The sequence below is a fragment of the Vulpes lagopus genome, chromosome 4 (assembly GCF_018345385.1).
Source record: "Vulpes lagopus strain Blue_001 chromosome 4, ASM1834538v1, whole genome shotgun sequence".
Classification (NCBI taxonomy): Eukaryota; Metazoa; Chordata; class Mammalia; order Carnivora; family Canidae; genus Vulpes; species Vulpes lagopus.
In genome coordinates, this window is record NC_054827.1 from 113165111 (window position 1) to 113307184 (window position 142074).

General features: G+C 48.6%; 3 protein-coding genes across 10 annotated transcripts; 2 read left to right on the plus strand and 1 right to left on the minus strand.

Annotated features, from left to right (window-relative positions):
• Window positions 1–31757: 31757 nt before the first annotated feature.
• On the plus strand, window positions 31758–98844 carry ZNF710 (zinc finger protein 710). Of its 6 annotated transcripts, XM_041753425.1 has the most exons (7): window positions 32841–32952; window positions 33369–33436; window positions 33893–33931; window positions 86611–88099; window positions 90993–91184; window positions 91624–91798; window positions 96134–98844. In XM_041753425.1, the coding sequence occupies exons 3-7, from the start codon at window positions 33927–33929 to the stop codon at window positions 96298–96300; spliced, it is 2028 nt and encodes a 675-aa protein (XP_041609359.1). In that variant the 5' UTR covers window positions 32841–32952; window positions 33369–33436; window positions 33893–33926; the 3' UTR covers window positions 96301–98844. The 6 variants fall into 6 exon arrangements, with proteins under 6 accessions (XP_041609358.1, XP_041609361.1, XP_041609357.1 ...); XM_041753424.1 differs by lacking the exons at window positions 32841–32952; window positions 33369–33436 and adding an exon at window positions 31758–31917; XM_041753423.1 differs by lacking the exon at window positions 33369–33436 and having other exon boundaries at window positions 32815–32952.
• A 1414-nt stretch (window positions 98845–100258) lies between these two features.
• Window positions 100259–117051, minus strand: IDH2 (isocitrate dehydrogenase (NADP(+)) 2). 3 transcript variants are annotated; one of them, XM_041753430.1, is made up of 12 exons: window positions 116850–116981; window positions 116033–116184; window positions 107232–107323; window positions 106204–106369; window positions 104861–105021; window positions 104635–104778; window positions 103665–103801; window positions 103323–103474; window positions 101395–101507; window positions 101125–101222; window positions 100918–101010; window positions 100259–100599 (listed from the first exon to the last, which is right to left on the minus strand). In XM_041753430.1, exons 3-12 carry the CDS (start codon window positions 107280–107282, stop codon window positions 100515–100517), a joined length of 1200 nt encoding a protein of 399 aa, XP_041609364.1. In that variant the 5' UTR covers window positions 107283–107323; window positions 116033–116184; window positions 116850–116981; the 3' UTR covers window positions 100259–100514. The 3 variants fall into 3 exon arrangements, with proteins under 3 accessions (XP_041609364.1, XP_041609362.1, XP_041609365.1); XM_041753428.1 differs by lacking the exon at window positions 116033–116184 and having other exon boundaries at window positions 116850–117051; XM_041753431.1 differs by lacking the exons at window positions 106204–106369; window positions 107232–107323; window positions 116033–116184 and having other exon boundaries at window positions 116850–116972.
• Window positions 110676–111111, plus strand: LOC121489944 (60S ribosomal protein L31-like). The gene has a single exon (XM_041753432.1). The coding sequence runs from the start codon at window positions 110716–110718 to the stop codon at window positions 111091–111093; it is 378 nt and encodes a 125-aa protein (XP_041609366.1). The 5' UTR covers window positions 110676–110715; the 3' UTR covers window positions 111094–111111.
• Window positions 117052–142074: the final 25023 nt, after the last annotated feature.

The following is a 142074-nucleotide window of genomic DNA, read 5'->3' on the forward strand; positions in this document are numbered from 1 at the left end:
TGGATTTGAACATAGGCAGTCTCAAATCTGTGTTCGTAACTGTTATGCTGTTCTAGTTAGCTTGTAAGTGCTGTGAGTTATTTACATTATCCTGCATCTGGGTCCATGGGTTAACTTCCTACAGCACAATGCCATATGTGTGTAGTGTCCTCTCGTAGTAAAGTGATGGAGTAGACATTGAGGCAGTCACACTGTATCCGTGTGCAGTGAGCATGCGTCCTCATTCATCTTCTAGGTCAAGAGGCCCAGGATGGTCTGAACGAGCAGCCACACCTCGCCCAGGACTCAGATGTAGAAGTTGGTCTGTGGCACATAGCCAAGCCAAGTCTGGGCGTCCCCAATGTAGGGGAACCTGAAGGAGCTCACTAGAACCCAGGGTGAGGCACAGCCAGGCTTCCCCAGTGCAGCCCAAGAGCGACCGGCCCTCAAGGGGTAGCATGGAGGGTGGCATAGGGAAGAGCACGCATGGGCGTGTCCATTTAACATAGCGACCTCACCCCTACTAGACAGGGCCCCATCAAAGCCTAACTCCTCCTCCAGGCTTGGGGTGTGTCGATTGGAAGTGCCAGAGCAATCTTCCCTGCACGGAAAAGTACACGCAGAGCTGACACATTCTTTTTAAACACTGCACATCATGCAGTCAAAAGGATTAATCTATTCACGAACATTTAGACGCATTCCCTCTCTTTAAACATAAGCAAAGCTCAGTGAATAAATCCACTCCTTCTACTGAGCTTTCCATTTTCCCTGAGCTACTTTTATGTCCTCCAGTAAAGTTGTATAGTTTTTGTCACATAGGAATTTCACATTTCTTGTTAAATTTATTCCTAGGCATTTTACAGCTGTTATTATTTTGAACGTAGGGTGTTTTAAAGCATATATATGTGTGTATATATATATATATATATATATATATAGTGCTTGTATATTTTTATATTGTCAAATCTGTCTGCCTTTTCCGTCACACCTGCCAACTTTGATACTAGATTAGAAAGGTCTTCTCCACTCTAAGATTAGGAAGGCTTTTGCTTAGATTTTCTTCTAAAACTTTCATGCTTTTACTTTGTATGAGTAAAAGTTTTTTGTTTGCACTTAAATAACATAGGGGTTTATTTAGCATTTGGTAGGAGGACTCAACTTTATCTTCCAAATTGTTAGCCACCTGAACGAACATAATGTATTGAGTTACCCATCTTTTCCCCACTGATTCAAAATCGTACCTTTATCACACATCAAATTCTTATATCTAGCGAATCTCCTCCTCAGTTTTGTGTTCTGTTCTATTGATCTGTTAGTTTATTCCCAGGCCCATACTACAAAATGACTTTATTTCTTATTAGAAAAGCAATAAAGGCTTATTACAGAAAGATCAGAAAATACACAGACACAAACAAACAAAAACCACTCATGATTATATCCCGGGATAACTACCATTTTACTTTGGCATTTATCATTCCAGATCGTTTAATTTATATAAAGATGTAGAAATATATATTCATACAGTAAAATTAAGATGATGTCGTATAGTTGTGTAAACTTTTTTCTCTATCTGAGGCTTCAAGAATGTTTCCTTGCTAACACTCTTTTTTAAATTTATTTTTTATTTTTAAAGATTGTATTTATTTATTTATTTATTTATTTATCTATTTATTTTAGATTTTATTTATTTATTCATGAGAGACAGAAAGAGAGAGAGAGAGAGAGAGCCAGGCAGAGGGAGAATGATGCAGGACTCGATCCCGGGTCTCCAAGATCAGGCCTTGGGCTGAAGGCTGCACTAAACCACTAAGCCCCACCCGACCCCTCCTGGGCTACCCTTAAAGATTTTATTTATTCATGAGAGACATGGAGAGAGAGGCAGAAACATCAGCAGAGGGAGAAGAAGGCTCCTTGCGGGGGAGCCCGATGTGGGACTCCATTCCTGGACCATGGATCATGCCCTGAGCTGAAAGCAAACTCTCAACCACTGAGCCTCCCAGGCATCCCTAAATACTCTAAAATTGAGAGACAGAGAGAGAGAGAGAGAGACTTTTAGGGAGAGAAGCAAGATGGAGGAAGAGTGGGGAGCCTTGTTTCATTTGGTCCCTTGAATTTAGCTAGATAACTATCAAAACACTCTGAACCCTCATGAATTCAACCTTGGATGTAAGAAAAGAATATCTGGAACTCTACAAGGAGAAAAGTGACCACTTTCTGCAAGGTAAGAGGTGCAAAGAAGGGAATCTGAGGGGAGATGTCAGAAGATCAATGGTGGGGAGAGGGAGCCTCCCAAGCCAGCTGCTGGAAAGTGATAGAACTCTGGAGCCCCAAATCAGAACACTTAGAAATCTGCTCCAGTGAGAGACATCCATGCCTGAAAGTTGCTCAGGTGGTGAAAAGGGCAGAATTCTAGGTGGGACAGTCTGGTCTCTGGATCCCGGAAGTCACAGAACTAATGGGGGTGCTTCTGCTGGTGGAGTTCCCAAACAGTGGAGCAAAGAAACTAGTTATGGTCAGCCAGGAGGGGGCTGTCAACTTGGTTGGCCATAGACTGGGACCTGGGGACTAATCAGGTGACTGCTGTCTGCCTGGGAAACCTGCAGAAGACTGGGGTATGGGGACCCTCTGCCATCCCCCAGGGTAGAGCAGAGTGGGTGCATGCAGGATCCAAGCCCCTACAAAGTACAGTAAGGTGAGACACTCCAACTACCCTAGGAGGATTGCTGTGGGTGCACACTGCAAGAGTCTGCAGACTGTGGCACACACAAGAGTAAAGACTGCTTATCCCTGAGGGTTTACTGAAGAGAGGGGACCACAGTCTTTTCCCTTTGGGGCTGGAGATCAGGGGACAGCCATTTTTATTTGGATCCTCTAGAGAGGTGTGGAAAGCCTTCAGAACAAAAGCCACACTGAGGACCTGCTTCCATTGAGCCCTGCCTCTTGGCAAGGGGCAGAGCAACTCTGCCCAGGCAAAGACACCAGAAAATAAGTGCAGCAGCCCCTCCCTCAGAAGACCACCTAGAAAAACAGGTAAACAGCAAATTTACAGACCCCACAAGACTGTAGAACTCCAGCACTAGGGGAAAATAATATATAGAATCTGAGGGGTTTTTTCTCATGATTTGTTTATCTTTCAGTTTAAAATTTTCCATTTCTTTTTTGCCTTTTCAACTAGTTTCTTATTTTATCAACTCTTTGTTTTTAAGTCCTTTTTTTAACTTCCATTTTTTACATTTACATCTTATAGATATATACTTCCTTCTGGCTTTCTTTCACTCTATTCAATATTATTTTTGTAGATATACACATTTTGCTTCCTTTACAATTATTGGATTTAGTGTCTTCTAACACAGAGACCAAAATACAGTCAAACAAGTGGATTGGACTGTTTTGTCCAACTTGTGAGATTATACTCTCTCTTCTCCACCATTTGTTTCCATTTGTTTTCTTCATTTTTTTTTCTGTTTAGCTTTCTGACGTCATTGAATTAGTCCAGTGTGCATTTTGATTGGGTCATGATTAGTATTTTTTATTTTGTCGACTTGTTCCTCTATTCTTCTCTGGACAAAAAGACTAGAGGGAGGAATTCACAACAAAGGAAGAACCAGAGGTAATACTCTCTCACATTTCTAATTGATATGGATATAAGTAAAATGTCAGAGCTGGAATTCAGAATAACAATTATAAAGTTACTAGCTGAACTTGAGAAAAGCATAAAAGACACTAGAGAATCTCTTAGTGCAGAAATGAGATCTAATCAGGCTGAAATTAAAAATGCTCTAACTGAGATACAGTCTAAATTGGATGCTCTAACAGCTAGAGTAAATGAGGCAGAAGAGAGAGTAAGTGACATAGAAGACAAGTTGATGGAAAGGAAGGAAGCTAAGGAAAAGAGAGAAAAACAAATAATGGACCCTGAGGGAGGCTTCAGGAAATCAGTGATCCATAAAACAAAACAAAACAAAAAAATAGAATTATTGGGATCCCTGAGGGAGAAGAAAGAGAGAGGGAGAGGACCAGAAGATATATATGTGAGCAAATCCTAGCTGAGAACTTCCATAATCTGGAGAAGGAAACAGGCATTCAAGTCCAAGAGGTAGAGAGCACCCCTCCCCCAAACCAATAAAAACAGATCAGCACCCTGACATATAATAGTGAAGCTTGCAAATTTCAGAGGTAAAGAGAAAATCCTCAAAGCAGCTCAAGACAAGAGATTCCTAACATACAGAGGCAGAAACATTAGACTGACAGCAGACCTATCCACAGACACCTGGCAGGCCACAAAGGGCTGGCATGATATAGTCACGGTATTAAATGAGAAGATTATGCAACCAAGGCTGTCATTATGCAGCAAGGCTGCCGTTCAGAATGAAGGAGAGGGAAAGGGCTGCCAGGACAGACAGAAACTGAGAGAATGTGTGACCACCAAGCCAGGAATGCAAGCAATATTAAGGGGGATCCTGTAAGTGAAGAGAGAGCCCAAAAGTAACATAGACCAGAAAGAATGGAGACAATGTACAGAAACAGGGACTTTATAGGCATTAAATTCTAGTTTCAATAGTTACTCTGCGTGGAAATGGGCTAAATGCTTCAATCAAAAGACACAGACTATCAGATTGGATAAAAAAGCAAGATCCATCCACATGCTGCCTACGAGGGGCTCATTTTAAGCCTAAAGACACCTCCAGACTGAATATGAGGGGGTGGAGAACCATTTAGCATGCGAATGGACCTCAAAAGAAAGCCGGGGTAGCAATCCTCATATCAAAAAGTTTACATTTTAAACCAGAGACTGTAGTAAGAGATGAAGAGGGACACTGTGTCATACATAAAGGGCCTATCCAACAAGAAGATGTAACAAGTATAAATATTTATGCTCCTAATTTGGGAGCAGCTAAATATATCAACCAATTAATAACCAAAGAAACACGTAGATAATAATACAGTAATAGTAGGGGACTTCAACACCCCACTCACAGCAGTGGACAGATCATCGAAGCAGAAGATCACCAAGGAAACAAGGGCTTTGAATGATACACTGGACCAGATGGACTTCACAGATATATACAGGACATTCCATCCTAAAGTGACCGAGTGACACATTCTTCTCGACTGCAATGGAACTTTCTCCAGAATAGATCACATGTGGGTCACGGATCACGTCTCAACCAATACCAAAAGACTGGGATGATTCCCTGCCTAGTTTGAGACTACAATGCTTTGAAACTTGAACTCAATCACAAGAGGAAATTTGGAAGGAACTCAAACACTTGGAGGTTAGAGATCATCCTACTAAAGAATGAATGGGTCAACCAGGAAATTAAAGAAGAACTTTGAAAATCATGGAAACCAATGAAAATGCAAACACAACTGTGCCAAACCTCTGGGATACAGCAAAAGCGGCCCTAAGAGGGAAGTACATTGCAAAGAAGCCTCTCTCAAACCATTGGAAAATTCTCAAATGCACAAGCTAACCTTACCCCTAAAGGAGCTGGAGAAAGAACAGCAGGTAAAGCCTAAACCCAGCAGGAGAAGAGAGATAACAGAGATTACAGCAGAGACCAATGAAATAGAAATCGGAAAAACAGTAGAATAGATCAACACAACGAGGAGCTGTTTCCTTGAAAGAATTAATAAGCTCGATAACCCCCTACCCAGACTTACCAAAAGGAAAAGAGGAAAATCATGAATGAAGGAGGAGAGATCATGGCCAACACCAAGGAAATCCAAATGGTTTTAAGAACATATTATGGGCAACTATATGCCAACAAATTAGGCAGTCTGGAAGAAATGGATGCATTCCTGGAAACTTATCAACTACCAAAACTGTAACAGGAAGACATAGAAAATCTGAACAGACTCCTAACCAACAAGGAAATTGAAGCAGTCATCAAAAACCTCCCCCAAAACAAGAATCCGGGGCCAGATGGCTTCCCAGGGGAATTCTACCAAACACTTAAAGAAGAAATAATACCTATTCTTCTGAAGCTGTTTCAAAAACTAGAAATGGAAGGAAAACTTCCAAATTCGTTCCATGAGGCCAGCACTACCTTGATCCCCAAACCAGACAAAGACCCCATCAAAAAGGAGAATTAGAGACCAATATCCCTGATGAACAGGGATGTCAAAATACTCACCAAGGTATCAACTGCTAGGATGCAACGGTAATTAAAAGTATCATTCACCACAATCAAGTGGGATTTCTTCCTGGGATGCAAGGGTGGTTCCACATTCACGAATCAATTGGCGTGATACATCACATTAATAAAAGAAAGAACAAGAAGGGGACACCTGGGTGGCTCAGTGGTTGAGCATCTGCCTTTGGTTCAGTTCATGATACTGGGGTCCTGGGATCAAGTCCCGCATCAGGCTCCCCATAGGGAGCCTGCTTCTCCCTCTTCCTATGTCTCTGCCTCTCTCATGAGTAAATAAATAAGATTTTTTTTAAAAAAAGGACAAAAACCATATGTCCTCTCAATTGATGCAGAGAAAGCCTTTGGCAGAATACAGCATCCTTTCTTGGTTAAAACTCTTCAGAGTGTAGGGATAGAGGGAACACACCTCGATATCATAAAAGCCACCTACAAAAAGCCCATAGCAAATATCATTCTCAATGGGGAAAAACTGAGAGCTTTTCCCCTAAGGTCAGGAACACGACAGGGATGCCCACTCTTATCACTGTTATTCAACATAGTACTACAAGTCCTAGGCTGAGCAATCAGACAACAAAAAGAAGTAAAAGGCATTCGAATTGGCAAAGAAGGAGTCAAACTCTCTCTTTGAAGATTACATGATACCGTATGTGGCAAGCCCAAAAGACTCCACCCCCAAATTGCTAGAACTCATACAGCAATTCAGCAACGTGGCATGATACAAAATCAATGCATAGAAATCAGCTGCATTTCCACAGACTAACAATGAGACAGAAAAAAGAGAAGTTAAGGAATCAATCCCATTTACAATTGCAGTGAAAACCATAAAATACCTAGGAATAAACCTAACCAAAGAGGTAAAGGATCTGTACTCTAAAAGATACAGAACCATTAAGAGGGAAATTGAGAAAGACACAAAGAGATGGAAAAACATTCCATAGTCATGGATTAAAAGAATAAATATTCTTAAAATGTCTCTGCTATCAGAGCAATCTACACATTCAATGCAATGCCTATCAAAATACCATAGACATTTTTCACAGAGCCAGAACAAATAGTCATAAAATTTGGATTGGTGTGGAACCAGAAAGATCTCAAACAGGCAAAGAAACATTGAAAAAGAAAACCAAAACTGGCAGCATCTCAATTCTGGACTTCAAGCTCTATTTCAAAGCTATAATCATCAAGACAGCATGGTACTGGCACCAAAACAGAAACATAGATCCATGGAACAGAATAGAGAACCTGGAAATGGACCCTCCACTGCATGGTGAACTCATCTTCGACAGAGCAGGAAAGAATATCCAATTTAAAAAAGACAGTCTCTTCAATAAATGGTGCTGGGAAAATTGGACAGCCACATGTAGTTCATTCTCACCGGTTTAGCGCCGCCTTCAGCCCAGGGCCTGATCCTGGAGACCCAGGATCAAGTCCCACATCGGGCTCCCTGCATGGAGCCTGCTTCTCCCTCTGCCTCTCTCTCTCTCTCTCTCTGTGTCTCTCATGAATAAATAAATAAAATCTTAAAAAAAGAAAAAAGAAACTAGACCATTTTCTTATATCATACACTAAAATAAACTCAAAATGGATAAAGACCTAAATCTGAGACAGGAATCCATCAAAATCCTAGAGGAGAACACAGCCAGCAACCTTTTTGATCTCGGCCACTTCTTGCCAGACAGGTCTCCAAAGGCAATGGAAACAAAAGCAAAAATGAACTACTAAGACTTCATCAAGATATAAAACTTCTACACAGCAATGGAAACCATCAACAAAGTAAAAGGCAACCTAGGGAATGGGAGAAGATATTTGCAAATGATCTATCACACAAAGGGCTAGTATCCAAGACCTACAAAGAACTCATCAAATTCAATATTCAAAAACCAAATAAACCAGTCAAGAAATGGGCAGAAGACATGAATAGATATTTCTCCAAAGAAGACATACAGATGGCCAACAGACACATGAAAAAATGTTCAATATCACCCAGCATCAGGGAAATACAGATCAAAACCACAATGAGATACCACCTCACACCAGCCAGAATGGCTAAAATTAATAAGACAGGAAATAACAAATGTCGGCCAGGATGTGGAGAAAGGGGAAACCCTCTTACACTGTTGGTGGGAAGACAAGCTAGTATGGTCACTCTGAAAATGGTATGGAGGTTCCTCAAGAAGTTAAAAATAGAGCTACCCTATGACCCAGCAATTGCACTACTGGGTATTTACCCCAAAGATACATATATGGTGAAATGATGGACACCTGCATCCCAACATTCATAGCAGCAATGTCCACAATAGCCAAACCATGAAAGGAGCCAAGATGTCCATCGACAGATGAATAAAGAAGATGATATATATATACTATATATATATTTCATATGTATTACTATATATGGTAATATGCCTATATATATATTAGCCATCAGAAAGAATGAATACTTACCATTTACATCGATGTGGATGGAATTGGAGGGTATTATGTTGAGTGAAATACATTATCATAAGATACTTATCATATGGTTTCACTCTTGTGGAATATAAGAAACAGGGCAGAGGATAATAGGATAAGGAAGGAAAATCTGAATGGTAAGTCATCAGAGAGGGAGAAACCACATGAGATTCTTAACTATAGGAAACAAACTGAGGGTTGCTGGAGGGGAAGTGGGTGGGGGGTGGGGTAATTGGGTGATGGGCATTAAGGAGGGCACATGATGTGATGAGCACTGGGTGTTATGTGCACCCATGAATTATTAAACACTACATGGGAAACTAAGCATGTACTATATGTTGGCTAATTGAATTTAAATTTAAAAATTTAAAAAGCATATGTAGAATTTATATAACTCAGCACCAATCATCATCATCATCATCATCTAATTAAATATGTGCAGAAGACATGAACAGACATTTCTCCAAAGAAGACATGCAGATGGCCAACAGACACATCAAAAGATGCTCAACATCACTGATCATCAGGAAAATGCAAATCAAAACCACAATGTGCTATCACCTTGCACCTGTCAGAATGGCTAGAATCAACAACATGAGAAATAATAAGTGTTGATGAGGATGTGGAGACAAAGGAGCGCTGTTGGTGGTAATACAAACTGGTACAGGCCACTGTGGAAAACAGTATGGTGGTGCCTCAAAAATTTTAAAATGAAATTGCCGTATGATCCAGTAATTCCGCTACTGGGTATTTACCCAAAGAATATGAAAGCACTAATTCAAAAAGATATATGCAGCCTATTTTTGTTGTAGCATTATTTACAATAGCCAAATTATGGAAGCAATCCAAGTGTCCATCATAGATGAATGGGTAAAGAAGATACATATATACACAACAGAATATTATTCAGCCATAAAAATGAATGAACTCTTGCCCTTTGCAATGACACGGAAGGATCTGGAGGGTATAAAGCTAAGTAAAATAAGACAGAGAAAGACAAATACCATGTGATTTTACTCATGTGGAATTTAAGAAACAAAGAAAAAAAGAGACAAACAATAAACAGGCTGTTAAATACAGAGAACAGACTGGTTGTTACCAGAGGGGAGGTGGGTGAGAGGGTTGGGTGAAATAGATGGAGGGGATTAAGAATACAGTTATGGTGGGGCACCTGGGTGGCCTAGCCAATTAGGCAGCAGACTCTTGATTTTGGCTCCGGTCATGATCTCAGGGTCCTGGGATCAAACCCAGTGATGGTGTTCGGAGGCAGGCTCTCCACTCAGCAGGGAGTCTGCTTCTCCCTCTCACTCTGCTCCCCCCCCTGCTGGTGCTATTTCATCTCTCTCTCTCTCTCTCTCTCTCTCTCTCTCTCTCTCTCTCCCTCATGAATAAATAAATCTTTAAAAAAAAAAAGAATATAGTTATCGTGAGAGCACTGAGTAATGTATAGAATTATTGAATCACTATATTGTACATCTGAAACTCACATAACATAGCCTGTTAATGAACCTGAAATTTTGAAAAAATAAAGTGTAAAACATGGTTTAAGAAAAAAGACTAGATCATGATGAAAAAGAAAATCTGGGGGCTGAGGTGGCTCAGCGGTTTAGCACCGCCTTCAGCCCAGGGCCTGATCCTAGAGACCTGGGATCAAGTCCCACGTCGGGCTCCCTGCATGGAACCTGCTTCTCCCTGTGTCTCTGACTCTCATTCTCTCTATCTCTATCTCTCTCTCTCTCACTCTCTCTGTGTCTTTCATGAATAAATAAATAAAATCTTTTAAAAAAAGAAAGAAAAAGAAAATCTGAAGAGGGCACCTGACCACTCAGTCAATGGAACATGTGACTCTTGATCTTGGAGTTGTGAGTTTGAGCCCCACATTGGGTGTAGAGATTACTTAAAAATAAAATGTTTAGGAGGGAAGGAAGGAAGGAAGGAAGGAAGGAAGGAAGGAAGGAAGGAAGGAAGGAGAAAAAGAAAAAGTGCCAGTACCCTGTATACAGGTGGTGGGATTGCAAAACGGTGCAACAGCCAAGGAAAAATTATGGCAGTTCTTTCAAAAAATGAAACATAGATGCACTGTATGATTCAACAATCCCACTTCCGGGTAAAGACTCAAAAGAACTAAAAGCAAGGACTCAAACATATTTGCATGTTCCTGTTAATGGCGGCATTATTGACAATAGCCAAATGATGGAAGCACCCCAAATGTCCATCAGTGGATGAACGAATAAAGAAAATGTGGTTTATAAATATGTGTATGTATGTATGTGTGTGTATACACTATGGTGTATAGTAATGAATATAATAATGTTGTAGCATTGTTTACAATTAATGTTATTCATTATAATTATAACATTATTCAGCCTTTAAAAAATGAAGGAAATCCTGTCACACGCTAAACACAGATGAACCTTGAGGACATTATGCTAAGTGATATAAGCCAATCACAAAAAAAACAAGTGTTATATGATTCCACTCATACTGAGCATCTCAATAGTCAAATCATAGAGACAAAAGTTAAAGGGTGGTTTCCGTGGCCTGGGGCAAGCAGAAAATGGGGAGTGTTTATTTAATGTATGCAGTGCTGGTTTTGCAAGATAAAAAAGTTCTAAAGATCTGTTGCACAACAATGGGAATATACTCAACACTCCTGCTCTGGACCCTTAAAGATGATTAAGGTGGTAAATTTTATGTTATGTGCTTCTACCATCAAGAGAAAACATTTCAACCATTTAAAAGAGAAATAGACTTTCTTAGGTGAGTCCCAGTGCCCAGAATTAAAAACTACTAGCCCAAAGTGACCCCGCAAAGAAGGATAGCATTGAGCCAGGCTGTGAAAAACAGAACCATCTATCTGGGCAAAGAGGTGGGAAGGATGTTAAAAAGGAAGGGATCAGTTCAGAAGCGGTGTCATTATCATCATGAACATTTATAATAATGCCTACTGTGTGTCAGGCGTGTGGTTCACATGGGTTCTCTCATGGAATTCATGCAACAGTGAGTGTATGAAGGGCCATGTTACAGAAGAGAAAGCAGGTGGTAGTCTGGGGGGAACGCATGAGGGCACCAGTCAGCCCGAGGGAGATGGTGCACCTAGAGATAACACAGGTCCAAAGGGAGGAGGTAGGTTGTCCTAAAGGCCTTCACCGCAGGCAGAGACATCACATGATGCTAAGGACATGGGGAGTCATTGTAGGTTCTAGAGCAGAAACAGGTGATTTGAGTGGGGTCTTCAGCAGGTGAATCTGGAGGCAATATGCAGAAAAGACCGAGCTGTGCCCTGCATTAGGTGGAAACCCAGTCCGTGCAACACTGACACTCCTGAGCCTCTCATCTGAATGACTCATATCCCTGGGGCAGCAGGTCTCCGGCTACCTGTCCTGCTCTGGCTGAACGGGACCAGATGGGACAAGGCGTGGGGGCACCTCCCGTCCCTGTGTGCGCCCTCTGCTGGAGGCGCCTGGCCTGGCGAGTGTCTGCAGGCCAGTCTGGGTACTCAGCCTCTCAGGCTTTCATTTTTTAGTAGAATGATGGGATGTCTTTTGGAGCCTCAGTGGTATTAATTACAGTCTAAGGTTTCACAGAGGACAGTAATCTTTGTCCTGTTGGCCTCTGGCCTCCAGACACCCCACCTCCACCTCCCTGCTAAAAGGATTGAGATCTCAAAGATTCTGGATTTCCTCTTCCTTCTGCTGCTCAGCATGAGCCTCAGCACCCCAGCTCATCCTCAGGAGGGCCTATCAAGCAGAACCCTGGAGCTCCTGGTGGGTAATGCTGGAACCTGCTTCTTAGAAATGGAGAGTTCTAGAAATCTATCCAAAATTGAACATAGTGTATAGGAACTACTGAATACTGCTCCTCGCAGATTTGATCTGTTCTCCTTCTGGATCCGAGGCCTCTGCTGCCACCATTGTTTTGCCGGATCCTTGGTCAGGCCAAGGAGCATCTGGAGCTTGATCTCCATCTCAGTATTATTGGGCGGGGGAGGGTACTGGAGCAGCGCTGTAGGTCATGTGCCCGGTATTGTTCAATCCGGATGTCAGTTAAAGTAAGAAAAATAACCCAGAACCCTGGAACACACTGGATCCCAATGATCAATACAAGTTTTACTCAGTGAATGTAGATTACACTGAACCGAAGCAAGAAGGTCCAGACTTCTAAATGAAATGTCTCACTATAAAGCTGCTTATGATGGAGGTCTTCCAGAACTCATCTGGATAATTTTCCTCTTTATCCAGGAAATGTTTTTCCTCTAAACATACAAAATCATGTTGGCATGTTGTGTTGTGGTTTACGCTAATTAACAAGTATCTGAAACTTGAAAAAACAAAAATAAAATTGGACACAGATGACCAGGACTGAACAATAGATTCCTGCTCCAGAGACATCTGGGTGGCTCCGTTGATTAAGCATCTGCCTTTGGCTCAGGTCAGGATCCCGGAGTCCTGGGTTCAAGCCCCACATTGGGCTCCCTGCTCAGTGGGGAGCCTGCTTCTCCCTCTCTCTCTGCCTACTGTTCCCCTTGCTTGTGCTCTTTCTCTCTGTCAAATAAATAAGTAAAATCTTAAAAAAAAAAAAAGATTCCTGCTCCAGTAAAGAAAGGTAATAAAGTCTACTGTTCCAGGATTCTTCCAAGAAGGGCCTCAGCCTCACAGGAGGAGCACCATAGTAGACTTAAGCAAGGGGCTGTGGGGTTTGCAAACTGCCCCAACAGCAAACCCCTGGAACCGTGCCTAGTGGGCCTTCCTGGCACTGATGGAGCTCTGCAGATTCCTGAGGCCATGGCTACAAGCCCTGGCTAATATCCCTTCCAACCGTGAGACCTCCCACTCTGTCGTTCTAAGCCAATCCAGTCATATTAAGTGAAGGAAGATAAGTACATTTGAAAATCAGACTCACCCTTGGAGGGTTGGGTATTCATTTCTGAATTAACCCAGGCTGGATTCAAGGATTCCTGAGTTTCTGATTTGTTTCTCCTCTTTTGGTAATAAAACAAAACTCACAGAGACGGGAGACGGAAAAGGTGCCAGGAACCATGCTAAGTGCCTTACATATGTTTCTCTTTCTGTCTTCACAGTAACACTCTCATCCCCATGAATAAAGGGAGACTAGCAAGTTCATAAAGGGATCTACCCAACGTCTCCTAGCTGGTGGCCAGGATTCAGGTTCAGGTCTGTCTGACACCTAAGTAGCTAGCCTGCCTCTTTTCCACCCCCTGAGCTCCTGCTGCATTTAACAGCCCCACCCCAACCACCTCTTCTAGCAAGAAGCCCAGCCCAAGCCAGATTCTGTGAGGCTGCCCTACCTACCCCACCCCACTATAGCCATCCTCCAGGACATGAAACAGGCATAGAAAAAGTATATTGGTGGGGCATCTGGGCAGCTCAATGGTAAAGCATCCGAGTCTTTCAGCTCAAGTCATGATTCCAGGGTCGTGCATGTCAGCTCTACGCTCGGCATGGAGCCTGCTTAAGATTCTCTCTTTCCCTCTCTCTCTGTGCCTCCATCCCTCCTCCCCCTTTCTCTCTCTCTAAAGAAGAAGAAAAGAGAAGAAGAAGAAGAAGAAGAAGAAGAAGAAGAAGAAGAAGAAGAAGAGAGGAGGAGGAGGAGGAGGAGGAGGAGGAGGAGAAGGAGAAGGAGAGAAAGAGAAAGAGAAAGAGAAAGAGAAAGAGAAAGAAGAAAGAAAAAGAAAAAGAAAAAGAAAAAGAAAAAGAAAAAGAAAAGAAAAAGACTGTTCAAAATGTTTCATGTGCATTGGAAAATTGCAGGACCCAAACCATAGAAGATGGAGTCCATCTGGGATCCTAAAAGGATTCTAGGGAATTCTTAAAATGTTTCCACGTTCCACATTTCCAGCCCCCACATCCATCCTGTGAAAGAGACAAGTGTCAATACCCTCATCTCACAGAGAGAACACAAGGCTCAGAGAAGCTGTGACCCATGCAAGGTCACACAGTTAAGGAAAGCATCTTAGTCAGAACTAAAGGGACACAAGTTTCCAGAGGAGGAGGCACAGGCTGGGACCCAGCCCTCCAACACCTGGGCCAGCGCTCCTGGCTTGGGCTGGCAGAGAGCAGCAGTCTGCAGAAAGATCTCCAGACAGTGTCATCTCACATAGTTCTTCCTCCCTCACACGTGCTATTTTCTCATTATTCTTCCTCCTTTTGCTTCTCTTCCTTGTCTCTCACCATAAATTACATCCCTTGTCTAAGGAATAATTAATTCCGCTTAAGTGAAGATACTAGCAGCCTCTTTCCTGTGCTCACATAATTATGGACCATTGCCTGCATAGCCAGCCTCTGGACACGCTCGAGCTGTACCCTACTACTTATTGAGCTTTGAACAATTTGAACTAGGCAGGTGCATGCATTAGCTCATCACATCCTCACACATCTCTGAGATAGGTTTCCACTTGCCCATTTTATAGATGGGGTAATGGAGACTCAGAAAAGCCACTCATAGCTTATTCAAGGTCACACAGCTGATAAGGACTGAGCCAGACATGAACTTAAGTTATCCTTAAAGCTAAAGTCCATGTTCTTTACCCCAAGGGTCCAGCTGAGGAGTAGCCAAACCATAGCCACTGTCTGCCTTCTCCATCTTTAGAACCTTTCCAGTTAACAGGATGCTTCATTCAGCATGCTCCTAGGTTAGGCCAGGTTTGGAGATACCTAGTGATAATTAGAATCATTATTCCCCACCCCACCCCCATATACTGGCCACTTAATTTCAGGCATTGTGCTCTACCCCATTAGGTCATTCAGTTCCCACAAATGCTCTGCAAGGTGGATACCACTATTCCCATTTTACACGTGGGATTGCTGAGTCTCAGTAACTTGCCACTGGCATGCAGCTTGCAAGCAGTGAGATGAGAATTTGGACTCAGATCTGGCTGATTCCTTTAATCATCTTTCGCCCTTCCTAACAGCCAGTTTGATCTTCCAAACATGGCACGAATCCTCTCTGCCTCCAGAGAAAGGGCAGGAGAGGCAAGTCTAGTCAGTTTAGCCATCAGGAGACTCAGAACATCCTGAGTTCATGTCTCCTTAGTTCTGCCTGTGGACTGGCTGCCTCTCCCTGCAGGAGAACTGCTCTGGGTTTCAGGACAGATGCCAGAGGACAGCTAGTGTCTGCTGGAACCCTGGGAACATATGTGACTTGCCTATTTGCAGGTACAGAGGAGACAAACACTCAAGATGCTTAGAAACCGTTCCTTTTCTTTCAGCAAGACATGTAGGCACTGCACATCATACGAAGAGAAGAAGAGTAGTGTATTTCAATCAACAGTGGGGGATCAGTGAATCTGCCGTGAGGCTCACTCACTAATGCAGAAGAGATAGATAACTGGACGTGAAAGAGAGGGGGAACCAGTGAGGACACTTTTGGTTACCAAGTGACAGAAAACCCAACCCAAACTGGTTTAAGCAAAGTGGATTTATTGACTATAGAGCAAAAAACCCCAATGTAGGTGGAGCTTCAAATGCAGCCTATCAGAGGATCAAAGGCTGACTCCACTCCCAGCTTCTTAGCTCTGCTCTCCTCCATGTTGGCTTTGCTTTCCTATCAGGGAAAGATGGCAGCCACAGCTCCAAACCTCTTACCCCCTCAGGAAAAGGAGAAAGGTAGTCCAACAGGTCAAACAACTACCAGTTTCACTGGCTCTAGCTGGCCTGGCTCGGTTTAACACTGTCACAGGGAAACGTGCTGTGTTGATGATGTGCTGGGCCTGGGCACAGGCTACCCTTGAGATGGGGGTCAACACACACCCAGGCTTGGACGTAGAGTGATAGAGGGGTGGTGCCCTCCAAGCAATATTGGGAAAAATCATGAGAAGCAGGATGGGGGTGGTGGTGATGATGGATGTCAGAAAGAATGAGAGAGACAAAGGCAGTGGGAAGAAGGAAGGCAGGAAAGAGGGGGAGGGAGGGAGGAGGAAAGGAAAGGAAGGCAAAAGTCTACTTGGGGTGAACAAATGCACAAACAGATCCGCAATTTTGTGGTTACAGAGATATGCCAAATAGCTTCCAGACAGATTATGCTCCCAAAATTCATTTGTAAATCAGTTTCGAACTCAGCACATTTTTACCCATGTGGGGAGAGGGGAGGAGGAATGTTTTATTGTAAACTCCCCAAACTAGCCTAACATTTTAAAATATAATCCATAATGTAGTGGAAATGCTTGGATATTTGCAATGAAAAATAGAAAGCAAAGCTTACAACAGTGGGTGATAAATAAAAAAGATTTTGGATCTGAAACCTTGTCTCTATTTGCTGTGAGTGCTGATGCCTGAGAAAAAGCACGCTAATTAATGAGAATGAGCTAGCAGATGGAGACTCCAGTGTGGATCTGAAGGGGGCTTCTCAACCTTCCAAGGGCTCAGGAGCTTGACAGCAGGACTCTCTGTGATGTCGAATTTCCTTTCACATGCTATGGTTTTCCTTTTTCTTGACATAGCTGTATCAAGGGGAACATCCGTCTTACAACTTCTTTTTTACAGATGTCCCTGGAAGATGTGAGTCTTGACAACTCCACCATGATTTGGGTCATTTGGAGCCCACAAGTGAAATCCAAAGGAGGTGGTCCCATGATCTGGAAGGTGGTTCCATAGCATCTGGGCAAGGAGTGGTGTAAGGGGAAGGGCGGGAGAGGTTCTTGGATGGAGGAAACCTGCCTACAATGGAGAGGCTGGACCTGCAGAAGAATTACCTGAGCCTGTGGGAGGGAATAGACAGGAGAGGCGCTAGTCTCAACCACAGGTGCATTCAAACCCAGGAGTCCTTAGCACTCAGGCTTTCCCCTCTTTGACCATCCAGAAGTATGGCAACAGCACCCCAGCTGAGTCTAGGCAGAGCCCCACCCCACCCACTGCCCATTGGCCCAGGGAAGGTGATTTTCTATTGCTTCTGTTTTCCAGAGAGCAAGCCGATTACACACACCTCCCTCGCCTTTTCCCCGTGCTCTCTCCACAGTGGCAACCAGACCACAGAATTTCTTTGCCTAAAACACAAATCTGATCCCATCATTTGCAACCCCCCAGAACCTTTCAAGTTTGCCCAGGGCCTACAGCAGCATTCCTTATAATCTTCCTTATGTTCCTAAGAACCCTCATTCTTGGGTCAAATAAATTTAAGAAACCCTCTATAGCATATATGCTCTTGAAGAATCCCAACACAAAATGACAAATTAAAGGCTCTGAGCAGTCTTTCAGTAAAGGACCAATTTTGATTTTTTACTCTATCAATCCTTTGCCTTACTAGACACAGAAGCCCTTCTTATGCATTGTCATTTAACAAACACACTTTGGGAATCACTGGTTTAAAAGATAAAGCCCAGACCCCAACAAGGCATCCAAGACCTTTCCATTCCAGCTACAACTCCTTTTCCTGGCCTCACTGCCCAGAGTTGTTCTACAGATGTACCCTGGCTCCCTCATGTTGACCACAAGCACATGATTTGTGCTTTCTTTTCTCTGTATTTTTGTTCATATTATTTCTGCTTCCTTCCCTTTTCCCAAGTAAAACAACCTTGGCCAGAACTCCATTCAGATTATTATTCTGTTAATATGAATTAACCAACATTTATTGAGCATTTACTATGTGCCAGGCCGTCTCTATTCAGCTGTGTGCACTCAGGCCCCCAAGCTTCCGAACTCAAGGAAAATGCTGTCAATGAATGTGTTGACTTCTATGTTTTGATATTCCCTTCCATCCGGCCCCCACAGCCCCTCGTACCAATGAACCCTTCTGTCCTTATGGTTACCCTACACCTCCTTTGCCTGGCTTGGGTTTCCAATCAGGTTCCCCTCACCACCTCCTTCCCTCTGAGAAGAGCTTTGCAGCATCTAGTTGACAAGGATGACTGAAACCCCAAGTTTATTCATTGGTTCATTCATTCTACAAAGACTGACTGAGCACTAGGGGCTTTAAGAAAGACACGGTCCTCACACTCAAAGAGCCACAGGCCAGGGAGAGATAGGCAGAAAACACAGTGTTATGAATAATTCAACAATTGCTAGTACACAAAGTGTTGCCAAGAAGTTAGGTGGTGGGTGGGACCTATGGGAGTAACTTACCAGGGACTTCATCTGGTCTGGGGAGCCTGGGGAGGGTTTCCTGGAGGAGACAATGGCCCACAGGAGATGGACAGAGGTGGGCAGGTTGAGGTGCATTTAGGGGGTGCAGCAGGTATAGCAGGCCAGGGTGGCTTTGGAGGAGGCCGGTGAGCAACAGGCAGGGTTTCTGGAGTAGTCTTGAAGACAGCACAGTAACAGAGTCAGCAGGCTTGGGTGCGATTCCTGACTGAGCCATTTAGTCACCAGGGGCCCTTGGGCGAGTTTCTTAACCTCTATGTTTCTCTTTCCCTACCTGCAAAATGGCACATTTTTTTCTAACACTTAGCTAAGTTTAATAAGCACTTACTACTTGCAAGGCATATTCTGAGCACTGTACATGATAGAACAAACTTGATCCTCACAAGAATGCAACAAGATAAGGTATTCTCCCCCACTTAACAGATGATGAAACTGAGTCACTAAATGAACTTGCTGAAGGTGACTCAGCCAGCTGGAAGTGATGGTATCTACCCAAAAGGTTTTCTCAAGCTGAGACAAAGCACAGTGCCTGGCACACAGTAGTTGCTTAGTAAATTTTGCTTTTTGTTTTGATTTATTGTAAGAGCAATAGAAATCCATTGAAAGGGTTTAAGTCATTGAGAAGATATCTGACCCATTTAAAGAATGGTTCAGGGCAGACCCGGTGGCGCAGCGGTTTAGCGCTGCCTGCGGCCTAGGGCATGATCCTGGAGACCCGGGATCGAGTCCCATGTCGGGCTCCCAGCATGGAGCCTGCTTCTCCCTCTGTCTGTGTCTCTACCCCTCTCTCTCTCTGAATAAATAAATAAATCTTAAAAAAAAAAAAAAAAAAGCCTTTAAGAATGGTTCAGAGGGGTCCAGAGTGGACGCTGAGAGAGCCATCAGAGGCTATCACGGGGAGGGGCATACTGGCAGCTGGACCAGGCCTGTGGGAGTGGAGAGGCTGATGAGTGCCTGAGAAGCATTTCCATGGTGAAATCGATCACCTCCAAGATTAATGGGCATCAAGGATGAAAGAGAGGGAGTGGCAGGTTTCTGGTCAACCCTGGATGGAATGTGGTGCTATTGACACGAGCCCAGTATGAGGACAGGTTTGGCGTGAACCCTGGAAGGAGATGAGGTGCTCTATCTTGCACAAGTGACATGGAAAGAGACCATGTAAGTGGAGAGGGCCCATAGCTACAAGATGCACAAGTTCATATTCATGAACCATTTCATGCCGATGAGAGGTCAGGCCTTTGGAGAATGATAAACCAGCCACGGTTTGCTAGCAAGCCCTTTACTGGGCCTGACCTCATGCTGGGCACCTTACTGGCTCTTCTCCTGAACCCTCTCCATGCCCTTGGAGCTCTGTTCTTATCCTCAGTGCAGGAAAGTAAAAGATGAGTTCAGAAAGGTTCACTTACTAAAAGGAGTTCAGGAAGGTTGGCTTATTTTCCTCGTGTTAAGTAGGTGGTAGGCAGAGCTGGAATTTAAAATGGAGTTGTCCAGATCCAGAGGGGTGAGTTGTCCATGGTCACACAGTGTAAGCGACACTGGGGATCTGGACAGTAGGCATGAAGCCCCTGTGTGTCCGGGGGTTTCCACTCTGTTCCAAGAGCTTTAAGTAGGGACCCTAACACAGGGCTTGAACTCAAGACCCTGAAATCAAGACCTGAGCTGAAAATAAGAGTTGGATGCTTAACCAACTGAGCCATGCCTGCTCCATGAGCTTTAGAATCCTTTTGTCTTCATTATTTCTGCCCATCTCATCCTCTGGTTTCCTCCCCAGTTCTGGAAAGCCCTAATGCCACCTCTCCCCATGCTCTGGTGGTCAGCCCCCAGCAAAGAACTCGATTTTGTCCAAGCCAGGAGATCCCACCAGATCTCCTCACACTGGGAGAAGGGCAGGGAGGTGGTATTGGGGCAGGACAGGCAGGACAGGGCCACCCACTCCACGGGAGGGCAAGGGGTGGTCAGTGTTGGCAAAATCTCCAACTAGGAGGATTTGGGCAGGGGCCCCCTTCCACTGTGGGCTCCCCCGAGGTGCCCACTTCCCAAGATGGAGCTAGTCGTGGGGCCCAGAAGGAAGCTGGACTCTGAACTCTTAGTGCTAGCTTCCACTTTGGATTTATTTAAATGACTGTGAGTGTGAACATTTTCTTGTAGTTTTGTTTTCTGGTATTTTCTCCTGAGTGACCTGACTTATGATCAATTTATCTGTCAGGATTTTACAGTTAAAAAAAAATCATTTATACGTGCTGTTTATATGATTTCTAAAAATGGCTTTTAAAATATTTTAAAAGTTTAACCACAGCCAGCCTTTTTGTTTTTGTTGCTACTTTATCTTTTAAAATTACACAGGTGATCATGAGCATATTCTTGATGCCAAAAACTTAAAAGCATATGCTTCAAATGAAGCCAATGTCCCCTTGACCCATTCTCTTTTCCAGTCCCCTCCACACCCCAAATGCTATAGTGTGTGTACCTACCTCCCTTCTCACCACTTTCTAGATATTTACACACATGTATAGTCACACAAAAATAGAGAACTTTGTTTTGTGTACATTTTTCTTCCTTATGTGAACATTTACCAACTGCACCTTGACTTCTTCACTTAATAATAGATCTTGGAAATACTTTTGGTTTTCTTAGCATGGTGAGGTTTGACTTATTTACATCACAAGAAATGTTCATTTTTCTGTTTACTTCCTCCCTTGAGTCTAAGCTTAAAAAGTCATTTCTCGGGACACCTGGGTGGCTCAGTGGTTTATGATCTGTCTTCAGCTCAGATCATGATCTCGGAGTCCTGGGATCAAGTTCCACATCGGGCTCCCCGCAGGGAGGCTGCTTCTCCCTCTGCCTATGTCTCTGCCTCTTTCTCTGTGTCTTTCATGAATGAATGAATGAATAAATAAATAAATAAATAAATAAATAAATAAATCTTTTTTTTTTAAATCCCCTCTGTCCCTCCCTCTTCTCCATCTCCCCCAGCTCCTGCACACTCTCTCTCTCCCTGCCTCCCTCTCTAAAATGAATAAATAAATAAGATAAACAAATAACTGCACATTTTTGCCTCAATACCACACAATTTGAAATATTATAATTTTCTAGTATCTTTTATATATAGATCTGTTCCCTCCTTCCTTACTGCTGTTTTCCAAAATTTTCTTCAAAAATCTGTTAATATTGCTAAATGAATTGTATAATCTTTTCTGTAAAAGTTTGAAAAAGAGCCACATTTGTATTTGCACTAAGCCTGTAAATTCATTTGACCTTTCTACTCGTACATTATTTAACCTTTACCTCAGGCATAGGGAAGCTCTCTCCCTACTTAAGTTTTCTCTTAGAAAAAAAAAAAAGGGCAGTTTTCTTTATATAGAAAATGCTATATTCTGGTTTAATTTCTAGAGCATGGGACTACTGGTGTCTCAAAACTTTAAAAGACATCCACCCGCTCCCCAGGAAAACCCTCCAGACTGACAACTTTGGGGGGGGAAGTGTGCTTGATTATCTTCCTTAAATTCTTCCTCGATTCATTTACTCATTAAAGTAGTATTTCTTTCAAGAGCCCGCTGTGTGTGCCAGGCCCAGTTCTGTGCAGTAGGTATAGAGCAGCAAGCCAAGCGGTTTTCTTACAATTATCTCAAAATAAAACGTTTAATTAAAAAAACACAATTATGTCAAAATAAAAAGTTTAATTAAAAAAAAACAAAACAAAATCCTCTCTTCTCAGGAAGCTCCTATTCCAGGGGGGAGAGAAGAAGGGAAACAAGTAAGCAATTAGGCATATGTCATATCAGATGGTGTGAAGCGCTGCCGGGGAAATGGAAACAGAGCGGTGGGGGCGCGGGGCTTGGGAAAGTTGGTTGGGGAAGCCTCTCTGTCCAGGGTGCTTTTGAGCAGAAACCGAAGGACGTACTTTAGATGTTCTACTTTTGATTCTGTCAAATAGAGAAACTTCTCTATTTTCTTCTTCCCAGAAAATTGCCTTTTTCATGGGAGTTTTCAAATTCATCAGCAACGTCACATAATATCCTTTTGTATTTTTATGTTTAATGTCTGTTTCTGCTCTTCCCACCATTTCACCTCGTGTTTGTCTCTGCTTTTTTTCTTCCGTCCATTTGTCCATTGTATTATTCAGACCTCTTTTTTACCAAAAAAAACAACGCAAAGGCACATGCATCAATTCGACTGTTTCCCATTTTCCTAATTTATTTTTTTCCGCTTTTTGCCTGATCTCCTCCTTCCTTATCTTTATGTGGGTTTTTTTTCTGACATTTCTTTTTTTCTTTTTTAAAATTTCATTTATTTATTCATGAGAGACACAGAGGCAGAGACATAGACAGAGGGAGAAGCAGGCTTCCTGCTCTGTCTCTGTCTCTCATGAATAAATAAATAAGATCTTAAAAAAAAAAAACTGGAGTGGGGGGCGTCTGAGTGGCTCAGTTGGCTGACTCTTGATTAATTAGCTCAGGTCATGATCTCAGGGTCCTGAGATAGAGCCCCACATCAGGCTCTGTGCTCAGCAGGGAGTCTGCTTGTCCCGCTCCCTCTGCTCCTCCCCTCCCTTGCCCCCTCCAAATAAATAAATAAAGTTCAATAAACTTTTGAGTAGAACTTTGCACATACACTGTTGGTTTTCATAATTTTGGTTGGTCTATATGAGGTCTGTATTTCAATTGTATTGGGATTTTCTTTATGGTCAAAAATTCCATTTTTAAAATTATTTTATGGATCCTGGAAAATAGGCTGAGTGTAACTTATGACCCAAGCCAACAGTCACAATATCTCCAGGAACTCTGGGGGGATGTGGGGGGAAGCACAAAATGTGAACAGGAAGTAAGCTTCAAAGGGGAAGTGATTTTGATACCAAGAGGACAAAGAACTGGCTTTTTTTCAGTAGCCACTGAAGGCCAGGCTCTATGCGGAGCCCTTTGCGTGTATTGTCTCATTCAGCAGAGGTAGGATGCTTCAGAGCGGAAAAATGCAGGGTAAGTAACTTTCCTAAAGTCTGTTCCCCTGCTCAAAGCCTGTCCTTCTAGTTTTGCTGAGCAGATTCCCGCTTTTCTTTCAAGATTCATTTTAAAAGTCACCACTTCTAAGAAGGCTTCCCAAAGATAAGAGCTGAGTCCTCCTCTTCTGTTCTTTATATAAGTCATCACTGGTGTTACATGTGTCACCCTTGGTTGCCTGGGAGACCCTTGACGGTGGCCAGCACATTGCGGGGGTTCTCAGTTTGTTTGTTTGTTGATGAAGCGAAGATTAAAGGCAAAAGGAGAATTCACCTCTGAAGATTCAACAGAACAAAGCCATCACCCTTTGGTCCCCCTCCCCTGTCCCTGCCAGGCAGGGCAGGTGATGCCTGAGGGTTTATAGGTAATGGTACTGACATGAAAAACTCATTCCATTTGCAGAGTGCTTTGCAGTCTACCGGCATTCTCTTGTAGGCGTTATCTCGGCTGATCTCCATGAATCCATGAATGTGAGGTTGCCCTAAGTCCATTTTCTAGGCAGTGAAACATTCAGAGACTGAGTCTAGCCAAGGTCACAGAGTTGATAGGTTGCTACAGCCAAGAGCTCCTCAGATTCCAGCTGTTGCCGCTTTCAAACTTGAACTCAGGACCCTCCTGATATTAAAGCAGACATGTGCACGTGCGCGCGCGCGCGCGCGCACACACACACACACACACACACACACACCTTGCTGCCTTGGTGAAGACTATAAATTCTCCTCCTGTCTTGCCCATCATCATGGCTTCACAATGGAGTCTTTCTTTTGGAGACAACATGTTTAATTAATGCCTTAAAGGAAATTCATGAGAGTGATCCCTGATGTTACATGCTTATTCATTCATCAATCCTTATGGACAGTAAACATTTGCTGAGCCCCTGTTCTGCACAGAGTGCCAAGTACTCGGCAGGCCCTGGACACTGTGACCCAGGTGTAGGCTGGAGAGCGCAACTTAGAAGGACCTTCAGGGTAGCCCTGCCCATTGTCCACCCGCCACTTCCAGGCCTGCCTCCTCCTCCCCCAGCCTAGCAGTTCCCACCCCGCACCCTCTATCTCCCTTCATAAAAAGCCCCATTCTCCTTTTGCACAATACACTTTCACAATAGATAGTCTATTCAACCCAGAGCCCAAATCATCAGCAACCAAAACGCTGGTTCCTCCTTCCTCCTAGGTCTTCAAACATTTCCAAGGGAGGAGAAATAATTGCATTCTGCAGAGTTCACTTGCTGTTTGCTTGGCTGTTTCTCCTACAGAGTGGAAGCTCCCTGAAGGCCTGGCCTGGGTCTCTTCACTGTTGCCTGTGGAGAGGATAAGGAGACTAGATCTTGGTCTCCACATTTATGTTATTGTTTTAAAATAATATCAATATAGAAACTTACCAAATACACTAAAAGTCAAAGAAGGGAATAAAAGTTGCCTATAATTCCTGCAAACAGAAATAACTTTTTAAACTTGTTTGTACTTCCTTCTCAGTATTTTATATGTGTTTTTGGGATAAATGTATGTGTATACACAAAATTGTACAAAAATAGAATTCTGATGCATATGCAATTTTTTATCTTGCTCAGGATGTCACAAACATTTCCCAGGTCATTAAATATTCTTCAAAAACATGGCTTTTAGGAGTGCCTGGGTGGCTCAGTCAGTTAAGCATTAGACTCTTGGTTTCCATTCAGGTCACCATCTCAGGGTCATGGGATCGAGCTCCACATTGGGCTCCATGCTCAGCAGAGAGTCTGAGATTCTCTCTTCTCCTCTGCCCCTCCCCTGACCCGTGCTCTTTAAATTAATTAACTAATTAATTAAATCTTAAAAAAAAAAACATGGTTGCTGTTGTTTTTTAAAGATTTTATTTATTTGAGAGAGACAGAGAACACAAGCAGGGGAGTAGGGCAGAGGGTGAGGGAGAAGCAGGCTCCCTGAGGAGTGGGAAGCCCACTACAGGACTTGATCCCATGATTCTGGGATCATGACCTGAGCTGAAGGTAGATGCTTAACCAACTGAGCCACCCAGGCACCCCCCAAAACATGGTTTTTAATAGTTATACACTATTACATCAAATGTGCACACCCTAACTTCTTTAAAAATTTCTTCATTGTTGAATACTTAGGTTATTTCCTTCTCCTTTTTTTTGTTTTGTTTGTAGTTTCTGCCAACATAAATAATACTTTGATAAACATCCTTAACATGCATTTTTGTCCACTTTGTTGATTCTTTCTCTCAGATTTCTAGAACAAAAGTTACTGAATCTAAGCAACTTTTAAAGTTCTCTTGATTTCTAATACCAAACAATTCTCCAGGCTTTGTATCAATTAGCCCTCCCATAGCAATACCTGTTGTCATTGTGGCTTTCTTGCATTTATTTGTTTTTAACTGTTTGGTGACACCAGCAGTTTCCTGTTTATGGTCAATGACCTGTGTTTGTTTGGGCGTATTTTTATTCTTATATTTATGCAAAGAAGGCCAGTTAAGTTATGGATCCAAGGGAGGATGGGAATAAACTTATGCAAATAGGCACCTTTGGTCACAAGTAAGGGGTCAGAGGAGGTGGACTGGAGGTGGACTATCTGAAGCACCCTGTCATTACTCCTGGAAAAATATTCTGCAGATGTCAGAGGTTAGCCCCATTTATCCAGACTTTCGCTTTCCTTTGGGTTTGCCCTGGAAATCCTGGGTATTCCTAAATTGTAACTATAGTTCTAAGGATTTTGAGTCAAGGCCCATCTTCTGTGGAAGCCCAGTCACCAACCCAGTGCTTAGTGACTCTCCGCCAGTTCTGGGTCCCCGGCTACTAAGCTGGTCTTTCAGGTGCCCTAGATCCACCTCTGCTTTTCCACAGCCCCTTTTAGCAAGACCCTGGGGTCCTACATCTTTCACTGGTTGGATTCCAGTTGGGAGGCTTTATACTAAAACTTGAATTTTAAATATTGTAAAGCAACTGGTGATACTTTTTTAAATGTCTGTTTGGTTTTGTCAATTGAAAGAAACAGATTTTAATATTCACCTCCAAGCAGTTACTCTGGCGAACACATCAACTGAAACACTGAAGAGCTGTGTTTTATCTCTTTTCTCAGCTTACAAGATTCCTCAGATTTTCAGAGATGGATGTGAACATTCTGGAAGGCCTGTGGCATGAATGCATCCTCCTTCAGGGAGACCATGAGGATGAGCACACCTTATAATGACAAACCTTCCTTCCCATTTCTGCTCTAGGCGGGCAACCATGGCATTCCCAGGAGAGGAATTTGCTTCCATTTGCTTCTGCATCACGAGAGCTGATTTCTCCCTCTCTAGTGTGAATCTAGAAGCTTCCTTCCTGGGTTGAGGTAGGTCAGGGGACTTGGCTCAATAGCAGTGGTATCTGACTGTGTGTCTAGCCCCTTGATGGGAGCTACTGACATTTACATGGTCTTTACAATTTATGAAATACAGTGTCACGTGGCCCGTGTCATACATTACTTGCTTTTATTCCTCCCATCTGCCCCCAGAAGTGGACATTCCTCAAGTTTAAAAAGGGATCAGAGAAGGAAGTGGGTCACCTGCCCTGACCAGTTGTCATGGGGAAGCAATCTGTGGAAAAAAAAAAAAAAAAAGGTAACAGGGAGGTCCATGAAGGGAATAGTTGCTCTAAAGAAAAAGAGAAAACAGACATGCCGGAAAGGAACTCCCAACCTGAAACTCTGGCTTCAAGGTCTGGTCCAGCCACTCCACAGCTGTGGCCTTGGGAAGTTTGTGGGTTTTTGTTTTGTTTTGTTTTAACGTTTCTGTGCATCCGTCTCCTCCTATCTAAAACAACAAGCAGGGGACTCTGGGTGGCTCAGCGATTGAGCATCTGCCTTTGGCTGGGGTGTGATCCAGAGTCCTGGGATCAATTCCCACATCGGGCTTCCTGCGTGAAGCCTGTTTCTCCCTCTGCCTATGTCTCTGTCTCTCTCTCTCTGTGTCTCTCATGAATAAATAAATAAAATCTTTAAAATAAAAATGAAAATAAAAATAAACAAAACGATGAGCAGAATATGACATCCACATCCACCTGGCACTCCGGTGCCTGTAGAAGTATGTTTACCAGGGCAGATCCATAAAAGTGGAAAAGTGGAAAACTGGAAAACATCCCACAGTGCAAAAATTTGTTTAAACAAATTGAGACATACGCACACCATGGAATAGTATCATTTGTTCAGAGTGATAATGTGGACGTTTACGCACAGGGAAGGATATTTGTGGCCTGTTACCGGGGAGAAGTGGCTGTAATTCAGTAGGTGTAGTGCTATGCCATTTTTGTTAATTTTGTAAAAATAACATATTTACATGTATCACTATTCATCTGTTTAACAAGATTCGCTCTGCACAGTTTCATCATGATGTGTGCATTTATGTGAGGATATGTGGGTATCAAATGTCCAAGGATATACACCAAAATATAATGTCTCTACAGGGGGTTCTTTTTCAGCTGGGCTTAGCTGGTTTTCAAATTCTTTCACAATGAACTCGTGTCATAAAGAAATAATAGAAGCATAAAGTGTTTACAATGCATGAACTGGAATGCCGGGGTCTACCTCTATCCAGGGGGCATTTTGCTGGTGCCAAGTTTACCTGTGTTGCTTGGGGAATGAGAAACCCAAGCAAAGGCCTGAGAGGTTCTAATCGATTTAATTAGGGCTCTGGAGGAGTCAATAATCTCTTTTCCTCCCTCTCTCCCTCTCGGTGTGAACTTGTGTGTCTACTTCTCTCCACTAAGCAAATGCAGCCAGGTGTCTGCTCCTAGGGGCCCTCCTGGATTTTATGAGGCCCCCATTACTTCTGATTCCTATTTGTTCTTTGGGTAGACTACAACTCCACTAATCAGGCCAGGCCTCTGTAACTCCTGTCTGCACATTCCAATCATGTTTGGGAGACGACACCCTGGACATCCTGATCAGACGTAGGTGTTCCCCCAATCCCAGTCACCACCCAATCAATCCCAGTCACCTTCCAGGCCATCTTTGAAGGAATGATTCTTCCCCGGAGAGCACACCACATTTCTGACATGGGGAGTCACTTTGGTTTCAACCCAGAGGGTAATGTCATTTCCAGGTTGTAAGGGAACCTCCTTGTCAGTCACTCCCTGATTTATAACAATAATGAATAAAAGTTACCATATGTTGGTACTTATGTCCCAGATCCTGTGCTGGGCACGGGCTCAGGTAAGGCTCACCACGACCCTGTGAGTCAGGAGCTTTCATCCTCATTTTACAGATGAGAAAACTTAGGTCAACTTGCCCAGGGATATGCAGCAATAAGCCTGGGCCCTTCAACAGAAGACCCTGTCTCTGCAGCCCACAGGTCTTCTTAACCCCAATTCAGGAGTGAGGAAACTGAGTCTAAGTTATTCACTGAGGCTGCTATCATCCAATTTCATGAAGCTAGCAAGTGGGAGAAGCTAAAATGTGCACATCTCACTGATATTGGGCCCCTTCCCTGACTTGTGCCCTGACACACTCCCCACTGGCCTCTCCTCTGACTTGTGCACCTAACAGTCCTCATTCCCCACTCCCCCACTGCACTCCACACTGCAGCAAATACTTGTGGCAATTCCAAGAATCTGTAAGAATGTTCTCTCTTGCCCTGGGGCCTTTGGACAGGCTGTACCTTCCCATGCCTGGCACAGGCCTACTCATTTAGATGTCACCTCCTCCGGAAAGCCATCCCTGAGCACTCCAGTCCAAGTACCCTCTTCGGTGCTTCCTCAGTTCATCCTTGTATGTGTCCCACAGCACTTGTGGTTGGGCCCCTTCCCCTCCCCTGCAAGGCTACAAAGCCCAAGCGAGGGCCAAGTGTGACCATGGTCAGGTCCTCAGCAGCCAGCACAGTAGCGGGCACAGAGCAGGTAGTCAGTAAGCATTTGTTAAACGAATGCTTGATTATCAGAGCTGTGTTCTGCTTTGTTTGGAGAATACAGCTTAGGTGCACTAAAGTGGGAGGATATAAAATGACAGCAATGTGGCTTCCTGTCTATCCTATGAAGAGGGCATAGTAGGCGAATGTTCTGGGGTCATCCCAGGCTCAGTGCTCTGATGTGAAAACCATGGTGTTCTCCTTGCTAAAAGCAAAGTCTCAGGCTACAGTTTTCTCACTCTCAGGCAGAAAACAAATGTTCTGAGTGACTGGAGTCACTGCTCACACAACACCAGGAGCTGGTTAGGGTGGGGCGAGGGGCAGTGGCCTTGGGGCTCCAGTCTCCAAAGGCCCAGGCCTATGGGCAAGGGGGAGGGGTGAAGAGTAGCAGGTCCTGTCCCCGGGAGGCAGCAGTCACTGGGGAAGAGACAATGGGGCTCAGCATCTGCTCCTCGCTGGGAGAAGGGACCCTCCAGTGAAAAGCCAGGGAGAGCAGGGAAGTGTGGGAGGAATTGATGAGGAGAAGGGGTGGAGCCAAGGAGAAGCCGCCGGGAGGAAGGAAGAGAAGGGGAAGGAAGAGAAGAGGGAGGGGTGAGGATTCAGGCTTTCCTTCCTCTCGATGACCTGGTCCTGGGCTGCAGCCGGCTCTGGCATTGTTTCCTGCGGAAACTCTCCGGGCCCCCGGAGACCTCACGTTTCTCCCCCAGCCGCTGGCAGCAGCCCCAGCCCAAGGGTCAGGCATCCAGCAGGTGCTCAATACTTACTTGGGAAAATGAGAAACGTGGCCAACTTTGGGAACTTTTGCCTTGTTTTCTCCCCACTTCTCCGGAGAAGCTGAGGGCAGAGCAGGTCTTGGGAGCACGCCCAGGCGCCCCATGAATAATTGACCCTTCCTGGCGGCTCTGCCCGGCTCAGCCGGAGGACGCACGACCGGCCCAGCCTCGGAGTCGAGAAGCCGCTCGGAGTGGCGGCCGTTCCCGAGGTCGGAGGCCGAGGGTCCGGCCCGCCCGGGAGCGGGGTCTGGGGAGGCCCGGCGGTGCCAAAGCCCGCGGGGCCAGGAGGAGGCGCCTGGGGCCTGACCCCAGCGCGGGCAACGGCCACGCCTCGGCGCCCCCCAGCCGTGCGCCCGGGGTGGGGGCTGGGTGGGGAGGAGGAGCCGGGGCCCAGGCCCTGGGATCCCAGAGCCCACGGGGGCGGGGGGGGGGCATCCCAGCGCCGCCTCCGAGCCCCTTCCCACCCCGGCCCCGCGCTCGCAGCCCGCGCCGCTCCCTCGAGCCTGGCCGTCCAGGGCTCTGCAAACAGCTGTTTAAAGGCTCTTTTACACTTCAGTGCTCTGCGGGGATGTTTGTTCCAAGCCCATCTGCCTACTTTAAAAATATGTAAGTCAAGCACACACCCAGCTTTCCACCCCTGGCTGGGGAGGGGCGGCCTGGGCAGCCCCCGCCCGCACTTCGGAAGGAACCGGCACCCAGCGGCCGCCGCGGCCCCCGCCCCCGCCGACCCTCCTCTCGGGAGGACGCCCCGGGCTTCCCAGGGGGGAGGGGGCGCGCAGCCCTCGGGCCCCCTTTGTGCGGGGCCGGCCCGGGGGCCCCCATTTCCATGAGAGCTTCTGACGCTCCCCCTCTCCCCCGCTTCAGTTAATCTTTGTTCCCCTTTTCTGCTGAGAGGAGAAAAAAAAAAAAAAAGAGAGAAAGAAAGAAAAGGAGGAAAAAAGGCGTGACTTGATTTTCAAACGAAACTCCCACAGCAAACAAAACCCTTTTAGAGAAATAAGAAAGGAGGAAGAAGGAAGAAAAGAGGGAAGAAAAAAAAAAGGAGAAAGAAAACCCTCCAGGCTTTCAATTTGAGTGGGAGAGTTGAACCGAAAGAAAAGAGAAAGAAAGGAAGAAAAATCCTCTCTGCGGTAGAAAGAGAAAAGAAAACTTGGGCTGACAAGAGGGGGGTGCTGGGGGGGCGGTGGAAGGAAGTGAGAAAACAAAAGAGAGATAAAAGGGCTGCTTTTCTGTCTCTCTTCCTCTGCGAGCTGGGTTAGGAGGAGCTGTTTTGCATCCCTTCACGTCAGCCCTGCCTCATTCCCTTCTTCCAGGGAGGGAGAGAGAGCGAGCGAGAGAGCGAGCAGGAGGGAGAGAGAGCGAGAGAGGAGAGGGAGAGGGGGGAGAGGCAGAGAGAGAGAGAGCGAGGGAGAGAAAGAGAGGAGCCGGAGGGAGGGCGGCAGGAGCAGGCGGCGGGCGCGCGTGGAGGCGGCGGCGGGCGCGCAGCAGCAGCCCGGGCGGTGGGCAGCCAGGAGCCCCCGGCCCGGCCCCGGCCCCGGCCCCGGCCCCGGCCCCGGCCCGCCGAGGGCCCCAGCGCAGGAGCCGCGCCCGGACCAGGGTGAGTGTCCCGCGCGGCCCCCGGGCTCCGGCCCCGCAGCCCCGGGCGGCGCGCCGGCGGGGGCGCGGGGGGCGCGGGGGTGGGTCGCGGCGGCCGCGGCCGACCCGCCCCCCGCCTCTCCCCGGGGACGGCCGCGCGCAGGCCCGCGCCGCGCTGCAAACATGTCGTCTTTTCCTTTCACTTCCACATTCCCTCATGCCGGGGAGCTGGAGGGAGAGAGGGAGAGCCGGGGAAAGAGGGAGAGATGGCGTCTGGGGGGGGGGAGGGGGAGGGGAAGGAGGGAGGGAGGGAGCGAGCGAAAGAGGGCGAGAGCGAGGAGAGCGCGCGAATGGAGAGAGAGAGGGAGCGAGAAGCAGAAATGAAAGGAAAGCGCCGCGGTGGCGGCGGCGGCGGCGGCGGCGGCGGCGGCGGCGGAGCGGGAGGCCCGGGAGGCGGCGGCGGCGGCGGCTCCGGGGCCCGCACGTGGGTGTCCCGGCGCCCCGCGCGCTCCCCCCACACCCGGCCCGGGACTGAAAGTTTCACCCCCTCGCCGCGCCGCCCCGCCCCTGCGGCTGCCCACAAACTTTATTCTCCCGGGTGGGGGGGGCTGGTGCGCGTCCCCGCCGTCCCGGGTGGGGGGTGGGGGGCGGGGGAGGGCCGAGCGCGCCGCCGCCGCGTGGGGGGCGGGGGCTGGGGGCGCCCCCGGAGGCAGCTGGCGGCCGCGCACCGTGCGCTGCGGGCCCCGGGCGGCCCCGGGCGGCCCCGGGCGGGGGAACCTGTTGAAGGCGCTCGCCGGCCGGCGGGGTCCCCGCGGCCTGTCCCTGGGCTCCCTCGTCTCACTTCCCCTTCCCCGTCGCCCCTCGCTCGGTCTCCTCGCGGTCATTTTCCTAATTGGACGGAGCTGTGGGGTGTGATCGCCGGCGTCAGACGAGGGGCCGAGAGGTTGCCGGGTGGGCGCGGGGACCCGGGGACCGACGGGGCAGCCCCTGCGGGCGCGCGGATCCCACAGACCCGGCCCCTGTGCCACCGCCCCCCTAACTGCGGACTTGCTAACTAGTGCGTATCGGATTTTTTTTTTTTTTCCAACTTGCCTTTTAAGATGACTTGTATGGTCGCTGCAACTGCTTCCCTCCAGTCTAGGCTGTAGTTTGGGAAGGTAGAAGAAGCCAGGGAGGTGCTGGCGTGGGTTTTAACTAACCCAAAACGGTCCTCAGTGTATCTCTGAGCTCTTCGTCGGTTGGGGCAAAGGCAGGGCCGCAGCCTGGGTGCGTTTTCACAGGGACACAGCGAGGGGCTGGTCCTTCCTTGTCTGAGCGGCCCAGCGAATGACCATCCTGGTGGCCCACCTTTGAGCTGCAGACTGAGCGCCTTTATTTCTGTGCAAAATGGAAAATCCTAGCTGGTGGTTGTCCTGGAGGGGACGTAAACGGTTCCCATGGGCGCCTGGGAAATTCACCCAAATTCCCCCACAGGTGCGCAAAGCGGGACTTTGCACCCTCGGGAGTCACCCAGCCAACTTTGAAGCTACTCTTTGACACGTGTAAGCGAAAACAGTCAAAGTTCAATTTCTCCCAAGTAGAGGGCCCCTGGGCCTGCTTCCCTGTTGTGCTCTTATCAGGGGCCTTCAAAGGACCGGGTCTTATGGGAGAAGGGAAGAAAACCACCCCTAATTGTCATTAGACATTAGAATGTGTATTTCGAGCGATTGTGATCAATCCATGGGCCTGTCCAGTTTTGATTTTTGAGACCAAGTATGATTATACCTTTCTTACTTGTTTTAAAGTGAATATATTGTTTTCTAGAGCTTTCTTGGTGGTTTTGTCACCTGGGCCAAGCACCTGCGTGACCCATAAGTAGTTACCTATAGTTCCAGATGCATTCTTGTTCTAGAAACATGCAGGACCTAGCTTTCTCACAGGAGGGTAGTGGGAGTAGAGCTGCTTTCTTTTGAGCAGGGGGAGTTGGACATTTGGGTCACTTTTTTTTTTTCCTCCAGGCTCGCCTGGTTGCCCACCTGTCTGTGGAGAGAGATGCGGTAAGTTGAGGGGAGGGCAGGTGCTTACCGTTCTCCAGGCAGAGTCCTAGGTGAGTCCTTGTCCTGTGGTGTGTGGCCGGTAGGCCATTTGTTCTGCACTTGGGTCACTTCCATCCCAACCTGGCATTTCCTACTGAGAGACTTATTTTACGCTGTCTAGAGATAAGGAGACAGACAAGGTCTGGAATGGTTCTCGAGTTGAAGGAAGGGAGACTAATAGGACCACCAGAGATTTTGCATGACTTCTATTTTAGGTTTGCCTTGTGGCCTGGAGATATTTCTATCAGAGTTTTCTTTAAAAGTTCAAGTTTGAAGTTAGAAGGGAGTAAATAAACCAAGGAGAAGTCAGGTATATCTCAGAGGATGCTCCTCACAGGCTCTTCATCTGGCTCGCAACCCTTAGACTTCAAAGACCTCAGAGATTGTCTAAAAGAAACTGAGGCACAGAAAATCTCCATGCCTGGGGCCACACTCTGTTGGCAGAGCCAGCACTTGAACATGAGCTTTCAGAGTCCATTTCCAGTGCTCCTCAACCCAAGGCCATGGCCTCTTACTGCTGGGAATCCTGAATCAGGCTCTGTCCAAAGTGTGGCTCTGAGAATAATGAAACCATGGGTGTATGCTACCTGCATGAGATAGGTATACGGAGCACCCCATTGTCCAGGTGTTTAAACACACACTCTGTTCTGGAGGATTTGACAGGCCAGCATGACTGCTAGGGAACCAGGAGCAAAGTCCACCAGTTCAATGGGGCAGGATTTTAATCACTGGGATGTTCCTAAGTCACACTCAGCGCTTTTTGATCTGGCGTGCTTTGTACTTGTGTGCAATTTACTTAAGATTGGTCTGTGGAGAGGAATGGGGGTGAAGGAAGAGCCAGAGACCTGAGCTGATATCAGATCTCTTACTGGAGTATCAGCTCGTGATGGTAGAAAGCCTTTGTTCGTTGCTTAGCCCCCTGTGCCCAGAACAGAGCCTGGCACAGGGCTGGCCCTCAATAATACCTGGTGATTAAGTGTATTGGGCATTGGGAAAAAGACCTATCTCTCAAGGAACCCACAAGTGACACACAGAGGCGGGGACAGGGAGGTGATTGATGGGACCTGCAGAGTTTTGCAGTGAGTCATGGCTTCAGACAAGCTCCAGACAGGTAAGGCAGGAGCAGCAGGGAAGAGTCGATCCTGAATAGGTGGAGCCACTGGGTAGAGATTGTGCCAAACAATAGAGAGACCTTGAATTGTACTGGATAGAGGGAGAATAATAATAATCATGGATCTGGGACCAGGCTTGTGCTGTGTATTTGTTCTGTCCTTTAGTCCTTGCAGCTGCTGCTCCCTACATCATTATTCCCATTTGGCAGATGGGGAAACTAGACCGCAGAGTAGTTGTAGTCACTTGCCCAAGGGCACAGAGCTGATACCTGAACCCAGGCCAACTGACCTCAGACTTTGCCTCCTTCACGAGGTCAGGCATCTCTCTGCCCACACCAAAGAGCTGAACACTTGGAGCTTTGGGGTTCCTCAGAAGGATGGCAGTAGAAAAACTGAAAAAGAAACTGTTGGTCTGCAGAGGAGTGAGGCTGGACAGGGAGCGTGGCCTCTGCTGTGGTTGCCAGGTCCCGTACAGTGCTCAGAGACCATTTGCCCAACGAAGATTCCAAGAGAATGCTTCTTTGGGAGGCCTAACTGTTCCCTAGGCAGAGTGGCTAGTACCAGATTGGGGCTCTTTTGCACTTGATAGACATTCAGGAGATGTTCTTCTTTTGAAAGATGCTTTTCAATTTAAATTTCAGTTGGTATGTGTTTGAAACTTGGGGAATTCTAAAGCTAGCAGCGTCGTTGTTGGTCTTGAGGCCTCCAGAAGGTGTTTTCCACGTGTATGATCCATCCCTTCCTATTCCAGAATGCTGGCCCAGGCCATTCCAGACCACAACAGTCCCCCTTTGGCTGATAGTATGACTTATCACTCTCCGTGCTGGGCCCGACCTCATGGAGCTTGTAGTCTCCCTGGGAGACAGACACTGAGCTAATAATTATACAAATACTCTTTAATTACAGTTGTTATAAACGCTTCAAAGGGAAAAGTACAGAGGCCATGAGAGCTGATAATCAGGGAGCATGGAGGGGAAGGAGGAGGCTTTCCTGAAGAAAGAGCATTTAAACAGCCACAGGAAGGGTGGATGAGGAGGCTTTAACTAGGGTGGAATAGTCTGTTGACTGTGACATAAACTCCTGCTTACTCTCAGTGGCCCATCTACCCCCAGCAGCAGCAGCAGCATTGCAGCCTAGGAGCTTGTTAGAAATGCAGAATCTGCATTTTAACACAGCTCCCCTGCATGGTAAAGCCTGAGAAATGCCGAAGGAGTCCAAGCACTGAACCGGCTAAGTTCTCAGCTTTGCTGTGAATGAGTTGGGTGGCCACGGGGAAGTCACTTCTCTGGGTTAATGAGGGAATTAGATCATCTCATGAGTTCCTTCTGGCTTCTGTCATCTTTGGCTTTTCCTGCTTTGTGCCATTTCTAAGCTTATTAAGAGTGAGGGCCTGGGCGTCTGCAGTATCCACCTCTGCAGGGCCTTCGGTGGGAGCCCAGCAGGCACCAGTCCGTCCAGTGGTCTGACTTCAGCCAATGCTGGACAGTGGCCTGACCATCAGAGCTTTGCAGAAGGACCAGAATGATTCGGAAAGAGCATGTGGAGCTTTGTTGCACACAGAGTGATAGTCTTAAGGTGACCCAAGGAGGATTTGGCCTGAATCAAGAGCAAAACTGGCAAGGGTCAGAAGGGCTTTGGGGAAGAAAGGTATAACATTTCTGCCAAAAGCGGAACCTGAAACGAGGGAGTTGCTCAATAGGCCATTGCTTGTGAACTTAAGACTTGAACCATTGCCACAGAGTTTCGCGCCTGAGATCCTCACATCAGCATAGAGAGGACCAGAGGGCTAATACCAGTGGTCCTTGAGCCTTGCAGCATGGGGGGCACCAGCAGCTGTGCAGAGGGTTATGTGCATGTATGTGCACTTTGCTGGGGAGAGGACCCAGAGCTCTTGCCAGCCTCAAAGGGATCTCTGGCCTCCTGGAACTACGGGTAAATGCCTCTCTTAACTAATCTCACCCAGCTCTCTAATGACACAGCACTTAATATGGACCAGGCACTAGTGTAAGCACTTTCCACATATCTGTTCATTTAGGTGGAATAACTTTCCGGAGGTCAGGTGTCACAACCAGGCCTGGCCCTGAGTAGTTGGGCCACAGAGCCCCTGCTCACAAAGCCTAACTTCGTAACAGGCCTTGTACAGGGATTAGGGGAGAACTCTTTTGGTAGAACAGAAATTGAGATTACGGAGGCCCCTACGATTACCAGTGTCCCTCAATTGCCCATGCATAAAACAGAAAGGAGACCTGTTACAAGCTACACCAGGTTGCCAGGCTAGCCCATGAGAGCCTGTGTCACTGTTGGGCCCAACTCATTTTTGTTTGCTAAAAAAAAAAAAGAAAAAAAAGAAAACAAGTTGGCCACAGTGCTACACGCTAAATTAAAAATTTTAGCATTAGGCAGAAAGATACTTGAAGCAATGCACTGTCAAATAAGGGGTGAGGTGGTGGCTAGAGATTAGGGCAGACTCCAAAAGGGGGATCAAAAGATGTGAGAAGCCAGAGCAGAGCCAAAAACCTATGTCGAATCAGCAGCTTCAAAAGGTAAAATGACTGGTTCTTATTACTTACTAATTAATGTGTGTAGCTCGAAGACCTGACCCTTCCCCCATCCCCAGTGCCTTACCCCCAACTACAGAGGCCTTTTGTTTTCTCTTTAATTCATTTCTGTGCTCTGTGCATTTTTATCAGTGTGTCTTATCTTTATCATCTATATATTTATAAACGGAGTAAAAGGACTATTAGAAGTGGGTTGACCTCTAGGGGGGTTTAATTCTGTCTTCTGCAACCATCATCGTAAAGGTATGTCTGATATTAAATATATATGCTCTATTGTGTGTATATTTTGGGAGTACTGAGAGAGATGTTGGAAACGGGAGGATTTTCAGCACAGTTGGAAGCTGAGAATAGGGGATCCCGTTGTGGTGGCCCGACCACATTCCCTTTCTTCCTTCTGCACCCCCAGTGTGGAGTAAGTAGGGGATCAAAATCAGGTAAGAATGATCCCCACAGAAAGCAGGAATGTCCACCCTCCAGATTTACATGGGAAACTGTAACTTCTGTGATGACTCTTGGTTATGTGTGGTTTGTCCTCTGGGTCACATCTGAATGCCATCCATGACCCCATCCGATTCCCCGGAGGGCAGCCATGGGATAGGCTTCCAGATAGGGAAGGCTATCCTGCATGTGTTCGGTAAAACACAAGAGCCAAACCTATCATAACCTCCTCACATCCAAGCCAGCCTCTTGAAAAGCATCAGGTACCCTTTGGAGGTGCTGGTAGGTTAATCCCACTCTGTGGTGTTTGATCCTGGGGTCTCTGAGTTTACATGCCTCACTGCCCCTCAGGGCCACATTCACTAGCCACAGACCATGAGTTCACTGTGGACTTGCCATTAATCTGAAAGCAGGTCACGTCTGAAATTCAGAATTCTTCCCATCTCTCACCACTGCACCCTTGAAGCACCCTTGGCCCAAGTTGGGGAACCAGTGCCTACCCACTGGGGGAACATGCCTACCATCAATTCCATCCCTAGATCCCCTGTATCCTGCCCCAGCTGCCTCCATAGGCCTGAGCACATCCTCCTGTGCCCCAGTCCCATACCTACAGGTACAGACACACCTGTCTCCCTCTCCTTTGGCTCTACCTCTCCTCAACTCCTGTATCACTTTCTCCCCACCTAGGACTTCACAGAGAAGAGTTCACCTGTTCTGTCCCTGCCTCCTCTGTCCCCCTTTTCTCTCCAGCTCTGAAACAGCAGAGTATTTCACCCCCCACTCCTACCTGCTCTCACAGGGACCCTGACCCATCCCCTAATCCCACCTGGCAGTCCATTTGGAGACCTCTACTTACCTGACTTCTCCATAGCAGATGCTGTTACAGAGAGTGTTGGCATGTCACTCTGGGCCCGCTTCCTCCCTCTCTGACCCTGTTTTCTGCCATTCCCTTCTCTCCTGGCTACACTGGGTGCCTCAGCCACGGTTCCCTGCTACTCTTTCCTTTCCATGTCTGGTTTCAGCCTGTAAGGACAGGACTCTTGTCCTATGTCCCTGTCTTCCTGTCTCCTATAAACAGTTTCAGAGCTAGGTTTACCTTGGTTATAGTTTTAGATATGGATTTCTTTCTACCATCTTATTTTGTGCTTTCTGTTTCTTCTTTTTCTGATTCTTCATTTATTCCTTAATTTTTTTAAAGACTTTATTTTTAAGTCATCTCTACATCATGCATCCCAGGGCTCAAATCCACACCCCAAGATCAAGAGTCTCAAGCTCCACCAACTGACTGAGCCAGCTAGGAGCCCCTGTTCATTCTTTTAAATCGATTAAAAGGGTTTCTTTCTTTTTCTTTCTTTCCTTCACTCTGTTTTTTCTCTACTGCTTTGCAGTTTATACACTGTTTCTATTCTTTTGATGCATGCAGATTGCAGGTTTAAAGTTAGTCGGTGTCTTCCTTTTCTCAAATAATACAAGGACCTTGGAATGCTTTATATAAAGTCACATTCAGTTGTCACACAATGGTTTAGATGCATCTTATTTCTCTCTTCAGTCACACAGATCAGGCATTCATTCATTTACTTATTTTCACGAACCCAAGGTCATGACCTGAACTGACATTAAGAGGGACACTCAACTGACTGAGCCACCCAGGCGCCCCCAGGCTTTTATTTTTAATGTTCTATACAGTTAACCTTTGCTTCAATTTTCCACGTATTTTCCATTTCATTTACTTCTATTGCTCCTTGCATCTCCAACCTACTTTCTGGGATCAGAACATCACGTAGTAAAGATTTTTTAGTCATAAACTTTCCAGTTTCTGTTTGGCAAGAATTTTATGTCATCCTTATTGTTAAAGTATTGTTTTAGTGGGTATAAAACATTAGCTTGACAGTCATTTTCTCTGAGTATTTAAAGATCATATTCCAGGGGCGCCTGGGTGGCTTAGTCGGTTGAGCATCTGACTCTCAATTTTGGCTCAGGTCAAGATCTCGGGGTCCTGAGATTGAGCTCCACACGCAGCGCAGAGCCTGCTTGTGCCTCTCCCTCCCTGCCCCACTCTCCCCCTGCTTTGCATGTGAGCATGCACGCATGCATGCTTGCTCTCTCTCTCTCTCAAATAAATAAATAAAATCTTTTTAAAAATAAATATATAAATAAATAAAGATAGTATTCCATTGTCTTTTGGCCATTATTGATGTTGAGAAGTCTGGTAGCACAATTACTGCTTTTCTTAGATAATATCTTCTGCCTGGTTGTTGGTGGGGGGTGTGTGTGTGTGCACTCATTGGTATGTTTTGCAGTACACTGTTAATTACTTAGGAGTGGATTTGAATCTCTTTGGCTAAGGATTCATTGGGCTTCCTGAAACCAAAGATTGGTGACTTTTGTCAATTCTAGAGGATTTTCAGCAGTTGTCTCTTTCGAATATTGTCTCTCCATCCCTATCTCTGTCTCTGTTAGATCTTATTCTATCCTTTATATCTCTTAACTTTCATTTTCAATTTTTTGGTTTTTTGTAATGTTTTCTAGATAATACCTTACTTATCTTCCAGCTCACTAATTCTCTCTTCAGTTATCTCTAATCTTCTGGTTAGCCCTTCCATGGAAGTATTTTTAATATCAGTATTAACTCACAAATTTTAATATATTTGATATGTTTCCATTGGAGTTATTATTTTTTATGTTCATCCTTTGAGTTTTTAATCTGGATGCTTATATTTTTTATTTCTGTGTTCCTATTTTATCCTTTTCTGAGTATGCATGGTAGTTTGTGTTTTGTAGTAATATCTTACTCCTTACTTGTATTTTTAATTCCTCATTTTATTAATCACATTAAACATACTTATTTTGTATTCTGTATCCACTAATTCCAGTCTCTGAAGTGTATGCAGGTATAGTTCTGTTGTATGATAATTCTGCTGATTTCCACTCTTGAGAACTTGCTTCCCATGTGTTTCATGATTTTTGTGTTTATTTTTAAGATTTATTTGAGAGAGAGAGAGAGCATGCCATGCGCACGCACACACACACACGCACATACATGTGATGGAGAGAGGAGAATAAGGAAAAGGGGAACGAAAGAGAGTCCTCAAGCAGACTCCTCACTGAATGCTGAACCCAACACAGTCCTCAATCCCAAGACCCTGAGATCATGACCCAAGCCAAAATCAAGAGTCACACCCTTAACAAGGTGAGCCACAAGGTACCCCTGTATGTGTATCATGATTTTTGATTGTGAGTGTATGTTTGTTAGAATTCTATCTGTGAGAATTCTTTAAGGTATGGGATGAAAGTACATTCTTCCACAGTGGATATGTTGCTTTCTGCCAGGCACCTAAAGTCCCTTCAGATGGGTCCATTTATTTATAAGTCTTAGTGTGCAGTTTTGAGGGCCTGGCAATGACCACAGATCCTCAGAGGAACCTTTTCTTGAAAATCCACCCACAGCTAACACTAGGCCAGATTACTTCCTTCCTGACTATATACCACGAGACACCCCACTTTGTCTCATTGTTCCCCTATTGCCAAATAATTTCTCTCCGTATTTGGTCAAAGTCCTGGTCATGCCAGGCCCAATTAAAAATCATGTATCTTCAAAAAAAAAATCATGTATCTTCTAAAAAAATAATAAAATAAAAATAAAAACTGTGTATCTTCTGAGCTTTCCCCATGCCATCCCTTGCAGAAATGACTTGTTCTTCCACATCCAGTGGCCACTGTTGCCTTACCTCTTAGCCTGTAGGTGTGTATGTTTAGACTCCACACACTGGACTCAGCTTCCTGAAACCTTGAGCTGTGTCATTTATTTCTGGAGCCCCAAAGCCTGGTTCACTGTTGGGCATAGTAGTTGCTTAATAGATACCTGTTGATTGAGCAGAATTTATGGGAAAATCAATTCTTCTTTTTTCTTGGATAGTAATTAAAAAAAAAAATCTAAGCACTAACCTGCTCTGTAATCTTGGACAAGTCCATTTCACCTTTTTGGAGCTCAACGTCCTTATCTATAAAATGAAGGGACACTTCTGAGATTTCTGCTTGCTCTAAGATGCTGAGATTCAGCACGATCTGCATGATTGTCAGTCATGATAACATGGATCAACCCTTGGCTCAGGAATGGAATGAAGGGATATGAGGGCCATGTAGAGAAAGAGCATGATTTGAGGCAACTAGGTAGGATTTGGAAGACAAAAAAGAGAAGGGAATCAGAGGTCAATTAAAGGTAATTTGATATGAAATAAAGATGGCAGGATCCCGGGTGACTCAGCGGTTTGGCACCTGCCTCGGCCCAGGACATGATCCTGGAGCCCCAGGATCAAGTCCCACGTCGGGCTCCCTGTAGGGAGTCTGCTTCTGCCTCTGCCTGTGTCTCTGCCTCTCTCTCTCTCTCTCTCTCTCTCTCTCTCTGTGTGTGTGTCTCGTGAATAAATAAATAAAATCTTAAAAAAGAAAAAAAAGAAAGATGGCATTTTAAAATTTGTGACTTGAGACATCTTGATGGCTTTTTAAAAAACAAATTATAACACAATAGATTTCAGATCGCTTAAAGATGGTAAATACAAAAAAATGAACCTGGGAAAATACTATGGCTTAAAACCCAGAAGCCATAAAAGAAAATACTGATATATTTCTTCACAAAGTAAAAAATTTCTGTGTGGCTAAAGTCATCATAAAGGGAATCAAAACTGGAGAACATTTTTGCTATGCAGGTCATAGAGCTGGTTTCCTTAATACCTAAAGAACTCCTACAAATCATTAAGAAAAAGACCACCTACACAATTAAAAAAAAAAAGATTTTATTTATTTATTTGACACAGAGAGGGAGCATGAGAAAGCACAAACGGAAAATGGGAAAGGGAGAGGGACAAGCAGACTCCCCGCTGAGCAGGGAGCCATCCCAGGACCCTGGGATCATGACCTGAGCTGAAGGTAGACGCTTAATCGACTGAGCCACCCAAGCACCCCTCGACCCAACTTTTTTTGTTTTATTTTATTTCCTCTTTTTTTTTTTTTTTTAAGTAGCACTAGACCCAACATAGAGTTCAAACTCAGGGCCCCAAGATCAAGATTCGCGTGTTCCACCAACTGAGCCAGCCAGGCATACCCTCAACTCAGTTTTTAAAATAGGCTAAGAACATGGACAGTTCACAGAAAAGGAAATACAAATGGTTCTCAACCATGTAAGAACATGTTCAGCCCACTACTAACTAGAGAGATGCAAGTTAATTCCACCATGAAGAAGTGGCAATGGGAACAGATACTCTCACAACTGTCGATAGAGTGCATATTATATAGAGAGGATTTTGACGATATTTATTAAAATCCAAAATTCACAAGCAATTCTAGTTCTGGGAATTTTTATCACAGGTTTGTTGCATAACATGCAAAATGAGCATTTTTCAAGATAGTTCATTACATCTTGCTTGTAAAAGCAAAAAACAAACAACCAAACAAAAAAAACCCTTAATGTTCACCAGGAGGGAACTGGCAAATAAACTGTCCTTTGATCATACAATGCAATACATGCAGCTGTAAAAAAAAAAAAAAGAATGTGAAAGCTCCCTATGTATCCATGTGGTCAGTTGATGTGGTCCTGGTCACTGAGATAGTTTCTTAAATGAGAGAGTACAAGATAGAAGGCCCAGCAATGTAATAGCTCTGCAAGGTTACTTTTTCTACATTTCGAATTTTGTGCCTTGGGCATATCTAGCCAAAAAAAAACAAAAAACAAAAAAAAAAACGGTATTTTTAAAGAAGGAAGTTAGAGTAGAAAAAAGGAAGGGTGGGTGGGAAGAAGAATCTCACCTTTGCTCTGCATTTTCACACAGGTTATTTTACTCCCATCAACAACTCCCAGTAACGTTACCATTTTTATAGACAAAGAAACTAAGGTTCAAGTCTGAAGTGACTTGCACAAGTTCATAGAGAGCCTCGGAACCTGGCGTTGAATCCCGTTATCACTCCAGAACCACTGGGCTCCTGCCTGTAGATCAGTATTTTTTCTTTTTCTTGTTTTCTTCCCTTATTTTTAACTGATACCCCATTGGTCAGAGACCAGTGGCTATGCACTGTGGCCTAAGGTCCGCCCCTCCTGAGGGAGTGAGTGTGAAGCTCTGTCCCACCCACCCCAGCTGGCTGTCCGGCTCACAAATGCCTATGGGGCAAAGCTCAGACACTAGGTGGTAGGGCCAACCCAGAGCCCAACCAGCCACATCAGACACAATGAGGAGGATTAGGGATGGGCTTTGCAGTCCTACCTTTGAAGTTCCCAGCTTTTATCAGAGTGTCTGAACCTTAACATTATTTCAAGGGAGCTTTTATTACTGTCTATGAACTGGCCTCAGGTAGGTACCAGCTGCTGCCAGGTGCCAAGGGAACACTTCCTGGTGCCTTAAGCTGGGGCTTTCACTTTGTTAGATGGTGAAGTTTGTAGGGCTAAAGGTACTTGGTACTCAGAAGATTCTGGAAGAATACTTTTCTGTTTCTATTTTTCTATCCAGAGGTGCAACTGGATGGCATCCCTTTAATTAAAGGGAAGGAAAAGTGCTTGCTTTCTTCCTTTTTTTTTTTGGTCTCACAGAAATACCTCCTATGCTGTTTTCAAAGTAGAGTATTGACGGCTTCTTTTTTTGTCAAGGAGAAATGCTGTAGGAGAACAAAGCTAAAGGTGTTGGCCATATATAATATGAGGCTGTAATTTATAGGTACAGCTTCACCCGGGGGAAGAATTTGATGTCTTTAAGAGATATAAAATCATCCAGCACCACCTGTACTCGTGTGTGGTGTCATATTTATTTTCTAAGTTGGAGTCATCATTTCTTAAGAAATAGGCAGGGTCCTTTGGGGCTGAGGAATGCTTTTGGGGGTAAGAAGTCTTCAGGTTCTGTGGGCCTAAGCCAACATGTCCAACTCCCTGTCACAGTGCTACTTGGCATCTTTACAAGGGATGCATCCTAATGACCCACCCTGTCCATTTTTGTTTGTCTGGCCAGTGGAAGTGCCTTGAATATCACAGAACTGTCCCCATGTAAAGTTTGTACCCAGCTATTTACTGAACACACAAACGGACAGGAGGCACCCAGTATATATATCCCTCAAATGAATAAACTTTGATATTTGAGGTAGACTTTAAAGCTTTTGATCATAAAGAGGACTGGAGAAATAAAGATGTCTGCCATTATTCCTCCTTGGATTTTCCTGATGCTTGAATAATTAAGACCATCCTCTGTAGAATTTTTCCTTCTTTGGTCTTTAGGTCATCTCTTTCAGGCTGAGGCCAACTTCTGTAAATGGTGTGCTGAGTACTCTCAATGCCCTCAAGTGTTCCAGTCCATTATCTGCCTGTGTTCCAGCTCATTCTCCGGGAAAACTTCTATGTAACATCAGCTAAGTTCTTTTGCTTTGGTTACAGAGCTTGTCAGAATTTGTCTTCCAGGCCCTTATTTTATTTTATCTTTTTTTAATTTTAATTTTTTTAAAGATTTTATTTATTTGAGAGAGAGAGAGAGAGAGCATGAGTTGGGGGAGGAACAAAAGGAAAGGGAGAAGCAGACTCCCTGCTAAGTAGGGAGCCCAACACAGGGCTCAATCCCACAGCACTGGGATCATGACCTGAGCAGAAGGCAGGCACTTAGCTGACTGAGCCACCCAGGTGCCCCTATTTTAATTTTTTTAGAAAGAAAAATACGCATGTGAGCAGAGGGAAGGGGCAGAGGGAGAGGGAGAGAAGAGAATCCTAAGCAGACTCCCCAGCGAGTATGGAGCCCATGCAGGGCTCAGTCTCATGACCCTGAAATCATGACCTGAGTCGAAATCAGTAGTCCCTCGGTTAATCAACTGAGCCACCCAGGTGCCCCAAAACTCACCTTTTAGAGCTTTTATACCTTGGTTGTAAAAATTCATTCCCTATACCCAGGTAAATTAACCAGTCTCAGCTCAGGAACGGGCCTGTTTTTTCCAAAACCTCTCTTTCTTTTTGGATTTACTGTCTAAAGAGATGGCTGAAAAAAATAAAAAAATAAAGAGATGGCTGTTGTCCTGTGTCCTCCATGAAGGACAAAAGAAATGTTTGTTTTGCCTTTTTTGCACCTTGGCCCCTCTGCTTGCTCTCCTCTTCCTCCCCCGGTGGCAATTATTTGAAGGATCTGGACTGAGAAGTTGGGTTCTGAGTTTTCTGGGGGGTTTGGCTCTCTGCTCATGACTCACACCCTGCCTGCACGCAGAAAGCCCTCCCGGAGATTTTAATTCCTCCTCACTGGAAACTACCCCTTAGTTCTTGAAAATATTCTTAGGCGGTTTTAAGATATCTGTGTTCAGTTTGTTTGTTTGTTTGTTTTAAGTCCAGTTCAGGTTTGAATGTCCAAGGAATGAATAGTCTCTTGGCTCTTGGATCTCTTCCTTTTGTTTTTTAGAAAATAGATTTTATTGATTTTTTTTTCTTGTTACAAAGAGATTTGTGATTTTTGCAGAAAATTTAGGAAATATAAACAAGCAAAAAGAAGAAAGAACTCTCTATAATTATTAATATTTTGGTATATTATATGCCCTCCCACTCTATATTTTTTAATTAAAATGAGATCATACTGTGTGTATCTTCATGTTACTTTTTCTTTCTTTCTTTCTTTCTTTCTTTTTTTTTTTTTTTGCTTTTCCTTAACAACTTGTGATTAAAATTTTCATGGAGTTAAACCTCTTCCTCCAAGTCACTTTATTATTATTTTTTTTAATTTTAATTCTAGTAGAGTTAGCATACAGTGTTGTATTAGTTTCAGGTGTGGTGTAGCAATTCAGCACTTCCAGGACTTCCCAGAGCTCATTGTGCCCAGCTCACTTTAAACGGCTGCATAATATGCTTTCGAACAGAAGAATCATAATATACTTAATCAGCCCTCCTACATTTACATCATTTTCTCTTTCTCTGTCTTATAAGGAATGCTGTGGTGAACATCCTTGGGTGTTTTTGCCCACAGCCTTGATTATTCCTTGGCATCTGTTTCTAGAACGGAACCCCTGGCCCAAGGACACAGTCTAAAGTCTCTCTCTCTTTTTTTTTTTTTTAAGATTTTTATTTATTTTTATATGAGAGACACAGAGAGAAAGACAGAGACATAGGCAGAGGGAGAAGCAGAAGCAAGCTCGCTGCAGGGAGACTGATTCGGAACTCGATCCCAGGACCCCAGAATCACGACCTAAGCCAAAGGTAGACGCTCAGTTGCTGAGCCACCCAGGCACCCCTAAAGGCTCTTGATTAAGATAGTTAAACTGCCCTCCAGAAAGGTTGTCTCATATTTTTTACTCCTTTTGGGCAAATCCAAAGTCATTTTTCTTTTAAACCCCGGCTGTGTGGTTCTCAGACATCACTTGCCAAATGTTGAGCACCTGTTGGTGGAGAGCCAGGGGTCAGGGAAGGTCTGAGCTGAGCTGTGATGGAGAAAGTCCCATCCTTGCCCCTTGGTTAGCAGTGAGACTCTAGGGCTGTGTCTCCCTGGACTGCAGGCAGCTGGGCAGGCCCGCAGCTCCCCAGGGAAACCTCAGAATGCCCTGGACAGTGCTGGCTTTGAGGGCTCAGAGTCTCGGGGAGCTCTGACAGTCTCCCTTCCAAGAGGATGCTCATAAAGCAAACATCTGACCCTAACACCAGAGATCAAGGCTACCCCTCCCAATCTGGGTCAGGGTTTGGGGTCTTGGGTCGGGGTCGGGGTGGGGGGCGGCTTCCTGTACTGGCCCCAGGGGGAGTGCATCTGCCCAAGCCTCCAGCCCCGCCAGCCTGACTCCTCCACCATTGCCCTGGCAGGGAGGGAGGGGGCCAGGAGGGAGGTTTGATGGAATTACTGAGGAAGTAACATTTGCTTAGGCTAAATCGAGCCTTCCTGTTCCAGCTCCACGCTCGCTCTTCCTCCTTTGCGGCTCTCTTCCTCCTGCATGTCAGCGTGTTCTTTATGGTAGTTTTCGTTGGCGTGGCCTCTGAGGACCTTCCCTACTTCTTAGCTTCCCTCTTTCCTCTTCTCTGCCGCTGACACCCTGACTGGTGCCCACCCTCCAGATCTAGCACATTCAGGCAAGTCCCTGCCCTGCTCTGGTTCCCAACCCCCCTTCACCATCCTGTCAAGAAGGTGGCCCAGTCCCGGCCTGCCCATCTTTCCCGGGCCTGGTGGGAAGGCTACAGGGGTTCCTGGAGGCCCAGGCTGCTCCCCTCCAACCCAGAGACACAGTATGCTAGCTGCTGCCCATAGGGTTACAAAAAACAAAACACACAAAACCCAGCCCCCGGAGATGAGGGACAGACGTTTCAGTTTCTATGAACCTGTGTTGGAAATGAGAGGCGCGGGTTAGGAGACGGAGGCTGGAGGTTTCCCCTGGGGTGGGCTTTGTTTTAAAATTTAATATGCTCTCTTCCTTTCTCTCGATGCACCAGCTACGGCTCGTGGCTCTTTTGTCATTGTAGCCTCCGTTATCTGTCTGCTGGATGAGATCTCTTATCTGCCCTGTCCTGGCTCTCTTCCCTGAATTGCCCATCGCCATCCCACACTCTCGACCCCACCTCACCACCGCCACCCCCCATTTATGACACATTGTTAGAGCCCATTCTGCCACCTTACGTAAAATGGAACTTGTCACTTTGCTTCTGAGCCGATTAAGACCTGGGGAAAACCTGGGTCCGCTTTTAATGGTGTTGGACCCACCAAAGGCACAAGCAGTGGGCAAGTCTGGTGTCCCACTAGAGGGGGTGTAGAACCCCACCCTGAGCAGTGGGTCCCAGGGTGGGGGGCTCGGCTCAGGGTGGCCTGAGACAGTCATAGATTTGCTCTCGTATGTGTTCCACCTTGTGCCCTGGCGCCTTCTTGGCCCAGGGGACTCTGTAGGACAGAAATGTTTTCAATGCAGAAACATGGAGCTGCTCTTTTCCCCACAAGCTCTCCATGAAAGTGGGCACCGTGGCAAAGGGGGGAATATTACTTTCAAGCCACAAGACTCAGGTTCACGGGAGCCATGGCTTTCTGTCTTGGCTCATCATCTCCTAGCCCTGATGAGGCACAACCTTCCTGCCAAGCCTTAGTTTCATGGCCTGTGAAATGGGTTTATAAGCCTACTTTGTATAGCTGTGCTGTGTGCTGTGTAACACATGGTTATCACTGTGACCTGAGTACCGCAGGGCAGTGAAGTCAGGGAAGAGCCATCCTGAATTGTCTTGTCTCTTATAAATCTCCTTACTCATCTCTTTCTTCCTTCATCAGATCAGCAAACATTTACCAAGTACCTACCATGGGCTAAACTCTGTGATGTAAAGGGAAATGACAGGGCTTTTGTCCACAGTGAGCCCTCAGCCAGAAGGAATATTGGTTATGCAAACAAGAGCATGGGAAGTTAGGAACATGCTGGGAGCAGGGTTGTGTGCAGGGAAGACTGCCTGGTGGAGGTGGTATTTAGCCGAGGCTCAGCAGGCAAGGGGAGCGGGAGCCTTCCATTGGGTAATGGCACAGCCGAAGCAGAAAGAAAAGGCACATGTGAAGACTCTGGTGATTTGGTGTGGATGGAAGATAGGATGTGTAGGTGGGATGGTAGGAGATGGGGCCGGAGGTGTAGGTAGGAGCTGATCTGGGAATTTGTCCAAAGGCTTGGACTTGATCCAGAGGCTAGGCAGAGGCCCGCATGGGTTCTGAGCAAAGAAGCAACATGATAGATCACTGGCATGAACCAGGGGACTTGGGACTTTTGTTGTTGTTAAATCCATGTGGGGAAATCCTTGGAAATGTTGATCAGAGTGGAGATCCCTGGGTGGCTCAGAAGTTTAGTGCCTGCCTGTAACCCAGGGCATGATCCTGGAGACCCTGGATCGAGTCCCACATTGGGCTCCCTGCATGGAGACTGCTTCTCCCTCTGTCTGTGTCTCTGCCTCTCTCTCTCTCTTTCTCTCTCTCTCTCTCTCTCTCAGAGCTCTCTCAATCTGTGTGTCTCTCATGAATAAAAATCTTAAAAAAAAAAAAATGTTGATCAGAGAGTTGAGAAACCCCTCAGAGGAATAAGTATAGCACTTTTGCTTGAATTCCTTCTCAGTTCACCTAAAATTTCAGCTTTGCACCAGTTGTTTACAGATAATTTACAAAAGTACATTTTCTATGCTTGATTGTATTTCTTAAAACTCACCAAGAAATAACCCCAAGTAAAATTTTTCACCAGGGTGTGTTCCTAATACATATTTATAGTTACCAAATTGACTTGAGAATGTAGGAAGATCTTTTGAAATGTTGCATGAGTGCACGAGATCTTCAGGCTGGGTTTCCCTAAATCCTGGCAAGAGAAAGAAAACCAGTGCTTCTTCAGCACCTGCTCTGGCCCAGGCACAGGGCTAGACTCTTAATTCAGTAACCCTGCAAGGAACAATGTTCCAGACTCGTTTTAGAGGCAGGGAAACAGGTTCACGAAGGTGGCCACTTTCCCAAGGCCTTGTAGCTTTAAGGGATGATAGGGGGATTTGAACCCAGGTGTGAATAAGTCCAGAGTTCACACTCCATCCATTGACCCACTCTGCCACCCAACCCCTGGAACACAACAGAACAGTAAAGCAGAACATACGGAGGTGGGCCAGATGAGCCACTGGAGAGCCTGCTAACTTCTAGATAAAAATTAAACCGAAAACACGAGTTCACTCCCATCCTCCCTCTGTAAGTTCTTCTGCTGGCTGATGTGCTGAGAATACTGCTTTCCTGGAGAGCATTCTTCCAAAGGGTGGTAGCTCCAAGTCCTTGGCTGCATTCTGATTTGGGTATTTCAACCTGCTGTGTAGATGTTGCATGGAGCAGAGGGCAGGAAGTTGGTGCCTACAGGTGGCATCAAGCTTAAACATAGACATGCTTAAAGGTCACTGCTCAGAACATCCAGAGTGGTGGGCAGTACTCTGCCTGGATGTAGGAAGCCACAGGAACAGCAAAGGGGGGCAGGCAGGGTTTTTAGAGAAAGGATGTCTGTGGCTCTTTTCCCTGGCGGCATCATGAGACCCTCCACACCTCTTACCTGCACCTACCCAGGTAGTGAATGCCCTCCAGAGATAAGACACTGCTGGGAGTTGGGCACACACCCAGGGCTCTCTGCCTACCCCTGCCCTGCTTTTGGCCCTTGCTGTCTTCTTCGCCTGGCCCCCTTAATACATTCCGTGTGGGGAAGGTACCTCCATCAGGATTCTCTTCCCCGGCTTTCTAAGTATCTCCTCCCTATGATGCAGGTGGCCCCAGACTACCCACCAGACTGGGCAGGGGGCTCATTGGAAGCCAGTCGAGACATCTGAGGGTCCTCCTGCCCCAGCATGCTTTTCTCCTTCCTCCCTGCCACTGTCTTCCAGTGCAGAGGAGTCGGATCAGTGGGGATGGAGGGCAGGGAAACAGAAGAAAGACTCCAGAGTGAGGGACTCCTGGTAATGGTAATGAACGTGAGAGGGGGAGTCAGCCCAAGTGGCTGGCTGGGCCCATGCACCTGTGTGGCATGCTCACTGGCCCGTGGTTCTGAAAGAAAGGTCTCCCGGGAACACCTGGACTACCTCTCCACTCCCTGTCTCATCTTTTTCCCCCACTGTCCCCTCTCCCTCAGCTTCCCTCCTTGCTTCCTTCTCAGGGTGGGCAGCCACGGAGCAGGATCTCTCTGGATCTTTTCAGAGTTGCTGGTATTGGAGGGAGCTGTAGGAGCTGGTGGAACAGCCAAGGGGACTGTCAGCCACCTTTTCCATTTGCAAGAGCCCTGGTGGGGGAGAGGGGCGGTTGGCCAGAGTTGCTCCACGTTCAGCTCTGGCAGTTGACCTGGGTTGAAAATGTGGTTTTTTGGCTAGGCCTTAGAGCTCATATAGGAAGCGAGAAAATAAAAGCCTACATGGGTCAGTTGTGGCAGTAGGATTTTGCCGTTTTTTTCCTTTGAGGAAGAACTCTGCCATCACAGTAATGAGGGCAAGCTCATTTGTGAGTAGGGACTACGGAGGATGAGGGTGGCTCTCCTGGGTACCCCCCTGCAAATGAATGTCCTCCAGAGGGGACCTCCAGCACCAGAGTGACTGTGAGTCCCGCACAAGGGCCACCATCTTTGGGAGTCATTACCATTTGGGGTCCAAATCTAGGCATTCCTCAGGTTCTTACTGGTGACTTCCTTGATTCTGGCCAGGGGGAGTTTTGCAAAAACACTTGAGCTACAGAGCATTTCTCTAACCAAAGCTTAGGTAAATAAGCATTCAAAGAAATCTTATTATTAAAATAGTAAATCTTACACTTATATAGAAAATTTAAAAATAAAGGAAAGTGTCAGGGTGCCCAGGTAGCTCAGTGGATTGAGTGTCAGACTCTTGATTTCAGCTCAGGTCTTGATTTCAGGGTCGTGAGTTCAAGCCCTACGTTGGGCTCCACGCTGGGTGTGGAGCCTACTTAAAAAAAATAAGAAAAGAAGAAACATACAGGAAAGTAAAAATTGCCCATAGTCTCCTCAAGTAGAAATTACCAACACTGTTCAGTGCCTTTATATATTAAGTCACAGCCTTCTTAGTGTACATATTCAAATATACTGTATTTTAAGAATGTTTAAGAGCACATTGAACTTTGTATCCTCTTTGTCTTTCATTTGACGTCATATTATGGCAAGCAAGAACTTTTGCAAAGCGCTTGGGCTTTACAACTGAGCATATGCTTTGCAGACATTTCTGTCAGCCACCAGTAACCAACTATAAGAACTCATGTTCCACCCACAACAGAAATTGTGCCAGTCGGGAAGTCCTTTGATCATCATGCAGTAAACGTAGCCAAAATAATTGTAAATTTAAACAGACTAAAACTAAAACCCAGCCACTTGAAAAATTTAAAACCCTCTCCGAATCTGTTTGGTCAAGGAAGAAATAAAGACTATAGTGTCAAATATTTGAAAGGCTTGAAAACCAGAATGCCACATAACCAAACCTCTGGGAGGCAGCTGTCGCTATTCTTGTAGACTAAAATGCTTTTATTATTAAGAAGGGAGACGGAAAAAGAAAATAAACCAAGCATTAGCCTGAGATCTTAGGAAAAAAAGAATAAAAAACAGCCCCTAAGGAAAAAGAAGAGGAAAAAAGAGTAAAGCCCGAAATAAATGAATTAGAAAGCAGAAACACAGTGAAATTAGCAGATACATCCAAGAACTGATTCTGTTTTTAAACAAACAATAAAGTAGACTAACCTCTGGCAAGTCTACTTGAGAAATAAAAAAGAGAAGAGAAAAAAAAAATAGGAACAAGACAGGGAATGTCGCAATAGAGACATTTTAAGAAATAAAAATGTAGGTGTGATTGGCTTAAGTTTGAAAAATCTCTATTAAATGAAGACTGTTCTGAAAAAATATATATGTTGTTAATGGAGAAAAAAAATTTGTGATTGTTATCAAAGCACTGCCTCCTTTACCCTAAGAAGTCACCGATCCCAAGTGTTTTTGTTAGGTAATTATTTCAAATTTGATAATACTGATAACATTAAGCTATTCCATGGCTTAGCACAAGATTGATGGAATGATCCAATTCATTCTGCAAAGCAAAATAAGCCTGATATTAACCATGGCACAGAGCGTATTAAAGGATGGAAATGTTATGTCGGAAATAGAATTCAATAATGTATTAAACAAGTCATCTACCATAACCCAGTGGGGGCAATTGTCAATATCAGGAAAGCTTAATATAGTAACTACGTCATGCTAATGGGTTAAAGAAGTAAAAACGATTGATTCCAATATATGCAGGGGAAAATTGATTAAAATCGAGCAACCATTTCTACCTAATCAATACACCAAAAAAGGAATAGAAGGGCACATTTGTAGCATGATGAAGAATATCTATCTCAAACCAATAGCCAATGTTATAATTAACCATGAAATACTAGAAGCATTCCTGTTGAAACCAGTAGTAAAGTGAGGAGGCCTGCCATCAGATTCACTGTCTAACCTTGCTTTTAAGATCCTCAATAATACTGAAACAAATATATACGAAAGAAGAAGTAAACATTCCATATATACAGTTTATACCATATCTTGGGCTAGAGGTTGATTTCCAAAGTTTCGAAGTATGAAAGTCATCAAAAAATCCAACAGATTTGACTACATTTAAAAAAGTGGGGATCCCTGGGTGGCGCAGCGGTTTGGCGCCTGCCTTTGGCCCAGGGCGCGATCCTGGAGACCCGGGATCGAGTCCCACGTCAGGCTCCCGGTGCATGGAGCCTGCTTCTCCCTCTGCCTGTGTCTCTGCCTCTCTTTCTCTCTCTCTCTCTGTGACTATCATAAATAAATAAAAATTTAAAAAAATAAATAAATAAATAAAAAATAAAAAAGTGTAACTGCTCTGTGAATTCTACAAAACAATTGAGAGCCTAGGGAAAAAGATTTTATCATAAGATACCCTAAAGAGTTAATATTTTGATTCTACTAAGATCATATCTATATTTGTTTTCAAAAATCAAGATTTAGGGGCCCCTGGGTGGTCAGACTCGTAGTTTTGGCTCAGGGTCATGAAATCAAGCCTGAAGTCAGGGTCCACGCTCAGTGCAGTGTATGCTTAGGACTCTTTCCCCCTCCCCTCTACTCCTCCTCCTTCAAATAAATAAGTAAATCTTTTTTTTTTTAATCAAGATTTAAACTTGAAGAGAAAGTGAACAGACAATAAAATTAGCAAATATATGCCCCATTCAAAGAAATGCTGGGTGGTAAGCTCTATGAGGTCAGGGACCGGATCAGTTCACTGCATCCCAGATATTGTACTATTTGTTGAACAAATAAATTAATGCAGTGCAAGCTTTTAAAGTGTTACATCGTTTTTTACCTTTTAAATTATTTAAAGCAGAAGTTTTCATCAAGGTTTTATACTGAAAAATTGCAAGTATATAGAAATGAAATAGTACAGTAAATACTCATACACCCTTGACTAGATATAACAATGACATTTGCTGCAATTTTTGCTTCATCTGTACGTGTAGTTTTTTATCTGTATGTGTAGTTTTTTTTTCCTGAATCATCTTGAAGTTGCAGAATACATAACACTTCTCTGAATTACTTCAGTTGTGAATCCTAAATTTCTGAGAATTTAGCTAGCTGTGCAGAGGATTTGGGAAGCTCCTGCACCATCCTCCAAGGGGTGTCTCTGCAGATTGTCCTAGCCCTTTAGGAGGCATTCAGGAGTCATAGTCATGACCTTCTGGTATTTACGAGAAAAAAAAAGTATGTATTTATTGTCAGGCCCCGTGCTGGGTGTTTTACTGATGGTCTCCAGTTTAATCCTCTTCACAACTGTATGAAGGTGGTGTTATGCTCATTTGGAGGGAAACAAGTTCAGAGAGGTTAAGTGACTTGACCAAGTTCACACAGTGGCATTATTCAACCGAGCCTCATCTGACCCCATCACATTGTACATCTGCCTCTTCCCTTTATCTTCTGTCTGCACAAATGCATTTTGTGGGTCGTATGGACAAATGGGAAGCAATCTGAGTGTCTTTTGGTGTGAGTGTGGGCAGGCAGGCAGATGGTGGTCTGTGTGTTCATGTGGATATGCTGTGTTTATGAACACAGACTATTGATTATGAAGGTACAACATGGAAAGTTGCTCAGTGGTCCAGGTAAGGGGAAATGAGCAGGACACCGGGGTGTATATGCCACGATTAACATCTTGTGAAAACCACCCGCTTGGGGGAGGCCCAGGAAGAAAAACACAAAAAGGGGCTCGGTGAAGGGGAGGAGTATTTTTTTTCTCTTCCATCCTTTTCATCAAACTCTTTGCAATGGGTTGTTTTACTAATTTTATAATAGAAATGTTTAATCAGAAAAAGAAATTTGTACCCACTTTACAGTTTTGTAAGCTCACGGCAGGGGAAGGCTCTGCTCTGTTTATTGCTATTCTTTTATTTTCCAGTGCCCAGCACCATGTCTGGCACATTATGGACATAATAAGTGTGCTGGACAAGTGCCCACTGGGAAACCTCTCAGGGCCCGGAATGTGTTTGCAGAGAGTTTCCGCCAGCTGGTCTCCCCGAGAGCAGGCACAGGCCAGATGTGTGTCCTGGGGTGGTGGATTTGCAAGGTGGTGAGCTCTCCCAGTCCAACCAGAAAGGGCCCCCACCCAGGCGGAGGGGCCATTTTGTCCTTTCAGCATCACCAGGGCATTTAGTGCTAATATTCATGTGGAATAAACAAACTCTAGTCGGACAGAAGCAGATTTTATATCATTCTCAGACTTTTCAAAATTGATAGTAATGGTGATATGAACGGTTCTTTTTTATTGAGCACTCCCCGGAGGCCAGGCTAAGTGCATTTACAAAGCCATCCTCTCTTTAATTTTGACAACTATGTAAGGATTAGCAGCTATTTTATCTCCATTTTTTAGATCAAGAAACTGAGGCATGAGTTCCAGGGCAAGTCTCAGCTTTGCCAAGAACTTAACTTCCAGCAAACCGCAAGCCTCTCGGCTTTAATTTCCTTGTTTATGAACAACAGCAGCTGACATTAGTTGAGTGTTTACTATGTGTGAGGCTCAGCTGAGCAGAGAATGTGAGGCCGCCTTCAGCAAACAGACTGGATTTCAGCCACTGGCATCTCTATGTCAGGGATTAGCATGGCACTTGCCCCAGTGCCATAACTCAGTTAGTCTTGTTGGTTTGGGCTTGTTTGACTTTCCCAAGGCTGAAGCTTCTGAGCCCCTGGTGATGCCCTGTAATTCCTGGTTCTTACATAGCAGGGCCATCTTGAGTGGTCAGGTCATTCCTTATTCCCCTGCTCAGTGCTTGTTAAAATGCAGTACCCTGTGTCCAGCCCCAAATCCACTGAATCCATGCAGGGCTCAAGAGACCGTATCTTAAAATAACATCAGGTTGGTTCCTAGCTGCCAGTCTTTTTTGTGGCCAACATGGGCCAACCATCAACTGTTAAGAGTAGCCTTTTCCTTCTTGAGATTAAACCTGCAGATGTGGGGTACCTGGGTGGCTTAGTGGTTTAGCGTCTGCCTTTGGCTCAGATTGTGATCCCGGGGTCCTGAGATCGAGTTCCGCATCGGGCTCACCACAGGGAGCCTGCTTCTCCCTCTGCTTGTGTCTGCCTCTCTCTGTGTGTCTCTCATGAATAAATAAGTAAAACCTTTAAAAAAATGAAATAAACCTGCAGACGCTTGGGCGAGTATAAACCAGAACCCATTTCCATCCGGAGGAACCCAGTAGAGCGATGAATGTGGCTAAGGATTGCAAATTTTGTACTCTGAACACTTGTGAATTTCCCATTGACAGAACATTCTCTTCAAACCTCAGCTCCCCGGAGCTCAGCAGGCCATGTGCGGTTGAATTTAAATTTCAAGAACACTTAAGAAACTTAAATGTTTTGGGGTTCTTTTTTTTTTTCTGTTTTAAAGAGAGGGGAGAGGCAGGCAAGATGACCTTCAGAAGGGCAAATTTGAGGCTCTCCTAGCAGTGGAGGGTTCACCTAAGAGGAAAGATACACATCTACATTTAATTTCTTAAATTTATAAGCACTGTCAGACCTTCTTAGGTCAGTGCCACACAAAAGGATGGGCCGTGGGCTGATGGTGCTGCTCTGCATAGCATCACCCAGCCAAGAGGAATTGAGAATGAGCTGTGGCGACTCGTATTGTGTGCCACTGCCAGGACAGCATCCGAGGGTGGGCCCCACGGCTGCATCTCGAGCCAGGCATGGACCAGCGTGGCCATCGCTGATCTTCCACGACAGTCAGGGAGCCGGGAGCTGCACGCTAATTCTCTTTCTATATGGGGTCTCAATGGGCCAGTTCGTGCAGAAGGGGGTTGACTGCCACACCAGCTGGCCACTCCCTTGTGAGACCTTCTGCTTGTCCTAGAAGATGCACGTAAAGCCTGGTCAGGGAGCCCAGGAGAGAGAGTTGTTGGTCTGGGATGGAGTGAAGTGATTTTAAGAGATAGCCCTGGCAGGCCTTGCACTCCTGGCTTCGGAAATAGGCACTACCAGTTGTGACTTCGGCCCCATTGGCTTTCCCTCTCCAGGTCTCAGAGTTGAGTAAAGGGGCAATGATAGTTGCTCCTGGAAGGACTTACATGTGAGATGAAAATGAGATGACGCTGGGGACTCTGCGCTTGGGAAAGGGAATGTTCTTTGTGCTATTTTGTCTGTATTGTTTGAAAAAATGGATTGCATTGTGGGTCTCCAGGAAGTTGCCAGCTGCCCTCTGTTTCTGAATTCCTGTGTGTGCGTGTGTGTGTGTGTGTGTGTGTGTGTGTGTTTTGTGCCCGTGGGGGGTTGGGGGAACAGTCATCGGTTTCCTGCTGATTAATCCAGTTCCTGAAGGGGCCCTTCCCTGGCAGTGAGGGGGCCTGGCCGCCTGCCTCACTGCCTCACTCTCTTGGCCCCTTCTAAGAAGCCCACCCGCTCTCCCGCCAACCTCAGGTCTAGGATGTCTGTTACAGGCCTGTTGAGCCTGACTTTGTTCTGGCTCCTGGCTTCCAGCTGCCTTGGGTTTTGCCTGCAGGTGTGTTTCCTTTGCCCACCTGGCACCTGTGGGGACCTGGGCTTCTTCCAAGTTGCCCCCAGGTTGGGGCCAAGAGGTTTGGTCATCTGAACTGTGAGCCCTAGAAATGATGCTGTTGGGGTCCTCTGCTCCTTCAGAGTGGGAGGCTGAGGCCAGGGATTACAGAAAGGCACCAGGGTGGGAGCCGCAAACCCCAGGATTTCCCTGCTGGTAGAAGGGGTGTCTGGAGAGTATGCTTTTGGTCTTCAGAAGGAAAGTTTTGGTAGTGGGGAGAGGCCAGTGTGTTGGGATTTGGGGTCCCCAGCCTAGGTCCTGACCCTTGAGGGAAGAAGCAGCAGAGAAGGGGAGCACAGCCTGGGAGGGGGCTGGGCTGGGCTCGAGTCAGGGACGTGGTTGCCGTGTTGAACTAGAACCACCTCGCCACTTCATTTAGAGACATGGTGACCACCATATGAATCTGAGGTCTTGCCCCCAAACACTGCAGCTCTCTGGCTGCAGCATGCTGGTGACAAGCTGAGCCTCCCTTTTCAGAGCCCTCAGCAACCACAGATGTGGTGTCTCCACTCCACAGAGGAGCGCAGCTGTTCCTAGATGTGGCCCCTTGGGCACTACTGAACTGCAGGAGGCAGGTCCCCAGCTCGGGCTGGGTGTGTAGCCTGTCTTTGGGGCCTGAGGACCAGCCGTGCCTCTTACACCGAGGGATGGGGTTAGGACCATCTTGTGGCCAGTGTGGGCCGGACCCTGAGAGCTCCTAGAACGATTGTACTCCACAGTGCACGCACAGCTCCTCACACCTCATCTGAGTCAGGCAGGGATGGGAAGTCCTGTACTTGCTAATACCTGCTGGCTGAGTCTACAAGGCCAGGATGCATATTTGGTTAGCAAACAGGGAGCAGCAGCCAGAGCCAGCCCACTGCCTTCCTGCTTGCCTTTCTAGCAAAAATGTCCTCTGGAAAGGTCAGCCAGGACCAGCTACATAATTTGCTGTTGCAAAATGAAAATAAGGGCCCTGGTTTGGAAATTAGTAAGAATTTCAAGATGGCTATAGCAGAGCACAAGGGAACCAAGCACGGGCCCTCCTAAGTCTGGCACCCTGGCGTGGGGGTGGGAGGTTCTGCACCCTGAGGTCAGTATTTCCCAGCCTTTGGATTTCTGATGCTTCTGGGGTGGCCAAATTGGTGGCCAAATTCTCTTTGGAAAAAGAGGGACTTTACAACTCCACACCAGCTGTGAGTCCTGAGACATGCTCTCCCCCCTCTGTCCCATAGGCCACTTTTCTCAAGGGTTGGAGTGACTTCCACTTCCACTTCTTCTTTTTCTCCTCTACCCTGCTTCCCCCTTTCATTGTAAACTCAGAAACGTTGGACACTCCCTCCCATTCCTCCTCCTGTGCTGCCCTCCCCCTCACTCCAGCTCTGTTTCCCTCTTCCTTTCCTGTTGCTTTCATCTGGGGGAAAACCCTTCCCATGTTTGCTGTGTGACATTTCCCAACCATTCATTAGGTGTTGTTTGATTTTAAATGTCCCTTTGAATGAACAAGAAACACTCCTTGGATTTCCAGAGTCTCTCTCTGAAGTGGCTCAAGCAAGCACCTTCCCCCATCGAGGGACGTCCCTTCAGTGGCCTCTGGCTCTGTCCAGATGGTCTCTGCCCATTGGGAGCCTGGACTGAATTCTCATTGTTAGCATTTGTCACTCACCATGTCCTCCTCACATTCAGCTGTCAGCCGTACTGGCCACAGTGGAAAGAAAGTCTGCTCCATTCTTCCTTATGACACCGCTCCTGCCCTGGTGACAAACCTGGCCATGGTTCCCGAAGATGGAGGTTTCTAGACTTCCTCGGGGTGGGTAGAGAGCTGGGGGTGGGGACTATGAAGGAGTTAAAGAGATAAGCCCCATGGGATGCTGTCCCCGCCTGCCTTCACCTTCACCACACTGTAACCAGAAGGACTTTCAGAGCACCCACTGGATAACAATACTCCCTTGGCCTAAAACTGTCCTCTGGCCTCCTGATGCCTGAGAATGGCATCCAGACCCTGGTGCGGCCCCTTCAAGGTCATGTCCCTCCCCCGGAGAGGCAGGCAGCCCAGGGTGGCTGAAGTGACCCTTGATCCACACCTTGAAGAATGCTAGAGGTTCAGGGAGGTAGAAAGGGGAGGGGATATACAAGGAAGGAATGGCTCCTCTAGAGAACAAGGGGAAGGTGGGAGTCCAGGATAGCTGGGGAGGAGGGGCAGCAAGATGGGGAGAGAATGGTCTGTCTTGGCTCTGGCCTGGTGCACATCCCAACGGGGCTTTGAAAGTTACCAGAGCCTCTGGGGATGGGCCTGTCCTGGGTGTTCTCATTTGCTCCCCCAGCGCAGCACATCCGGGAATCCCCAATGAGCACTTTAGGAAGATGGCCTCAGTAAGAATGCACCGGGACTTTTCTCTGGTGATGGGAAGCTGCTTTGCTCAATCAACCCTGTGCTTCTTGGCCAGAAGGAACTAAGGAAGGAGGGGAGGCACCTGAGTGGCTCAGTGGTTGAGCATCTGCCTTTGGCTCAGGTCGTGATCCTGGGGTCCTAGGATTGAGTTCTGCATTGGGCTCCCCACAAGGAGCCTGCTTCTCCCTCTGCCTATGTCTCTGCCTCTCTCTCTGTGTCTCTCATGAATAAATAAATAAAATATTTTTAAAAATTAAGAGAGCACTAAACAGAGATGGGATCCCTAGAGAGTCAGCCAGCAGGGCCCATGTTCAGAAAGGGAAACTGAGCCCTCATCACCAGGGAACATCAGTACTGGGTAGCAGAGTCCGGGGTTTCCAGGCTTCACCACCACCTGCCTAGGACAGAATGAGGGCTGAGCTAGTACGTTACAGTCTGAATGATTTCCAACAGGTCCTTTATGGTTCTGACCATTAGAGCATCTTCAGCACCATGAGCCCCATACTCTGGATCCTTTTCTTTGACCTTCACACATAAGGTACAAGGATCTGGGCTTCTGTACTTAAAGAACTCAGGATCCAGGGGGCCCAGTCATAAATATTGAAATCTGGATGCCCAGGAGATGTGCTGGAGGCCAGAGATTATCTCCTCCAGGGGCCGAACCAAGAGGAAGCCGTGTCTAGGTGCAGACTTGCCCTCAGGCCTCAAGCAGCGGGGCTGGGCAGGGCTGGGCCAGCTGTGGCCGACGATGGCCGAGAGCACCCTGGCCTGCACAGCACACCATCCGGGTACTTCCTGCGTGTGCGGATGGGGGAGCACAGCATGGCCCTCAATCTCATCACGAGCAGGTCAATTCTGCGTTGGGCAGGTTGGATAACAAACCAAAGATTGGCCCAACAAATGCAAAGAACGAGTCACAGTTCACGCAGGGTCTGTTTGCTCATAAGTTTTTATTTTGAAAATGCCAAGCCCGGGGATCCCTGGGTGGCTCAGTGGTTTAGCGCCTGCCTTGGGCCCGGGGCGGGATCCTGGAGTCCCAGGATCAAGTCCCGTGTCGGGCTCCCTGCAAAGAACCTGCTTCTCTCTCTCTGCCTCTCTCTCTCTCTCTCTCTCTCTCTCTCTCTCTCATGAATAAATAAATAAAATCTTTTAAAAAAATGCCAAGCCTAACAGAAAAGCCAAGAGCCTTCATCTAGGTTCACCAGTTGTTAACATTTTGCTCCGTTTGCTTTCTCTCACTCTCTTTCACATGGTTGTGTTGAATCATTTGAAAGTGAGTTATGGACAGCATGCTACTTCACCCCTCAACACCTCAGCAGGTGTCTGTAAGGAGCAAGAACTTGCCCCTTGTAGAGGGACAATGCCATCATCGTGCCTAAAGAAATGACCATTATTCAGTACTATAATATATATGTAATAATATGATATTCCCCAATCGTCCTCCAAAAGTGTTTCTTAGGTTCTTCTCCTGACCCAAAAAGACTCATGCATTGCATTTGGTAATGTTTCTTTAGCTCCTTTTAATCTAGAATAGTCTCCCTGCTTTGTGTGTGTGTGCCGGTGGCTTTGAAGAGTCCAGGCAGGCCAACCATCTTGTAGAATGGATCTGGCTTTGTCTTTGATGGAGTCTGCACAAGTTAAGTTTGCATGGTTTTGGAACTCGCCTGATAATTGCTTCATTGTATCGAGAAAAGTCCTAAGGCAGAGGGTACAGTCTAGGGTATCTCCTTTGTCCTCTACCCTTGTGGGAGTCATGGGATGTCCTGTCCAGCCACCAGAAAAAGAGGTGGCTTTAGTAACATAATGTTATATTTATAAAATGTTTCAGCTGACTGTGAAGATTATTTTCACTTGATCCGCACCAAACCCGGCCCAATCCAGCAGGTGTTCTCTAGCCACTGAGTGGATGAGCTTCTGAGAGATTGGGTTCATGTTCATGCCCAGGTCCACACGGTGGGCAGAACTGGCCCAGAGCCCAGCCTTTCTGACCCACACTGGGGCTTCCTGTGCCCTCTGCACTGACATAGCAGCTAGGAGATGGGGCAGTGTCCATGCCTCAGCTGTGCCTTCCCCAGATTGGGTAGGTTACGAGGTGAGCCCTGGACCCAACACATGTGTCCCTGAGTGCTAAGCAGAATACTGGATATACTCTAATAGGATCTAACCTGTCTTGATTGGTCATGAGTTTAGTGACCGAATTGAGGTATAAAGGTGCTGGAGCTTCCAGCCCCACCTCAGCTGGTCCCACGCTGCTTTCTGGGAGCTTTGCATCCTGTACTCTCACTATCACAGCACCAGCACCCCATCCACCTCCCTGCTCGTCCTTCTCATTTGCGGCTTGCATCCACCAGTTTAGGAAACCAGACGCACAAGCTTGTTAGAATTGAGTCCAGAGGCTGCCAGCAACGGGCATTGTCATAGAGAAAGAGTTTACTGTAAATCCAAAGACAACTCTTGGAGGCACCCTTGTCCGAGTAACTTCTGGGCTTTCTGAGCTGTTTGGTATGCTCCACTCGTCTCTATTCTTGGGGGAAGTGAGGTTGCCAGAGAAGGGACTTCTGGACAAGTGAGATGTTGCTGTCACACATTTCAAGTTTATTTTTTAAAAGATTTTATTTAGCTGAGAAAGAGAGAGCTCACGCAAAAGCAGGGGCAGAGGGAAAAGGAGAAGCAGACTCCCAGCTGAGCAGAGAGCCCAACTCGAGGTTCGATCCCAAGACCCCGAGATCATGACCTGAGCGAAAGGCAGATGCTTCACTGACTGAGCCACCCAGGCGCCCCGCACACATTTCAAGTTTAAAAGGTCTAGAAAGGACCATAATGGTCAAGAGAGTGACTGATGAGGACAGTCAGCATGCATGTGTGAGTGTTGGAGCATGAGGTCACTTGGACATTGTGGCCTCAACACTGAGCCGGGGGGCTCAGGTTGGGGCATGGCGAGGGGTCCCCGGCCTCAGGCCAGCATGCGCCGACCACCACCCTCCTTGCACATAGATCACGCTTCCTTCTCCCAAGTGGGCTGTATTGCACACACCCCAGTTTTCCTGAGCATCTCAGCTCCTGCACAAGAGCAGCATCCCAGTGTCTGGATCTCTTAGTCACCAAGGGAAGGGTCCCTAGTGCTTCAGATCTCGTTGTTGGAGCCACATGCCAATATCCTGCAGGTTTTTGTCCCAAGGTACTTTCCTTCCATTCTCTACTGTCTAATTGTGTTACCTTGGGCAGGAGCCCACTGAATCGTGCTCTTTCTCAAAGAAATTTCTGTTCTCATAAATGTATAAGCATGGTGCCCTTTCTGTTTCTCGGCTGAGTACTCCAGAAAGATCCCAATTTGACTTCACAGTGAGTCCTCTGCCAAGTCTTTTTTGCTTGTTTGCTTGCTTTTCGTTTTGTTTTTTTATCAAACTAATCCATATGCATCTTTTTTTCATGTCAGACAATACTAGAGGCCTGGTCAGGATGAAGCAGCAGGCCCCGCCTGCCTTCCTGCCCACTCCAGCCCTCCAGACCCATAAATGATTTCTCAATTCCTTTTATTTCTCCTCTGTTACTCACCTCCGTATTTTGAAAGAATATGTTTATCCTACCACTTCTCCACGTAGCAATTTTGGACATTATCTGCTGCCTCCATGCTCTTGCCCTTCCTGCTAATATTCTATCATGACTTGGGGTTAAACTCACAATGTTAATAGGATTCATCGCCGAGCCTAGCGCAGAGTTACATTTCTTCTTTAAAAAGAACTAATTGAAAAAATAAATAAATAAAATAAAAAATAAAAAGAATTAATTGTTGTTCTCAACAGCTTAGTTTTCTGGGTCCATTTCTGATTCTTCCCAATACACCAAAGGATCGAGAAAACATCTATCAGATGTTTTATCTGTAGTTCATTGATTAGTTTCTTTTTTTTTCCCCTTAGACACTGGGGTATCTCGCCAGTAAAATTCTTTAAAGCTTTCTCAAAACAAATGAAAATGTAGTTCATTTTAACGGATTACAATGACTCCATGCCCCCTCTGAAAAGGTTTCCCTGACCCCTCCCCGCAGCTGCCGGAGGCTGACCCTCCTCAGGGCTCACACTAAATTGTAATCACCTGTTTCCTTGCCTGATACTCCCCACCCCCCCACCCCACCCACACCCCCGCCTGCATCTCGAGTATGAGTTCTCCAGGGCAGGCCTTGGTCTTCTTGTTCACTGCATTCTCTAGGAATGCCTGAGAGCTGGCTGGCACATAGCAGGCACTCAATAAATATTTGTTGGAATTTGCATTTGTTGGATTGAAAGGCAAGAGTAATTATATGCTCCTGGTGGTGCAGTGAAATTTCCAACCCTGCGCTCTTTTGCATTTTCCATGTGCCTGTTCTCTCGGCTTCCTTGTTGGGTTTGGAGGCCTTTCTGGGCCCGTTCCAACTTAACAGCCCTTCCCAGATGAAGCTAGCAAAGGCTGGGTTTCCTTTCTCGGCTCCCTGGTTCACCCCACCCCCACCCCCCACTAGCTTGGCCTCAAGCGTCTCAGGGCCTCCGATTGGTCCTTGTCACTTTCGAATCCCAGCCCACGCCACTAAGCTCGGCACAGACTGATTGCTCTATAGAGGAGTGAGGGTGAGACTCGCTCAATCAATCAATCAATAAACCAATCAGTCTTCCTGCACCCGGCCGCCTCGCTGTTCCCAGGCATTACTCATTATCCAGCGTCTGGATGATCAGAAGGGAAAAGGAACCTCTGCATAAAGGTGACCCCATTTCAGGTTTCGTCATGACTCGCTGAGTGTTGAAAGATGAGAAGAGTGAGACCAGGAAAAACAAAGAGAGGGGGACCAGGGACATTGACCGGTGATCTCAGAGGAATATCTTGGGAGCCATTTGGTCCCTAGACTGAGGGCTATGTGTGGGTAGGTGAGGTCCTGTGCGCTGTGTCACCCGGAGCTTAGCACTGGGCTGAGCACACAGTAGATACTGGGTCATAACCTATGTCTGGGTGCAGAGAGGAGGGAAGGACGGAAGCCCACATCCAGGCCTGTTCCTGAATGAGGGACCTGGAATCCTTGGGGCACCTGTATATCTTGATGAAATCAGGAAAGTGCTGATCTGTGACGTGTCCGCAGAGGCCCCTGCCTTGTAAGCACAGTGATCCCACCACTGGCAGCTAATGAAGAGGACTCCCCCACCTCTCACCACCCACCCACCACCCGGCCTTGGGAGGCTGGCCTCAGCAAGCCTGAGCAGTACCTCCTTGCGGCAGTCCCTGTAAAGAATCATTCCCCGCCCCCATCCACAAGTGTCACGTGTCTCCTGCTCCCAGGCACGGCCCAGGCAGGAACAGCTGCCACCCACCCCCTCAGACCCTCCTGCCTAGGCCCTTAGCTCTTTGTGGGGAGCAGGACAACCCCAAGGGCCAAGCCGCCTGCCCGTGGAGACCATGCCTCTCTCCACAGCATTGCAACCTGGGGCCCTCTCTGCCTTGGCTCCTCCAGGACCCTGAATAAAGCTGATGGCCACCGCCCACCCCCTACCCCCTGACTCCCCGAGAGGGAGCACTGCTCTTACAGGTGAAGTGAGTTTCAGGGGCAAGGGGGAGCCTTTCAAGCAGCTCTTCGATGCTTCTCCAGCAGAACTGGATTTATTTTTTGTATTTTTAGGAACTAACTTGCAGTTCTCAGCCTCTCCCTCCCTCCCTCGCTCCCCAGAAACGGGAGAAGGAAAAATGAAGCAAGGGTCTGTCTACATTGTCGCTATGATTGGCACGGGTGTGAATGAGGGGTCACCGCCTCGGCTGCTCCTTTTCAAGTGCTCCCCTCTCCCCAGCACGCTGTATTCACGCGGACCACTCTTCTTTCAAAGCTCCCGTCTTTCTCTCCCGCTTTGTCTCTCGGCTCTCCTTCCCTCCACGCTCTGCCTTTCATTCCAAGTCCTGCCCGGCTCCCTTGGGGACCACTCTGCTCCGCTCTCCTTCCCCCCTTCTTCCTCTTCTATTCAGTTCTTTTTGCCTCTTTCTTTCTTCTTTTTTCTTTTTCTTTTTGAATAGTGCTTCTGTTTTCAAGGGATGGAATGAACAGAGAAGTCGGTTTATTTGAGCAGAGAGAATGTGAATGTGTTCATTTTCCTCCATTGCTCTAAATGTGTAAAAGGAAAGGGACAAAAAAAAAAAAAAAAAAAAACCACCATGTGGGACATGGTTTCCTCCAGGCTCCCACTCTGAGAGGGAAGGGTGTTTGGAAAGGGGGCTCCACCAGGCCAGAGCGAGCCACTGGCTGGCAGAAGGTTCTCCCTGGGAAGCCCCGCACCAGCCACCAGGGCTGGTTGGCTGCAGGGCTGGTCCTGGAGCCTGCTGGATTCACATGTAGCCCCAGGCACCCGCTCCCTCTCGGCCAGGCCCTAGCTTGGGCCTCCATGTGCAGGTCAAGGTCAGAGGCGGACTCAGGGGCCCTCTGCCTCCCCAAACTCCCTCCTGTGGGAGAGCCCGGCTGTCCTGCAAGTTGGAGGCTGCAGTGGAGACCATGGGAATGTGGCTTGCGGGCTGAGCGTGAGGAATGTGGCTGGGGTCGCATGCACTGCCACCATTGTCTGGCGTGGTCCCAGCCCCTAGGGCTGGCAGGCCAGGCCTCAGCCAGACCTGGAGTCCCAAAGAGGAGACTGAAAAAACTAGAACCGCAAAACGAAGGACGCTGAGAGGGGCTGGTGGCTCCCAGGAGGCTGGCAATCCTTGGAGTTGAAACGGATGGTTGACAGAAGGTTCGACACCTAGGAAATGCCCTGGGGTGGGGAGTAGAGGCATGGCTCTGGTGACATCGGCACAGAGGGGACAGTCCAAGGAAGCCCTGGTAAGATGGGAAAGCAGAGGCCATCGGGATGACAGAGCAGAGACAGAGAGAAGCTGTGAGTGGCCTGGGGCCCAGGGGGAATGGCAGGGCTGCTGCCAGGTCAGGAGGGAGGCCTGATTCAAAGCCTGAGTGTACGGAAGCTTTCACCAAGGATGTCCAGTGGAGGGGACAGAGAGGTGGGATCAAAGAGGTGGTGGAGGAAATGGGATCTGACCCCCTGTTCAGGGGTAGAGAGAGAAGGCAAGACATTGGGCGCCGCCGGATGCTGCAGCCAGGGTGTGGTGGAGGCCCCAAGCTGGAGGCCTGAGAGGGAAGGCGTGTCAGTGGATCAGGGTTCCCTGAGGAGAGTAGGAGAGGCAGACCTGCAGGGGAGAAGAGGCCAGGTCTGGGGAGAGCTGGCTTCAGGCTGTAGGTCTGGGGGACCTTTTGCACCTCCTCAGAGCCAGGAGAAAGGGTCAAGTCTTCAGGTCTCAGCAGCCACGAGGGCCTCTGTCTAGCCCAGAAGTGCCCGGGGGGCCCAGGAAGGGCCAGATAACCTCAGAGGATACAGGGAGCCTTGGGGTGCATGTGGCCCGGGTGATGTGGAGCAAGGATGCTGGCATAAGCCATGAGGCTGAAGTGGAAGCCTGGGCTAGTGGGAGGCTCCCAAGGGCAAGCTCTGTGTCTTCCTCTGCCACACCCAACACAGCTGGTCCCAGGGTAGGTGCTTCATAAATGTTTGTTGAAGTGTGAACTGAATTTATCCTTAGCAGATGTGGAATGGTTACAGCACATACCCAAGTGCTAGGTAGGGAGGAAAGCTTCATATCAAGTGGGGCCCCATCCCCTGCCCCCTGAGGGCACAGGGGATCAAGGGAAGGGGGTGGTCTCCTTGGAAGACTGGGCAAAGTTCCAGCCACGTCTGTGAAGGAAGGGAGAGGAACAAGTCAGCACCAGACTTGGAGGGTGACACAAGCAGGCACGGGTGGGGACAGAGCAGACTCAACTGTGACGACTGGGGTCCAGGTGGAGGAAGAGCTTTGGGGAGATAGATGTGGATCTGAACCCACCCTGTGCCCCACTCACCAGCGAAGGGTAGTTTGCTCAGGAAACATGCCACGAGCAGACTGTGTTCTCACTCTGGGTCTGAGTGACTGGACAAAGTGGACTATGGGTAAAGGTAGTGAGGAATGTGCTTATCTGGGGAAGTTTAGAATTTGTGCTCCATAGGAGCATGGAGAAGCCTGGGGAGCAAGGTTGTCCCAGCTGGAGAGATCTGAGACTGGGGCCAGGTGAGAAGGCCACCACCACCACCCCTCTTCCTAGCCCCACTTGCTTCTCAAGACACCTGCTGGCAAAACTGGAGGTTGCAAGAGTTAGGGGTGCTGGCTGCCCGGCAGGTTTTTCTGGTTTGGGCAAGAACATCTCCTGGGTATACCCCATGAAGGCGCCCACGCCCACCTGGCTTGGAGGTGATAGGGGAGCAGCTAGCTCCTGGCAGGGGGGTTGAGGGTCTGCAGCAGTGGGAAGGCTTCCGGAGGCAGGCGTGTTTCCTGGGCCCCGGGTACCAGGATGGCAGAAGAGCAGGTGGTCAAGCCCCCTTCGAGAACTGGCAACAAGGAGCACAGCTCCTCCAGGAACTAGCAGTATGGTCCCCAGCACATTGCCAAGCACTAATAATAGTAGCAAACAGGTGCCAGGTTCTTTGGGAGCACTTTGCATCTTTTGGTTTGTAAGGCAGGTGCTCTAAGCACAACCACACTTTATTTATTTTTTTAAGATTTATTCATGAGAGACAGAGAGAGAGGCAGACACACAGGCAGAGGGAGAAGCAGGCTCCATGCAGGAAGCCCAACATGGGACTTGATCCCGGACTCCAGGATCACGCCCTGAGCCAAAGACAGGCGCTCAACTGCCGAGCCACCCAGGGATCCCTCAACCACACTTTAGTAAAGAGAAATAGTCACACCTCTGGGAATTAACAGGGACTGAACTTGGGCCTTCAGAAACCAGTCTGGGCAGTAAACCAGTGCTTTTCCTTTTAAAATTACTCTTATTTGTGATCCTTACAGACCAGCACCTTATCAGGCCTGCCTGGATGTCCTAGCAATTTCGAGTTTCTGTAAAAGTTTCTAAATGCTATCTGTTTGGGGCGCCTGGGTGGCTCAGCATGTTAAGCGTCTGACTCTTAATTTCGGGTCTGGTCACGATCTCGGGGTTGTGAGATGGAGCCCAGCGTCGGGCTTCGTGGTCAGCTGGGAGCCTGCTTGAGATGCTTTCCCTCTCCCTTTGTCCCTCCCCTGCTTTCTCTCTCTAAAATAAATAAATTAATTTAAAAAAAAAAAAACCTAAATGCTACCTGCTTGCATCAATATGGAAGGACTGCTCTAAAGCTGTTCTTAATTGTTCCGTGCCTCAGTTTCCTTATTTGTAGGATAGGGGCAATGGTACAAGTACCAACCACACATACGGTGGTCAGCACTGAGTTAGGCAATGCCCTTAGAGCTGGCACGGGCTGGCACCGTAGCTCTCAGGCCAGCCAGGCAGTCTGCTAACGTCAGGATCCTCATTCGCGATCTGCAGAGTGGGAATAAGAGCTGCCCACGCAGGAGCTGCCCGTACAGATGCCAGGTCGGCTCCCAGCAGACAGGATCCCGTGGCGTTGTGCCTGGGAGGGCTTTGTAAACGGCGGAGGGCTGTGCCTGCGTGAGCCGGCGTGTTCACTCCCCAGCCCAGCCTATCTTTCTGAGTCCCGGAAGGGCTTGTGTTCTGTCCTGCACTTGGCACCCAGACCTGGGGGCGTTGGAGGGAGGGGCTCTGCCCAGCCTCCGGAAGGCAGCCCTTGCTCTGAGCCAGGATGCTGCCCAGGCAGGCCTTGTTGCAATTCAGAGAGGAGGGTGACCCTTGCTCCCGGACCATGTCTCTGAGTGCTTCTTCATACCAGAAGCTTTGTGGACATTTTTGTTTCAGGGAATCGGGGCCAGCCCAGGGAGGGGTCTCATTCTCAGCATCTCCCCTTCACCTTGTGACCCATCAGGGCTGTGTTTGCCGATGGTTGGGTCATCCCAGCAGTGAGAGACTGAGCAGGTGCCCAGGGATCACAGAAATCGACTACATGCATGGGAAGAGTTGGGTTTTGTGATTTGTGTGGGAATTTGATCTTTGGAGCTGCCTTAACGGGTTGTAAAGTTTCAGAAAAAAGGCGATGTCTGGCACCTACAAGGAGGGCTTCCGTGTCCTACCAGGCCAAGCCTTCCTGCCTCTCCAAGGGCTCTACTTTGGGTCCTGGGGCCCTAGGGACCCTCATGGCCTACAAGCACAGTGGTCGGAAACACCCATCCCCAGACAAGCCAGGGGCTCCTCTGTGGGCTGAGAACTAAGCTAGAACCTTCCATAAAGCCAAGTTTGTTTCAGCCTGTCTCCTCCGACAACTAATTTGGCTACTTTTTCTCCTTCACAATAGCAGATGCTTTTTCCAAGTGGTCATGCTAATTCATGGGAGTGGTAAGAGCGTATTTTTAGTACTAATGAGTACATGCCAGATACTTTAGGGTCCTAGGTGATTCACATTGTGTGTGCACATATATTGTAAAGGTGAGACCCAAAAAGCACCATTTACCAAATGCCAGCCTGCATGCCAGGTACTTTCTTACTTAAGATCTTAATCTTCTCTACCATTCTGTGGGGTAGGCAGCTGGCATCCCCATTTTACAGTTGAGCAAATACTGAGGCTCCGAGCAATGAAGCAAGTCTCCCAAGGCCATTCAGCCAGGCAGCAGTGAGGCTGACTCCACATCCCACAGGACAGTGGGGAGGAAGCCCTCAAGTTGGACCACAGACGCCTCTGGTGAAGGCCAGATATTTGCTTGTTTTATAACGGTCACCTCTACTAAAGTCATTTTGGCCCTTGGGTCACAGCACCACATGCATTTGAATTTTTGCACCTGGGGATCCATGCTCTGGAGCTCACCACTCTGCAGATGAGGCTTCAGGAGCCTGATTATCATCCTTTGTGATCTAGATTTTTTTTTTTCAAGATTTATTTATTCATGAGAGACACAGAGAGAGAGAGGCAGAGACACAGGCAGAGGGAGAAGCAGGCTCCATGCAGGGAGCCTGACGTGGGACTTGATCCTGAGTCTCCAGGATCATGCCCTGGGCTGAAGGTGGCGGTAAACCGCTGAGCCACCCAGGCTGCCCTGTGACCCAGATTTAAGAGGAAACCAGATAGTGCTCTGGGCAGAGCTAGCCTCTTGGGGCAACTTCTTCTGAGTTGGTGGATCCACCCCTGCCGCTGGGGACCTGCACCCAAGGGCCTCTCCTGGCTCTGCCTTCCAAGATTCCCCCTACCTCTCCTCCAGCTTGTGGATAAGGCCCGCCTTGGCCCACTACATTGGCTCCCGGAGCCAGACAGACCCAGCACTTCCCCCAGCTGAGATGCCCATCCCGCCTTCCATGCCAACCTCTTGCCTAACCTCTTATCTCACAGCTGCACTGTAGGTTCCCTCCACCCCCATGTGCATTCCTCCCCGGCCACTGTGCAGGGTCCACAAGCGTGTATATGCACACTGGGCTCCCACCCCTCGAGTGGGTCCCGTCCATCTTGCTGCATGAAGGTGACTAAGAATGGATTTGCACATCACTCCTGCTTGCCTCTGATTATAGCCTGTGTGGACGGTGTGCATGTGTGATGTCTGCGTGTGTAGACTGTCAGCCTAAATGTTGGGCCAGCTGTCCCTCCCCACCCAGGAGATGCATGAAGGCTTTACGTGAATGAGAGGCATTTTTTTACTCCTCTCCTGGCATAAATCCGTTCTCGAGTTGGGCGTGTGGGTGACTGCAAAATAAATGTTGATTATGGCATGGGCATCAGGAGGCAGCCATTTCGGAGGTTCTGCAGGGATGGAGGCCGTGGGGTGACTCACACTGGTGGCTGTGGGAGAGAAGGGGAGGGCTCTGTGCCCAGGCCACCCTCCTCCCCCATGCTCATCCCTCAGCACCTTCTCTGCCCACTGCTCTTCTGTTCTCTTTACATTCCCTCCTTCATCGTCTGCCTCCACCTCTTCTGCACCTCTGGGGTTGGAGGCTTCCTAGCCAGCCTCCCCTGTCTCTAGGCTTCCCCACCATTCCACCCAACCTCTGTGTACTCAGCACCAGAGATCATGCTCACCCAGCTGGTGGGCTCGGTCAGATATCCTGATGGCCCTTGAAAGTGGGAACCATTGTCACCTGTTGCAGAAGAGACAGGCTCACACAAACCAACATGTAAGGGATGCAGCTGGCCCTATAGCCCACGCTCTGAGCCTCTGTGGCCTCCTGAAGCTCCAATTGATAACAAAGAATGTTACTGACCCCATAAACTGAAAGGGGGTGGGGGGGAAAGCAACCAATGTTACTTTGTCCTTTTGTGGTAGCCCACACATTTAGGGCTTATTTCTTGTCTGCTATTTTGCCTTTCTGTTTCATGGTTCTTGGTCTTGTCTTTCTAATCAAATTGTGAGGTCCCTGAGCATGGGGGAAGGGGAGGGTCTTTGGGTCCCACCAGGAGCCAGCAGGGGCCTGACCCAACAGAGTGGATGGTGATGGGGAGAAAATGAACAAATTGCTCCTAGACATCGAGTCCTTACTATGCTCCAGCCGTGTTAGCAAATCTTATCTCCCCAATCTCCTTTTAAGCACAAGCATTTAAGTTAGACCCGCGAAGGAAACCCAAACTCCACGTTTCTCTGGTGACTTCAGGCGGGTCACCCTATGCCTCTGAGCCTTTGCTTCCTCCTCTGTGATATGGGATCTGTATCAGGATTCCATACTTTACATACATGATCTTATCAGGTACAAACCTAACCTGAAGGAAGAGCTTCAGGTCATGTCAAGGCCTTTCCATATCCCTACTCTATCCTACAGTTGGGGAAAGGGAGTCCCAGGGAGGTGGAGGAAATTGTTCCAGGTCACATAGCTCATAAGTGGCAGAGAGGGGGGTGCAGGCCAGACCCTCCCCACTCTGTTCATCTGCAGAGCCAGGGGCTGTCCTTCCCTATCCTCCCATCTCTGTCTGCTGCTTCCTATGCCAGGCCTTGCTCCCAGGGATCCTGAGGTGCTCCAATAGCCTCTTGGGGGAGAAGCACAGCTGTTGTGTCATTGGCGCCTCTGCAGGCTTAGCCGACTGAGCTCTGTGCCCCGCTGCATTCTGTGGCCAGGCCCTGGCAGGTGCACCCGGTAAGGTGGGCCAGAAGCAACTCCAGCAGAGCTTTGAGTCCCGGAACTCGGGATCGATACCAGGACCAAGACCCTAGCCCAGCAGCTCCCACAGATGCTCACAAGCCTCTGGGGCTCCCAAAGATCCAGGGCCTCTTTCTTCTCCAGGTGACTTTTGTCTCAGATGAGAGTAACACCACTTTTCACCAGGCCATCTATTCCCTCTGTCACTTTGAGATGCCAGGGCCACAGTGATAATGGGCTTGCTTGTAGTTTCTGTGGTAAATCTCTTTGTTTCTTCTGTCATTTCTGATCACTACAGATTAAACACAGAAATGTAGAAGGCAGGGTTGGAGGAGGAGCCAAGCCAGGGATTGACCTGACTCTCCCCCCTCCTGGGAACATAGCAAGAAGGGACCATAAAAGAGGAAGAACATGATTATAATCCATTCAAAGCCCACCCTTACCTCTGACTATGTGATTTGGACAAGTAACAGCTTTTCCAAGCCTCCGTTTGTCCATCTGAAAAATGAATCCCATCTTCATGGGATGGCCTGTATTATATGCCCTGTTTATCCCATAAGCTTGGTAAACGATGGCTGAAAAGGAAATTGGCGGACCACCTTATTTCTACCTTAAACTGTGGAGACACAGATCTGGTTAGGAAAGCATACACTTCCTTTTCTCAGAGACAATTTAGGATTATGGTAAAGAGTGAATCTTGAAGAATGGATGCATCCACCATCCTGTTTGGGGTGGGAGTGTACCTTGCCTGGTACATGGGGTATCCCCCTGTGTGCTGCAGCGTGGGGCAGTGTGCAGGTGGGCTTTCCCTGGGCTGCACCGAAGAGGAATCCTGGACCTGGCTTGTCCCACACTCTAGGTCTTGCCCTTGCTTCATCCCGAGGGGGGTCTCCAGCATCTCCCCCAGCCCAGCCTCAGGAAAGGAGGGTGCAGCCCCCTGGCATGCCTGCCCCTGGCGTGCCCTCACCGGGACACCTCCCCACTATGCATTTACCTCCTCCCTTCTGCAGGTGAGGTCAGTAGGGAGCCTGCCTGGTGGCGGGCAGGGGGCCCATCCCGGGTTTGTCTGCATCTGTGTCTCTAGGTTCCCTAGGAGCAAGGTGGCTGGGACCGAACCAGAGAAGCCAGGACTAGCGAAATGGGGGTTTCTTTTCCCTCCTTCCTTCCTTTTTCTTTTTTCTTAAGCAGAAGATAAATAAATGTCGCCCTGAGATGACAAGAGAACATTGAAGGAGATAAAAGCAGAGTAAAAGGGAGTGAGAGACCAGAAGCAAAGGACAGAGGGGTATTTGGACCATACCCTGCACGGAGGAGAGAGATGAAAGAGGAAAGAGGAGATGGGAGCACGGGACCCAGTGGCAGAGCAGAGGATGGGGTTGCCACGGAAACGGAAGGAGGGGAGGGATGGAGGGAGAGGAAGACAGGATGGAGAAGCTGAGGTCTCAGCAAGGGCGGGGTCTGGCAAGGAAGAAGGGAAGCCATGAGGGGCTCCTGCAGCTAGAACAGGCCCTGGCGGGTAAACTGAGGTCAGCAGGGGAGGAAGAGGCCATCAGGACCCTCGTCCCCACCCAGAGGGGTCCAGGATCCTGGGGAGACAGCAGGAGTCTGCTGCCCCCGCCCTGCAGGGGACAGCCTCTCTCCAAACCTCCAGTTTCCAGAACTGGAACACGGAGATGATCCCCCCCAACCCCAGGAGCCTCGAAGTCGTGTGCGCTCCTTACGAGGCCTGACAAAGTTCAAGCCCGATAAATGGCCCTGTCATCGCTCCTTCCTCTGTGATTATCTTTGTCCCATGAACTTGGAAGCCCGAGACCTGTTTTTTCCCTGTTACGTAAAGCTGGTGATCTTTGGGTCCAGCACAGGGTGATTGTTTGGAGCAGATGCGCTTCTTTCTTCTGGAATTGGAAGGAGGACATGGAGTTTTCTGGAAACATGAGGCCTCCTGCCCCTTCTCCTGGGAACAGGTAGTGGTCCTGATGCTCAGGCAGAGGAAGTCCAGGCCCAGGGGAGGAGGCTGGTTCCACTGGAGTGTTGTGTAGGTGCATTCCACAGGGAATGCCCTGGGGAGCGCGCTGACAAGCTCTCGGCCCTCTTCCTCTGTGCTCGAACTGGAGTGCCAGGCAACAAGCCAATAGTTAAATAAATCTATCGTTACAATTTTAATAAGGTCCAGGAAGGGACAGTATCAAATGTATTAACTTCCTAGAACTTGGGGGGTCTGACCTGATGGGGGCCACGGGGAGAGTCAGGGGAGGTTTCCTGAGGAAGGGCATTCCAGGCAGGGGGAACAGCACATGAAAGGGCTGTGTGCAGGCAGGTCTGTTAAAGATGAAAAAAGCCCATGTGTCTGGAGGGTGGTAAGTAAGAGAACAAGCAGCATGCCGTGTAGCTGCCACACGAGCAGAGACCAACCACACAAGGTCTTCTAAGTCGTTGGTGGGGTGATTGTACTTGGCTGCAGGGGAAGCAGCTGGGGCCCTGAAGGTCCCTGAAGCAGGGAAGGGGGGGGGCACTGTTTTAGCATTTGAGGTCAGAGGGCCGGGAGGACGAACTCTTGAGAACTCAAGACGCTTTGTGCAGGTTGGTTGAATCCCTTGCTACCCCATCCCCTGGTGCCCACCCTGGAGGCCTCCAGACTCTGGAAGGCAGACACCCTAGTAGGGAGGCCCAAGTGTGGAGCGGCCACCACGTGTGACATGGTTGGACAGAAATGTGCTGGGAATCAAGAGCTCTCAGGTCCATCCCTGTTGTGGGGTGGGGGCTTGGGGCCTCGCTTCCCACATCTCTAAATGACAACATTAGACAGGAGAGTCCATAGAGTTCATCCTAGCCCTGCTGATGAAGACTCCAAAGCCAGCCAAAGTGGCCGGGGTGAAGGGTCTCCAGCAGGGCCACTGTCCCCCTGGTGGGAAAACCGAGCTTTCTTCCTTTGTGGTAAAGAAACAGATGTGTCTGCTCAGGGAGCCGGTGGGGCACCAGGTGGGAGGACCCAGGGCCCATGGCTTCGGGGGGCCTGGTGACTTCAGATCAGAGACACCGTAGCAACCCCATACTGACATCAAGGGGAAGCTGCCCTGTGTTCTGTGGACGGCTCTGCAGGTGGTGTGGAATTTTCTGCCATAATTTCTGCATCAGATGTCTGGTTAGGTTTTAGGTGGGCTTATTTGTACAAGGATCAGAGACTCATCCAGCTCACCTCAGGACAAAGGGGGTGATTGTCAGCAAGGGATCCCCAGGCTAGAAGCAGGGGTTGGCCCCATCCAGGGACCAGCGCTCCAAGGGCCCTCCTGAAAGTGCCTCAGTTCAACTGTGGCCAGGGCTTTGCTCCTCTGGAGTCTGTGTAGTAGCCTCCTCCTCCTCCCCCTCCTCTTCCCCCTCCTCCTCCCAGGCCCAGCCCCCACCACTCATCCCCCAGCCCCCATACCTCAGGTTTGCTCAGGAGCTCCACCCGCTCGCTCATGTCCTGGCCCGACTGCGTGCCTTCAGGAATTCCTTGTGTATCTGCTCCTGTTGAGGGGATAAGGCTTGATGCCAGCCATGTTTCCAAGACAGGGACCTGTTTGGCTTAAGTCCACTTGGGGCATGGGGAGGAGCAGGCCAAGGTCTAGATCCAGCTCCTGTGTGTACCACCTGTGTGGGGCTGAGCTGTGTGGGGCAGCTGCCCATCAGGAGGAGAGCAAGGAGCCCACGTGGGGTGAGTTGTCACAGCTTCAGGAAGGCAGGGTACTCCTTTATAAATCCAGGACAAACATTATATGGTCTCATTCATTTGGGGAATATAAATAATAGTGAAAGGGAATAGAGGGGAAGGGAGAAGAAATGTGTGGGAAATATCAGAAAGGGAGACAGAACATGGAAGACTCCTAACTCTGGGAAACAAACTAGGGGTGGTGGAAGGGGAGGAGGGCGGGGGGTGGGGGTGACTGGGTGATGGGCACTGAGGGTGGCACTTGATGGGATGAGCACTGGGTGTTATTCTGTATGTTGGCAAATTGAACACCAATAAAAAATAAATTTATCATTAAAAAAGAAAATCCAGTTACTTAACATACCATGCAATACTGGTTTCAGCTGTGTGGTATACGGATTCAACACTCCCGTGCATCCCCCAGTGCTCATCACAGGTGCCCTCCTTCATCACCATCACCTGCTTACCCATCCCCCACCCACCTTCCCTCCGGTACCAGTAGGGCAGTCTCTACACTGAAGAGTCTGTTTCTTGGTGTGTGTCTCTCTCTCCCTCTCTTCCTTTGCTTCTTAAATTCCACATATTTAGTAAGGTAGAGTACTCTTAATTCACCCACCAAGTCACCACAAAGGTGCTCATCAGATCTCACTAATCAATTTGGAGAATCAGGATCAGTGGGGGAGCTTTTGGAAAATAGGATGTCCAGGGGAGCCCAGCCGCCTCAGAAGAGCGTGCAACACTTGCTCTTGGGGTCATGAGTTTGACCCCCACGATGGGTATACAGATTACTCAAAATAAATAAATAAATAAACTTAAGAAGAAAGAAAACAGGATGTCAAGGCCCCCATCCCCAGAGATTCCAGGCCCGGGCCCTGGTACTCTTAATCAGACGATGCCTTTGGACTCTATGAAGCCAAAATGTCTGCCTCTGAGTCTGAGAGGTCAGCCTCTCGCTATGGGGACTCCATCTTTTGTTTCCAGGGGTATAGGGGTCACCATGACCTCCCTGGAGGAAGGGACCTCACACAGTGGCTGCTCTATGGCAGCCAGGCCCACCTCAGCCCTCAGCTTGTAAAGCAGAGGTATGGTTCCCAGGAGGGGTCTGGGTGCCTGAGTCCTAAGAGATCTAAAAGGGAAGGGCTTTCAGGACAGGCTTTGCTGTCCCTGGCCTGCCTGGGAGGGTGTCACAGGTGGGAATAGCTCAGAGATCCTGGATCTGAGCCCCTGGGGACTCTGCCAGAGCCCCCCCCCCCGTGCAGCCTGAAGTCCACCCCTGTGGAGGAGGCAGGACTGTCCAGGGGTGAGGCAGAGAAGAGCAAAACCGCCCGTGGAACTCTCGGGCAAGCATTTCCCCTGGGCCTCATTCATTCATTCATTCTACGTGCCTCAGTGACTCTTTTATCCCCCTTCCCCTCGCCTGGTGTCTTTCTCCCGGACACTCCCCTGGGGGCCCGCTCTGTTCCCCTACAGTCACCATCCTCCGGGTGGGCCGTGTGGTGGTGAGAGGATCGTAAACATACAGTTATGAATCAGCGTGATTGTACAGAGTTCTCCAAAGAAACAGAACCAGTAGGATATATATATATATATATATACAGAGAGAGAGATTTATTTTAAGGAATTGGCTCACCCAATTGTGGGGGCTGGCAAGTCCGAAATCTGCAGGGCAAGCTGGCAAGCTGGCAACTTGGGCAGGATTTCTGTGATTCGGTCTTCAAGCAGAATCTCTTCTTCTCTGAGAAACCTCAGTTGTTCTCTTAAGGCTTCAGCTGATTAGATGAGACCTGCTGGCATTAAGAAGGGCAATCTGCTTTGCTTCAAGTCAGCTGGTGGTAGATGTGAATCACGTCCACAGGATAGTTAACGGCAACATCTAGATTAGCCTTTGAGCAAACAATGGGACACCTGGTCTAGCCAAGTCTACAGGAAAGCTAACCTGAGAGACTCAGGCTGCCAAAGAGGCCTTTGCAGTCTAAGGAATGCTTCCCTGGAGGCCGTGCCTGCACCGAATCAGTGCAGCGGAGGGCAGCCCTGGCACAGGAGTCAGCCTGTGCAGAGGCCCTGAGGTTAGAGAACAGGTGTGTGTGTATGTGTGCATGCCCACACTGCAGAGAGGCAGGAAGGTTTGATGGGGTTCCGGTGGAGCCTGGCCGGGGACGGTGCTGAACAGCCCACTAAGGCATGAGGACTTCATCCTCTAGCCATGTGGCTGAGGCTGGGCTTCGGAGCCACCGCCCATACTCTAGTCCTTGCTTCACCCTCACACTGTGTGACCTTGGACCAGTCCCCACCCCGGGCCTCCTTATGTGTAAAAAGAAGTGACTGGACACGGTGTACACGTACAACAGGCCCTTATGTGGTTTGTGGTTGGTGGCCCAGCCATTCTGACTCCTGGGGGCGGGCTCAGCAAATCTGTCCATAGAGAAAAGGGGAAGCTGAGGGAGAGAGAGACACACACTTCCCCCTTGGCCACCGCGCCCCACCCCCACCTGCCCCCCCATCCAGTGAGGCCCAGGGCTGACACAAGTGAGACCATGGCAAGGAGCCCCGGCCTTTGCACAAGACTCCAGCTCTGGCTTTTGCTTCCTCTTCCTTTCTGGAGGGTTTACAGCCCCGGACATAGCTGTGACGGCCTTTTCTCCTCCCCCGGCCCAGCTACCTGTCCCCCTCCACTCCAGACCCAGCTTCTCTGGACCCAAGGGCAGAGAGCCCGCACACACTCGTGTGCACCCGCCCCCCCCAGCAGTGCAGCTGGGACAGAGGCAGAAAAGGAAGCCGGAGCCACATTCCAGAGGGCGCGAATGCCAGACCCAGGCATGAGACCAGCCTCTGTTCTCTGTAGGGCCCTGAACCAGGCCTCAGCCCTGCCCCCAGTCGACCCCAGTGCTGCACCCCACCCCCCACCCCATCCTGGTGCTTCCACTGTTAACTGAGCTCACTCAAGGCAGCTCCTTGAGGACAGCAACTTTATTTTGCTGTCTATCCCTACGACCAAGACCAATACCCAGCACCTGCTGGGCCCCTGGTACTGTGGCCGAGTCAGTGATTCGGTTGCAGGACTGGAGACTTAGCCTCTGAGCCACCTGGCGGTTCAAGGCCAAGGTGAAGGGACCAAGAGCTAAAACTGCCTTGCCAGCAAAAGCCTGGAGCACGGGGGAGCCTGTGTACTGGCCCTGACACCTACTAGACCCTTGAGAGTAGTCATCACAATAAATGGATCATGGGGTGCCTGGTGACATTCCAAGGCTGGGCTGGCAGGAGCCCCAGGGCATTCCTATGTTGCCAGTTGGTTTTTTAAGAAGGTGTCCTGGTCAAAAAATAACATGATCAGGATCCTGGGTGGCGCAGCGGTTTGGCGCCTGCCTTTGGCCCAGGGTGCAATCCTGGAGACCCAGGATCGAATCCCACGTCGGGCTCCCGGTGCATGGAGCCTGCTTCTCCCTCTGCCTATGTCTCTGCCTCTCTCTCTGTGTGACTATCATAAATAAATTTAAAAAATTAAAAAAATAAATAACATGATGGTCACTCCCTTCCCAGTGGCCCCAAGCCACACCAGGCCTCCAGGGCCTTCCATCTGAGCTCTGCCCTTTCATCTGCGTTCCAAGGACACCGGCCACCCCGAGCTCCTCAGCCCTCTCCTGCTCTCAGAGCCGGGGTGCGTGGAGGGGCTCCCACTGATGGGAAAGGGGCCTATAGAGCAGTGTGGGGTGAGCAGAAGTGCTGCTGCATCTTGCAGAGGGGACCCCAGGTGACAGGCAGGTAGGCCAAGGATTAACCTGCCCTCAAGGTTCCCAGAAGCCACTTGTGCCCTTTTTACAGACAGGAACTGAAGACCGTGTGTGGTCAGGTGACTAGTCCAGGGTCACACAGCAAGTCACCTATTAATGCATGTGGTAAGAGTGTCTGTTTACAGGAACCCTTAGAGTGTAGCAGGAGATAGAGTGACAGAGCTCTGGCGGGCAGGGTCCCTGTCTGGGTGGGGAAGGCCTCCGCTGGGCCTCAGACACTGAGGCTTGGGACTCTCCCCAGGGGGCTGGCCTGGGTGATGCTGGGCCCTGGGGAATAGGACTGCTTCTCCTTCCCTCTCCTTCCTCTGCTTTTATTTCTTGGCCTCCACAGCTTCTCTCTCCCTCCCTTCCTCCCTCCTCCCAGGCCCTACCCGCCCCTCCCATGGCTTCTTTTCCCCCAACTCCCAGTCCCAGACTTTAAGCTACAATCAGCTGTTCTATCTTCTGTTTTCCTGCCTTTGCCATGTCCTTTCTCTCCACCCTGGGAACCAAGGAGGAGAGAGCCATCCTGCCCAGATGGATGCCCCTCACCTCCTAGCGAGGCTGCAGAGAGCCCAGGAAGGTCTGAGCTCCCTTTCTATGGGACCCTGAGGCCCAGCACAAGTGGTGGAGGGGGAAGGACTTGCCTAAGAGGGGAGGCACCTCAGGGGAGCCCCAGGCCAATGGCAGCAAGAGCCTTGAGGAGGGGGTGCCGGGTACACAGCTGGTGCACACCTGGCCGGCTCTCCTGCCCTGGGCAGCCTCAAGCTAGGGCGTAAAACAAGGGCTGTAGCCAGTGTGTGTGTGTGTGTGTGTGTGTGTGTGTGTGTGTGTGTGTTGCAGGGGTGAGGGGCTCCAAAAAGATGACGTAGGAGGAGGAAAAATAGTGACACTGGGTTGCGGAGTCCCTGCCTTCCCTCCACTTGTTTCTGTGTATGGTAGACGGAAGACGCATGCAAAATGCAAGTAAATTAGATTCCCTCTGTCTTCTTTCTCTAGGCCTCTGTCTCAACAAACAGAGACCCTCTGAAACACACGCACACGTGCACGCACAGCCAGCCTGGCCACCACACTGAATGAACATGCACTTATAGAGGCAGATATGTGTTCTGCTCAGGCAAGTAAGTGTTCTCCAGTTCTTAGGAAGAGCAGTGGTCTGACTGGCCAGGCTTCCAGCTGCTGCTGAGTAGAGACCCATGGAGGGGACCCCGGACCAGCTGGACAGGGATGGCTCAGGCTTCCCCGTTGCAGGTTGCCTGGAACTCATGAGCACCTACCGGGCTCCTCGGGACCTGGGGACCACAAGGAAGCACCTGGGAGCTGATGCCAGGCTCAGAGTCTTGACATGACTACTGAAGCTGTGCAATGGAGCAGAGCCAGAGGCATGGGCCCAGATGGGGCCTGGCTGTGGGCCCATAGGCCTGGGTATAGACCCAGCTCTGCCCTGACAGGGTCCTACTCAAGCATGTGACTCAGACCCTGGATTCCTGGGCTGTGAAATAGGGTGCATCCTACCCGCACCCTCCCATGGGTTGTTTTTACAATTACATGGCTCACCTGGGACCTTGTGAGCACCAGTAATAGGAAGCTAGCTAGCCCTTCTGTCCAGATTTGTGGTTAGTTGTTGGCACCTCTGTGTCCCACCGCGCTTGGGCACAAACCTCTCATGAACAAGAACCCCGGGCAGGTCCCCTTTTATATTCCTGTTACAGAAACATTGATGCCAAAGTCAAAACTACCTGCCTGCTCCCACAGGAAGGGGATGCCTGCCTGGCCAAGGGCTGGCGCCATCATTAGCAGGGATGGTAAAGTGTATGATGACCTGCCACACAGGGGACTACACCAGACCTGCCCCTGGGCTCCCATGGCTCCTCTGCTGCCAGAGTGATAATTTCTTTGCTCCCATTCCCTTGACAGAGCCAGAAGGAGAGGGTGCCCACTTTGGGGCGGAGGAGACAAGGGACAGAGAGGAAATATTTACACTGACGTCCTCATCTCTTCTCACCACCCCACGAGTAGGCCCTGCTCCCCTTCCACACAGATGAAGAAACAGGCCTGGGATGCTATGGGATGTACCTGAGCAAGAAATGGCCAAAATCTGGTTTTGAACATACCCAGGGCCACGTCCTAGCATAGGCTCTGCCGCCGCTGGGGATCAGTTGCTCCCTCTCTGGCCCTGACTTCAGCGAAGTCCAGAAAAAGCGCTGAGCTTGTTGTTTGCTCAAACCCACAGCCGGAGTGAGGGCTGCGTCCGGGTGCTGTGTCAGACTGGCGGCCGAGAGTGGGGGAATGATGCTGCCCCATGGCGTGGCCGTGGCAGGCACAGCAGTCTCCTCTGAAGACTCTGTGAGAACAGGGACCCTGCCTCCTGTACTCACAGCTCCAAGCGCAGGGCCTGACCTGCAGCAGGGACGTAGTAGCAAGCATTTGTTGTGCAGAGAAATGAATGAGTTCTCACCCCAGAAGCACCCCAACCTTTGCTGAATTGGGGGCCCCGGGATGGAGACCTCTCTAGGTTCTGTGGCCCTCGTCAGAAAAATCTGACCAGGAAAATCTGATCTTTATTTGCCCAGAGATCTGCGCAAAGAAGTTGATTGTTTCCATTTGGTGAGGGCTTTATAATTAACGAATCGCCGTCACCTAGTTATGACCTCGTAGCTCTGGCCATCCTTCCCTGTGTAGGTAGGTGCCTCCATCCCGTGGGTAGGTAGATGGAGAAACTGAGGTGCAGACGGGACCTTTCTTAGTGCGTTGTCAGTGACAGAGCTTGGACTTGGGCCCAGGCTGCCTGACCCCCCACTGCGGGGCTCTTACCAAGAGGGGCATGAGGGGTGCTAAAGGAGGGTGAGCCCCTCCATCCTGTTCCAGATGGACCTGGACCCAGGTCGCTTCCATTCCACCTGACCCTCCCACAAGAGCCTTACCTCCAGATTAATAGTTTAGTCTTTAGTGTCCGTCTCAAGGAAGCTAAATTCCTTCTGGGGTGTTTTATTTTTAGCCGGCTTCAGGAAGGGGAAGCTCCCCTGGCCTGTGGGAGGAGGAAGACACGAGGCCTGAGGGCCGGGAGCCGGTTTCCTGAGGAAGGGCCGCAGCTTACCATACATGCTTGACCCTGACCCTGATCCTGAGACAGAGCAGAGCAGGCAAGGTGGCCCCAGACACCCCAGTAATGTCTTTCCCCCGCCCCTGGAGCGCTTCTGCTGTGCCTGCGCTGAGCAGGGGTGGGCCTTACAACCCTGACAAGTATCCCAGGCTAGGCAGGAGGGCCGCTCACATCTGGGGCACATACCACAGTCCTGGGGAGGCCCGGAGGCCCAGAGAGGGCGCCAGGGCCTGGGGGAGGGGGAGGCCCAAGGAGTCCCAGGAACAGGTGGAATCTGAGGGAAGCCTGGCAGGCTGGTGAGAGGAGCTGGGACTCAGCGGGGTGGGGGAGGGGGGTACCCACCGGCAAAGGCCAGCTGCTCAGGCTGCGCCCCTGGGAAGGCAGGGAGGGGGCCAGTGTGCTGGGGGTTTGGACCCAGACCTGGGGTTTGGGCCCAGACGGTGGGTGCGTCGACTTTTTCAGAACCCTTTAGGCCAGAGGAGCGTGCCCGTGAACCTGGCATTCATTTCAGACAGTTCTCTCAAACGTGTTGGCCAGCACAGGCCCTTCTATCACACCACATCTTCTTACCTGGAATTCCAGTGTACAAATCAGATGAAAGCTGTATTTTTAATTGGCATAAATTTAGATATCTAAATGTATGATACTTAGCGAATCCAGAACAATCACCTGTTGTGATAGACACAGTCGTGTAGCATAAGCCTTAATAGGCTTACCAATAGGCTTTCCTAGGTGGTAGCCACTGAGATCGACCTTGGCACCTAATTTATGTTTGTGTGTTGCTTTGGTTTTGCCAATTTATTGCCATTTATATAATATAAAATATATTTTTTATTTTATCCCCACCTCAGCTCCCCCTCCTGGCAATGTGTGTGTGTGTGTGTGTGTGTGTGTGTGTGTATATATATATATTTTTTTTAAGATTTTATTTGAGAGTGCATGTGCATGTGTGTGCACAAGCAGTGGGAAGGGCAGAAGCAGGAGTAGACTCCCCTCTGAGCAGGGAGCCAGACAAATGGGAGTTGGGGGGCTTGATCCCAGGACTCTGGGATCATGACCTGAGCCAAAGGCAGATGCTTAACTGAGTCACCCAAACACCCCCATATATATATATATATATATTTTTTTTTTTTTAAACCAAACACCTTCCTCATATGGTCAAGCCATCACAAATGGTGGCGGTTGTTTAACACCTCACTGTATGGCCTCCAGGCCTATGCAAAGTTAATTACCTTGGGAACAAAGCCAGTAGGGCTACAGAATGTGCTGGAGCGAGGTGTACATTGCATTTGAGTAGATGGGTTCCCTAAAATCGATTTTTAAAAGAGAAGAATCTTTTATTTTTTTGTAATTTTTTTAAAGATTTTTTTAATTTATTCATGAGAGACAGAGACATAAGCAGAGGGAGAAGCAGGCTTCCTGCAGGGAGCCCAATGTGGGACTTGATTCCAGGACCCTGGGATCACGACCTGAGCCAAAGGCAGCTGTTCAACCGCTGAGTCACCCAGGTGCCCCTAGTTTTTGCAATTTTAAATCAGCTTTTTTTTCTTAAAGATTTATTTATTTATTCATGAGAGGCACAGAGAGAGAGAGAGGCAAAGACATAGGCAGAGGGAGAAGCAGGTTCCCCACAGGGAGCCTGATGGGAACTTGATCCTGGAACCCAGGATCACGCCCTAAGCCAAAGGCAACGCTCAATGGCTGAGCCCCTCAGGCGTCCCTTAAATCAGCTTTTTGAAGACCCCTTGCAGGACATGATGAGGGGCATAGTGTGAGAACCGCTGTGGAAATTCAACCTTCCTGTTGCAGGTGGGAAGACTCAGGCCAGCAAGGGGGCAGGGCTCATCTGATATCCCCCAGGGAGATGGGCAGCTACGCAGAGGGCGTCATCGCTCCCCATAATGACAAGTGTGTCCTGTTGCCCAGGCAGGAGGAGAAAGACACCCAGGGACACACGCCCCCAGAACCAGCCGAGCCCCTGCTAAATGTGTGTGTCTGTCTGTCATGTGTGCAGCGTGGAGCCAGCAGTACTGATGTTCCCTTTCCCTCCCGCAGCGATGCCCTCCTAGCCGGCCGCCACGGGATGGAGGGCTTCATGGACTCAGGGACACAGACGGATGCCGTGGTGGTGCTGTCCTTGGCTCAGGCCGCCGTGCTGGGCCTGGTCTCGGAAAATGAGCTCTTTGGAGCCACCATAAGCGCCGAAGCCTTCTACCCGGACCTGGGGCCCGAGCTGTCGGCGACGGCCATCGGGGAGCCCGGGCCTCCGGGACCTGACGTCTACCAGCTGGCCTGCAATGGGAGGGCCCTGGAGGAGCCAGCAGAAGAGGAGGTGCTGGAGGTAGAGGCAGCCTTCGAGAAGCACACCCGGCGGAAGACGCGGCCACCTGTGCGGCTGGTGCCCAAGGTCAAGTTTGAGAAGGTGGAAGAGGAGGAAGAGCAAGAGGTCTACGAGGTGTCCGTGCCCGGGGACGACAAGGATGCAGGCCCCGCAGAGGCCCCCGCCGAGGTGGTCGGTGGCGGCTGCGAGACCCTGGTGCAGAGCAGCGCCGTCAAGATGATCGACCTCAGCGCCTTCAGCCGCAAGCCCCGGACGCTGCGGCACCTGCCCCGAGCCCCGAGGCCGGAGCTGGACACGGCCCCCTATGACCCCCACTTCCCTGACCCGGCCCGGGATGGCTTCCCCGAGCCCGGCGTGGCACTGCCCGGGCCGGAGGCCTTGCCCCCCGAGTGTGGCTTTGAGCCGCCCCACCTGGCCCCCCTGAGTGATCCCGAGGCCCCCACCATGGAGTCCCCAGAGCCGGTGAAGCCAGAGCAGGGCTTCGTGTGGCAGGAGGCAGGAGAGTTCGAGGCCGACTCGGCGGGCTCAACGGTGGAGCGCCACAAGAAGGCTCAGCTGGACCGGCTGGACATCAACGTGCAGATCGACGACTCGTACCTGGTGGAGGCGGGTGACCGCCAGAAGCGCTGGCAGTGCCGCATGTGTGAGAAGTCTTACACGTCCAAGTACAACCTGGTGACGCACATCCTCGGTCACAACGGCATCAAGCCGCACTCGTGCCCGCACTGCAGCAAGCTCTTCAAGCAGCCCAGCCACCTGCAGACACACCTGCTGACGCATCAGGGCACCCGGCCCCACAAGTGCCAGGTGTGCCAGAAGGCCTTCACGCAGACCAGCCACCTCAAGCGCCACATGCTGCTGCACTCTGAGGTCAAGCCCTACAGCTGCCACTTCTGCGGCCGCGGCTTCGCCTATCCCAGCGAGCTCAAGGCCCACGAAGTGAAGCACGAGAGCGGCCGCTGCCATGTCTGTGTCGAGTGTGGCCTGGACTTCTCCACCCTGACCCAGCTCAAGCGCCACCTGGCCTCTCACCAGGGCCCCACCCTCTACCAGTGCCTCGAGTGCGACAAGTCCTTCCACTACCGCAGCCAGCTGCAGAACCACATGCTCAAGCACCAGAACGTGCGCCCCTTCGTGTGCACGGAGTGTGGCATGGAGTTCAGTCAGATCCACCACCTCAAGCAGCACTCCCTCACCCACAAGGTAGGGCTGCCTGCCGCTCTCCCTGCCTCCTTCCCTGGGGGGCACCTCCCCCAGGGGCCTCTCCTCCTGCAGGTCCTTCATCCAGTGCTTCCCCAAGTACCGCTGGAGATCATTAGGAGGGCAATGTAGATGAACATGGGACACAGATGAACATTTCTTATGTTTATAGTTCCATATTCATTTGGAGGAGTAATAGAAAAAAATACAATCAAATTTAGGGGACTTTATGATTTTTTTTTTAAGATTTTATTTATTTATTCATGAGAGATACGGGGAGGGGGGGCAGAGACACAGGCAGAGGGAGAAGCAGGCTCCATGCAGGGAGCCCAACATGGGACTCAATCTTGAGCCTCCAGGATCATACCCTGGGCTGAAGGCGGTGCTAAACCACTGAGCCACCCAGGCTGCCCTTTTTATGATTTTTTTAAAAGGTTTTATTTATTCATTTGAGAACGAGAGAGACAGAGCATGTGCATGTGCACACAAGCAGAGGGGGAGGGAGAAGCAGACTCCCCGCTGAGCAGGGAGCCGGACGTGGGGCTCTGTCCTAGAACCTTGGGATCGTGACTTGATCTGAAGGCAGACACTTGGTTGACTGAGCCACCCAGGTGCCCTGAAATTAGGGGTTTTGGTTTTTTTTTTTTTAAGTAAAACTTATTTTTTTTAAAGTTTGTGACTGAAATGTTGGAGGAACCCCTGCAGGACCCAGGGAACCCAGTTGGATAATCACTGAAGCACTCTGCCTTCCAGGGAGGGTGGAGGCCAAGAGGCCACAGGGCAGTGGACAAGCTGGTCAGAAGTAGAGCGGATTTCCTCTGCTCCTTGTTATTACAGAATTGTATCAGAACCTGTGACTTCCCTTTAGGAAAAAGCTAAATATATTTCATTTTAAAGGGGAACAGATATAAGGAAAAATATCTGTTATGGAAAAGTGCAGTATGACTAACCTAGGCAGAGCGGTTTGTAGGGATGGAAGATGGAACATGATGTCCTTATCCACAATGTCCCTTGGATACCACTCTGGTCCACTGTCCCCTACTGTCCTCTCCCTCCCTTCAGGCCACTGACCACCCTGCCTTCCAGCCACTGTCACCCCCTCCCAGAGGCCCTGCTGTCCAGGCAGATAAGATGAGGCCTCTGGGGTCCCACAGCCTAAGTCTGGTACTGAGCCTGCCCCATCCATTTCCACCCCAAATCCAACCAACTTCACACTCTGAAGCTCAGTGTGCACAGAGTTCCCTCTTTCCCTAATGGCAGCCATAGGGACACATTGCATCCAACCCTTGTCCTCACCTCTCACAGTGGAAACAGCAGTGCATGGGGAGAGCAGTAGCCAGGCCAAGAATCCAGCCTTCCCCACCCTGGGAACGTTTTCTGCTAGAGCAGAGATGATTAGTAGGCTTTATTGCAGTCAGTTGGTATAGCTGCCCAGAACGTGATGTTAAGAAGGATTCTGAAGCAGATGAGCTCAGCCGTAAAAGCAGACCGTGCATCAAGTGAAACCAGATGACTGCTTGACCATGCATCTGCAGGGGAGAGAGTGGGAGTGATAAGCACATGTGCCCTTTATGTGCCATTTTTCTCCCCTACTAAAAATCCCCACAAGTCTGCAAAGTGTTAAGAGAGAAATAATATCTCGAAGAAAAACTGAAAACAAAAAGGCTGATAAAATTGAAAATATCCCTGTCATCAGCCTTCATTTGCACAATGTGTACATCATGCACTTAGAGACCAAGTGCCCCAAGGTAAGGCCCCCTGGTGGTCAGACACCTCCTCAGTGTGACAGGCCAGCATTTGAGCCCTTTTGCTCAAAGAAACAGACCCAGGCACCGGTTGCTTATAGTAAGAAACTTTGTGCCGAATAAACAGTTGGGACAGCTGCTGTGACCACACATAGAGTCTGACCCATCTGTCCCTCTGGGTGTCTCCTAGATTACTGCCTCAGCAAAGAGGTCAGCTCCCAACTATTGTCTTAACTTTCCTCCCCAGACAATATACCAGCCCCCCTGTGCTTACCACACCCTTTCCTGCTCTGGGGTCACCTCTAGACAGTGGAAGAACATGTTGACAGTCAAACCGGAGGGTTTTCCACTGGAATCATTGTCTCCTAGGGCCAAGTGTCCCAGACTCTTTCAGTGAGAAGAATCACTGGAGGGTCCTGTTGAGAATAAACATTCCTGGGCTCACTGGCCCAGAATCTCCAGGGAGGACTCTCCCGAGATGCTGGGTGTGCAACAAGGTGGTTCTTATTACCAGGGAAGCTTGGAATAGCCTCAAGGGGTCAAGTGGATAGGCTCCAGAGGTTTGAGAACTCTTGTGTTCAAGATCCAAATGTCATTTTTCCTGGAGTGTCTATACTTTTTGTCATACTCTCAAAAGGGTCAGTGAACCAGAAGGACCACAACACTGAGGGGAAAATGCATACACATGCCCTTGACCTGAGCACAGCAGCCAGGCTACAGCTGTCTTCTTGGCCACAGATCCCTGGTGCCTGTGTGATGCTAGTTGTCACAGATGCCCAGTAAATGGTTGCTGGATGAATGAATGAATGAACATGAATTGGCCTTGGTGTGCTGGTACAAACCTAGAAGTACAGGTGGGCAAGAGACGGGTGTGTAGGAACAATAAGGCTCAGCCAGTCTCTGCCTGTTACTGGAAGGCTTCCTGGAGTAAGTGGCCCTGGCCTGACATTCTCCCGGTGGCTTTCAACAAGTTGTTCCCATCCAGAACACCCCCAAGAAGTCGCTTCCCAGAAGCTGCATATACCCAGACACCGTGCCCTATACACACACACACACACACACACACACACACACACACTCACACTTCCAGAGGTTGTGCCCGTCCAGTAGCCTCACTATCACACCTTCTCCCCACCACCACCCCCTGCCAGGGCGTGAAGGAGTTCAAGTGCGAGGTGTGCGGTCGGGAGTTCACCCTGCAGGCAAACATGAAGCGGCACATGCTGATCCATACCAGCGTCCGGCCCTACCAGTGCCACATCTGCTTCAAGACCTTCGTCCAGAAGCAAACCCTCAAGACCCACATGATTGTACACTCACCTGTGAAGCCATTCAAATGCAAGGTACCAGGCTGTTGGGGCCCCAAAGCAGGACGTCCCCATGGGTGGCCCAGAGTCAGCACTACCTCAGAGCCTGCCTGGCCAGTGCCAGCAAGGGACCCAGGTTTGGGTGAAAATGCCTGGGCTTGAGGGGGTCGCTGTGGGCTGTGGTGTTCAGAGGTGGTATTGCTTTGGGAGTTGGGGAAGGGGTGAGGGTCTCCGGAGGAAGAAAGCCCAGGGGTAGGACTCTGTGGTGGAAGAGCCCAGCCCTGGGGTTCTAGAAACTCCTGATCAGGGAGACCAGAATGAGCAGCTTGGTTCTCCAGCTCTCAGGCCTTTAGGGTCCCATAGGAGGGGACGGAGTGAGTGCTGTCCAGAGTGAATGGGATTCCAGCCCCCACCAGAGGCTCTGGGAGGGCAGGCAGGCTCCAGGGTCTCCTGACGCCAAGTTGGTGTGTTGCAGGTGTGTGGGAAGTCCTTCAACCGCATGTACAACCTGCTGGGTCACATGCATCTGCACGCGGGCAGCAAGCCCTTCAAGTGCCCCTACTGCTCCAGCAAGTTCAACCTCAAAGGCAACCTGAGCCGACACATGAAGGTCAAACATGGTGTCATGGACATCGGCCTGGACAGCCAAGGTGGGTGAGCCCCACACAGTGGGCAGCACACCTGGGAGCCCCCTGTCCCATCAGGGGCATTGGGGAGGCCGGCCAGGCCTGGGATCTCACTGGGAGCGGCCCCAGCTGAGAGAGCAGGTCCCTGTGAGGGTTGTCCGGGTGATAAGAATGGGGTATTGACATATTCTATAAAGGACTTCAGCATGCTCATGATCATAAAGAAATACACTAAGTGATATTGATCCCATGCTGTGCGCCAGGCCTTTAGTAACTTACCTGATCCTCACAGTGAGGTTGGCTCTACTAATTATCCTCATCTTACAGATGTGGAAACTGAAGGACAGAGAAGTTAGGTAATGCTTGGAAGGTCACAACACGGCGGGGGCAGCACGGGGGCAGGGGACACAGGCGTTTTTATGACAATGACACTGAAGATTTATGGTTGGCTGGGACTGGAAGGATCAAAAGGGAAAAGGAGCAGCTGGAGAGATGAAGGAAACCGGGTGAGATCCCAATTCCAGCTATACCATGGGAATGTCTATGGGCATCTGGGAGGAGCTCTGAGCTTCCCAGCAGCCAAGGCAAAAAGCTTAATGTGATCCGTCACACTCTTCACGGTCCATAGCAGTTCCATAGGCTGGTGTTGTAACGTCCCGAAGTGTGAGTGTCGCCTGTCCCCCCCTCCACGCTCATCAGACATGGAAGACTATTAGTCTCTGTGGCATATTGAGGGGAGGAGGGACTTTAGAGATTCTACTGGAAGAAAGAGCTGATGGCACATCAGGAAGTCTCCCTGTGTGGTCTGGAGCTATTTGACTAGTGTCAAAGAACTTGCTGGAAATGCAAATTCTGCAACCCTCTAGACAAAGTAGCAAGGAACATGCCTTGACAATATGGGTAAGTTGACTTGCCTGGATGACATTACTCACTAGCCGTCAATCAGATGTTGGGGGATGACTGCAGGAACCCTGATTTGGTTTTCCAGCAGCTAACCAGTGAATGGCCTGGGTTTTCTGGCAGAAAGGACTGTCAATCAGTTTTCTAGTCTTGTGAGCAAGGATGCAACCCCATTGGCTGCATATAGGCACTCTCTATAGCCCTTCCAAACTCAAAATGTGCTATGGAACCAACAGTATCAGCATCACCTGGGATCTTGCTAGAATAGCATACTCAGTCCTACCCTAGACCTCCTGAGTCGGAGTCTGCATTTCAAGAAAGATCCCAGGGCGATCAGTTTGCACAGTAGAGTTTTAGAGGCAATGGCACTAGAGTGGTGGTTTCAAACTTTGGTATGCATTAGAATCACCTGGAAGCTTGTTAAAAGCAATGGTGAGGCTCCACCCCTGGAGCGGCTGAATCTGTAGGTCTGGGGTAGAGTTGCAGAATTTGCATTTACAGCAAGTTCTCAGGGGATGACAAAGCTGCTGATGAGGGACCTCACTTTGAGGACCTTTGATCTGGACTCTAAAGGTCTGGTTCTCCAACTTGGCTGTACATCGGAAGCACCTGGGGAATTTTTAAAATGCTGATGCCCGAGTCTCAACCCCAGAGATTCAAATGTAATTGATCTGGCATGTGGTCTAGGATCAGCACTTTAAAGCACTTTAGATAATTCTACGTGCAGTAGAGTTTGAGAGCCACTGCTCCAGCAGACCTGCCTGTACCTAGCCCACCAGGAGGCACCAGAACAGAACTTGTCCTTTTGGAAACAGCTGTCCTGCACACCTTGCTTCCAAGGGGTGGTTAAGGCACCAGCTCTTTCTGTCTGAGGTCAGGAACCAGGCATACACAGGACTGCTTTCTTCCTGACTGTGCCAGATGACGGACAGTAAAGTAGTGATGGGCACTGGATGGCTGGGACCCAAGCCAACCTGCCTCACATATAACCTTGGTCTGAAAGCCTAGGCTTCACACTTGTGTAGGAGGAAGGCAGTGTATATTCTAGATGGAACCATCTAGTAAACTGGAACTATGATTTGGGAGATGGATCAATGTCCTTGTCAAAAATGGTACACTATTAGCTTGTTTTTCATCCTTTAGTTAACTGTGTCATGTGAAGGTATGGCACAAGGATTTCAGGAAGAAACAGCCTAGTGTCTTTAAGATTTGGAACAGCTGGCCTTGTTTTATAAAGTCAGGAAGACTCATAGTGTGTCAGATGCTCTGGGCACGAGTAGTAGACCACCTCCCCACCCCCTCACCCCACCCCCAACACTTGGGCTGGCTGAAACAATAATGAAATAGATTAAGAAAGGGCTTGAAATCCAGGCCGTCTTCAGAGTTGCCTGATTCAGCCCCCCAACAATGTCAGCGGGGTGAGGCTCCCTCCATTTGTTCACAGCATTAGCTCTGATTTTCCTCATGGTCACAAGATGGCTGCCCGCGCTCTTCAAGGCAGTGTGCTTGCTTGTGCACAACCAGTGGGAGAGTAAGCCTATTCCCTTTGCTCTGTAAAACCAATGAGAATTGTGTAAATTCAAAGAATTCAGAAGCAGGCCCCCTCCTCAGGATTCAGAGGCCTGAATTCATTCCTGAACCTCTGGTTGGCAAGGGCAGGAATTACCCCTAGACCGTTGGCTCTCAACTGGGGGTGAGTTTGCCCCCTGAGGATGTCTAGCCAAGTCTAGAGACATTTTTGATTGTTGCACCTGGGGTGATGCTACTGGCATCTTGCTGGTAAAGCCCCGGGATACTGCTAGCCATCCCATCATGTGCATCCTACAGTACCCCCCACAATAAAGAATTATGGCCCAAAATGTTAATAGTCCCAAAACCCTCCCTTAAGCTTATTAGGGCTACCCCCCCCCCACTGGGGTCTGCTTCTCCTCAAAACACATCACTTGTCCTAGGTGGGGCTCAATCCTTGCCAGCCAGCTTCCCAGGGTCCCCAGATCATACCCTGGGCTTCCCTCCATGTAACAGAAGGTGGCCCCAGGCCTCCTCTGTGGAGCTTTCCAACTGGCTTTTGTTCAGATACTTAAGCACTTTATAGTAATATTTCAAATTAATAAAATTACAAGAGGCTTCCTAGAGGTTTTGCCTTGTGCATCTATGTTAACCTACCTTGAGGACACCTGGGTGGTTCAGCGTTTGAGCATCTGCCTTTGGCTCAGGGCGTGATCCCTGTCCCTGGATGGAGTCCCACATCGGGCTCCTGCAGGGAGCCTGCCTCTCCCTCTGTCTCATGAATAAATGAATAATATCTTAAAAAAGAAAAGAAGGAAGGAAGAGAAAGAGAGAAAGAAAGAAAACTTACCTACTTAAAAAAAAAAAAGCTACCTTGGATGTTTGTCCTTGAAGAGCAAAGCCCAAGGAGACCACTGGGCAGAATGGGTTTAAAGCACCAATGCTGGGCAGCCCCAGTGGCACAGTGGTTTAGCGCTGCCTGCAGCCTGGGGTGTGATCCTGGAGACCCGGGATCGAGTCCCACATCAGGCTTCCTTTATGGGGCCTGCTTCTCTCTCTGACTCTCTCTCTCTCTGTGTGTGTGTGTATGTGTGTGTCTCCATGAATAAAGTCTTTTTTAAAAAAAATAAAAATAAAAAAATAAAGCACCAATGTTGGGACGCCAGGTGGCTCAGCGGTTGAGTGCCTGCCTTCGGCTCAGGGCGTGATCCCTGTCCCAGGATGAATCCCAGATTGGGCTCCCTGCATGGAGCCTGCTTCTCCCTCTGCCTGTGTCTCTGCCTCTCTCTGTCTCTGTGTCTCTCATAAGTAAATAAAATCTTGAAAGCAAGCAAGCAAGCACCAATGCTGGTAGCAAGTCAGAGGTTAGAAAGGGCTCCCTCCCACCATTTGAAATGCCTCAAATGGTGGAGCAGTGCAGTGGATCAAAACAACAGCACCAGCTGGGTGCCCTTGGGCAAGTTGATTGACCTCTCTGAACTTCCTTTTGACTTACTCCATGGGATTGCTGCGAGCATTCATGAGACAGTGTATGGGAAGTACTGGGCATACAGTAGGTGCTTAAATAAGTGGTGCTGCAGAAACATGGCGTAGAGCAGCAGGGTTTCATGTGGCCAATGGGACCAATGAGAAACACTGCAGAGGATGCATAGTAGGGCTGACTCAGGAGGGCAGCAGAGGCTTGACCCAAAGAAGAGTTCAAGGCCAGGCCTGCACCATCCCCCCCCACCTTCCCCACCAGCTTTACCGCTCAGGTCTGGTGACCCTTCTGAGAAGCCACAGGAGCCTGGGGTTTCCGAGTGCAGGAAGGAAGAAAGGCAGCTGAGAATCCTCTGGAAGCAATGACTAAGAAGTCCTTCCTTGAGAAAGGTCATCTGCTTTTCTCATGCAGAAGCGACTGGCTCTTGCCAGGAGGCAGCATCCGGGCCTAACCGTGCCCCTGTCTTGCAGACCCCATGATGGAGCTGACGGGCACGGACCCCTCCGAGCTTGACAGCCAGCAGGAGATAGAGGACTTCGAGAACGCCTATGCCTACGCCGGTGTGGACAGCAGCGCTGAGGCCAGCGTCCTCACCGAACAGGCCATGAAAGAGATGGCCTACTACAACGTGCTATAGCACAAGCAGGGCCGCCCAGAAGGGGCGGGGGGGGGGGGGCAGGGGGCGTGGGGGGAGACCCACGTGCTGTGGGCTGCACCTCCTACAGCTGAGAAGCTACTGCCTACAGTCCTGAGGCCTCCCCCCCACACACACACTGAGTCATTTGCACCACTAGGGACCTTTTGACCAAATGGAGACTGTACTACTGGCCTCAGCTGTGAGCCAGGCACAGGCCCCAGGTATGGGGGGAGGAAGGAGGATTCAGGAGGCCCAGCTCTGGGTCTCCTCGGCCTTCTGCTGTGGGAGGATAGGAGAAATGCTGATGGGGACAGCTGGGGACAGCTCACAGGACCTGGGCACAGGTCCTCAGGTCTCTCCAGGCCCAGCCGAGCTGGAGCAGCCGGTGTGGGTAGGGCCTCCCGATAGCTCCTCAGGGGTCCTGACACTGGAGGAAGAACTTGAGCCTTGCGTTGTTTCCCCTGTAGACCAACTCCTGCCTCTAGGGATGTTTAAGCTCCTGTGCTGGTCAGCACTGCCCCCCACCTCCACCCCCCACCAGCCCCTGGGGTGGGGAAACCCAGAGGCCCCTTCCCCACCCTGTCCATGAACAGCCAGGCAGGGCCCTCTGCCTTCTACCTCCTGGTGTCCCCACGCTCTCCTCAAGCCAGGCATGCATGCAGCCCCGGCCCTGGCCTCAGGAAAGCGGGTTGCGGCCCAGCCCCCAGCTAATGCCCTCTCCAGCCCACCCCCCAAGGCTCCCATCTAACAGCAGCTTGAAAGTGGGTGTCCCTAAAGTGGGTTTCAACAGATGTCACCCAGTTCTTGGTTATACTGGTCACTGTATGAGGGTCCCCCAACGTGAACAGGGCTGGGACATGCCTTTCACTGGGCACACGCTAAGACAGGTGGAGGCCCTTGGACGAGGGGCAGGGCACAGAGATGGGATCACGGGACCTAGAAGGGCTGTCCTCAGAGGAGGCCAAGGACCACCGGGGTGGCGGCGACTGGAGTATCGTATCATTAACAAGCATCTTGAGGAAGTGGACAGCCAAGAGTCAACAGGTTCCCAAGAAGAGCAACATAGTTAAAAGAAAATGAAGACCATAGAGAAAAAAAAATTTTTGAGCAAAAGGGGTATTTTGAAGGTAATTTATTTTTTTCCTTTCCAATTCTGTGTCGCCTTTTCTTTTCTGATGGAGATCATTTTCTTTTTCCAAATGGAAGCTCCCTCGCATGCTGTGCGTGCTCCGTGCCTCCCCAACCTCGAGCAAGCAGCCAGCCAGGCAGGACTTGGGCAGAGGGGGGACTGCTCTGGCCTCACAGGTGCCCGCAGGGAGCCTCGGGCCGGGGCAAGAGGCGGGAGACAGAGCTGGGCAGGCCCTCAGCCTCTGCCCGGCCCCTCTGGCCAGTGACTCGCCTGGCACCACCCACCGCAGCGGCCGATTACGCTGGGGCCGGCAGCTCGCTCCCTTGCTTGCCCGATTGCATCGCCTCTGTCCCCCTGACAGCTCCTGCCCCAGGGAACCGAAAGACAGGCCCAGGGTGTGAAATCATAGCACATTCAGGAACGCTAGGGCACCCAGACTCCTACCCACTTACCTCCTGAGGCCTCAGTGGGGAGGGGCAGGCAGGGCTGTCCCCAAAGGCACGAAGGAGGTGAAGCCGCCAACTTCAGCCTGGATACCAGGAAAGGAGGGGTCGCAGCCCGGGTGGGGTGCGGGGACCAGTCTGAAATGCAGCTACCCCCAAAGCTGTATCCTTAGTGAAGGACCAAGCCAGGCTTCAGGGTGGCTGTGATCAGGACAGAGGGGAGGACAAGGTGGCCTCGGGATCGGGCAGCCAGGTGCCCCCTTCCTTCTCTGCTAAAGCTCACGCTAAGAGGCAGCAGACAAGATGGCTGGGGTCTCACATGAGTCTTTCCCCTCCAGAACCCCGAGGCCCCCTGACCACAGCCCCCCCAGGTGCCCGCCATGATGACCCTCAGGTGGCAGTGACCCCCGTCACTGTAGAAGACATTTTCTCCTGCTGAGCAGAAGCATCACCCCCTGCAAACTACCTCTTCCCACAATGTCTTTCTCCCCTGGTACCAAAAAGAACCCTGTACCTCCTCCCCATCCTCCTCCTCTTTCCTGCCAGTGCAGTGGCCTTGGTCTTGGAAACCTAAGGGAGAAGGTCTGGCCCCCAGGGTGGGGCTCCCCCTTCCTCCCCCAGCCCTGCCATCAGCACTGGCCTTCTGCGAGATTCGATACTTGAACGCCCCCCTGCCCTGTGCCTTGGACCCGGGCAAAGCTAAGAGAAGGAAGCAGCACAACTCACAGTTTGAGCTGGGGGGTGGTCTCGGCAAGGCTCCTGTCCTCACCCCTCCCCGACCTTTCAAGAGAGGCGTGCAGCCTCTTGGGTGACTTAGAAACTCCTGGACGAATTCCATTCTAACTTATTTTGACGTGTATACAAACCAACTGTTTAGAAATTCCACTTGTGCAAAGCCCTACTGTGTTTTTATGTTCCCGTTTAAAAGAGAAGTTTACTTAGCAATAATTATAAATAAATGAATATTCTTTAGCGAGGTGACTGTGAGTGCTTCTTCCCATCATTCCTGAGGCCCTCCTCCCCCGAGGAACCCCTAACAGGGCTTCCCAACCCCATGCCGCAGGCCATAGCTCCCCAAGGCGGGGAAGAGACCCAGATCATCCTTGGCATCAGAATGGCCACCTGCAGGGCCAGGCGCCTACACGGAGCAGCTCCAAGCCCAAGAGGGAAGGGCTCTGGCCAAGGCCCCAGAATTCCCACCACTTGCAGAGAAAAGCTGTGTCCCCTCCTGACCCACCAACAGAGCACCAGGAAAGAAGCCAGCTCACGATGCCAGACTGCACTTCAGAGGCTGCCAGCCCTTTCTACCAGTGGGCAAGAGGGGGCCGGAAACCTCGAGCTTAGGCCCAGCTCACCAGCTTTTCTTCCCACAGCCCTGGGGGCTCGGTGATTACTGAAGACAAGCAAGTGAGTAGTCCCTGGAACAGATGGAGGCCACCAGTGTGAGTGGTGACTGGAGCCCATCTCAAAGCTAGCAAGGTCCAGTGTCAGGAGCCACGAGAGTCCCCCGAAACTGGGGAATTGGCTTTGGGTTGCCAAGTATTTATTTTATCAAGTGAAGCTGGTACAAGTCTTCCCCTGGACACATAAACACCAAAAGTAGGATATGATCCCTGCATAAAAAATAGCCCTTTAATCTGGATTTATTTCGCTTTACAGCAACTTTATAATCTTACTCTTTTGGTTTTGCCCAAGAATGGTGAAAATGAACCCAAGTCTGGGATGCAGTGATCTAGACCCCATGGGGCCCCCAGTCCCAGCCCCAAGCCCCAGGCAGCCATGGAGAGGACGGAGAGGCAGCTGCTGGGTGGGACCCATTTTGAAAACCGAGAAAAGGGCAAATAAAGATCTGGGGAGGTTTAGAAGGTTAGAACCAAGGGACACCTGGGTGGCTCAGTGGTTGAGTCTGCCTTTGGCTCCGGTCATGATCCTGGGGTCCAGGATTGAGTCCCACATCAGGCTCCCCGCAGACAGCCTGCCTCTCCCTCTGCCTGTGTCAGCCTCTCTGTGTCTCTCATGAATGAATAAATAAAATATTTTTTTAAAAAGAACATTAGAACCAACAAAGCAAAAAAACAATCTATGAGGAAGCGGTAACAATCCAAAAATGGAGAGGAGGATGTAGGAACCGGATCGTGCTAGAAAATTTCAGGGAGCCCACAGGCCTGCACCCTGAGTCCCCGGGGCTCAGTCAGACAGCACCACAGAATTCAGGATGCTCACACCCATCGTGGCCCCTGACTGAATGGAGAACCGTGGGCGACGCAGCCCTGCGGCATCACGGGCTGTCCCAGGTGGAACCCGAACCCGCCAGCCCTCCGAGGACCTCTTTCTCAGGGCCCTGGCTGGGCTGCCTCCCTCCCTCAGCAACAAACACAACAGACAGTTTTGTGAAGAGCTTTTTAGTAGCTAAATATGGCACCATGTGTTCCAAGGGCAATATAAATTACAGTATGCAAAACACACTGAGTGGCTGAGGTAAAACACACTGTTCCCGCCTCACATCACCATGAGGGGAAACACACAGATACTTTTAAAAACATCTTGCTTATAAAAAAAAGTCCCCTACAAAGGCCTGAGAGGGGGCTCACTCGAGGCCCACTGCTAGCTCAGCCCCACCCGCCACCCGCGGCCCGCCCCCACTACTGGCCCAGAGCCTTGTCCAGGTTGTTCTTGATGGTGTCCAGGAAGTCGGAGGTGTTCAGGAAGTGCTCGTTCAGCTTCACGCTGCCGAGAGAACACCGTTTGCATGAGGAGCGGCTCCAGCCGGGCCCTCCCAGGGCAGAGCCTGAGCCTGGGCACCTGAGTGGCCACCCTCCCAGGTCAGAGGCTGCTGACAGCCCACCACCAAAGGGCCACAGTGAGTTCAGCAGGGGATGGCCAGGCTCGGGGCTGCTAGCCTCGGGGATAGGGACCTGTTTGAGCTCGGGCCCTTGGTGGCTAAGCTCACCCTAGAGGGGGCCTCTAAGAGGATCCTCTGGCTTCTTCCCATCCAACCCTGAGGTCCCTAAAGGTCAGGCCCACCCTCTGCCACAGGCCACGCACTTGCTGAGGCCATGGATACAGCCTGCCAGGTCCTTGGTCATGGCTCCACTCTCCACAGTCTGGACACACACTTTTTCCAGGGTCTGCGCAAACCTGCGGGGCAGGGGGTGGTGAAGGGCAGAGTGAGGCAGAGTGAGGCCCCAGTTTACAGCACCAGGACCCAGGATCTGCCCTGGATCAGCTCAGGCCCCCTCCCTCTCCACTCACCTGATGAGGTCCTGGTTCCCATCCAGCTTCCCCCGGTGCTCCAGGCCGCGTGTCCAGGCAAAGATGCTGGCAATGGGGTTCGTGCTGGTAGGCCGGCCCTGGGGGTGGGGGCCACAGGGGCATCAGAAACCAAACCAGCCGACAAGGGGGCACCTGGATGCAGCTGGCCACCCCTAGGCTGACAAACCAGACTCCATCCTCCCAGCCTTCAGCATCACTGGGTTCTGGGCCCCTGGGGTAGATGCGTGCGACCACAGTCCCTACACTCACCTTCTGGTGCTCCCGATAATGGCGGGTTACCGTTCCATGAGCAGCCTCAGCCTCGATGGTCTTCCCATCGGGGCATACCAGCACAGATGTCATCAGGCCAAGGGAGCCAAAGCCTGAAGAGGGGGAAGACCTTCCTTTCAGTGGAGTGTGAGCACCACTCCTCCAACCACTGGGTTGAGCCCACCTGCCCTCCTGCTTGTGAGGAGGAGCCTCTCAGCTCTGAGCTGCCTCTCTGCTCATGACCCCCGACTGTGCCTGGGAGGACAGTCACTGTTTTGGGCTTGACCACCCTTGTCGTGGGTCTGCAGAGCCTGGTACAGGGCACGGGGCTATTCACAGATGGCTACACATCAGCCTGTGAACATACATCTGTGTCCCCACTGCCAGGGCCCCAGACCCCAAGCATTCCACCCACCCAGTCTGGCTCATAATCAAACAGCTCATTCAAGCAGAAAGCCCGCCACCAGCTACTGCACAACGATCACTTTATCTGCTGCTCTTTTAGGCGACTTTTTGGCGATTTATGATTTATTCCCAAATTTTCCCAAATCCAGATGTCAACTTTTTCTATTGTCAAGGTCTCTTGGGCTTCAAAAGCACCCCACAGCACCAAAATAAGAACTGTTAAGTCCCAAGAATTAGAAAAAGTGAAAAACTTGTAAAAAAAAATTAGTCGTCTAAGGGGCGTCTGGGTGGCTCAGTCAGTGAAGCATCTGCCTCTGGCATAGGTCATGATCTCAGGGTCCTGGGATTGTGTCCTGAGTCAGGTTCCCAGACGAGCAGGGAGTCTGCATCTCCCTCTCCCTCTACTCATCCCCCCTCTCCCCACCCCACTTATATTCTCTCTCTCAAATAAAGAAATAAAATCTTAAGAAGAAAAGAAAATTAGTTGTCTAAAATGCCGGCAGCTGGGGCATGGGAAAGGGGTCCATGTTTACTAGACTCTCATACCCACCAATTCCTTATATACTTTAAGGTAATTATCATGTCTTTCTCTTGTCTGCTATGGCTTTTCATCCTTCCATCCTAGACAGGAATTGTTCTAGTAAGAGGATCTACTTACTGAAATAAAGCCAAAGGTTTTTGTTTTTATTTTTGCTTTTTTAAAGACTTATTTATTTATTTATTTATGAGAGAGAGAGAGAGAAGCAGAGACACAGGCAGAGGGAGAAGCAGGCTCCATGCAGGGAGCCTGACATGGGACTCGATCCCAGGACTCCAGGATCAGGCCCTGAGCCAAAGGCAGACATTCAACCGCTGAGCACCCAGGAGTCCCGAACCAAAGGTTTTCATAAAACATTAGGACACTGTATCTTTTCCTCACAACTTTCACTTGGAAAAAGTAGAGTTCACTTTCCTTCTCAGGAGCTAGTTCTTACAGCTACTTCTCTAATGGCCTCATCCATGCTTCCTGCTGTAATCCAATTTGTCTCATAGGATGCTCTAGGGCTTGGGGCTTTGCCACCTTCCCCACTATTCTCCTACAACCAACAGATCTATGGGCAAAATGAATTCTCTGTAATTCAAAAAGCACTCGGTTGTGCTCAATCCCATTTTTCTGCTAGAGCCAAATCTAGCCCAAACCTGGAGCCAGGGTGACTTGGCTCCTTCGTGGACAGCAGCAACCTCAAAACTGACACACCTCACCCTTTAGGACCTGAATTCCTATATTCTCCTTTCTCTGGAAAAGTAGCCTTAGTAATACACCAGTCCAAACCAAATTTGTGATCCTTCCTTCCTTCTATTCCAGGGAGCTCCTGCCCCCTGCTGTCCATGGGGAACGGGCACCTCTCAATGAGCTAGTGAGCCCCAGTCCTACTGCCTCACTAAAGAGGTTTTCTCTGAAAAGGGTCTGAAAATCGCCCAGCCAGATAAGATCAGCCAGATAAGATCAATCGACCCCCTGGGGAACAGCACTCCCAGCATACCCTGGGCCAGGATGTCCGACTGCACATCCCCATCGTAGTTCTTGCAGGCCCACACAAAGCCGCCTGAAGACTTGAGGACCTGAGCCACCATGTCGTCAATGAGCCGGTGCTCATACCAGATCTTATTCTTGTCAAAGTCGGTCTTGTAGTGCCTGGGAGCAAAAGGGCCTGATGTGGGCAGAGGGCAGGAAGCTAACAAGTTGGGGATCTCTCCCCGAGCTCAGAGCTGAGCTGAATACACTGGAACAGCAGCCACCCTGTAGGATGGGGATTGAGGGGATTGCTTAGTGTATTCCACAGAAAGGGTGTGGGATCCTTAGCAATAAAGGGAGAGGCTGTTACTTCTCAAAGATCTCTTGGAAGATGTCCTTGAAGCGCCCGTCATAGGCTTTCAGAATGGTGTTCTTCGTGCTCATGTACAGGGGCCACTTCTTTTGGATGGCATACTGGAAGCAGCTGTGCGCAAAACCCGAGATTGACTGTAGGGAGAGAGAGAGAGGCCCCTGGCATGGTACCCTTCCTGGTCCCCAGGGTCTGGGGCACTGCCCACCCTTCCTGGTCCCCAGGGTCAGGACCGGGGCCCCAGGAATGGCATCCTCTCCCTCCAGATATACGACCTGCTCTGACAGCCTGGGTGAACCCAGCCACCCTGGAGGGAGCATCCGCTGTGTCTGCTGGCCTAGTATCCCCCTCTCAACTTCTGGGAGGAAGGAGCCCCTGAATTTTGCCCCCCCTCTCCCCTGATTCTCCCAGCCCACCAACCCATCTCTATAGAGTTGACCGTGTGTCCCAGTGGAGCCTATCTGGGCCCTCCATGATTGGCTCAGAGATGGTCTCATGACCCAGGCCTGGCACTTTTGCTGGAACCATGAACAAAAAGGGCACTTTCCTGATAGGGAAACCAAGCTGGCCGGGGATAAGCCCGGAGCTACTGATGGCCACTTCCTCAGAACCCAAGAATGAAGCCAACCACAGAAGAAATGAAAACCAAGAGCTGGAGAAAGGGAAAAAAGAATGCTTATCCGGTTTGTTTAAGCCAAGCATCCTGACAACTAACTCAGCCCCAAAGGCATGTTGGGAGAATGAGAACAGGAAGTTGGAGAGCAGGGGCGTCTGGCTGAGCAGGGGTCTTAGAGCCCCACTCCATACCGGGCACACCGTGGGTCCCCCCTGAACGCATCTTGGAGGCATTGGCTCACAGGCCTCAGACCTTTCCAGGCCCTGGGCGCGGGAGGAGTCAGAGTCAGCAGTTCCAGGTGGCCCGAAGGGAGGCAGGGCCCAGCGAGGAGGGACTCGGGAGCCACAGCCTTACCTCGTCAGTGTTGTACATGCCCATCCCCACGCCGCCGCCGGGGAAGTTGTACACCTCCCACTCCTTAGCACCGCTGCCATCCTTTGGGGAGAAAATGATCTTGAACGTGCCAGCTCGGTCCACCACGAAGTCTGTGGCCTTGTACTACAGAGACGAGAGTGCAGCTCAGGCCAGGGGTCCAGTGAGGGTCCCAGGCCAGTGAGAGCCAACTCCCACCGTGGCCCACCTGGTCACCGTGGGCATGTCTGCCAATGGTGATGGGCTTGGTCCAGCCGGGGACGAGGCGTGGGATGTTTTTGCAGATGATGGGTTCCCGGAAGACAGTCCCCCCAAGGATGTTCCGGATGGTTCCATTGGGACTCTTCCACATCTTTTTCAACTTGAACTCTACAAGGACAGAGATGGAGCGGCCCCGCTGCAGCCCCCACCTTCCAACCAAAATGTGAACCCTAAGCAAGAACGCAGCCTGATGGGAGCCTGCAAATCATCCTGGGGAATGCCTAGAATATGAAGGAGTGGGCCATGGGATCAGATTCCTTGGCTGCAAGGTCCACCACCTCCAACTGTGAGTTTTATGCAAATGGCTTAACCTGAGCTATAAAATGAAAGTATTGATAAGATACCTAGCCTTTGGGTTGCTGTGAGGATTAAATGAACTCGTATGTAAAGTGGCTAGCACAGCACCCGGCACAGAAGTGCTCTATCAGCTGCCATTATTCCCACATCACGCTCGGTCTGACAGGACTCTGGCAGCACGCTACCGCGCGCTGCAGACCTTCTGTTCTTGCCACAGTACTGCCACGGACCTCTGGGTCCAGCCCACATCGCTAAGACTGTGACTCTCTATTTCCTTGTCCACAAAATAGGAATATATAAATCCCAGGGCTCAGGAGAAATAAGAACTGCAAAAAGAGCTTCACATTAAATGATTCCAATACCACCCGAAAGATGGGAGGAGCTCTGGAGCATTTGGAAATGTGCCTTGAATGCCTCCTTCTAGCTTCCTCACACTGTAGCAAGTAACAAGAGAGAAAGAGCTCTGCAAACCCCTAAACCACCCTTTCTCAAATTTTCCAAACCTGGCCCTTTTATCCACACGCTGGTGCCATTATTTCATGGAACCGTCAAAAGTGGTCCCCAGAACCAGGGACCAGCAGCCAGTCCAAGCCTGGTGAGGGCGGCTGAGACCTTTCCACAGCCACAGGGGCAAGGGGCAGAGCTGCAATGCCAAGACAATGACGAGACATGAGCAATGCTCCCCAGAGCCCCCTGAGGCTCTCGTAAACCTGCCTGCTAAACATCCAGGAGGCCAGAGGGGCAGGCTGCCAAAGCAGCTGTCCTTACTGTGCCGGCATCAGCATGAGCTTTCTCCTCACTGTCGCCAAAGACACCTACACTGGTCAGAGCCACATAGCACAGCAGAAAGCCGACGGGCCTGGGAACACCACCCCACCCAGCCTCATCTGCAAGAACCTCAAGGGCTCCCCTGCCTCCCAGGCAATCACAGGGAGACTGGGTTCGTGGCTCAGCCCCCACGGCCCTCGCCCACCCACCTCCGCCCCCTCACACCTTCCACTCGGGCCTCATCGGGGGTGATGGTGGCACATTTGACAGCCACACTGTACTTCTGGGTGGCCAACGCAGAGTCTATGGTGACCTGGTCGTTGGTCTGGTCACGGTTTGGAAGTCCCAGGTCGAAATACTTGAGCTGGACGTCCACGTGGGGTAGGATGAGCTAGAGACAGATGACCAGGACAAGGTATCAGCCCAGATGTCTGTGACCAAGGGGCATGCATGGGCCAAAGCAGAGGACACCCCCTTGGGGCAGGGATGACAGAAGGCCAGTGGAGCAAGGGGACAGCATGGCAGAGGGATGAGATCAGCCATTCCTCAGTGGGGCCAGGTGAGAGCTGTCAGGATGCCAGGGTTCTCGGGAGAGACCAGGCCACAGCCTCTGGAAGGGCTCTGCTCCCAGCATGGACGGCAGTGGCCCAACTCAGCTGAACCCCAACTCCAAGTATCTCTGTATTTCTCTGTACAGTGGGTTCCCTGTTCCTCCCCAATGGGAAGTAGCAATTCTCAACCTTCTTGTGAACACACACACAATATGGCTCTCCCAGGCAGATCCACACCACAGCAACTTTGGAAAAGCCAAGTAGCCATGCTGGAAGCCAACACCACGATGGCTCAGACACATACATCCCTGTCCGATGAGCACTGCAGCCATAATCTGGGTAGCAGCCCCGAACCCCAAGGATAGGTTAACTCTGTGCATGCTGCCCGGCACACCAGCCCCTGTCTCCTTCCAGAAAGCACATCAGAACATGGGGTATCAAAAGGCCACAATGCAAGGTAGGCCTTGAATGCACACACACTCTGTAAAACATGTGGGCTCTGGCACCAGCACAGGACACACTGCTGAGGACGGACCCCTACCCGATATTGTGAAAACCATGCATGGCCTGGACATGACAGCAAGGTGGATGGAAGGACAGCAACAGGGCTGCTGCCGCCCACCAGGGCAGCTGGTGACCCCTGGGACCTGACTCGGGGCACAGGGAGCTGTGCAGAGAGCTGCCCACTCTGGGAGGAACTACCTTCTCCTTGATGAACTGCCAGATGATCCTGGTCATCTCATCGCCGTCCATCTCCACCACCGGCTTTGCCACCTTAATCCTCTTGTCAGCATCTAGGACCGGGCACACGCAGTGCGTCACACCTCTGGGGAGGGCTGCGGTGGGGGGGCGGGGGATTGGCTCGCCCCACCAGCCAGACCTGCCCTTCACCCAGGAGGGAGCATTGTCAAGGGGCCCAGTTACCCACGTGCCCTCCCTCTCCCCCTCAGCAGGAGCAGCTCCTGGGCCACCTGGGGGACCTGGACCACCCCACTGAGGACGGCCAGCTAGGACCAGCCAGAGAGATGCCAGCCTGGCCAATCAGATCCTCTCCCCTGGAATCTGAAGGCAGAGAAGACCAACTCAGACAAAGAGCCAGCTGGGGCCACCCTGTCCAACAGCAAGTCAGGAAGCAGATGCCTACAAGCTGCTGCCACTCCGTCCCCAGGGCAGCCAGCAGCCCCTGTGGCCCAATCCCTGCAGCTCTATGAGCTATCCCACATCCTTTCTGTAACCTCCTCTCAAAGTCACCCAGTTACTAACCTTGTAACAGGAGCCGGACTAAAGCTAAGTGAGGACAGAAACTGTATTGGCACCTCCTGTGTGCCTGATGGCATACACACGCCCTTTACGTGATTCCTTTTAGGCCTCAAACTGCTCCCAAAACGGTATATGGTTATCTCCCCCTTTAAATGTGATACAACTGAGGCTCTCAGAGTTTCCCAGCTTACTGCCAAAGGTTACACTGCCTGAAGACAACACATCTTCCACCTTTCTCAATGGGAAGCATAGGCTTAGGACATCGGAATGGAACTCAGAACCCTGGATCCGAACTGGCTCAAGGTGGCCTGTCGCGCAGAGAAGCACTAAAGGTCTGGGGAGATGGTGGAGGACAAGAGGAACCAGGGGAGGCTCTCCAAGGAAAGTCTGACTCATGAGAAAAACCAACAGTCTGGGAAGTGAGATCCAAAGAAAACACAAGAAAATGGCTCATCCAATTAAATCAGTGCAGGCTACTTGGAGTAGACAGAGGTACCTGAGCGCCAGCATGTTCCTCTACCCACAGCCGGGAAGAAGCAGTGACTAAGTAGGGCGACCAGATCTGTGTCAAACCTACCACTGGGCTTCCATCACCAGAAGGCTCACTCACTGCTGAAACCCAGGCAAGAGGACAGCTGAGAGTGGGGCTCTGTCCCCAGTGGAGTCTCCTCAGCCCTCACTTAGGGCCCATTAACTTTTATGTTACACACAATCCTTATGAATATAGTTCGGGGTCTTCCACCTCACCAGAGATTAGAGCAAGTCCAAAGAGGGGACCAGGATGTACACTTAAATGGTCAGAAGAAGTGACCACTGCCAGGTAGACAGCAAGGGACAGAAGTCTATGAAAAGCAGGCCCTCAAACTAAAAAAAGCATTGCCAACTATGCACATTTAAAACAGAAGTGACCAAAACCCAACAACTCCAAACATATAACTGTCCCACAATACACACCACAACCATGACTCATGCTGGCATCCCCAACCCACAGAGAAAAAGGTGAATTATATGCAGCAAAATGACTCACTTTCCAAAGATGTGCACAGATTTTTTAATCTAAAAATAATCTCCCAAAGATATGCAAACAGATTTTTTTTTTAATCGAAAAAGATTTTTAGAGATTATTTAGGAAGAAAAATGAGACCCAGGGAGTGTGGCTTATGTCAGAAGTCAGGATAGATCCCAGGTTTCTAGCTCAAGCATAGCCTCTGGATACCCTCATGGGTCACATGTAGAGAAGCAGAAAGCAAACACACACTCCAAACATTCCATTCCCTAGAGAACAAGGTGGATGCAGCTGGCACTGCTCTACCACCCTTTCCAGGACACGAAGGGGCCTTTGGACCCAAGCTACAAAATTTCTTCACCTTTCCTGGCTGAAAGCTTGAGTGTAAAGGGCCTCGGGACCTCAGAAAGTCTACTGGGCTGTTGCAGAGCTAGCTTAGCTTTTAAGAGTGCTTCTCCTGAGTTAATGTAATGAGAGCTAATCAAGGTGTTATTTTAATTGTACTGAATCTGCCATAATCATAATCCCTAAGGAGAAGTCATCTGGGGCTAATCCTAAAGGTTTCAGCCTCACTTGGGTCTGCTCAATTTTTGGGCTTCCGACACCAGACACCTGTATGGGGAGCTCGATGTCAAGATCACAGCAGGCAGCCCTCCCTGCTGTGCCTGCAGGTGTCAAACCCTCAGAGAACACAGGCCCACTTATTTACAACCAGGTGCTAAGCACCTCTTCCTGAAACACTGAGAAAAACATAACAGTGCCTGGCCTCAAGGAGTGTGAGTAAGGGTAAATCTATGATGGAGAGAGACCAAGCAGCTGCTCTGTCATCAGAGTCAGGAGTACAGCCACCCTGAAGGAGCACTTCCCAGAGCTGGGGGCAACCATGGGAGCTAAAGCAGCATAGACTTGGGGCACTGGCTCACTCAGTCAGTATAGCATGCAACTCCAGATCTCAAGGTCATGAGTTCAAGCCCCACACTGGGCACGGAGCAGACTTAATAAAATAAAAATTATAAACAATTACAAAAATAAAGAAACCAAATATATTAATTGGTGACAAAGATTTTAAAAGCAGGTAATTTCAACAACAATAACAACAAATAGCCAGTTAATAAATGGCCCAAAGCTTGGCCCAAAGCTGTCTGGGCCAAGGACTTAAATGGATATTTCTTCAAAAATGACATGTAAATGGCCAATAAGCATATGAAAATCACCCCACAGCACTAATCACTAGGGAAATGCAAATCAAAACCACAATGAAATACCACCTCACACCCATTAGGATGGCTACTATCAAAAACAAAACAAAAAACCCAGAACAGAAAACAACAGGTGTTGGTGAGGATGTGGAGAAACTGGAACCCTTATATACAGCTGGTAAGAACGTACAATGTTGCAGCCACTATGGAAAACAGTATGAAGGTTCCTCAAAAAATTAAAGATAGAGGGCAGTCCAGGTGGCTCAGCGGTTTAGCGCCTGCCTTCAGTCCAGGGCGTGATCCTGGAAGACCCTGGATCAAATCCCACGTCAGGCTCCCTGCATGGAGCCTGCTTTTCCCTCTGCCTGTGTCTCTGCCTCTCTCTGTGTGTGTCTCTCGAGTAAATAAATAAAATCTTTAAGAAAAAAAAATTAAAGATAGAATTGCCATATTGTCCAGGGCACCTGGATGGCTCAGTCAGTTAAGCATTCAACTCTTGATTTTGGCTCAGATCATGATCTCAGGGTTGAGATGGGGCAGGGGTTCGGGCTCTGCTCTGGAGGGGGGACAGCCTGCTTGGGATTCTCTCTCTCTCTTTCCCTCTGCCCTTCCCCTATAAAAAAAGGGGGGGGGGAGAATTGCCACCTTGCCCAGCAATCCCACTTCTAGATATGTATCCAAAATAATTAAAAGCAGGGCTTTCCAACTAGGGCCCGGCAGAATGGCTCCCGCAAAGAAGGGTGGCGAGAAGAAGAAGGGCCGTTCTGCCATCAACGAGGTAGTGACCAGAGAATACACCATCAACATTCACAAACGTATCCATGGAGTGGGTTTCAAGAAGCGTGCCCCTCGGGCACTCAAAGAGATCCGGAAATTTGCCATGAAGGAGATGGGAACTCCAGATGTGCGCATTGACACCAGGCTCAACAAAGCTGTCTGGGCCAAAGGAATAAGGAATGTTCCATACCGTATCCGTGTGCAGTTGTCCAGAAAACGTAACGAGGATGAAGATTCACCAAACAAGCTCTACACGCTGGTTACCTACGTACCTGTCACCACTTTCAAAAATCTACAGACTGTTAATGTGGATGAGAACTAATCGCTGATTGTCAAATAAAGGTATAAAACTGAAAAAAATAACAATAATTAAAAGCAGGGTCTCAAAGAGATATGTGTACACTCATGTCCATAGCAGAATTATTCACACACTGGGACACCTGGGTGGCTCAGCGGTTGAGCATCTGCCTTCGGCTCAGGTCACGATCTTGGAGTTTCAGGATCAAGTCCCAAATCGGGTCCCTGTGGGGAGCCTGTTTCTTCCTCTGCCTATGTCTCTGCCTCTCTCTGTGTCTCTCATGAGTAAATAAATAAAATAAAATAAAAAAAGAATTATTCACATAGCCAAGAGGTGGGAGCAACTCAAATATCTACCAAGGAACAAATGGATGAACGAAATGTGGTATGAGCCTTCGAGAGGACACTGGAAACTAATCCAGGAAGGTTAAGAAAAACGTCCCTACAAAAGATTAAATGATGTTCATAATTCCAAGTTTCTCCAAGACTGGGCTCCCCACCACCCAAATGTGAATGTACTTGCTTGGAAAATAAAAAAGGAAGTGCTGCCACCGTCAGTGACAGCAATGGATCCAGACCTACCTCCATATCTCTTGCTGCTCAAGTTCTTTTGTTTCAAATCCCATAAGGCCAGTTTCCCCTCGGATGGCCAGTGGAGTTATGATGTGGTAGATGTGGTATACTTACATAGACAGCATTTCCACATTTCCCAAACACTCTCAACCCATTTCTGGGAGGTAACTCTTTTTTTTTTCCCCCTTTTTAAGACTTTATTCATTTATTCATGAGAGACACACAGAAAGCGGCAGAATTATAGGCAGAGGGAGAAGCAGGTTCCCTGCGGGGAGCCCAATGCAGGACTCATCCCATCCCAGGACCCCGGGATCACGACCTGAGCCAAAGGCAGATGCTCAACCAGAGACACCCAGGTGCCTCTAGTAGGTTACTCTTATAATAAATTAGAAGCACTAATAACTATGCAAGAAATTAATAACCATATACTGCCTAAGCTTCTTACAATCCCTGTACCTTACTCAGAAGGTCAATTAAATTTTAAACTCTTTTTTTTTTAAATGGGTATCTCAAGAATGGAATATTCAGCCCTAAAAATTAAGAGAATGCTGACATAAGCTGCAACAGGGATAAACCTGCAGGACAGGGGATCCCTGGGTGGCTCAGTGGTTTAGTGCCTGCCTTTGGCCCAGGGCGCGATCCTGGAGTCCAGGGATCGAGTCCCATGTCGGGCTCCCCGGCATGGAGCCTGCTTCTCCCTCCTCCTGTGTCTCTACCTCTCTCTCTCTTTCTCTCTCTATCATAAATAAATAAATAAATCTTTAAAGAAAAAAAAAACCTGCAGGACATTAGGAGTACTGAAATAAGCTAGTCACAAAAAGAAAAATACTGCCTGCTTCTACTTACAAGACGTACCTAGAGGAGTCAAATTCATAGAAACAGAAAGTAGAACGGTTGGTTGGTCGTTGCCAGGAGCTGGGGGAGGAGGGTGTGGGGAACTGTTGTTTAATGGGCACAGAGTTTCGGTTTTGCAAGACGATAAATCTCTGGGGATTGGTCGTTCGACAACGTGAAAGTATTAATGCTACTGAACTTCATACTTAAAAATGGCTAACATGGAAATTTTTGTTATGCAGTTTTGCCACGATGCAAAACAAGAAAAATTTTTAGTTTATTTATTTATTTTTTTAAAAGATTATTTATTTATTTATTTATTTATTTATTTATTTATTTATTTATTGAGACACACAGAGAGAGAGAGGCAGAGACACAGGCAGAGGGAGAAGCAGGGAGAAGCAGGCTCCATGCAACAAGCCTGATGTGGGACTCCATCCCAGGTCTCCAGGATCACACCCTGGGCTGCAGGCGGCGCTAAACCGATGAGCCACTGGGGCTGCCCAATTTTTAGTTTTTAAAAATCTAAACCAGTGGGGAAAAACACACAAAAACAAAACAAAAAAGAAACACACACACACACACACAACAACAACAACCCAGAGGAGATTTTACGTAAAAATACAGTCTCTTCTTTGAAGAGTGAGTTGCTTCTACCACACTGAGATGGTGCTCACTCATGGCAAGGATGGGCGGCACTAGAGACAGCTTCTTGATTCCAGGCCTATCCTGTACCCTCCAGAGGACATAAGCCCCAAGGCATCAGAGTAGGAGATGTTGTGTGTTCAGCCAATATGGTAGGGACGCCCCCATCGTCTGCCCCTCTCTGGGTGACAAGTGATGACAAGCAATCTGAAATCCAAGGAACAGAGCACGGACCTCCCTGAAAGCTTTGAAGGAATAGCCACCATATTAAATCTTTGGAAGACACATTGCACACTGTCCTGGCCAGAGTGTGGGATGGAATCACACCAGTCACAGTAGGCCAACTCTCCTCACCATCTGGTCTCCTAGCACCCAACACCAAGGAAGGATTTTAAAACCTGTCCCCAGTTTCAGGATCCGCCTGCTGCTCCAAACCCAAGGCTAAAGATCCCTCCCAAGAAAGCTACCACCCCCAAGGCTAAGTACTTTACCACGTTCTCACTCAGGCTGCTCTCAGCTACCATAACTGAGCAGCATGTGGGGGGAAGCCCCCAATTCCTGGGAGCTCAAGAAGGCAGGGCAGCAATTCTGCAAGAGGCTCTAGCATTTTCCTTGGTGTCAACCTCCACTCCTCCACTTCCTTACAGCCACATCTACACCATCAAAAAATCTTAATGGCTCTTCCTTCAAAACACATCCAGAGTCCAACCACTTCTCACCACCCCCAGCGCAACCAGCCAGGTGCAGGCCACCCTCTTTTGCCAGATTATGACTCCAAGCCTCCTACCAAAACTCTGAAGCCAGAGTGTACCTGTTAAATCTAAATCAGGCCAAGACACTCTTCTCAAACCCTCCAAAGCGCCCCCTTTTCACTCAGAGTAAAGGTCAAAGTCCTCAAAAATGCATGCCCCCCCCACCTCCCAACCAGCCGACCAGATCTGTTACTGCCCTCCTCCCCACCCCACCCCCACTCCCCACCCTACTCCGTGCCAGCCTCAGGCACTCCCTCCCCCTCTGCTTCCCTACAAGCAAAAGTGCACTTCTCCACCAGGCCTTGGCACCTGATAACCAAATGACCTGTTTCCTTATTCCATTAGCCCTTCATTCAAGGTCTTTTCTGGCGGCCCCATAAAAACTTCCACACACACCTTCCTGACCAATTTGTTCCCCTTAGTTCGTGTTCTCTCACACACCATACTACCCAATTTCTACCTTGTTTTACTGACTGTCCCCACATTAGAATTTAGGCTGCAAAGGAGCAGAAATCTTTGCCTCTTATTTCTGGCTCTGTCCCCAGCACCTTGCACAGAGGCTGGCACACAGTAGAGCACCATAGTTGTTGAAGTCACAAATGAATGCCAAGTCAGTCAGTTTGGTCTAGAGTAAGCTGCTACCCTGTCCTCACCTCCTATTGGGATGCAATGTGCCCCCTCCCCTCCTACCTTCTGGGAATGCCACACAGAGACCAGTGAACTCTCCCCATCAGATTTCACCAGACCAACACAAATGTACATGGGTGGCATGTCTGCCAGGCAATGGGCAAACTGCCCTGGAAAAACTCACAACTTATACTGTGTTAATATGTGCAATCCACTGACATTTTAAACATGCATTTACCTTCATGTAAACTCCAGGGTAGGTCACAGAGCATGGCTTCCAGTAACCAGAGGGCAGTGTCCAGCACCTCACACCAGGAATGCAACCAGCACAAGAGGCTCCAACCTCACATGGAGGACTTGAGGGCCCCAGGCTTTCTCCAAACCTGGTGGACCTAAACATGACCACCCAAAACACCTCTGGTGGGGCAGCAGTGGTCTTATCTGATGTGGTCAAAACAAGCGGAGAACACATAATCACCACCCCACAGGTAGGTCTGCAGAACGCTGATCAATCATTAAATAATCTGCCCTAGAATCTAAGAGTGCAGGCAAGTCACTAAGGTCTGAAAAGTTAAGAGGGAGGGTAAGAAAAATCAAGAAGTTCCTAGGTGAGGAACAGAGCTAAGGAGGGCCAGCCAAGATAATTCTCCCAGGGAGTGCCTGAGCAGAGCCCACCCTCACTTTCCCAAAGTCCAGTTTATCAGAACCACCACCAGCAGTCGCTGGAGGCCAGGGAATTGCAAAACTAGAGACGTGGGAATTACCAAGCAGCAAAGACACAGGAGTGTTTTAGCCAAAAAAAATATATTCTTTCTGGTCATCAAGGGGAATGCCAAATATTCTCTCCAGCAGCGTTGCCAGGTAACAAGCTAGCAGAGGCCACAGTTGTAATCTCTTGTCTAACTCAATCAAATACTATGTATTCACCCCATTAATAACCAACCCACCACTTGGGGATTTCTAGAAGGACCTACAACTAAAAACTTTCTTTTTCTTTATCATCGATGCAGGAGAGAAAAAGGGGGAACTGGACAGTGTAACTCTAATTATTTTGCTAAAGGTGGTGCCATATGGGAAACTGTTCTGGGGCCTGTGGGCACTTGGAATCTTGGAGTTGCAGGGTTGGCCACTTAAGAGACACATCCCAAAAGTACAAAAGCAGAAATGTCCCTTTCTCCTTGGCAGGGGAGGTGGGGGTGGGGGCCCAAGCTCTGTGCTCCCCACCCCCCACTCCTCCCCAATTCCGGTCAGCTGCTCCCACACTCGTTAAAGATTACCTACCCTACCAGTAATGCCAGGCTGCCTGGGCCCCCCTCCCTCTTCCTCACTGCCCAGGCTCACTCCAAGGGGCCCCAGGCCAGGTCAGGAAAGAGGTTTCCGTGGCAACAGGCAAGAGGTAGGGCCAAGGGGGGTACACTCTCCCGGCCTTTTGTAGCTGGCAATGGAGAGCCACGGGGAAGGCGATGCCCACATGCCACAGGGGGCAGCAGGCATTGGTAATGGAGATTCAGGCTAAATCCTGCTTATTCTCACCTGACTACTGGCTTCTTTCCTAAGCAGGGTGCTGAGGGTACCACAGAAGCACTCAGGCACTATTCAGGAGAGAGGCACCGTGGTGTGGCTGCCCAGGGCCCAGTCTCCCAGGCGCGAGAGTGGGGCGGGCCGAAGAGCAGCGCAGGAGCCGGCTGGCGAGAAAAGGCAGCTCAGGCCAAGGAGAGGACCCGGGATGGAGACTTAAGTGACGGGCCGGGGGGGGGGGGGGGGGGGGTCGGGGGGGGTCCAAACAAAAGGGAAAATAAGAAGGACGCTCCTCCAGCTGTCGCGTAAAAGGCTCCTAAAATAGCCGACGAGGGCCTGACAGCGAGGAGGAATTACAGAGCGCCGGGCTGCAAAGGAAGGGGAAGTGGATGCCTCCTCCCCGCCTTTGTCTGAGCCGAGACCGCGCCGCGACCCTCCCTCTCACGGGAACACCCGGCCCGGGGCTCCCGCCCCCTCTTCGCTGGCCGGCCCCCCTCCCAGGGCAGGCGGGAGGCCCTCCGGGCCCGGACGCCCCCAGCACCCCCTACAGGAGTATCTGGGGGCGCGGAGCAGCCCAGAACCCCGCCCGCGCAGGGCCGCAGAGCCCGCCGCGCCAGGGCCACCAGTTGCCACCGTCCTTCAAGTCCCCACCCGTGCGCCTGGCGCGGCCGGAAACCCCGGGGTCGGGGAGCGCGTCCCCGTCCCCCCGCTCTCTGCGCGCCAACCCCGCCGTCCCCGGCCCGGCGACGGTCCCGAGCCGCGCTCCCCGGTCCCCGCCCGGGAGGCCGCCACGTCGCGGCGCGCGCGCCCGGATCCTCCTCGTGGCACTCACAGTGGCGCCGCGGCTGCTCCTGCAAGCTGGGACCTGTGGGCGCCGCGGCGGCCCAGGCCGGGCCGGAGCCGGAGGCTCTGCACAGAGAACGTACGACCCGCAGGTAGGCAGCCATCCCGCCGCCGCAGGCCAGCCCCCCGCGCGCCACAGGCAAGACGGCGCCGGCGCTGCTCCCGGCCGCCAGGCTGCGTGCGGCGGAGGCCAGCCCGGCGCCCGGGCGGGGGCGGGGCGGGGCGGGGCGGGGCGGGGCTGCCGGGGGCCGCCCCCCGATTGGGCCTCGCCCGGAAGGAGGCGGGCCGGGACCCGGACTCCTCTAGCGGCGCCGCAGCCGCGGGCCCGCCCCCGCGCCCGGGGCGCGCGCCTCCATTGGCGCGCACGGCCTGCGGCGGGAGGCCTCGCGACGCCCCCACTGCCCCGGACGGGCTGGCGCGGGCGGGAGCTGGGCGCTGGCGGCAGCCGTCGGCGGCCTGAACCCCTCTCTCCGGGATGCCCTATTGAAACCGAGGTGTCAAACCCCAAAGTGAGCAGACCCCCGCGCCCTCCGCGTTGGCTGGATTGAAACTCCTTCGCGTTGACCGAGCGCGGGTTCCGTGTTCTTGGACTGAGAGCACGTCAGCTCTCCTCAGGTTCGCGCTCAGATGCTCCTGTCCCCTGAGTTGTGTAGACTGACCCGGGTCAAGAGCTGACATCTCTTCTCCTCTGCTTCTCGCCCGAAATTCTAGCCGCTACTCCTCGAAGTCATTCAGCCTAGCCAGAGTCTGTGTTCTCCCGTCCGCAATGGGGATTGTAATGGTAACAGGGCTGCCAGGAGAGGTGGGTGACATAACGTAAGTAAGAGGCTTGCGGCACACCCCGCGCTGGACGGTTGTAGTTGATGCTTATCACGATCCAGATGAGTCCTCAAGCGGCCTGCACCGAGTGAGCTCGGGATCCACCCTGGCAAACAGTTCACCATTGCCTGTTTCCATGTGCAACACAATACTGATTGGTTCTGTCATAAGCAGCCAAAGCCTCTTGAAATGAGACACCAGCTGGGGCTGGGTTTTATTTAGAAAAATCTGACCCTAACCCCCACTTTCCTGGTCACACCAACTCACTCTAAATACTAGCAACCTCTTTTTGCCCTGTGTCCCCAGCTCTCCCCTTGGTTGCCTCACAGTCAACATTGCCAGATGGGGCTGGGCCAGGAAACTGACCTTGAATTATTGACTTCAGTGCTTCCTTCTCCCTGTCCCAACCAGGCAGAGCTACTGCTTTGGTTTGGAGATCCCCCACACCCCCACAAAGTCTAAGGTCTCAGTCAAGGCCAGCATGATCCCACATGATGCCTTTCACTCTGTTCCCAGTCTTGTTCAAAACAGTTAAAGACCTTGGAAGCCCCTGATATTTGGCTTTATGCCATCCTGGTATTATCAAGCACCTGGGCCCAGTGACCCTACCTCTCAACTAGGAGAATGGACCCCCTGAGGATCCTTATAGCCCACACAATGAGATTCAGTTATGTATGTCAGCTACCCATACTACCACTTCTGAAATGACCATGAAGAAATTGCTGTCCACTCCAGGGGCTCATCTCTTCCTCTGCATGGTAGACTAGTGTGTCAGACCCCCTAGTGAGAGGCAGCCCTGAAGCCTCAGTGTGTTTCAGAGTCCAGCCTTCACCCGCAGAGAGGGATCAGGATGGGGGCATATGTATCCTTTGCAAACACAGCAGTAGCCCAGGGCAGTTGAGGCAAAGTCTTCAGATTTCTTTTTTTAAAGATTGATTTATTTATTTATTTATTTATTTATTATAGACAAAGAGAGAGAGAGGCAGAGACACAGGAGGAGGGAGAAGCAGGCTCCATGCCCGGAGCCTGACGCAGGACTCGATCCCAGGACTCCAGGATCACGCCCTGGGCCAAAGGCAGGCGCTAAACCGCTGAGCCACCCAGGGATCCCCAAAGTCTTTAGATTAAACTGTCTCTCACTCCCTGCCTCCCAGGGCTCCAGTTCCATGCCAGCCTTCCCCATACAGGCCTATCTGGGAAGACAGCTGTTATCAGCTCCATTTGCTCAGAGAGGTTAGGACACTTACTCAGTCACACAGCTGGGAAAGTAGAACTCAAGTTCATACCCATATACCTGGCTCACAGTCTATTGCTCTTTTAAGAAGAAAGAAGATCACAGAGTCTCTATTTATTGCACTTGTTTGGAATTCCTGATGGTAGTAACTACTGGCCCTGAAAGTCACTTCATAGAAAGATGGTGCTTAGGGCACCTGGGTGGCTGTCAGTTAGGCACCTGCCTTCAGCTCAGATCATGATTCCAGGGTCCTGGGATTGAGCCCCGCATCGGCCTCCTTGCTCTTCAACTCAAGTCATGATCAAGGAAGGGTCCTGGGATCCTGGGTCAAACCTTGCATCAGGCTCCCTGCTAGATGGGGAGCCTGCTTCTGCCTCTGCTTGGCTTATACTCTCTTTCTCTCTCTCTCAAATAAAAATATAAATAAAATCTAAAAAAAGAAAGAAAGAAGAGGTGTTTAAAGGAAAAATGCAAAAAAAGAATAAATAAAGGAAAAATGCTGAAATCCTCCAGTTGGAGTCAGCAGAATTGGAAACTCCCACCCTTCCATATTTTTAATTAAACCACAATTAGTTACTGAGACTAGGTCATATACAAATTCCCTGTGGAGGCACCAAACTCAGTCTCTACCTTTTGGAGCCAGATATCTGTGCAATCACCACAAACCAGGCACAAGAAGAAAGTGTCCCAAGAGGAGCTTGGGTGACAACAAGGCACCTGTCAAAGACAAAATTACTTCTGATGGGGGAGACCCTGGTTCATTTAGGGCAGGAAGTCCAACAGGCTGGCTCTTAAGGATATTTATGATGAGACCCTGGTTCATTTAGGGAAGGAAGCCCAACAGGCTGGCTCTTAAGGATTTTTGTGATCTGGAAAGAGGTTGGACAGGCATTCTGGGACAGGTAAGGGATTGTACTTCACCCAGGTGGACACTCCAGGGCATCAGCTGAGTGGTGTGTTTGTTGGCAGGGGAGGGGGTAACATCTGGCAACAGCAGTGAGACGATGTTGGGGAGTACACGATCAGACCTGACAGGGAAAGGTAAGAGTCCTCGAACCACGGCCAGGCCTCACACAAGGTCCTGGTAGGACCTTCAAGACTCTGGAGACAGTGTAGAGATGGAATCAACAGGAATTGCCGCTGGTTGGACTTGGGCAGGAGGAGGAGTCGGAGTGACTCAGACTTCCATCCCTGGGGCTAGAAGAATAGCAATGCCATTATTAGAAATCAGAAAAGAAGAGAAGAAGGCAGAGAATGTGTGTGTTGCAGGAGGGGGGCTGTTGATAGCAGAGCTATTTATGGTCATTTCTAAAGTGATTTCTCTGCCAGCAGTCTGTTCCCTCCCCTTCCCAATCACCTGACCACTGCTGCCATCACAGCCATCCTGAAGCACCGCCCTGAGCAGTCACTCCCAGCTGGCTATTAGCTCTCCACACCTGATACAGTCGAGTCTTGTAAGCTTGTAACACTTCCTGGCCTTCACCTCCCTCACCATCCATCCGGCTTTTCTACTATTTATTCTCCCCAAGAACTCTGAATTTAGCAATTCCCCTAAGTAATCCCTGACTCTGAGCCTTTGCATGGCCCCTTCCTTCCATCAAGTGGACTCTTCCCACTGCCCATGCCCAAGCCCACCTTCTCAAGCCCACACCAGGGCTGAGGGGCACATTTCATTTATACCTAAATCATCATGCAAGGCAAACAGCTCCCCAGGCCCCCATCCCAATAAATAAATATCATATAAACTACACTGATTTTAACTTTATATATTTTTTTAAAAAGTATGGACAATAACAGGCAAGGTCCAGAAATGAATTTGGAGGATTTTAGAATACTATATAACTTTATGAAATTTTCTCTCAGGTTGCTTAAGGGTTTTCTGCATTTTTTAAAGATCTTATTTATTTATTTATTCATGAGAGACACAGAGAGGCAGAGACATAGGCAGAGGGAGAAGACTCCTCACAAGGAGCCCGATGCAGGACTCGAAACCAGGACCCTGGGATCACACCCTGAGCTGAAGGCAGATGCTCAATCGCTGAGCCACCCAGATGTCCCGTCTTGTACTTGTTTCTTCTGAAATATGCCTGATGGGCAGTTGTGATTTAACCTCTTCTAAATGATACTAAGAGCTTCATTAATATATGCTTTTACTAGTAGTACTGTTACTACAAAAAAAAAAAAAGAATGAGGTAGATCTGGGGTGCTTGAGTGGCTCAGTTGGTTAAGTGGAGCCTTGAGGCAGGGAGCCTGCTTCTCCCTCTTCTGCTTCTCCCTCTCCGTTTGCCTGCTGCTCCCCCTGCTTGTGCTCTCTCTTTCTGTCAAATAAATAAATACAATCTTAAAAAAAAAAAAAAGAATAAGGCAGATCTGTATTTGCTGATGCAGAAAAATGTAATGTGATACATTAAGTGAAAATAGAAAGTTGCAGAGAAATATCCCATCATCATATACATACATATATATGAAAAATACATATATGTGAAAAATTGAAGGCACATAAGCCAGAGAGAGCATGGGGAGGTGGGGGAGGAGGGAAGTCTCTCAATCTCTACTGTATACAATTCATCTATTACTTTTATAACCAGAGAAAGCACAACAAGATGTAGATTTTTTTTTTATTTTTTAAAACAAATCACCGCCATAACTTAGGTGCTGTGCAGTGTCTCATTTCCCAGAACAACTCACTCCGGAGGCTTCCTTCACATGGAGGCTTTTCACCCTGCAAGTGAAGGGTTAACAGGGGACGGGACTGGGGATAGGGAAAAGGAAATGAGGTCTGGAAAGCAGAGTGAGGGGCCTCGAGGGCAATCCTAGCTGCCTGGTGGCTGGCCACGCCTAGGGGCTGGAAGCAGCCAACCCCGCCCGCTGCCTTGGGGCCCAGGGCACTGTTCCTACGGGTTTGGGAGGACCAATGATAAGAACTTTTTTTTTTAAATTTATTCATGAGAGACACAGAGAGAGGCAGAGACATAGGCAAAGGGAGAAGCAGGCTTGCTGCAGGGACCCTGATGTGGGACTCGATCCCAGGACCCTGTGATTGTGACCTGAGCCAAAGGCAGACGCTCATCCACTGAGCCACCCAGGTGCCCCAATGACGAGAACTTAAGGGCAGCCCAGGTGGCTCAGAGGTTTAGCGCTGACTTCCGCCCAGGGCGTGATCCTAGAGACTCAGGATCGAGTCCCATGTCAGGCTCCCTGCATGGAGCCTGCTTCTCCCTCTGCCTCTTTCTGTCTAATAAATAAAATCTAAAAAAAAAAAAACAAAAAAAAACACTTAATGTAAAGTCAGGTGGAGATGAGAACAAGATAGTGCCACCTAGAGCAGTGGTTCTCTGTGGACCTGGAGAGGGAGGGGCAGGGGCATCCAGGAAGTCAAAACTGTTTTCGCAACAATACTAAGAAGCCACTTGCCTTTCTGACTGTTTTTGTTTGCACAGGTGGGGAAAGCTGCTGGCATTTCACCATGAATCATGACACAGAGGCACCCAGCTATAGTAGGAGTGGTTTTATTGCCCACTGCGTGCACTCTTTGGCTTTTAAGAAAAAGTGTGAAGGTGTCCTTAATAAGGCAGTAAAAAATGAATAATTTTATTAAATCTTAACCCTTGGGTTTACCCCTTTTGACTAGCCTATATAGTAAAAGTGGAAAGTACACATAAAGTCCTCCTGGCACAGACCCAGGTAAGATGGTTGTCTTCTGGAAATGCATTTAGGCTTATTTGAGTTTCAAGATGAAGCAGCTGGGTTTTTTCATAGAACATCATTTTAACTGGGCAGAACAACTGATAGGGAAACTTTAGTTTTTCAGACTTGGATATCTGGCAGATATTTTCTCAAGAATGAATGAAATGAGCCAGGCACTTTAAGGAAATAACTGACAGTATTTGTTGCAATGATAAAATTTGAGCTTTTAAAGGAAAACTAAAATTTTAGAAAACTTGTATATACCACCTGAGCTTGAGAGCTTCCCAGTTGTTAAAGATGTTTCTTTTTTTTATTTTTATTTATTTATTCATGAGACATGAGAGAGAGGGTGGGGGGGCGGAGAAGCAGGCTCCATGCAGGGAGCCCGACGTGGGACTCGATCCCGGACTCCAAGATCAGGCCCTGGGCTGAAGGTGGCATTAAACCACTGAACCACCGAGGCTGCCCCGTGAAAGATGTTTCTAGTGAAACTGGTGGCATTACCAAATGTGGCTTTTTTTTTTCATACTGTGTGATGAAATGTATCAGTTTTTAGAAGATCTGCAAAACTCAGTGACCCAGAACTTTCCAGGTGACCAGTGCATGATATCAAAACTTTTGGGGATCCCTGGGTGTTTCGATGGTTTAGCGTCGCCTTCGGCCCAGGGCGTGATCCTGGAGACCTAGGATGGAGTCCCACGTCGGGCTCCCTGCATGGAGCCTGCTTCTCCCTCTGCCTGTGTTTCTGCCTCTTTCCCTCTGTGTCTCTCATGAATAAATAATTAAAAATCTTTTTAAAAATAAAATAAAAAAATAAAACATTATGCATGGATAAAAAAAATCTAGTCAAGAATGAACTTGAATGTAATAAATGTGAATGTAACAGAGTGGGAAAGGCACATTGATGTCTTGCCAGATTCCACATTACAATTAACCTCTAAGATACAACCACTTGTGGGATGCCTGGGTGGCTCAGTGTTGGAGCATCTGCCTTTGGCTCCGATGTGATCCCAGAGTCCGGCATCAGGCTCCCCACAGGGAGCCTGCTTCTCCCTCTACCTGTCTCTGCCTCTCTCTGTCTCTCAGGAATAAATAAATAAAATCTTTTAAAAAGAAAGAAAGAACCACTTGCACATTTTTCTAAAATATTTTGTTTTTAGGGGCACCTACGTAACTCAGATGGTTAAGCATCTGCCTGTGGCTCAGGTCATGATCCTAGGGTCCTGGGGTCCCTGGGATCAAGCCCCACATCAGGCTCCCTTTTCACAAGGGCATCTGCTTCTCCCTCTCCCTCTATCCCTCCTCCCTGCTTTTGTTCTCTTTCTCTCTCAAATACAATTTTTTTAAAATAGATTTTGGGGATCCCTGGGTGGCTCAGCAGTTTAGCACCTGCCTTTGGCCCAGGACGTGATCCTGGAGTCCCAGGATTGAGTCCCGCGTCAGGCTCCCAGGATGGAGCCTACTTCTCCCTCTGCCTGTGTCTCTGCCCCTCTCTCTCTGTGTCTCTCTCTGTATGTCTATCATGAATAAATAAATAAAATCTTTTAAAAAAATAGGTTTTGTTTTTAAGTAAGCTCCATGCCCAACATGGGACTCCAACTCATGACCCAGAGATCAAGAGTCACTCCCTCTACCAACTGAGCCAGTGGGTGTTCCCATACATCTTGTTATGGTAAAAGAATACCCTCTCGCCCCCCACCCCCACCCCACCATGGGCTCTCACCCAATCTCAGTGACCAGGAAACCCCAGGAAAAACAGGAAACCAACGTTGAGCAGTGGAGCACCCAGACACTTAGAGCAGAAAAGCCACCCGGGCCTCAGTCCAGATCAGCCCATGTAAGTTGGGGTGGCGCTGGTGCTTGCAGTGGCCACCATGCTCAGATCCACCCCATCCCACAGAAGGACCATGGCACAGGGCTGACACAGGGATGAGTCCCAGGACACCCAAGTTGGCCCTACTACCCAAGAGCATGACTGCCTGGGAAACTGGAACAGCTGTGCCAGCTCAGAGTCCTTTACCAGTAAGCTGACAAATGTGAACATGATTCAGAATTAGATTTCTCTAAAAAGGGAAACTACTCTTAGGTGGACATAATAACCACATGCAAAGATAAACTAGAAGAATTGAAGAAAATATAAAGGTATTTGGTGAGGACCAATTACACTTAGATATAAGACTTGCTGCAGGTTAGCTGGTGCTAGATACTTTGATGTTAGAGATAAAGAGAACCAGTGGATCCAGATTTTCATGGAAAAGGGCAACATTATAACTCCTCCTGCTTCACACTGGATGAAAATAACCCCGTGACAGTCACCAGGCTGTTTGTGGGAGGACCAGTGTGGACCACATACAATTGGCCAGCTGACGGTTTTTCACATTCAAGGACAATACATGACATTTTTGGCACAGATGGCACAGAGGTACTCCTGGGAGCTAACACACTTCTTGTAAAGATCCTAAACCTGATAAGTGAGCGGAAAATCAATAATTTTCTCTCTGCTTTTACATTGCACTTTTACATTGTTTTGAAGCTAGGTTATCTTTCTTTTGTAAGATTATTTGATCAGAATATGTTTTAATGAAAGGAGCTATAAAGCCAATTTCTTACATGGAAAAAACAGTGCAAATTTGGATAAATCACACATCAGTTTCTATAACTCAGTCAAGATCAATGGTTTAGATATATGTTCAACTTTAACTCAAATGCAAGTCTCATCTCCTGAAATATAACTCCACAGATGTTTTATCTGGACTTTAATGCCATGTCTGCCTTATAAGAAGGTTGTGGTAGAGAAATATATTGGGTCTTTGTCCTCAGACCGTGGCACAGAGCTTCTAAACCCCTTGGAATTTCCTGGGTGACAGGAGTATCCTTTGTTATTCATAAGAGGGACAGGAGCTCCTTTGCTCAGGACCCAATGGACCTCAGTTTATGTACCTCTTCATTTGACTATCCATCTAAACCCTTTATAAGATCCCTTATAATAAGTTGGTAAATGTAAATCAATGTGTCCCTCAATTTTGTGGGCTATTCCAGCAAATTATGGGACCAGTAGAGAGTCATGGGAATCCCCAATTTAGAGCCCATTGATCAGAGGTGCAAGTGTCCCAGATCTGCAACTAGCATCATTCTGGTGGGAGTAAGCCCTTACCCTATGGGAACTGATGGTATCTCCAGGTAGATGGTGCCAGAATTAAATTAAATTGTAGGACATTCAGTCCTGCTCAGGATTGGAGAATTGCTCTGTGTGGAAAAACAAACTAGAAAGGTGGACTAACAGATAACACGACTAATTAGATATAGCACACTCTTCTCTGCAAATTGTACCTTAACCTTTGAGTATGGAATGATAAGGAGGAAGAGGTCTCACAATAGAGGCACACTCTCAGTTGCTTATGCCACTTGCCACTTTCTTGTTCAAAATCAAGTAACTGCCTTAATTTAAAAAAAAAAAAAAAAAAAAAAGGCCACCTGTTTCTGGTCCCCTTCCTGGTACAGTGAAACCTGAGGTGCCACAGACCACATGCTGGCTTCTCTGACCCTATATGCACATGTGCTCGCTTATCTCATCTTTTAATCTTGTCAAATTCATGCTGAACGACTGGTGGGACAGAATAGCTGTGAACAGTTTCAATGAAATCATACTTGTGAAAAACTATTTTCTTCTACACCGTTGTATGTTTTTGGTATCATGGATCTTTAAAAATTAAATGATAGATGGGGGTGCCTGGATGGCAGAATCAGCTAAGTGTCCCTCTCAGGGTTATGATCTCAGGGTATTGATCTCAGTGTGGTGATCTCAGGGTCATGAGTTGGAGCTGTGGCCCAGAGCTCAGTGGGGAGTCCACTTGAGGATTTTCCCTCTCTCTCTGCCCTTCCCCCTGCCTCTCAAATAGATAAATAAATCTGAAAAAAAAAAAAATACTCCTTCCTTTTTTTTTTTTCCAAATAGAAATCTGTGTGAGGCTAGATCTCCTTCTTATACCTCAACCAAAACAGCACACAGCAAACAGACTGAATGCAGAAAAAGATAAGAGAATCAGCTATTTCCACGAAGTCCGATAGGAGGAGATCTGCAAAAATGTAAATAAACAACTCTCCCCACTAAATTGTTGTTTGTTTGTTTTTTAATTTTGGGAAACATATCATTTAAAAAAAGTTTTTTGAAACATCTTTTTTTAAAGTAATCTCCACACTCAATTTGGAGCTTGAACTTATAAACTGAGATCAAGAGTAGCATGCTCTTCCTTCCAACTGAGCCAGCCAGGTGCCCTAGAAATGTAGTTTTTGTTTTTTGAATTTTTTGAAGATTTATTTTATTTATTTGAGAGAGAGAGAACAGGGGAGATGGGCAGAGGGAAACAGAAATACTCCTTGAGTACACTCCTCGATAAGTGTGGAGCCCCACAGAGGGCTCCATCCCAGGACCCTGATATCATAACCTGAGCCAAAATCAAGAGTCAGATGCTTAACCGACTGAGCCAACCAGGTGCCCCGGAAATGTAGTTATTCTTATTTTTATTTTTATTTATTTTAAGATTTTGTTTATTTATTCGTGAGAGACACACACAGAGAAAGACATAGGCAGAGGGAGAAGCAGGTTCCCTGCAGGAAGCCCGATGTGAGACTTGATCCCAGGACCCTAGGATCATGACCTGAGCCAAAGGCAGATGCTCAACTGCTGAGCCACTCAGGTGTCCTGTAGTTATTTTTAAATAAACAAATAAACTTTTTTTTAAAAGATTTTATTTATTTATTCATGAGAGACACAAAGAGAGAAAGGCAGAGACACAGGCAGAGGGAGAAGCAGGCTCCATGCAGGGAGCCTGACACGGGACTTGATCCCGGGTCTCCAGGATCAGGCCCTGGGTTGAAGATGGTGCTAAACCGCTGAGCCACCCGGGCTGCCCAATAAATAAATTTTTTAAAAATTTTCTGCTTTAACTTTTAATTCAGCAAATGTGGTTTTATATAAACAAAAGCTTTTTGGAGTCCTAAACAACTTCTAGAATGTACAGGGGTCCTAAACCAAAATGATTGAGAATTATGCTAGAGGAAAGCCCTAGCAACTCAACAAAAACAGAGCCACATTATCATACACAAGAAATTTAACATTGATGCAGTATCAATATTTAACAGATAGTTCATAAGAACTGTCCCGAGTTGTCCCCATAATTTCTTAAATTTGGGGAGGGGCTCTGGAATCTAGAATCTAATAAGGATTGCATGTGGTTGTCATGCAAGTCTCATTAGCTTTCTTTAATCTAAAGCAATATCCTGCTTAACCAACTGAGCTACCCAGGCACCTCCTCCTCCTTAAGTTTCTTTCTTACTTTGAGATCTCAAAGAATCTTTCTTGGCATTTTGTAATTAATTATAACAAACTTTCCTAAGAATCATGAATTTAAAGGCATCAAGAATTTATTATATATGAACGTAATAAAGAAGTATTATGTATGATAAAAAAATAAAATAAAATAAAATAAAGCAATATCCTGGGACCCCTGGGTGGCTTAGTGGTTGAGCGTCTGCCTTTCACTCAGGGCCTGATCCCAAGATCAAGTCCCACATAAGGCTCCCTGCATGGAGCCTGCTTCTCCCTCTGGCTCTCTCACTGTGTTTCTCATAAATAACCAAATAAAATCTTTAAAAGAAAATAAAAATAAAGCAATACCTTCTTCTTCTGTGGGTGGATGGGTGGGAGGTGTTTGTATTACTATTTTTGAAAAAGCCAGGTCAACTGTTTCGCAGAATATCCTAACAATCGCCTTGTTTCTTTTGTCTGATGGTTTCTTTATCATTGGATTCAAGCTAACATATCTAACAGGAATTTTACATTGTGTCATTCCCATTGTATCACTTAGAAAGCCCCTGATGGGGATCCCTGGGTGGCGCAGCGGTTTGGCGCCTGCCTTTGGCCCAGGGCGCGATCCTGGAGATCCGGAATCGAATCCCACGTCAGGCTCCCGGTGCATGGAGCCTGCTTCTCCCTCTGCCTGTGTCTCTGCCTCTCTCTCTCACTGTGTTCCTATCATAATAAAAAATAAATAAATAAATAAATAAATAAATAAAAAGTAGAAAGCCCCTGATGTCTGTGTGTCCTATTGTATTTTATTTTTTAAATTAATTAATTAATTAATATATTTATTTTAAGTGGTCTCTACACCCAGCATGGGCTTGAACTCAAGACCCCAAGATCAAAAGTCATATGCTCTACTAACTGAGCCAGCCAGCCCCCTCGTGTATCCTATTTAATTATCATTAACTATATTTGAAAAATAAAAATAAATAAATAAATAAATAAACTATATTTGGGGACTTTCTTCTTAATTGTGATTTATTTTATTATTATTTTTTTAAAGATTTTATTTTTAAGTAGTCTCTAAACCCAGAGTGGGGCTGGAGCTCCAGCGTATAACCCCAATACCTAGAGTCACAAGCTTGGGGCTCCTAGCTGGCTCAGTGGGTGGAGCGTACGACTCTTCATTCCATGGTTGTGGGTTCAAGCACCAAGTTGGATGTAGAGATTGCTTAAAAATTAAAATCTAAAAAAAAAAAAAAAGAGTCTCATGCTCTACTTACTGAGCCAGCCAGGCCCCCCTTGATTGTGATTTTATATTTTATTGCACTAGGTTTAATGCTTTGTCTTTTTTGGCACTTACTGACTGTTCTTTGTGGTCCAACATGTGGCTACATTTCTATGTTACACATGTTCTTGAAACAAAAATATGTCCCCTAATTGTAAGGTAGAAAGTCTAACCTTGAGAAGGTGCTTCTCCATTGTGTTCCTCAAACTTATATTCTTTTATTTTTTTTTAAGATTTTATTTATTTATTTATGAGAGACACACAGAGAGAGGCAGAGACATAGGCAGAGGGAGAAGCAGGCGCCATGCAGGGAGCCTGACGTGAGACTTGATCCCAGGAACTCCAGGATCATGCCTTGAGCTGAAGGCAGATGCTTAACCGCTGAGCCACCTGAGCATCCCTCAAACTTGCACTCTTACAAATTTTTATAAGTTCAATCTATTAGTTTCTGAGAGAAGTGTTAAGGTCTCCCATTGTGGTTGTGATATTCTTTTCTCTATGCAATTACATCCATGGTGATATATGTATGTTGAAGCTATGTTAAGTGTAGCTTTTTCTTTTCTTTTTCTAGTGAGTTATTTTCTCTTTTTCTAGTGAATTATTATTATTTTAAATATTTTATTTATTCTCTTTTTCTAGTGAATTATTTTTTTAAGATTTTATTTATTTGAGAGAAAGCACGAAAGAGAGAGAGCATAAGCAGTGAGAGAGGCAGAGGGAGAGAAAGAAGGAGAAGCAGACTCCCCACTGAGCAGGGAGCCCTAGTGGGGCTCAATCCCAGGACCCTGAGATCATGACCTGAGGTGAAGACGAATACTTAATCGACTGAGCCACCCAGGTACCCCTGAATTATTCTTTTTATCATTAAATAATAAGCATCCTTATACCTAATACTGCTTTTTGCTCTAAGATTTATATTATGTTATGTTATGTTATGTTATATAATATTACCACACCTGGCTTTACTTTGGTTGGTATTTGTCTGATACATATTTTTTCATGCTTTTTATGCCTGTCTTTTCTGTCACCGGGTTCTACATGTATCCACATGTAGCTGAATTTTATTTTTGTAGCATACTTGAAAGTCCAGATCTTATAAAAGACATATTTAAACTAGTAACATTTATGGAGATTACTGAAGATTTTTTACTGATTTCTATCACTTTGTTTTGCATTTTCTGCTTGTCATGCTTCTCTTTTGCTTTTTTCCCACATCCTTTTTAGTTTTATTTTTATTTTCTTTTTAGTTTTCTATTGAGTCAATCAAGATTTCTTTGTTCTCTCCTACCCCCTTTGTTTTTATTTTTTTTAAGATTTTATTTATTTATGAGAAAGTTCATGCGTGAGGCAGGATGGAGCAGGGGCAGAGAGAAAGGGAAAACACTACTCCTTGATGATCAGGGAACCTGACTTGAGCTTCCAGACTCCTAGTTTCAGCTCAGGTCATGATCTCAGGATCCTGAGATTGAGCCCCACATCAGGCTCTGAGCTCAGTGAAGATTCGGCTTGTTCTTTTCCCTCTGTTTCTTCCCGCACTCATGCGCTCTCAAATAAAAAAATAAATTCTAAAAAAGGAAAGAAAAGAAAAGAAAAGAAAAGAAAAGAAAAGAAAAGAAAAGAAAAGAAAAGAAAAGAAAAGAAAGAAAAGAAAAGAAAAGAAAAGAAAAGAAAAGAAAGAAAAGAAAAGAAAAGAAAAGAAAAGAAAAGAAAAGAAAAGAAAAGAAAAGCAAAAAATGTGAAAAACTGAGATGATTCCTGTCCAATTTCTCCTCTCCTATATTCCATGTTATTATTCCATAGTATTTTAGTTCCAGTGGGTTTTTTGAGCTCTCTCATGTTTTTCAAATAGATTTATTGTCACATTTTGCTGATCTTGTAGCTCAGCGTGGCATCTTGCATTCCACTCCCACTTCCATACTGAAGGGCATAATTGAACATGTCTTTCAACAAAGGTCTGTGGGTAATTAACATCCTGTCTCAAATTATCCAACTTTATCCTTCCTCCTTTTCTTTTTAAATTTTTTACTGGAGCATAATATATGTATACACATATACAGAAAATTACACAAATTATTGATGTACAGGTTATGAATGTTCACCCCATCACTGCCCAGCTCAGGAAATGTAACCTCACCTCACACCAGAAGCCCTCTTCAGACCATCTCTTAGGCACTGCTTTTCCCCAACTTCCCCCAAATTAACTGCTTTCCTAAATTTACTAAAATGGGCTGGTTTTGTCTATTTTTATTTTGGGTGTAAATGGAATCAGACAGCATATACTCTGTTGTGTCTTACTTCTCAACATTACATTTGTGAAATTCATCCAAGCTTTTGTATAAAGTGCTGTAATTTATTCTGTTGCTATATAAAATTCCATTTTATGAATCTGCCACAATTTATGTATCTATTCTACTATCGATGGACATTTGTTTTTTGTTTTTTGTTTTTTTCTGGTTTGGGGCTATTATTAATGACACTTGTATGAATGTCCTAGCACTTGTCTTTTATTTTATGTATATAGGAAATTCCGTTAGACAACACTTAGAACACTCGTGGCTCATTGGTTATTGCATGAGAATTCAACTTTCACAGACACTACCAAATGGTTTTCCCAAATGATTGTCTAATTTGTTTCCTACCAGCAATGTATGGGAGTTTCAGTTTCTCCACATCTTTGCTGACACAATTGTCATTCTTCTCAGTTTGGGTCATTCTCCTGAATGTATAGAGCTATCTTGTGGCAATTTTATTTTTTTATTTTTTATTTTTTAGAGATTTATTTATTTATTTGAGAGGGAGAATGCATGAGCTGGGTGAGGGGCAGTGGGGGAGAGAGAATCCCAAGCAGACTCCTTGCTGAGTGCAGAGCCCAGACAGACAGTGCTCAGTCCCACCACCCTGAAATCATGACCTGAGCTGAAATTAAGAGTCGGACACTTAACCAACTGAGCCATCCAGGAGTCCCTATTAAGAATTTTTCTATAAGAAGTTTTTTTTTTTTTTAAATAGGGCACCTGGGTGACTCAGTGGTTGAGTGTCTGCCTTTGGCTCAGGTCGTGATCCTGGGGTCCTGAGATCAAGTCCCACATCGGGCTCCCTGCAGGGAGCCTGCTTCTCCCTCTAACTATGTCTCTGCCTCTCTCTCTGTGTCTCTCATGAATAAATAAATAAAATCTTTAAAAGAAATAAAAAAGAAAAAGTTTTTTTAAATAGCTGCCAAGTATTCATCAATGCCGTACCCTGGCACAGAAGCTCTGGAATCAGACAAGGCTGGTGAATATCCTAAACTCTTCCAAACTGTGTAACTTTTTTTTTCTTTAGATTTTATTTATTTATTTGAGAGAGAGAATGAGAGGAGGAAGGAGAGATGGAGAGGGAGGGGCAAAGGGGGAAGAGAGAAGCAGACTCCCCACTGAGCAGAGAGCCTGATGTGGGGCTTGATCCCAGGACCTCAAGATCATGACCTGAGCTTAAGGCAAATGCTTAACCAACTGAGCCACACAGCCACCCCTGAAACTGTGTAACTTTCAACAAGTTCTTAAATACTCTGGGTTTTAGCTTTCATGGGAGGTGTTCAGATCTTGAACTGAATTGGTTATGTAGTTCCTCAATTCCTAATTAATAATTGATTGACTTAGAAGAACTGTATCAACTGAAACAGTGGATCGTTAACTTTTTTCTTTTTTTTAATTTTTATTTATTTATGATAGTCACAGAGAGAGAGAGAGAGAGAGGCAGAGACACAGGCAGAGGGAGAAGCAGGCTCCATGCACCGGGAGCCCGACGTGGGATTTGATCCCAGGTCTCCAGGATCCTGCCCTGGGCCAAAGGCAGGCACCAAACCGCTGCGCCACCCAGGGATCCCCTGGATCGTTAACTTTAGAACCATCTTATTTACTCATGAAAGTCTCCTAAAGACCTGGGCTGGACCTCATTTTGTGAGTCCGCAGTTTTATTGGATGTGACCAAGGACAGTAAAACTATATCAAAACAAGTGCCCTGTGATGGTTGGAAACCAAAGCCAGTGCTGACAGCCTGAAGAAATGGCAATTGAGCCAATCACAATCCCTTATCAGATCATGAGATTACTCTTTATCTGTAGAGCTAGTGGTTCTGAGAGGATCCTAACCTCATTTTAGCTGATGGCCACAGGGGACAGTTGCTTGACTTCCCTGTGGCTCACTCTAGCATCTGTGAAATGGGCAGAATCAAAGTTCAATATCCACCTCACCCTGATGTTGTCAAAATCAAATGAGCGCTTGGCTGAGGAAGGACGCGGTGAGTATTCTCCCCTCTGGTGGTATGGACGGGTGACAGGTGGCCATATGAGGCAGCAGACTCTGAATCCGAGGGGATGGATGGAGTGTGTGTTTATCTGGAGCGGATGGGGAATACTGAACTGATGAGACGTGGCTAAAGACAAAATTCTTGACATGAGTTTGTCCAGTGAGGTGCTGGTAAATGTTATTAACAACCAGCTCTATGGAAGGTGTGTGCGTGTGTATGCATGTGCATGTGTGGTGACTTCCTGACGTAAATACTTCAGCCACCACCAATTTCAAACTACCAGTATGACATCATTGAACAGATTGTGTAGTATTTCTACTATATGGCTTTTCTATCATATAGATCCAATAGAAGGGAAGAGATATTAATAAAGTAAGTAGTGAGTTTTGAGTTTTTAAATATAATTTAAATATAGGTTTATATAACTTAATTTTTAAAATTTTATTATTTATTCATGAGAGACAGAGAGAGAGAGGCAGAGACATAGGCAGAGGGAGAAGCAGGCTCCCTGCAGGGAGCCCAATGCAGGACTTGATCCCAGGACCCCGGCAGATGCTCAACCACTGAGCCACCCTGGTGCCCCATAACTTAATTTTATAAGTGTATTTATTTAAGTCATCTCTGCACCCAAAATGGGGCTCGAACTCACAACCCCAACATCAAGAGTCACATGCTCCTCTGAACCAGCCAGGCGCCCCTATATACATAACTTAATTTTTAATAGTGGCTGTGTTTAACAAATGGCTCGCAAAATTCCTGAAAATTTAATAATTGGCTTTCATGAACCTGTATGAACTGTCTCTAGCCACCCCTGAATTAGTCTGCTGGTCCTCATTTGGAGCCTGTGATCATGGGCAAATAACATTTATGTTTTGTTCAGGACCTGGCTCATGGCCAAGTGCTAAGGATGGGCCCAATGTACTTCTTAAGAACCAGTGCTAGTTTCCCTGGGAACTGTGTTCCCTCCCCCATGATGAAGCCCAGAAGGTGACCTTTTCTTTTCCTGGCTCCAAGTTGTTTATCCTCCTAAGCCACCAGCACACACACACACATGCACACACTTCAGGACAGACTATCTCGGGAATGCCTGGGACGTGCACATAGGACATCATGGCCAGCCACTTGCTGAACCCATGTCAGGTGCTTACAAGGTCATCCAGATGGCCAAAGGAGGGCAGCAGCCTGCTCCTCGGCTTTCAGCCTCAGAACGTCTGTGTTCATAGGTTAGGCATGCCCTTGACAAATAGACCTGACCAGTCTGCTGCTCTCATATGTTTCCAATCCTGGGTTCAAACTACTATTTCTCATTTAACTTCTCTTCTCTCCCTTGATCTCTACCCCTGCATTGCAGTGTTGACAACAACGTGCTCTGGGAGTTTGCTCTAGAATCATCCCACTTAAGCCTCATAGCAACCCTATGAAGTAGGTACTATTCTTGTCCCAAGTCCTGTGGATGAGAAATCCAGAGCTTGGGATTGTGTGCTAACTTGCCTACAATGGTATGGGAAGGACCTGGTATTTTCCCTTTCTCCCTCAAATGTCTTCTTCATGTGGTATCCTCCTCAGTTTGTGCACAATTATTTCGCATTCTTTAACATGTTGCTTACTACTAAGTGTTCTCAGGCATAGAGACAGTAGTGGAAGCCATGCATCTGGAAAGATTGCTCAGGAGAGGGTGTGCTGTGGAATAGGGTGAGAGGTGGGGAGAGACCACTGACAACATCCGGAGGGACACCTACCACTGAAGATGGTACAAGATGTCCCGGGGAAGGTCCCCATTGGGGAAGCTGCAAAGTGGATGAGTAAGTGGGCAAGTGAGTAAGTGGACACCAAAGGTGTCCCCTAGACTGAGCAATCCAGCAACCATCAGTGATCTTCGCAGGGGCCTTTTATTTATTTCTTTACCAGATGATGAGGAAGCCAGAGCAGGACAAGGAAATATCCAATCACAGTGGGTTGAAGAAAGGCCAAGAGCTATCAGAGTGGGGTCAACCAGTGTAGACCTCTCTTCCAGCAAGAACACAAGAGGAAGATGGGAGATGGGAGGAGGGCTTTTGGGGTGTAGCCTTTTCTTTGTTATTGTTGTTTTTCTTTTTTTTTTTTTTTTTTTGAGATTTTATTTTAGGGACACCTGGGTGGCTCAGTGGCTGCCTTCAGCTCAGGGTGTGGTCCTGGGGTTCTGGGATCTAGTCCCACATTGGGCTCCCCACAGGGAGCCTGCTTCTCCTTCTGCCTGTGTCTCTGCCTCTCTGTGTCATTCATGAATAAACAAATAAAATCTTCTTTTAAAAAATATTCTATTTTATTTATTTGAGAGAAGGAGAGAGAAAGCACAAACAGGGGGAACAGCAGAGGGAGAGGGAGAAGCAGGCTCCCCGCTGAGCAGGGAGCCCAATACCAGGCTCCATCCCAGGACCTGGGGATCATGACCTAAGCTGAAGGCAGTGTTTCACCAACTGAGCCAGCCAGGTGTCATCTTGTTGTTTTAAACTGGGAATATCGGGATCCCTGGGTGGCGCAGCGGTTTGGCGCCTGCCTTTGGCCCAGGGCGTGATCCTGGAGACCCGGGATCGAATCCCACGTCGGGCTCCTGGTGCATGGAGCCTGCTTCTCCCTCTGCCTGTGTCTCTGCCTCTCTCTCTCTGTGTGACTATCATAAATAAATAAAAATTAAAAAAAAAATAAATAAACTGGGAATATCCTTAGCAAATCTAGATGCTGAAGCAAAGGAGCTGGAGAAGTGAGGCCAGGCTGTCTGACAGCAGAGAGAACAATTGGAGGGAGGTGGCTGAGGCCACACTGAGGGGATCTGAGATGCAGCCTGGGAAGAGTGAGCTGCGCTGGGCGCTGCCCTCTAACCCTTTTGATAAGTAGGAGGCAGAGAGTGAGGGGGATGAATAGTGGGGGCGCCACAGGGAGTCGGGGGCTTGTAACAGGCAGTTTGGGAGGCTGGAGATGCAGCTGCAGTAGGAAGCAATGTTCGTGGGGGCCAGTCCCCCAGCTGTCATTGCCAGCAGCCCTATTGGTGGACGCTGAGTCTGTCTCTGGTCAGGAAGCTCATCAAGCTCATTCATTATTCATCACCTTTCTTCCTGCTTTCCTCTCCAGGAGAGGACAGGTTCTAAGTACAGCTCACCACGGTCCCCCAGGAAGAAGGGAGGGATTTTCTTGTCACCATGTGAGGTTACATCACGTTGGCAGTCTGCAGCCAGCCTCCTGGTCTTGGCCCTCCCTAGCCCACAGAGCAGTGAGGATTCAATCTTTGTTTTTTCACTCACTGGGTCTATGGTAATTTGCTCCAGCAGCCCAAGCTCTAGCCCCATGTGCAGAATGAGGAAGTGAGTTGTTTTGCCCAGAACAGGGCAGGACTTCCAGCTCCAGGCCAGTGACTTTCCACTGTATCACGGGATGTGCCACAAGGTGCTTGGTCTCCTGAGGTCTCCCCTTAGTTGATCAAACAGAAAATACGTCCTTGATATTGGCTTGCCTGGACTCAGCTGGATGTAGGGATTCATGGCAAGCGCTGGCCTTTTTCCGCTGAAACGGATTTACCTCCTCGATAATTTTTTTTTAAGATTTTATTTATTTATTTATTTGAGAGAGAGAGCGCGCACACGTGTACAAGGGAGCACAAGTAGGAGGAGGGGCAGGAGAAGGAGAAGCAGGCTCCCCCCCTGAGCAAGGAACCCCATGCAGAGCTTGATCCCAGGACCTCAAGATCATGACCGGAACTGAAGGCAAACACTTCACCGACTGAGCCACCCAAGCACCACCTCTTGAGTAATTTATTTTTATTTTTTAAATTCAATTTAATTTATTATTTTTTAAGATTTTGTTTATTCATGAGAGACACACAGAGAGAGGCAGAGACACAGGCAGAGGGAGAAGCAGGCTCCATGCAGGGAGCTTGATGCGGAACTCGATTCCAGGACCCCAGGATCAAGCCTTGAGCCGAAGGCAGACACTCAACCACTGAGCCACCCAGGCTTCCGTCTCTTGGATAATTTAGACTTGACTTTCATGAAAAGGCAAATAGGTGTCCTCCCTGAACTATGAGTAGTGACTACCCAGGAATCCATCTGGAAAGATTTATGTGATCAATTAGCCATGTCTGCCAAGAGCAAGGCAGTGGGAGAGTTAATCCTATCTGCTAAATATTTGCCCAAGCTGCTAAGAGGTGGGGTAGGTGACAGGCTGAAGGTTTAGCTTTGCAGAAAACTTTGGGAAAACAAGACATGAAAGATTCCATAAAAGTGTTTTCTGTCCTCCTGCTGAGCTGCCTGGAGCTGTATGGCTGCTGACTGAGAATGTTTATCCCTCTTAGGGGCATCAAGGCAGAGGTTCTCCAGGGGGAGAAGGACAAACAGGAGCTCTTGGAGCCTTATGCTCTCTACCCCCTGTTGAATCCAGGGCACAGTGAGCAGGGCAGTTACCAAGTTTTCTGGGCAAGGCTTACTCTTGGCAGCCAGGCCTGAGGAGATGGGGAGGCCAAGGGCCTGTCAAAATAGCCTGGCAGGGGGAAGGCTAAGTTTGTCTCTCTGCCAGAGACAGGCACAGGATGTCCCCAGTGCAGCCTGGTCCTTTGCTCTGTCTACAAATGGATTTAGATTCTGTGAGCCTTAAGCTTGCACAGTTGGGTTAGCCAGGCAGGGGGCTCCTTTTTAAGAAAAGAATACAAAATTAGGTACTGACCCTTGGAGGAGGCCCTGAAGCTTAAGCTTCAGAAAGGCATATGTGTGGAGCAGAAAATAAAATAGGATGAGGGGACAAAGCACAAGGGACAGGAGTGTATGCTCTAGATTGGAGTAGTTAGGGAAGGTGGACTTGAGCTGCAAGCCGGATGGCAAGGAGCCAGCCATGGAGAGATTAGAGTGAAGAGCATGATGAGCTGAAGGAACAGCAAGTGCAAAGGCCCTGAGATAGAGACAGGCTTGGGATGCCACTAGCCCATGAGGATAGGTGGGCCTGGAGTATAGTGAGCCAGAACACAGGGAGAGGTGGTGAGTCCGGAGGAATGGGCAGTGTTCACAGTGTGCCTGGAAGACATGGTAAGGGCACCAGTATTCCAGGATCTGTGGGAAGTCATTGGGGGCTTCTAAGTGAGGCTAAACATGGAAAGGGCATTATGGTGGTAACTGGAAAATGGCTTGTACAAATTTCCAAGTGGAGGTGGGGGTGTGTCAGCAGAATCTGGTTCTTTTAAGTCTGATGGTCAGAAGGATGAGGGGGTGATCTCCCATTTCCTACAGAGCCTCCCTCTGATAAGCCTCCCAGCATTACTCACGTTCACCCCACAGAGCAGTTTGGGAACAAGAGTGAATCCATATCTACACTGCTGGACTTCACGGCTCTGGAAAGCTTCAGAAATCCCAGGTCAAACCCATGGGATGGGGCATCTGGGTGGCTCAGTGGTTGAACATCTGCCTTTGGCTCAGGTTATGATCCCAGGATCCTGGGATTGAGTCCCACATTGGGCTCCCCGCGGGGAGCCTGCTTCTCCCTCTCCCCATATCTGCCTGCCTCTCTCTCTGTGTCTCTCATGAATAAATAAATAAAACTTTTTTAAAAAATGGGATAGAGACAACCCTAAGGTTACCCTTAGCAACCCGTGGGGACTCCAGGAATGAGCACTCTCGTTTCCAGAATATCTAACAGGCATGCATGGGATGGAAAGGAAGGTGAGCACCTTTCTGTGGTCTGCTCCCTCCTCAGGCTAATCTCCACACTGATCTCCGTGGGAACCTCTGAGGTGCCCCAACCTACAGCAGGAAGCATGTGGCCCAGAGCAGAGGTTGGGGAGAGGAAGGAGGAACTGTATTGCCGGAAGTACCAGGAATAGGTCTGCCCAGTGGAGAAGGAGACAGGTGGAAGGAGACATAGAAGGGTTAAGAGGTGTCTTCAAGCCCAGGGAAAGAGGAGTAGGTGGGGGCCTGTGGGGATGAGCTGCAAGAGTGGACAGGAATGTGGCCCCTCCACCACCTCTCCACTCCCCATCCCCCCATCTCCGGCTGAATCTCAGGCAACTAAGAGCCTCCCCAGGATGAGGCCAGGATGGCAATTTTGTAGCCCCCTAGAGTCCAGTCTAAGGCCAGAAACCAATCAACAGAGATGCCTGGGTGGCTCAGGGGTTAATCATCTGCCTCTGGCTCAGGTGGTGACTCCGGGGTCCTGGGATTGAGTTGGGCTCCCTGAAGGGAGTCTGATTCTCCCTCTGCCTATGTCTCTGCCCCTTTCTCTCTGTGTCTAGAAAGAAGGAAAGAAAAGAAAGAAAGGAAAGAAAGAAAGAAAGAAAGAAAGAAAGAAAGAAAGAAAGAAAGAAAGAAAGAAACCAATCAACATGGTACCCAAGGTTCACTTCCCCATCTGGGACTTGAGGATGGGAAGATGGAGGGTCAAGAGCTGGGTCTCCCAGTAGTGCCTGCTAGTGGAGAGCTGGAGTTTCAGCTCTGAGTTTGAGACATCACAACAAAGGGCTTTGGACCAGGTTGAGGGGTGGGGTGGGCAGGAGCAAAGTGGTCCCAGTTCAGGTAAGAGAGAGAGAGAGACAGAGACAGAGAAGTAACAAACTGTAGAAGGGGAGGGAGAGAAGCACCTTGACAAACTAGAGAAACTGGTTAACTAGTTAGAGGGTTCCCCTCTCCCCAGAAAAAGATCAGGGGATCCCTGGGTGGCTCAGCAGTTTAGAGCCTGCCGTGGCCCAGGGTGTGATCCTGGAGACCCAGGTTTGAGTCCCACGTCAGGCTGTCTGCGTGGAGCCTACTTCTCCCTCTGCCTGTGTCTCTGCCTCTCTCTCTCTCTGTGTGTCTCTCATGAATAAATAAATAAAATCTTTAAAAAAAAAATAGAGGGTTCCCAGCTGGCCTGCCAAGGAAGGAACAATGCTTGGGAGGTGCTGGGGATTTCCAGCAAAAACAACCATAACCAGCAAACAGAGAGACGATGGAGAAGGGTGGGTGTCAGCAGTGCTATGGCTCTATCCCAGGAGATCTGTGGATCTCCAGGGGTCCCATGGGCGCAGCACTCCACAGTGAGGCCCTGCCCCCCAAATCAACTGAAAAGGAAGGCAAACAAAGCTGTCTGTGGAGAGGTAGAACAGTGAGGCTTGTGTTAAGCCGTCTGTGGGAGGAGGCCAAAAGATGAAAGGTTGAGACCAGCTAGATTCTAATGTAGGTGACCTGGGTGGGCACCCAGGAAAACAGGATTGTTTGCAGGTAAAGGAAATCTCCTTTCAGCTCTTATTTCTTGGTCAAGAAAAAGCTCTTTTTGGGAGCCGGTGGGGCAGCTGGTCAACAAAGAGCCAGAAGGTGGCAGTGTCTGCCCAGGGAGGGGCTTGAGCAGGGCCCCTGGCTGAGGATGTGTCCCCCACCGACTCCAGCCAGAGTGACCCAGGTTTGCAGCCTCCTGAGGCCCCTTACCATGATCCAAGCCTGCCAGGCCTTCCTCCCTTGGCCTGGGCCCAATCTCCTCTGACTCCTGTCCCACAGGCAGTAGGAGCCCAAGCATTCTCCTTGCTGTTCTGGGGATCAGGAAGGCTTCTTTTCCAGTACCTCTGGCCAGAGTCCTGTGCTGCTGATCTCTTGACACCCTGTCTCTCACTTCTGGGTCTCTTCTCCTCCCTCTGCCATCAACCTGCCCTGGACTTGGAGTGAGTCTCTCATCTGAGGTCCCTCCTTATGCAAGATATAGCTTGCAGCCAAAGAGGAATACATCTAGCAAGAACACAAGCCTTTCAAAATTAGGTATTACAAAAAAAAAAAAAAATTAGGTATTACAGATTCTGGTCTTAGAAGAACTATAGTAAAAAAAAAAAAAAAAATAGAAGTCCTATAGTATCAGAGCACCTGGATAGCTCAGTCTGTTCAGCGTCTGACTCTTGATTTCAGCTCAGGTAATGATCTCAGAGTCCTGGGATCCAGCTCAATGCCCGGCTCTATGCTGGGTGTGTGAAGCCTACTTAGGATTCTCTATTTTGAGGCTGAGTGGCTCAGTCTGTTAAGCTCAGGTCACGATCCCGGGGTCCTGGGATCAAGCCCCACTTTGGGCTCCCTGCTCAGCTAGGGCGAGAGCGTCTGCTTCTCCCTCTCCCTCTGTCCCTCCCCCTGGTTGAGAGTGCTCTGGAGCACTTGCGCTCTTTCTCTCTCTTGCGCACCCCTATGCGCTCAAATAGATGCATAAAATCTTTTTTTTTAAGGATTATCTCTCTCTCTCTCTACTTCTGCCCCTCCCTGCTCCCCTTCTCCCCACTCCCATGCACTTGCATGTGCTCTCTCTCTCTAGGAAAAAAAAAAAAGTCCTATAGTATCAAAATCCCAATGACGTCTTTGGCAGAAATAGAAGAATCTATCATGGAGGCACCTAGCTGGCTCAGTCAGTGGAGCATGAGAGTCTTGATCTCAGGGTTGTAACTTCAAGCCCCATGTTGAGTGTAGAGATTACTTAAAATATTTAAGGGGTGTCTCGGGTAGGTTAAGTGTCCAACCGTTGATTTCAGTTCACATCATGATCTCAGGGTCTTGGGATCAAGTCGCATGTCAGGCTCCATGCTCAGCAGAGAATCTGTCTGAGATTCTCTCTCTCTCTCTCTCTCTCTACCCTTC

What these genes read in the sequence shown, in the direction of transcription:
- ZNF710 (XM_041753422.1), top strand. Translation starts at nt 75,912, where the DNA reads ATGGAGTTTTCTGGAAACATGAGGCCTCCTGCCCCTTCTCCTGGGAAC. An exon ending in GCCCCTTCTCCTGGGAACAG is followed by an intron (nt 75,962 to 86,610) that starts GTAGTGGTCCTG and finishes TCCCTCCCGCAG; the next exon opens with CGATGCCCTCCTAGCCGGCC. An exon ending in TGAAGCCATTCAAATGCAAG is followed by an intron (nt 91,185 to 91,623) that starts GTACCAGGCTGT and finishes GGTGTGTTGCAG; the next exon opens with GTGTGTGGGAAGTCCTTCAA.
- LOC121489944 (XM_041753432.1), top strand. Translation starts at nt 110,716, where the DNA reads ATGGCTCCCGCAAAGAAGGGTGGCGAGAAGAAGAAGGGCCGTTCTGCC.
- IDH2 (XM_041753428.1), bottom strand. Translation starts at nt 116,964, where the DNA reads ATGGCTGCCTACCTGCGGGTCGTACGTTCTCTGTGCAGAGCCTCCGGC. An exon ending in GTCGGACATCCTGGCCCAGG is followed by an intron (nt 101,508 to 103,322) that starts GTATGCTGGGAG and finishes CCCCCTCTTCAG; the next exon opens with GCTTTGGCTCCCTTGGCCTG. An exon ending in TGTATCCATGGCCTCAGCAA is followed by an intron (nt 100,600 to 100,917) that starts GTGCGTGGCCTG and finishes TTCTCTCGGCAG; the next exon opens with CGTGAAGCTGAACGAGCACT.